This window comes from Scyliorhinus torazame, chromosome 3 (genome assembly GCF_047496885.1).
Source record: "Scyliorhinus torazame isolate Kashiwa2021f chromosome 3, sScyTor2.1, whole genome shotgun sequence".
In the NCBI taxonomy this organism is placed as follows: domain Eukaryota; kingdom Metazoa; phylum Chordata; class Chondrichthyes; order Carcharhiniformes; family Scyliorhinidae; genus Scyliorhinus; species Scyliorhinus torazame.
In genome coordinates this window covers 21,069,075-21,213,253 of record NC_092709.1, presented here as the reverse complement: position 1 = coordinate 21,213,253, position 144,179 = coordinate 21,069,075, and the positions used below count along the sequence as shown (strand labels likewise).

The window sequence follows — 144,179 nt, the reverse complement described above, 5'->3', positions numbered from 1 at the left end:
ATTGACCGGAAGTCACTCATTCACCAAATTCGATATGGGCCACTCTAGAAACAGAGTCTCATCAGTATGTGATGGTGAACACGTGATGGAGAATATTCTGAAGGGATTAACACGCGTAATATTCTCTCTCATGCGCTGGAACATTGCGCAGGCCGATGGCACACCAAAAGGCAAACTCATATATTCGCACAAACCCCTATCCGACAAATGAGGTCCAGTTGGAACGGCACACGTGTGGGTCTCCCAGGGATTGGAGGCCCCCAGGTGCATGCTCTCTGGGTAGGGTGGCACCCTGGCACTGCTGGTGCCACCCAGTACCCTGGCAGTGCTACCTGGGTGCCAGCCCAACACTACCAAGGTCCCCACATAGCACTGCCAGTTGGCAGGGGCACTGCCAGGAGAAGACTGGCACTGCCAAGGTGCCAAGCTGGCATTTTCCATGTGGCGGCGATCACGCTGGGGTGCCATGCACTGGTGTGGGGGGACCCAGGAACCCCTCATAGTGAGTTGGGGCTTGGGGGGAAGGCGGGGGCTGCGTCGGAGGCTCCAGAGATTGGGTCGCCATTTAATAATGGTGTCCAGATCTCTCGCTACTCCGAGGGGTTCTGATGAACAGAGCTCCTCTGTGCAGAAATTGGGCTGTGTGAGGCCTTGGTCACGTGTTCCCCGCTGCGACCCCCTATCTAAATGGTCAGGTGTTTCTCGACATGCTCGCTATGGGACTTTGTTCCCATTTAGTTAAACAGCGCCCTTCCCAGTGAACTGAGGGCTTTTACCTGTAATATCACTGAGTTCAGCGAGGAGGACCGTATGGTCCTTTGGGGGATGCACATGGTGGTTCCGTAAAAGGGGCAGGGCCCCATCTTGGCAGACCTCCATAACGGACACTGTCATGATATGCAGACATGCACATAATGAGATACAAGCAGGCAGCTAATGAATACAGAGAACAGGACATAACCAATCAGCAGGCAGAACACTTGGGGGTGGTTTCCCACTATAAAAGGCACGAGGCACTCACACTCCGCCTCTTTCCACTGGTGACATCTACAGTGTGAGTCAGGGTGTACATAATCATATAACTCCTACAGCACGTGGCTAATAGCTAGCCTGGTTCAGTCAGACAGAGTAACCACACTTAGGTTAGCAGAGAGTCGGACTCACAGAGCATTGAACTAACTGTGTGACAGGTTCAATAAATCATATTGAACTAACTTCAAGTTGTGGAGTATCTCTCAGGTAAAGCTGCATCCAGTTGCAGCTCGTGTTATCTTACTGTGCTTAACGCGACATGATACCAGGAGACTGCAATCCCTAGGTGATTTACCTCAATCTGTTCCGTGACGACCAACAAATGTATCCCAGACACCATGGAGAAGATCCAGACTCCCCAACAGTTGCGGACCTCCGGCAATCTCAGTGCCAACTGGCGGACTTTCAAGCAAAGGTTTCTGCTGTACATCGAAGCCTCCGACCTCGAGGGTGCGTCTGGTACAAGGAAGATTGCGCTTCTCCTCTCAACGGCAGGGGATCAAGCCATACAACTCTTCAACTCGCTGAACTTCACCGAAGGCCAGGACAAGACAAAGTTTCAGACCATCCTGGGCAAGTTTGATAGTCATTGTGAAGTGGACACCCATGAAATCTTCGAGCGCTACATATTCAAACAGCGTCTACAAGGTAAAGATGAATCTTTCAATGCCTTCCTAACTAATCTCCGTCTACTAGCGCTGTCCTGCAACTTTGGTGGTATTGCTGACTCCATGATCAGGGAGCAGATCATTTTCGGAGTTTACTCTGATCCTCTGAGCGAGCAGCTTTTAAAAATCAAGAATACGACCCTGCCAGTCGCGACTGAAACATGTACAGTGCATGAGCACGCCAAAAACCAGTATTTCCAATATAAATCGTCTGAAAAGGAGAAACTTGCCTCCCACGAGACAGAGAGTGCGCAGGCCATCGCCCGGAAGCAGCGCCACAGCTTCAATGAAAGCGGCCATTTCACGCTCTCGTCCCAGAGCCCCCGCATGCGCGATGCGACTGGGCCGATCAAATGGCCGATCGCCACTCTGCGCAGGTGCGAACGTCTGCCGACCGCACTGTGCATGTGCGACGACACACGGAGCGTAATGACGTCATGACGTGCCCGAACTGCGGCACCGCCCACTTAAAGAAACACTGCCCTGCAAGAGGCAGGCGCTGTTTAAATTGCGGAAAGCCTGGACACTATGCAGCCGTGAGCAGGTCTGCACCACCAGTCAGGGGCCAGTGCTCCCAATTCCAACGCAGGCCCATTCGGAGTGTCCAACAAGGTTTACAGGATTCTGATCCTGGCAGTACAACGGACCCAGAGAACGACTGCCTGGAGTCCCCCTACCATGTGGGCATCATTACCACACGTGAACATGCCTCACCGAAATCACCACGATGCCTGCCCATCCTCACTGTGGATTCTGCGGACCAATGGCGTGCGGTGATGCAAGTAAGTCAATGCTCAATCCAGTTCAAGCTGGACACTGGTGCGTCTGCCAATCTCCTTTCACAGGCGGATTTCAACCGCATCAAGAAGCCACCCAAGCTCCTCCCAGCAGCCTGCCAGCTCCTGGACTATAACGGCAACGCCATCACAGCACTGGGATCCTGCCGTCTGCTCGTCTCCAACAAGAGCAATCACGCAAGGCTACGGTTTGAGATCATCAAGCCAGACAGGGCCTCCCTGCTCGGCGCACAAGCATGCAAGCAGCTACACCTTGTGCAGCGGGTCTACACAATGACCTCCCCCAACGGGGTTCTTCAAGCCGGCATTGATGACATCTTAGCTCAGTATCCGGATGTGTTCGACGGGATGGGCACTCTGCCATATCGGTACAAGATCCTGTTACGACCTGATGCCACGCCTGTGGTCCACGCACCACGCCGGGTCCCGGCTCCACTGAAGGAGCGCCTGAAGGCACAGCTCAAGGCTCTTCAGGACCAGGGCATCATCTCTAAAGTTACAGAACCGACTGACTGCGTCGGCTCGATGGTATGTGTGAAAAAACCTTTGGGGGAGTTGCGCATCTGTATTGATCCCAAGGATCTCAACCAGAATATAATGCGGGAACACTACCCCATCCCAAAGCGGGAGGAACTCACAAGTGAGATGACACACGCCCGGTATTTCACAAAGCTAGATGCGTCACAGGGATTCTGGCAAATCCAGCTGGATGAGCTCTGCACCTTCAACACACTGTTTGGCAGGTACTGCTACAATCGTATGCCGTTTGGCATTGTCCCGGCCTCGGAGATCTTCCATAGAATCATGGAGCAGATGATGGAGGGCATTGAGGGGGTTTGTGTGTATGTGGACAACATTATCATATGGTCCACGACCCCCGAAGAGCACACCTCTCGTCTCCAGCAGGTATTCCGCCATGTCCATGCCAATGGCCTCAAGCTGATCAGGTCCAAGTGTTTCTTTGGCATGTCGACACGCAAGTTCTTAGGTGACCAGATATCTCAGCAGGGTGTGCGCCCGGACACAGACAAGGTCAAGGCCATCGAAGCCATGAAGACCCCTGAAGACAAGAAGGCGGTGCTGCGCTTCCTAGGCATGGTAAACTTCTTGGGCAAGTTTATCCCAAACCTGGCCTCACACACCACGGCCCTCAGACACCTGGTGAAAAAGTCCACTGCCTTTGAGTGGCAGGCAGCTCATCAAGCAGAGTGGTTGGAGCTGAAAGCCAAGCTCACCACTGCACCCGTATTGGCCTTTTATGACCCTGACAGGGAAACGAAAATCTCGACAGATGCGAGCCAGGACGGCATCGGCGCAGTGTTGCTCCAGCGCGATGACACCTCATCCTGGGCACCGGTTGCCTGCGCATCACGGGCAATGACACCCACCGAACAGCGGTATGCCCAAATTGAAAAGGAATCCGTGGGCCTTCTTACTGGAATTATCAAGTTTCACGATTGTGTCTACGGCCTGCGGATGTTCACCGTCGAGACGGACCACAGGCCTCTGGTCCACATTATCCACAAGGACCTGAACGACATGACGCCCTGGCTGCAGCGCATCCTCCTCGGACTCCAGAGGTATGATTTTGAACTCGTGTACACGCCTGGCAAGGTGCTCATTATTGCGGATGCCCTGTCCCGCTCCGTAACCTTGCCTGCTGACCCGCCGGCATTCACCCAACAGATCGAATCACAGGTGCAGCTGTGGGCCAGCAACCTCCCGGCGTCGGATGAAAAGGTGATTCGCATTCACGCCGAGATGGCCAAAGACCCTCTTCTGCAGCGTGTCATGCGCCACCTCGCTGATGGCTGGCAAAACGAGCAGTGCCCTCAATTCTTCAATGTGAAGGACGACCTGACGGTAGTTGATGGCATCCTCCTCAAGCTGGACCGCATTGTCATTCCACTCAGTCTCCAGAGCTTGGTGCTCCAGCAAATCCACGAGGGACATCTGGGTGTCGAGAAGTGCCGGTGCAGAGCCAGGCAAGCTGTCTACTGGCCTGGGATTAGTCAGGTATCTCAAATATGGTCCTCAACTGTCCGACCTGTCAACGCTTCAAGCCAGCACAGGGCAAGGAGATGCTTCAACAGCACAAAATCGTGACTTCCCCGTGGTCCAAGGTGGGCATCGGCCTCTTTCATGCCAATGGTCGTGTGTTAATCATTGATTATTTTTCAAACTACCCAGAAGTTGTGAAGCTCTCGGACCTCACATCCAAGACCGTCATCAAGGCTTGTAAGGAGACATTCTCCAGGCATGGTATTCCACCCACTGGCATGAGGGACAACGGTCCTTGCTTCAGCAGCCAAGAGTGGTCAAGATGTGCCCAGGTATATCAGTTTCATCACGTCACTTCCAGCCCGCATTACCCGCAGTCCATCGGGAAGGTTGAGAAAGGGGTGCACATAGTGAAGCAGCTCATCTGCAAGGCCGTGGATTCTGCTTCTGACGTCAACCTAGCGCTGCTTTCGTACAGGGCGACCCCTCTGTCTACCGGCATGTCACCGGCTGAACTCCTGATGAACAGGGACCTGCGGACGACTCTTCCAGCCATACACTTGCCTGACCTGGATCACCACCCGGCTCTGCAGAAGGTGCAGAAACCCAGGGGCCGTCAAAAGCAGAGCTATGATGCTCATGCCACTGATTTGCCTGTGCTACTCCCGGCGGATGCTGTTCGGATCAAGCTACCTGATGGAGGCTGGTCAGCCCCAGCTGTTGTTGTTCGACAGACTGCTCTCCGATCGTATGTTGTCCGTATGGCTGATGGCTCTGTTGTGCGGCGCAACAGACGGGCACTGCGCACGGTTGTCTGCCCGCAACCACACTCTTCATTGTTTCCATCTGTTATTGTGCCACCTCCTGATACCTCGAACCACGAGGCCACCAGTCAGACTTCAATCCCACCTATTAAGGCGTCGTCGTCCCCTCCACCACCTCTCTGGCGGTCGACCAGGATCAGACGCAAGCCCCAGAGACTGGACTTATGAACACTTGTTTTGTTTGCTATGTTCTGTTTTCGCACCTTAGACACCTGCTTCTACATGTACATATGCTCCCATCTGCTACTGTATGTAAATAAGTTACTTTTTCGGCCTACACATGTAAATACTTTCACATAGGCCATAGAAAAACATTTCAAAAGGGGCGATGTCATGATATGCAGACATGCACATAATGAGATACAAGCAGGCAGCTAATGATTACAGAGAACAGGACATAACCAATCAGCAGGCAGAACACTTAGGGGTGGTTTCCCACTCTAAAAGGCACAAGGCACTCACCCTCCGCCTCTCTCCACTGGTGACATCTACAGTGTGAGTCAGGGTGTACATATCATATAACTCCTACAGCACGTGGCTAAGAGCTAGTCTGGTTCAGTCAGAGAGAGAGATCACACTTAGGTTAGCAGAGAGTCAAACTCACAGAGGATTGAGCTAATTGTGCGACAGGTTCAATAAATCATATTGAACTAACTTCAAGTTGTGGAGTATCTCTCAGGTATAGCTGCATCCAGTTGCAGCCCGTGTTATCTTACTGTGCTTAACACGACAGACACCTGGTCTGTCTAAGATGAAGATGTTTGCCCGGAGTTACGTGTGGTGGCTGGAACTGGATACGGAGGCTGAGCAGATCATCCAACAGTGTGGAGTGTGCCAGGAGCAGCAGCAGCTCCCACCTGCTACATTGCTTCATCCCTGGGAGTGGATGGGTTGGCCATGGGTACGATGCTGATTTTGCTAGCCTTTCCATGGGCCCATCTTCCTCCTCCTCATCGGCATGCACTCAAAATGGCTGAACATCCATATGATGTTGTCAATGACTCTGAGAGCAACAATCGCGAAGCTCAGGCTCGTACGCACGGCAACCCAGGGGTACTGGCCTCCAACAATGGAGCACCGTTTACTAATGTAGAATTTGAAATTTTCATGCGGGCTAATGAAGTGTACCACGTATGCACTGCTCCACATCACCTCGCTTCAAAAGGTTTGGCTCAAAGAGCAGTCCAAACGTTCAAGCGTGGCATGAACAAGCAGACCTCGGGGTCCTTTGACACGCGGTTGGCGTGCTTCTTTTTCTGTTACCGCTCCACGCCCCCACCAGTGTGGCGCTGGCAGAGCTTCTCATGGGACGTTTGCTTCAAACTCACCTCAGCCTGGCATTTCCCAATATCGGCAGAAAGGTACGCCGTGGGCAGGAGCTGTTGGGGTATTGCCCTGTTGAGCATCCTGCACCTAGACAATTTGTAGCATGCGACACGGTCCATGTGAACAACTCCAGAGACAACGCCAAGTAGGTTCCTGGCACTATCATTCGGCAGACCGAGTCGGTGTTGTACTGGCTTTATGTGCAGAACCGGGAATTAAATAGGCACCTTGATCATCTCCGCAGTAGGAGCCCCCTGATAGACGATCCCCTTTTGAATGAACCGGGACAGCTCCAGGCCGCCCCGGCACCAGCGGTTCATCAGGCACCATCCCACGGGAACTTGGCACGGAGGCCAAGGATTCGGACTCCGCAATGGACAAGGTGGGGGCGATCACACATCCTTGTTTAACCCGGGTCTGCATGTGAAAGGTGTCAGTTTCTCTACTCGGCGATGATGGTCATACTGTCGTGTAGGATGGTGACAAACTTCGACGGGCAGGGGTGGCACAGTGGTGCAGTGGTTAGCACTGTTGCTTCACAGCACCAGGATCCCAGGTTCGATTCCCGGCTTGGGTCACTGTCTGTGCGGAGTCTGCACGTTCTCCCCGTGTCTGAGTGGATTTCCTCCGGGTGCTCCGGTTTCCTCCCACAAGTCCCGAAAGGTGCGCTGTTAGGACATTCTGAATTTGGACATTCTGAATTCTCCCTCAGTGTACCCGAACAGGCGCCGGAATGTGGCGACTAGGGGATTTTCACAGTAACTTCATTGCAGTGTTAATGTAAGCTTACTTGTGGCAATAAGAATAAAAATGATAAAGATTGATCCCGGGTCACTGTCCATATTGAATTTGTACATTCTCCCCGTGTCTGCCTGGGTCTTACCCCCACAATCCAAAGATGTGCAGGCTAGGAGGATTGGCCACGCTAAATTACCCCCTTAATTGAAAAGGAAATGAATTGGCAACTTTAAAATTTAAAAAATAATTTTTTAAAACTTCAATGGACAACCAAAGCATTGGAAGATGATCCAACTGCAAAGAATGTCCATTCCCCATTAACTAGCAATACCCTTCCCATCACAGGCAGCAGACAGCAAAGCTGCTTACCAGTGTTAAAGACAGGGAGACATGGAAATGGAAACACCACCACTGTCTGGCTCCATGCTGTAACAAGCCTCATATTTGCTGGACATAGATTGATACATCTATGGGGTGGCACGGCGGCACAGTGGTTAGCACTGCTGCCTCACAGCTCCAGGGACCCGGGTTCAATTCCCGCCTCGGGTGACTGTCTATGTGGAGTTGCACTTTCTCCCCGTGTCTGCGTGGGTTTCTTCCAGGTGCTCCGGTTTCCTCCCACAAGTCCAGAGCTGTGCAGGTTAGGTGGATTGGCCCTTAGCGAAAATGCCCCTTAGTGTCCAAAAGGTTAGGTGGGGTTACTGGGTTACGGGGATAGGGTGGAGGCGTGAGCTTAAGTGGGGTGTTCTTTCCAAGGGCCAGTGCAGGGCTCGATGGGCCGAATGGCCTCCTTCTGTACTGTAAATTCAATGATTCTATGGTCCCATGAAATGGGAATAAAATTGACATAAAATAAATCCGTGGTCCGACTGTAACTCCCAATTTGCTGGATCCTTATGTTGGGATTTCACGGACTTTGTAATGGATGGGGTCTGGGACCATCCCTAAAGATAGTGGCAGAGGTGTGAATGGGTGCAATAACTTATTTTACTGGATCTTAACACAAACATACCAAACACTATGACAATGATTGGTAATGTAAACAACAAGTTCTTTATTGAATAATAACAGATCTCAGGAGCGTTCTTCGTGTTGTGAATGTGTTATCCATTGATCAAAATTGCTCCAACTACTATAATCACATGTTAACTTGCATCACTTCCTGTGTTGATATATCCCAAACTACTTACATAATCAGCAGTAGGTTAAATAGCATCCACTACAAAGCAATATCACAACAGTACTCTCAACACCGGATGCTCCTCTGTCCCCTGAGGCTTATGGGGGCCACAACACCAATGGCCGCATTATAACCAAGGTGTATCAGATTGCCCATTGATAATTTGCTTCCACTTTGAAGCATATAAGTCATGAATGAATGGACACAGCTGTTAAACAGATGTGCGTTGATTCCAATGGTGATGTTGTCTTCCATTGTAAATTATTACCAGTTTAAACCAAAGTTTAATACCAGCTCCACCCCTATCCCCAATCAGACCTCCAGCTCCTTGCCGAGCTCCACTGGTTGTCGCTTTTTAAATATAAATTTAGAGCACCCAATTATTTTTTTCCAATTATGGGCAATTTAGCGTGGCCAATCCACCTAGCCTGCACATCTTTTTGTGTTGTGGGGGTCAGACCCACGCAGACACGGGGAGAAAGTGCAAACTCCACACGGACAGTGGCCCGGGGCCAGGATCGAACCCGGGTCCTCAGCGCCATGAGGCAGCAGTGCTAACCACTGTGCCGCCGTGCCGCTCCAGTAGTTGTAGATTAAGGTCAGTCCAATTAATAGGCGTAAGCAAAACTAATTTTTTTTAAAAATTTGTTTACGGGATGTGGGCATCGCAGGTTAGGCCAACATTTATTGCCTATCTCTAGTTGCCGTTCAGGAGATGGTGGTGAGTTGTCTTCTCGAACCGCTGCAGTCCTTCAGGTGGGAGAAAGACATTTTTCACATGACAATGGCCGTGAAAATGTACCCCAAGGCAAATTAATAAATTCTGGAAGGACAGGAATTAGGGATGAACGAGAGCTATTGGCCACTCAAGAAAGGTGATCCAGTCGTGGTTAGCCAGCAGCTGGCACTTTCCCCGAGTGCTGGCGTCTTTTCCCAAAGTTGGACAAATAGGTCCATTCAACAGATTCCTGTCCATGGAGGAGGCTTCTGGAAGTTTCTATTCATTTGCAGTGGCCTTTCTAGTTACTGAAACAGCTGTTTACAGCAAAAAATATATAGAAAGACATTGTAAAGGGAAAAGAAGCACTTCTGTGAGTCAGCCACATTTTTCTCTAAATAAACTTCGCTCGATTAATTCATTTAAAATGACCACAGGTTTAAATTTATTACAGTATGATGTTCATGTCTTGAAGCAAAATCAGCTTTGCACAAAAGGACTTTGTGACCCCTGTACGTGGAAAATGTTACTTGTGCTAATATTTTTCCACTTGCAGTACATGCGCACTTCTGTTTGCTGATCTTCTTCTGAAACTTGCTTTGACTATTTGTTTTTGTGTTTGACACAAGTGATGACTTCAGCATTACTCAGAGGCAACAACTGAAGGAGAAAGCTCAAAATGGCAAAAGTCAGAGGGTCACGTGATGTGAGCCCAGGAGTGGTTGCGTTTTTGTGAGCTACGACTCTGCTAGTCTTATAATCCTTCATTTCTTCCTGGTGCACATTTCATATTTGCTTTTTCGTGGGCTACATGGGTTGCGCTATGTCACTGGAAGTTCCTGATTGGTGTTTATGTGAGTAAGAGCTGAGATAAAATGCCCAAATCCTTGTTCGTTCGTGGCGGTCGGAGTGGATCTCGTTCGAGCTGACTTTGAAGAATTGCGGGGCACTTTTAGAAGGTCAGATAGGTGAATGAGTCAGTTCTTGCACTCGAAACAGCACTTTCCCTCCTTCGGGGCCACCTTCACGTCGTCGAGATCCTGCAGCATGGTGTGTTTATCTTGACAGGTTCAGGAGATGGGGGCCGGGTAGGGGTGCGTCCCTGGATCCGGTCCCTGTTGAGAGGTGGGAGGTGAGTTCCTGGTTGAGTTTGAAAATTTGCTGCCATGCTTTGGTAATCTTGATTTGGAGGCTGGGTGCATTAAATTCAATTCAGTGGTTGGGCCCACTGATCACTGGTCCTCTTGCGTCCTATTCTCGATGCTTGTTGTGAGGTGTTGGAGGTGGCTGAGCGGGCCGAGTCATTCCCCCCGGCTGGGGCCTAGGTTGTGGCGTCTCGGAGAGACAGCATTCTGGAAGTGATGGGAGCCTCGTGAGGAGTGTTCATTGATCCTAAATTATCTGTTGCCTTCCTGTGCAACATGGAAGATGTCCTTATTCTGCAATCTACCCTGCGGTACTTCTATAATCCAGAACACTACGTCCTGTTGATTATTTTGTTTGTTATTTGTTGCTGTCTTTTCCTGTAGGGGAGTGAGAAATGTGAGTGTGATGGTCTGTGTCATTGATTATCCTTTTCTAAGTCGATTATGGGAAGTGAGATTTGTGCAGTTGTCCCTGACTTGCTGCAAATTAATTTTTCTTTTCCTCCACTTGGGGTCTCTCTTTACTCCTCCATTGAGCTATCAGAATGTGATGGTTGTCATAATATACACACAGGTATATGATGGTGCACAGACAGGCAGTGATTGACACACAGGATGACCAGTGAACACACAGAACACAGCAGCCAAAGACAGGACACGACCACTATAAAGCCAGAGGGCACTAGTTTTCCCGCTCTCTTGGGATGCAGCCTCTGAGACAGTCAGAGCCCTTGAGCAGCAACTAGAACATACACCATGTGGTAGTAAGATAGCCTGGTCAGGTTAGCCTCAGGTCTCCAGTCAGGTCAGCATAGTGTCAACCCACAGTTAAAGTATGTATGATAGTTAAGAGTTCAATAAAATCGAGTTGCATTTCTTCAAGTGTTGGAAGCCTGTCTCTCTCACTGCTGCAGTAAACGCAGTCCTCGCATACCCGGCATACCCAACACATCATGGTACCAGTGAGTCAGCTCGAGTTTGACAGACCCACCTTGAGATAGTCGGCCTTTGACCAGCGATCAGCCATCCGGTAACATGGACAGTGTCTGCCCTCCGCCGCAGCTCCGCATCGCCGGCAACCTCGGTGCTAACTGGAAGATTTTCAAGCAGAAGTTCCAGCTGTATCTTGACGCCACCGACCTTGAAACTGCATTGGATGCCAGGAAGATCGCTCTCTTCCTCTCTACAGCCGGGGACCATGCTATCCACATCTTCAACTCCCTCACCTTTGCTGAAGGCGAGGACAAGACAAAGTTTAAAACAGTCCTGCTGAAGTTCGACAGCCACTGTGACATCGAAGTCAATGAGAGCTTTGAACGCTATGTATTCCAGAAGAGGCTTCAGGGTAGGGATGAACCTTTTCAGTCCTTCTTAACCCATCTCCGTATCCTCGCGCAGTCCTGCAACTACGGCTCCACTTCCGACTCCATGATCTGCGACCAGATCGTTTTCGGGGTCCACTCTGATCCCCTTCGCCAGCAGCTCCTTAAAGTTAAGCAGCTCACCCTTACCATCGCCATCGAAACCTGCGTCCTCCACGAGCACGCTAACAACCGGTACTCCCATATCAAGGCAGCAGAGATGGCGCGGCAAGGCCCCCACGATGGGGAGCGGGTGAAGGCCGTAAAACAGCTCCAGTCTAGATGAGGACGGCCATTTTGCGCGCTTTTCCTGGGCTCCTGCGCAGGCGCACCATGACAAAGGGGACGGCGAGGCTGACGACCGAACTGCGCAGGTGCGCACATCGTTCGACCGCACCGCGCATACGCGGTGGCGCACGGAGCGTCCTGATGTCGGCGCCATGATGTACAACAACTGTGGCTCCGCCCATTTAAAGCGGCAATGTCCCACGAAATCTCGACGCGGTCTCCAGTGTGGCAAGCTTGGCCACTACGCAGCCCTGTGCAGATCTGCTCAACTGCCCAATACACAGCGATCCCAGTCGCAGCGCAGGAACGTCCAGTCAGTACAGCAACCTGTTGCAGACTCCGACTCCGACATGGTTCCAGATTCCGACACTGAGGGCCTCACATCCCCATTCCGGGTGGGCATCATCACCAAGCATACGATGCCTTCAGCGAAGAAGGTGAAAAACTCCCAGCGATGAACATTGATCCGGACGACGAGTGGTGTGCCACTCTTACGGTCAACAAGGCTCGCATACGCTTCAGGCTGGACACCGGCGCTTCAGCGAACCTCTTTTCAAAGTCTGACCTGGATACCATCCACGTCAAGCCGAACATTCTTCCACCGGCCTGCCAGCTTCTCAACATAAATGGCAATGCCATTGCTACCAGTGGCTCATGCCAGCTTGCGGTATCCCATCGTCCTTCAGAAGCAACCCTGCGTTTTGAAATTGTAGGAACCAACAGAGCTTCCCTGCTCGGTGCTCAGGCCTGCTAAATCCTGAATCTTGTGCAGCGGGTTCACACCATGTCGTCCGCAGAGGCAACGGCCTCGCCAGATGTCAACTTCTGAGCCCAATTAGGTGACATCATAGCACAATACCACGGCGTCTTCGAAGGTATGGGTACACTACCTTACCAATACAAGATACTGCTGAAGCTGAATGCCACACCTGTGGTTCATGCACCGCGTCGGGTGCCGGCACCCCTCAAGGACCGCCTCAAGCAGCAGCTGCAAGACCTCCAGGACCAGGGCGTCATTTCTAAGGTCACTGAACCCACAGACTGGGTTAGCTCCATGGTCTGTGTCAAAAAACCGTCAGGGGAACTTCGCATTTGCATCAACCCCAAAGATTTGAACAGTAACATCCTGAGGGAACACTACCCTATACCTAAACTAGAAGAGCTCACCAGCGAAATGGCTCACGCCAAGCTTTTCACGAAGCTGGATGTCTCCAAGGGGTTTTGGCAAATACAGCTGGACGCGTCCAGATGAAAGTTGTGCACATTTAACACCCTGTTTGGTCGCTACTGTTACAACCGGATGCCCTTTGGCATCATCTCCGCCTCGGAGGTGTTCCACCGCATAATGGAGCAAATGATGGAGGGCATCGAGGGGGTGCGAGTGTACGCTGATGATATTATGATCTGGTCCACAACTCCTCAGGAGCACATCGATCGCCTCAAGCGAGTGTTCCACAGGATCCACGAGCATGGCCTCCGACTCAATAGAGCCAAATGCTTGTTTGGTCAAGCAGAAATAAAGTTCCTTGGCGACCATATTTTGCAGTTCGGTGTGCGGCCAGATGCAGACAAGGTGGCGGCGATCAACGCCATGAAGCCCCCAGAGGACAAGAAGGCAGTCCTCCGCTTCCTAGGGATGGTCAATTTCCTTGGGAAGTTTATCCCCAACCTTGCATCACACACCACAGCGCTCCCAATCTTGTCAAAAAAACTACGGACTTCCAATGGCTCCCCGCTCATGAGCGAGAGTGGTGTGAGCTCAGGGCGAAACTCACCAAGGCCCTGGTACTGGCATTTTTCGACTCCGCCAAGGAGATAAAGATCTCCACCGACGCGAGCCAAGCTGGCATTGGGCAGTACTCCTCCAGCGGGACGAATCCTCCTCCTGGGCTCCAGTCGCATATGCCTCTAGAGCCATGACACCTACTGAGCAACGATACGCTCAGATTGAAAAAGAATGCCTGGGCCTCCTCACAGGGATTTAAGTTTATGGTCTCCCCAAATTCACGGTCGAGACAGACCACAGGCCATTGGTTCACATCATCCAAAAAGACCTCAATGATATGACGCCACGCCTACAGCGTATCCTCCTCAAACTCCGCCGCTACGATTTTGACCTGGTCTACACCCCGGGCAAAGAGCTCATTGTGGCCGACGCACTCTCTAGATCCATCACCACGCCGTGTGAGCAGTCGGACTTTGTCTGTCAGATAGACGCTCAGGTGAAGTTTTGTGCATCCAACTTTCCGGCCACTGATGAAAAGGTCGTACAAATCCGTCAGGAGACGGCCAGGGATCCTTTACTCCAGCGGGTAATGCGACATCTCACGGGTGGTTGGCAAAAGGGGCAGTGCCCCCAGTTTTATAATATAAAGGACGATCTAGCGGTAGTGGACAGCATATTAATGAAGCTGGACAGGATAGTAATCCCACAGAGCATGCGCGAGCTGGTCCTCGGCCAAATCCACGAGGGTCACCTGGGGGTCGAAAAGTGTCGCCGTCAAGCCCGAGAAGCAATATATTGGCCAGGCTTCAGTCAGGATATCATCAACACGGTCTCAATTGCCCAACGTGTCAAAGGTTCCAGCCGGCTCAGCCCAAAGAGACTCTACAGCCGCATGAACTGGTGTCCTCCCCATGGTCCACAGTTGGTGTTGACCTCTTTCATGCAAAGGGCCGAGACTATGTCCTCCTCGTGGACTACTTTTCCAACTACCCCGAGGTGGTCAGACTGACTGACCTCACATCAGCAACGGTCATCAAGGCATGCAAAGAGACTTTTGCCCGTCATGACATTCCACTTACAGTGATGACTGATAATGGCCCTTGTATCTTCAGCCAGGAGTGGACGGATTTTGCCCGGCGGTACAATTTTACACACGTCACTTCAAGCCCCCACTATCCCCAGTTGAATGGGAAGGCTGAAAAGGAGATCCACATTGTTAAAAGACTGTTGTGCAAAGCTGCTGAATCGGGTTTGGATTTTAAGCTGGCGCTGTTAGCCTACCGGGCGACGCCTTTGTCCACTGGCCTGTCCCCAGCACAGCTACTAATGAACCGCACACTACGGACGACGGTGCCGGCTATCTCCATCCCGGACCTTGACAATTTTCCGGTCCTGTAGAGGATGCAACAGTCTCGGGCTCAATGCAAGTTGGTGTACGACGCCCACGCCACAGATCTCCCTGCTCTGGCTCCTGCTGACCGAGTTCGTGTTCAGCTACCTGACGGTGGCTGGTCTCCCACAGCTGTGGTGGTTAAGCAAGTAGCCCCGAGATCGTTCCTCGTTCGCATGCATGATGGCTCCTTTCTTCGGCGTAGTAGGCGGGCACTGCGGCTACTTCCACGCCCGCCACCTGAACGTGATGTCCCGCCTCGCATGCTGGTTCCTCAGGAGGCCACCGATCTGCCAGTTCTTTTACCGACCTCTACATTGGAGGCAGTTCCGCCCATTCAAGTGCAGGCGGCCCCTGACCCGCCCTTGAGACGATCAACCAGAACTCGTCGCCCGCCACAGAGACTGAATTTATAGACTGAATGTTGCATTACCTTGTGATCCGTTTACACATCTGTACATATTGTTTCTTCCTAATTTGTTATCTGCCCTCTATCTGCACTAGACACCTTCCCATGTGAATACGTTAAAATACTTTGTATATAGCCAGGCTCCTGTACACACACACACTCACTATTTATTGACCCACACACATTTTTTTAAATAAGTACAAAAAAAAGGGGGGGAGATGTCATCATGTACACACAGGTATATGATGGTGTACAGACAGGCAGTGATTGACGCACAGGATGACCAGTGAACACACAGAACACAGCAGCCAATCACCAGACACGACATGACCACTATAAAGCCAGAGGGCACTAGTTTTCCCGCTCTCTTGGGATCCAGCCTCTGAGACAGTCAGAGCCTGTGAGCAGCAACTAGAACATACACCATGTGGTAGTAAGATAGTCTGGTCAGGTTAACGTGAGGTCTCCAGTCAAGTCAGCATAGTGTCAACCCACAGTTAAAGTATGTATGATAGTTAAGAGTTCAATAAAATCGAGATGCATTTCTTCAAGTGTTGGAAGCCTGTCTCTCTCACTGCTGCAGTAAACGCAGTCCTCATAGACCCAGCATACCCAACACATCAATGGTTAGTTCTGGCACATGCTGAGGTGGGACTGATTATTGTAGTTGGTGTGTTGGGCAGGGAGGTTGCTCGGGGTATCCTTTTCTAGCTTTGAGTTAGGCAGAGCGGCCCTTCCTTGGGGTTTATTATTTGTCCGGGTGGGCATTGTGTTGGCTGGTCCGATGTTTTGACAGGGAGGGGGGGGGTGATGTTGCCCTGGCTGGGGCTCCCCAAAGGTGCAGATTTTTGGGGCATGCTGGAGTTCCTGGGGGTACAGTTACTTGTGTTTTGGTTGGAGCTGGGCTAGGCCAGGCCCTGTGCTGTGGTTGTCATCCCGTTTTCCCCAGGAGCTCGGATGTCCCTCTTTGAGGGTGTTTGCGGGTAGCAGCCTGCGAGGCTGGGTTTTGCTTCTCTGGTACGCGGGTCCTGGGGATGGGCCAGGTTCTGTTCCTTGGTGGATGTCCCGAAGGATCTGTGTTACATCACTTTGTGTAACTCTGTGTAACTGTGTAACATCAGGGTGATGGGCCTCTGATGGCGCTGTCAGTGGGTCACCATAGACATGCCTGGAAGGTGATGATCGCCCGCTGTGAGGGAACCACTGGTGCTACTCATGATCTGATTAAGTCTGACTCCTGTTTTTTTTGCTGACAACCCGTTCACACATATCCTCATGGTGGAGTCTGCATTGGGGGCTTTTGTTATTGGACCACTGTGCCGGTGTGGGTGGGAGGGAGGGAAGGGGGAGGGCGAGTGGGAGGAGCCATGCGTAGGACACCATTACTCATGGCGCGGATGTCGTACTCCAGGTTGCCACCCGAGCAGTGTTGGCCTGGGTGGCGCACATTACCAGCACCGTCTCCTCCACCTGAAGGGTTTCAGACACCTCCAGTTGGCCTTGCAGACTCTGGCATGCCACTGACACCCCCTCCTGAATGTCAGGGCTGTCTCCTATCATCTACATCAGCCCACGAAAACCTTACCCAGAGGCGCGACATCTGAATGTGACCCAGCTGAGTCCTGGGATCCAGCAGACCTCCGACTGCCGTCTCCCTTGGCTGATCCTGCCTCCGCCTGATGTGCATCATCAGCTGTGCGGTGCTCACCAACTTGTGCCTTCGAAGCCTGTCCACTAATGTCGCCCACTGAGGTGTGTGTGGCTCTGCGCTGGTGGAAGGTGTGGATGAGAGCTGTGACACCTCGCCTCAGTGGTCTCCTCAAAGCTCTCCTCTAAGGTAACCTCTTGGGTGACGGGGTTGGGAGGGTCACGATTCTGGATGGCCCAGCCTCATCAGATGGTGATCCTGCGAGACAATGAACATGTGGGCAGTGAGAGGGAAGGATACTTTTGTGGGACATCAGCAACTCACTTGAGACAGGTCATCTGGAAGAAGGGACAATGTATCCTCACCTCTCTGGTACAGGCCGACCTCGCTGTCGGTGACTGCTCCCTCCTCGGGCAACCCCACTATCTCCAGGGCCCGCTCCTCATTTGGGGTGAGGACTCGGGTCTCTGGCATCCCAACTCCCTGTCTTCGCCCTTATGGACTATCTTCTCCTGCGGGGACAAAGGGAGGACATTGTGAGCCGCATGCTTGTTGGATCAGGGGGCACCACATTTAGACATGAAGGTGTTCTGCTGATGGCTGCCAGGGGGGTTCTGAGGAACATGTTTGAAGATTGGATGCTGGGAGAGGGTGAGGTATCAGCCAGTGCATTAGGGCAGGGGGGGAGGGTTTAGGAAAATGAGGGGTGGCAGACAGGCGTGGTGCCATGAGAGATGTGGTAACCTCCCTTTGCAGCTTGTTGGAGGTCGTTCGTCTTCCGACATTGGACGGTGGTCCTCCTGGTCACGTTGCCCGCACTCAGTACAGCTGCCGCAGCCTCCCAGACGGCATTGCTGACCCTTCTGCTGGTTCTCCGACCCCCTCGGGGGGAACAGGGAGCCCCACCTCTCATCCACGGCATCGGGAAGCCTGGCCAGGTCGGCATCCCCAAAGCGAGGAGCAGGTCCGGGCGCTGCCATCCTTGTTTCTTGGTTAGGAGTGAGTGTAGAGGGAGCGTTTAAATGCAGCGTTCCCTTGCTAGTGGCGAGCAGCTGAGGCACGAGTCGGGCAGATCGGATGGCGATGGAGCCAAGCATGACGAAATTGACGTGGGGCCTCATTTTTGTGATTAAATGCAGGTGAATACAGGCCACGATTTCACCAATGCGGCGGACGTGAAATACCCTGCCAAACTCGGACAAAATGACTTGGAAATATTTGGCGTGAATTGCACTGTATATATACTATAGTCACACAGTTTCTTTATCTTCGTTCTGCCTGCAATGCTCTTTTCTTTCAGTTCCACAGCTGGGCCTTCCTACACTCAAGTACTTATTATTCATATCAGTGTCAAATAGATTGTTTGACTATGTGACTTATTGTAACTAAGCACAAAGCTCTCTTAAGGCAACACAGGTTTCCAACATTGCCAGGAATAGGAAATCTGACTCGTAGATACCAAACCTAAAGACAACACCCTAATTAATCTGCAATCTGTTTAGCACAGGGCTAAATCGCTGGCTTTGAAAGCAGACCAAGGCAGGCCAGCAGCACGGTTCAATTCCTGTACCAGCCTCCCCGAACAGGTGCCGGAATGTGGCGACCAGGGGCTTTTCACAGTAACTTCATTTGAAGCCTACTTGTGACAATAAGTGGGTTTTCATTTTCATCTCATCGCTCAGTAGAACCTGGAAATTGAAGTTCTTAGTCAGTGTAGACAAGACATCTAAGCCGTATTTACTCTCCCCCCCCCCCTTTATTTATTTGATCGGTGTCTTTTCTTGCATTATTGGTGGGATTTCAGTCCGTAGCCGCTGAGGCTAAACCTGGACTGGGAGACTTTCTGATTGAGGGGTGTGTAACATCTCAGACACGGACTGATCTCACACTGTCCTTTTCTAACTCCAAAGAAAATCTGGCTCTGCACTCTCTTCTCCAGGTTACTAACATTTCAGGAGTTAGTAAGTGTTCTGTAGTTAGTCCTCAAGTTGTGTTTTCTTTCATGTTTTTACTGTTTTGGGATAATAACCCATGGGTCAGACGAGATGGTCTTTTTAATTACTTCAGCAGTAATGTCGGCTTGGACGCCCAGTGAAATTGCTGCAGGTCCAACTGACATTGCGTTTTACCAAAACATTGAATGCTGTCCAGATAAATTCATTAAACGATAGAGATGGACAGTAGATAGGTATGAGGGAAGGAATTGGAACAATCTTAGCTTCAAATGAAAAACCTTACAGAGCACTCCCAACATCTAATAACAACCTAAGTATTTTGATTACGTACTTTGTCCAGAAATGTTGATTCTTCTTGATATTAATAAAGAACAATACAGCACAGGAACAGGCCCTTCGGCTCTCCAAGCCTGTACCGGTCATGTTACCAACCTTTGCCAAAACCCTCAGCACTTCCTTGTGCCGTATCCCTCTATACCCATCCTATCCATGTATTTGTCGAGATATTTAGCTACCCAATTTTTTAAATTGATTCTTTCACTGGATGTGGTTGTTGCTGGTTAGAGCACCATTTATTGCCCATCCCTAATAACCATTGTGAAGGTGGTGTGTCACCTTCTTGAAGCACTGTGGTCCATGTGGTGTATGTATGCCCACAGGGCAGATAGGGAGGCATTCCCAGATTTTTGACCCAGTGACAGTGAAGGAATAGTGATATGGTCGAAAGTCAGGATGGGTGTGTGGCATGGAGGGGAATTGCTTGGAGATAGTGCTGTCCCCATGCTTTTGCTGCCCTCGCCCGCCTAGGTGGTAGAGGTCATGGGTTTGGAAGGTGTTTCCAAAGGAGCCTCGGTGAGTTGCTACAGTGCATCTCGTAGAGGGTACACACTCCTGCCACTGTGGGCTGGTGGTGGAGGGAGGGACTGTTGAAGGTAATGGATGGGGTGCCAATCAAGCGGGTTGCTTTGACCTGGATGATGTCAAGCTTCTTAGTGTTGATGGAGCTGCCCTCATCCAGGCAAATGGAGAGTATTCCACCACCCTCGTGGCTTGTGCCTTAATGATTGACTGATTTGGGGACGTGAGTTACTCGCTGCAGAATTTCTAACCTCTAATCTGTTCTTGTAGCCATAAATAACTGATCCAACAATAACTTAGCCTTCCCTGGGCATTGTTCCTTCCTGTGCCAGAGTGAGCTGGGATGTTAACTGATGGTCCTTTTGCCATCCACCCAGAATACACTTGTGATTCCTACTTTTCTTCCCAATACATGCAATTGTCTGATTTATGTTTCGTCCACCACTTATTTGGCCATTGATCGGTTTTATCCTCCAGCTCATATTCAGGATGTCGAAATCCCCTATCTTGCATGAAGGTTTGATGGAATCAATATCAGTTTCATTTTGAATGGGCAGCACGATAGCATTGTGGATAGCACAATTGCTTCACAGCTCCAGGGTCCCAGGTTTGATTCCGGCTTGGGTCACTGTCTGTGCGGAGTCTGCACATCCTCCCCGTGTGTGCGTGGGTTTCCTCCGGGTGCTCCCGTTTCCTCCCACAGTCCAAAGATGTGCAGGTTAGGTGGATTGGCCATGATAAATTGCCCTTAGTGTCCAAAATTGCCCTTAGTGTTGGGTGGGGTTACTGGGTAATGGGGATAGGGTGGGAGGTGTTGACCTTGGGTAGGGTCTCTTTCCAAGAACCGGTGCAGACTCGATGGGCCGAATGGCCTCCTTCTGCACTGTAAATTCTATAAATGACTAGGGACCATAAACCAGCTGATTATCAAATGTTGTTTGATTAATGACCTACCTTCTACCTTTGTATCATCAAGGTACCTTTGTTATTGAGCATGCAGTGTTCCAGTTCAAACATAATCGCCGTAATAACGTGTGTTGTATTTGCACATTCTTTCTCAATATGTTTTCTTCCAAGGTCAGTCTTGGTTCAGATGGTAGATTAGCGTCTCAGAGCCACAAGGTATTAGTTTCAAGCCCCATTCTAGGCCTGGAGTACAAAGTGCAGTATTGCACCTATTACAGTACTGAGGGAATGCAGTCAGGGGGAGGAGGGTAGCTGTGTTGGGAGCTCCAAACCTATTTTCCCCGCATTCTGTGGCATTTAACCCTACACCGGGTACCTTTTGCCCCTGATAGTTTCCTATCCTGGATTGACACACTTGGCCTTCAGTCAGTCCTATCTATGACCCGAGGGGTGTAGGACACTCAAACCCTGGCCCTTGTGTTTGGAAGGTGGGGGCGCGGGGGGTTTGCACACAAGGAATGCAGTTCGGTCACTTGCCTTCTCCTGAGGCTTTCCTAGTTTTTCTGCGTTTGTCGGGATCCCATAAACCTGGAAGCCACTGTAGAAAGACAACTTTGTATCACCTTTAGCACTGCTGCCTCATAGCTCCAGGGTCCCGGGTTCAATTCCGGCCTCAGGTCACTGTCTGTGCGGAGTCTGCACGTTCTCCCCGTGCCTGTGTGGGTTTCCTCCGGGTGCTCCGGTTTCCTCCCACACTCCAAAGATGAACAGGTTAGGTGAATTGGCCAGGCTAAGTTGCCCCTTAAGTGTCCAAAAGGTTTGGTGGGGTTCTGGGGATAGGGCGGGGGAATGGACTTACATTCGGAATCTTTAAATTTTCTGACGCCATCCCCACCCTCTCACTTACGCTATTAAAAAAAAATCTTTCAGCTGAGAAGCTAAAATTAGGATCTTTCCTGTCTCTGAGGTGAATATACATAATGCTAAGCAAACATTTGAAGAGCGCTGAAATTCTCTTGGTCAACATTTATATCGCAATCAAAAACATTGGGCGTGATTTTCCGGCCTCTTTACGCTCTCGCGTAAGCAAAACGAGGCCGGTGAATAGTGGGGGGGGGGCCAAAAATAGGAATCACGCCAGGCGGCAGTTTGTGATGCAAACGGCTCACTCCTATAGACTAAATCGGGATCTCGCTGTAGCGTAGCGAGAAACCAATTATCACCATTTAAGCTCGATTTCCATACAATTAAGGGGAGCCACCCCATATCCAACGGCCTACCGTCACTTACCGGCCTCCCCAGCAAGTGTTCACGCTGGCGCCGAATAGCACTCCTTTTGAAAAATATGAACCTAGCGGATTGCTCACAGGCAAAGAACCCGGGGGCACTGGACTTGCCACCCCAATGCTCGGTGGGGGGATGCCAGGAGCGATGGACAAAGGGTTCGGAGATCGGCCCGCTTTGTGGAAGAAAGTGACAGAGGCAACATAATGGTTGTGGAAAAAGGTCTTCAATGTGTTTGACAATACCCCACTCCCGATGGTGCCGCTACCCACACCCCAACCCTCAGCCCCTACCTACCCCCCCACCCCGGTGCCCTCAGTGATCCTCAATGTGCTTGTCCCTCCTAGCTCTACCGCTACGTCTAGGTGTTTCCCCAGGATGCATGACGAATGTGATATAAAATAGTTACTTTAGAGATATTAGTTACTGTAATGTAGAGATAGGCCAGTCTCCTCATTCTGGTGAGTTCACAGACAAAGGATTTCAGACCGCATGGCAAAGCAAGGAGGAGGTGTGTCCACCAAAGGAGGAGAAAAGGATGCTGGGTAATAGGGGCCAGAGGAAGGGATTGGAAGTGAGCCAATCAGAATGTCTGACTAGGTCAGGAGGGGTATAGGATGACCTATGGGAATTGTGTATGTGAAACTTGATACCATTTGAATTGATTTGCAGAGATCCCTTTGTCTCTTTGTTCATTCACTTTCCGGGGTGTAGGAGACTGGATGTGTCTTATGCCTCTCTGAGATGAATCAGGCTTGCAAGCCAAATAAAATAACTAATGCTGTACCTGCAAATCCATCTCAACTTTTATTGAGGCCAGACTGACGGGTAAAGAAATTTGGGATTTGTCATTTGGTGCCGAAAACCCGGGATTTCTCAAGACGGTTCTGACCAACTGCGAAATCAGAATTAGACTGATTATGAACAGGAGGATGGGGAAAAAGGGCCCACAATGTACAGCTGGAAAATGACCGCGCATTGATTTTTCCCCTCTTCTTATCGTCTGATTAGTCTGGTCACTCGCGGTTGGTACGGAAAGATCGTCTCGACGAAATCAAAGGTCAGTCTGGGGATTAGCAAATTAAACTGATGGGATATCATAATTGATAGTTCAGTTATGGGTTAATTGTGTTGTTGATTAACTGATGGGACATCGAGAGATGGTTCAGTTCTACGAGTGTTGTTGATTAACTGATGGGACATCGGGAGATGGTTCAGTTCTACGAGTGTTGTTGATTAACTGATGGGACATCGGAAAATGGTTCAGTTCCATGAGTGTTTTAAATCTATAGTTGATTAAGCTAAAATTGTACCCTTGGACTGTAGTGGCGAAAAACACAGTTCTGAGGACTAGTTGAGATTGTGGGGAATTGCTTGGATAAATTTCAAGACAAGAACATCCATACAGCTGGAAGCTGCATATTGGTTGAAGCAGAAGTCTCTCAAAGGGTTAACAGCAGCAGCCAAAGTTAAAGACGACAGACAGTGCTTCTCACTCAGGCCTTGAGATAACAGCAGCAGCCTGTAGTGTAATCGGATACCTTTCCTTTGAGTTAGTGAACTCCAGCAAAGTTACGTTTTGAATTAATTAAAGGAAACCAGTGGGTTTCTCCACCTCTTCGATAAAAGTTATTATTTTCGAAAGCAATTGATTGAAATTGCCAGAATCTTAAGTTTTACTAACTTGAAATAATGTTTATCTCATTTTATTTGTGAATTAATAGAAACTTAAAGAAGATCACTGACACCATTTTAAAAAGTGTAAATCTGGAGATGATAGTTGACTTTGCCAACATTTTTGAGAATGTAAGAAAAACTTGTTAAAAGAAAAATTGTTAAGATAAAGAATTAATTAAGTTGTAAATGTTATACAAGTTTATGTTAAGCAAATCGTAAATTTAGTTCTGAGTTGAGATCAGAGCTAAGCTTGCAAGTTGCAGTAATTCAATTTGAATTTTCAAACATTTTTAAGTTTTAAAAGAACACTGTTAGAACCTTTTCAATCGTTTTGCCAAGAAAAAAAAAACGTGCAAGTAGAGACAGGAAAGGCTCGGGTCAAACAAAAGATGAGCTACGTAGTTCAATGGCTGGCCTTGAATTGACAGAAAATGATTAATTCAATAATTTAAAAATGTCAGTAAAAGTTTTGACTGCACCTGTAGCATTGTCTGCACTAATTCCAGAACCACCAGAGTATAATAATTTATATCCAGTCACTGCTCCCCAGATTCCAATCATGCCAGTAACTCCAGCCCATTTTGGTTGATAGTGTGGGTCCTGATTTACCATCTTCACGATCAGTAGAGAAAGAGGAGCTCTGTTCCGCAAGCCCAGTTAGCTCTAGGACCAGATCTCGGGCAGCGAGAGACGGGCTTGATCCTAACCAGAAACAATTAAGCATACCACCTAAATCCCTCCAGACCAAGGGGAAACCGCAAATTTCGAGAACAAAGGGAGCTGCAACAGATGATTTTGAAGAGAAAGAACTCCCTCTAGTGACAGGGAGGGATGTCGAAGTCTTGGAAGAACCAGAGGAAATAGCTAGAGTGCCCCCTGGTGAGACTCGGAGACAGTTGCCGATTAGGAAGATACCAATCACCTGAATTATGCTAGCCACGCCGCACTTCAGCAAGCCCATGCGTTAGACTACGATAGAGGGACACAAATCCTGAATGTGTTAAATAGCACATTTCAAAAGCCCATAAGTATTTCTGCTATCTTAGACCTAAAACCTAAGAAGATTGAAGAGCCAGAGGAATTTCTGGAATGTTTTAATGAAATCTACCGTGGGCAGTCAGGCGACTTGCCATTTCAAAATGGTCAGAATTCCCCTCAATATTGTGCTATGTTAATGCATTGCCTACCACCTTCTGTGGCTACTGCTGTGAAATGTAATAACATGAATTGGACAGAGAATGACCCTTCCCAGATGGCAAGGGCAGTCAGATTTTATTGGAAGGATGGTGTAGGCCAGGAAAGAGGCTCAGTTACAAAGGTTAAGACTGAGTATGTAATGAAAAAGGATGATCTGCGACCCCAACAAGCGACAGAAATGGTAGTTTACCAGCAGGAGCCCCAATATTGTGACTTTGGGTGGGTGGATCAGCGAGGGGGAGGATATCAAACCCACCCAAAGGGACCCTCAGCTCCTTTTTATGGCCCACCGTATGCACCAACAGCTTTACAACCGCCGCCCCCTCTGAGGGGCCATTGGTCTACTGGGAGAAGAGGACGGGGCAGATATAGAGGGAGCAATGCATGTTTTAATTGCGGCCGTGCAGATCACTGGCAACAGGAATGCCCCTTTAAAAGACAGGCAGCAGAAGGAGATTATCCGACCCAAAGGAGGGGGTACCCACCAAGGGGAGGACAGACGAGATACACTGACTTCTCCCAGGCAAACCCTTTCCCAACACAGGATTGACTAGCTAATTTAGTCATAAGGACTCTCCAATCGGACAGGGAACCTATTATCTCTCTGCAGATAGGAGATTAACATCACTCATTTGTAATCGACACTGGAGCAGCCATGTCTTCTGTGCAATCAGAACTTCGACTACCGAGACTTCCGGTTGCGGCGATGACCAGCTAAGCCGCACGTTTCGGCGGCTCCAGCTCCAACGGACCTTCGGGCTCTTTTAAGAGCCCCAACGGGAAATTTTCGCGCGACGAAACCCGGTGTGGGGTGAGTGAATAGGGAGTCCCCCCCAACGAAAGAGGATAATATCGGTGGCGGCGGCTGCAGCGCGAGGAATCCTCGACGATAGGGACAGAAAGGAAAAAGAAACAAGATGGCGGCGGAGAAAGCCCAGGCGACATGGGGGCCCGATCAAGACAAATTCCTAAGATGGTGTGTGGAGCTACTAAAGAAGGAGGTGCTGACCCCGATGCTACAGGCAATTGAGGGGCTTAAGGAGGCACAAAGGACCCAGGAGACAGAGCTCCGCATGGTGGAGCAGAAGGTGATGTATAATGAGGTCGAGATCCTGGGCCTGGCGGTCAAAACACAGACGCACGAGGCGCTCCACAAAAAGTGCATTGAAAGGATTGAGGCCCTAGAAAACAGAGCACGAAGGAAGAACCTTCGGATTCTGGGTCTACCTGAGGGAGTGGAAGGAGCGGACTGCGGGGCTTATGTGAGCACGATGCTAAGCTCGCTGATGGGAGCTGAGGCCCCTTTGGGCCCCTTAGAAGTGGAGGGGGCTCATCGGATCCCGGCGAGGAGACCAAAAGCGGGAGAAACACCTAGGGCGACAATTGTGCGATTTCACCGCTTTAATGATAGAGAAGTGGTTCTGAGATGGGCCAAAAAGGTACGGAGTAGTAGATGGGAGAATGCAGTGGTACGGGTGTACCAGGATTGGAGTGCGGAGGTGGCGAGAAGGAGGGCGAGTTTTAATCGAGCCAAGGAGGTGTTACACAAGAAGAAGGTGAAGTTCGGGATGCTGCAGCCGGCACGACTATGGGTCACGTACCAGGAGAGACATCACTACTTCGAAACGGCGGAAGAAGCATGGACCTTTATTAAAGATGAGAAATTGGATCGGAACTGAGGGACTGATATTGCAGGGAAATGTTACTGTCGATGTAAATAGAGAAGTAAATTGGGAAGGGGGGAGACACTAAGAAATGTGGGCGCCGGTGGGGGGGGGGAAAGAAGGGACATAGGCGGAGGATGAGGAATGGGAGTGGGGTGGGAAAGGGAGCTGCGCCACAAGAGGCGGGTCAGCTATAGAGATGTTCCCGCGCCAGAAAGATAATGGCGGGAAGATAGGCGCAAGGTAGATGGGAGTTCCCCACACGGGGGGGTCAAAGAGTGAGCAGGAGAAGCCGGGGTCAGTTGAAGTCAACTGACTTGCGGAAGTAATATGGGGGGAGCAATCAGGCTAGAGGGGGATCTAGCGGGGGGGGGGGGGGGGTGTGGGGGGGGGGGGGGTGGATAACTGGGTTGCTGCTGCGGAAGTCAAAGAGGAACTGGCTAAAGAGTGGGTGGTCGGGGCTGGAATGCGACACCTGGGGAACGAGTGGGAGCGCGGAATCGGGACGTGGGACTGGCCTAGAGAAGGTGATGGCTAGTCGACACGGGAAGGGGGCAGGTAGCCCCCTAGTGAGGCTGATCACGTGGAACGTGAGAGGCCTAAATGGACCGATTAAAAGGGCCCGAGTGCTCGCGCACTTGAAAGGACTAAGGGCAGACGTGGCTATGCTCCAGGAGACGCACCTGAAGGTGGCGGACCAAGTTAGGTTAAGGAAAGGATGGGTGGGACAGGTGTTCCATTGAGGGCTAGATGCAAAGAATAGAGGGGTGGCCATACTGGTGGGGAAACGGGTAGCATTCGAAGCAAGGAGCATTGTAGCAGATAGTGGAGGCAGATATGTAATGGTGAGTGGCAGGCTGGAGGGAATGGAGGTTGTGTTGGTTAACGTATATGCCCCGAATTGGGACGATGCGGGATTTATGAGACGGATGCTGGGACGTATACCGGACCTGGAGGTAGGAAACTTGATATTGGGAGGAGACTTCAACACCGTGCTGGACCCAGGGTTAAATAGATCCAGATCTAAGACCGGAAGAAGGCCGGCAGCGGCCAAGGTGCTTAAGGGGTTTATGGACCAAATGGGGGGAGTGGATCCATAGCGATTTCTTAGACCGAAGGCCAGGGAGTTCTCCTTCTTCTCCCATGTTCATAAAGTGTACTCCTGGATAGATTTTTTTGTTTTGGGAAGGTCGTTGATCTCGAGGGTGGAAGAAGCTGAGTATTCAGCCATAGCGGTTTCGGATCATGCCCCACATTGGGTGGACCTGGAACTAGGAGAGGAGAGGGAGCAGCGAGCACTTTGGCGATTAGATGTGGGATTGTTGGCGGATGAGGGAGTCTTTGGAAGAGTGCGGGGATGTATCGAGAGGTACCTGGAGGCCAATGATGACGGGGATGTCCGAGTGGGAGTGGTATGGGAAGCACTAAAGGCGGTGGTCAGAGGAGAGCTGATCTCCATCAGGGCCCACAAAGGGAAACAGAGGCCAAGGAAAGGGAAAGACTACTGGGGGAGATCTTAAGGGTGGACAGGGAATTTGCGGAGACCCCGGAGGAAGAACTGTACAGGGAGAGACGACGACTCCAGACGGAGTTCGACCTTCTGACCACCAAGAGGACGGAGGTGTTTTGGAGGAAGGCAGAGGGGGTGAGGTATGAGTATGGGGAAAAAGCTAGTCGCCTGTTGGCCCATCAGCTGCGAAAGAGGACAGCGGCGAGGGAGATAGGGGGAATTAGAGACGAAAAGGGAGCTACGGTGCAGAGAGCAGGGAAGATAAACGAGGTGTTTAAGACCTTTTACGAAGGACTGTATAGGTCCCAACCCCCGGAGGGAAAAGAGGAGATGCGGCAGTTCCTGGATCAATTAAGGTTCCCGAGGGTGGAGGAACAGGAGACGGAAGGCCTGGGGGCACCAATTGGGGTGGACGAGGTTACCAAGGGGCTGGGGAGTATGCAGGCAGGGAAGGCTCCGGGACCAGATGGGTTCCCGGTGGAATTTTATAGAAAATATGTGGACCTGCTGGTCCCGCCTTTGGTGAGGACTTTTAACGAGGCCAGGGAAGGAGGGACTCTACCCCCGACAATGTCAGAGGCGACAATATCGCTAATTTTGAAGCGGGATAAAGATCCGCTGCAGTGCGGGTCCTATAGACCTATCTCACTATTAAATGTGGATGCCAAATTGCTGGCAAAGGTGCTGGCATCGAGGATAGAGGACTGTGTCCCGGGGGTGGTGCACGAAGACCAGACAGGGTTCGTAAAGGGGAGACAACTAAATGTCAACGTGCGACGACTATTAGGGGTGATAATGATGCCCCCAGTAGAGGGGGAGGCAGAGATAGTGGCGGCAATGGATGCAGAGAAGGCATTTGACAGGGTGGAGTGGGAGTACTTATGGGAGGTGCTAAGGAGGTTCAGGTTCGGGAACGGGTTTATTAGCTGGGTCAAACTTCTTTATGGGGCCCCAACGGCAAGTGTGGTCACAGGTCGGCAAAGATCGAAGTATTTCCGACTATACAGGGGAACAAGGCAGGGATGCCCGCTATCTCCAATACTGTTCGCGTTGGCAATTGAACCACTGGCCATGGCGCTGAGAGACTCCAGGAAATGGAGAGGGGTGATTAGAGGGGGAGAAGAACACCGAGTGTCGCTCGACGCGGATGACCTACTGTTGTATGTGACGGACCCAGTGGGGGGGATGACAGAGGTCATGCAGATATTGGGGGAGTTCGGAGATTTCTCGGGATATAGGCTTAACATGGGGAAGAGTGAACTTTTCGTGATACACCCTGGGGACCAGAGTTGAGGGATAGAAGGCCTGCCCCTAAGGAAAGTGGAAAGAAACTTCCGATACCTGGGGATTCAGATCGCCAGGAGCTGGGGAACCTTGCACAGACTTAATCTGACACGATTGGTAGAACAAATGGAAGAGGACTTCAAGAGGTGGGACATGCAGCCACTGTCATTGGCGGGCAGAGTGCAGGCAATTAAGATGACGGTCCTCCCGAGGTTCCTATTTGTGTTCCAATGTCTCCCTATACTAATTACTAAGGCCTTCTTTAAAAAAATAGACAGGAGCATCACGAGCTTCGTGTGGGTAGGGAAAGTCCCGAGGGTAAGGAGGGGGTTCCTACAACGTAGCAGAGACAGAGGGGGACTGGCGCTGCCGAATTTGGGCGACGACTATTGGGCCGCCAATGTGGCGATGATCCGTAAGTGGATGATGGAGGGAGAGGGAGAGGCGTGGAAAAGACTGGAGAGAAAGTCCTGTAAAGGGGCGTGTCTAGAGGCGTTGGAGACTGCGCCGCTACCACTCTCACCAAAAAAATTTACCACGAATCCAGTGGTGGCGGCAACATTAAATATCTGGGGACAATGGAGGTGACAGAGAGGTGTGCTGGGAGCCCTGGTGGGGTCCCCAATCAGGAACAACCATAGGTTTGCCCCAGGGTAGATGGATGGAGGATTCCAGAGCTGGCACCAGTTGGGAATTAGGAGGGTGGGAAATTTATTTATAGGCGGGACGTTTGCGAGCTTGGGAGCGTTGGAGGAAAAGTATAAGCTGCCCCGGGGAAACTTTTTTAGGTATATGCAGGTGAGGGCGTTCACAAGACAACAGGTGAGGGAATTTCCATTGCTCCCGACACAGGGGATCCAGGATAGAATGCTCTCGGGGGTGTGGGTTGGGGAGGGCAAGGTGTCAGAGATATACCGAGAGATGAGAGAAGAGGGGAAGGAGCTGGTGGGCGAACTGAAAGGAAAGTGGGAAGAAGAGCTCGGGAGGAGATAGAGGAGGGTATGTGGGCTGATGCCCTAAGCAGGGTAAATTCCTCTTCATCGTGCACCAGGCTTAGCCTGATTCAATTTAAGGTGCTACATAGAGCACACATAACGGGAGAAAGGTTGAGCAGGTTCTTCAGAGTGGAGGACAAGTGTGGGAGGTGCGGCGGAAGCCCGGCAAACCACACACATATGTTTTGGTCGTGCCCAGCACTGGAGGGGTATTGGAGGGGAGTGACGGGAGTGATTTCGAAGGTGGTGAAGGTCCGGGTCAAACCAGGCTGGGGGTTAGCTTTATTTGGAGTTGCGGATGAGCCGGGAGTGCAGGAGGCGAAAGAGGCCGATGTCGTGGCCTTTGCGTCCCTAGTAGCCCGGTGTAGGATTTTACTCATGTGGAAGGAAGCGAAGCCCCCCGGACTGGAGGCCTGGATAAACGATATGGCGGGGTTCATAAAACTGGAGCAGATGAAGTTTGCGCTGAGAGGATCAGCTTAAGGGTTCACCAGGCGGTGGCAGCCATTCCTCGACTACCTAGGGGAACGCTAGAGGGAAGATAGATGACCAGCAGCAGCAACCCAGGGGGGAGGAGGGGGGGGGGGGGTGGGGAGGGGGGGGGGGAAGTTTTATTTTATGTTAAATGATTAGTTTACCATGTTGGTTAGTTACTTGTTATTAGACTGTGGTTATTATGTTACATGTACTGTTAAATTTTCTTTTTCTTATGTTTGATGTGTAAGGGGAAAAAATTGTGATCAAAAAATTTTCAATAAAATATCTTTTTTTAAAAAAAGAACTTCGACTACCATTATCCGACCACACACAGCAATTGTCGGGGTTCCAAGGGCAGGTGTGTGAGTATCCTATTTCTGAACCTGTGACAGTCACTTACGAGAATAAGTCTGCAGATCATCAGTTTGTAGTGACTACTGGATTGGACTGTAATTTGTTGGCCCGAGATTTACTGTGTATCTTCCAGCTACAGCTAGAGTACGGAGACGAAGGGGTAACGGTCCAATCATGGAGGATGAGACAACAGTGCTATATTTCTATCACCCCCAGTGGTGGACGTTAGACATTGAACATTCACTGCATCACGTTACCCTGGCCTATGACAGAACCGGACAAAACAGGGAGTTGGAGGACAAATACCGGCCATTAATTGGGACCGAATAGCCAGTCAAAGGTACAGCCACAGTCACGGGAAAAGGAGGTACAGCCGATTTTGTTACAATACCACCACATTTATGGCCACAGTCAGCTTCGGTAAGCCCTCATATTACACGTCAGGTCCACGACCAGTACCATGCCAGGGATCTGGGGCAAATGGTAAGGAGGGCAGTGGATCATTCGGATCCAACAGAGTACGCACTTCAAGTCATGCCGGACGGCACTGCCATAAAATATTTTGAGGTCCCTGAAACAATTAACACTCGACTGCAGCATCACAGGGGACATGATGTGTTGGAATATGTCAATCCACAGGTCTGGGCGAAATACCCATCACAAGTGGGAAAGACAAATGTTACACCTATAAAGGTAACGATTAAGGATCATGTAAAGCTACCTTCCATTCGGCAATACCCCCTGAAATCCCAAGCTGCTCCGTCTATAGACAAATTAATTCAAGAGCTGTTGCAACAGGGTATTTTGGTCCCTTGCCAATCAGAATGTAACACCCCCATACTTGCTGTGCCTAAACCAGCCAAACCAGACCAGTACCGATTAGTACAGGATTTACGTTCAATCAATGCCATCGCACAGCCGTTACATGCTCTCACCCTCCAACAGGATATTACGGTGTATAGCTCCCACTCGGTCATCGCACTACTGAGGCAACTGCAGACTCAGCATCTTACCGCAGCTCGTCAGAATAGGTATGAGGTATACCTTTTGAACAATCCACGTCTGACATTTAAACACTGTACCACTATCAATCCAGCCTGTTTTCTTAGTGGTCCCCCTGTCCATGAAGACGCACCTGGCCACGACTGTTTAGCCTTGATTCAGGAAACTACCACAATAAGGGACGATTTGAGTGACATTTCGTCAGAACAACCTGACATGATTATGTGTGGTCAAATATCACACCGGGGTTTAGTTAATGACTTACTGCAGGCCCTCCTTATGCCCGCGCAGATTTCCGTTATTAAATGCGCTGCCCACACAAATGGTAAGACACCAGTTGACGTTGGTAATGAACAAGCAGATTGTGCAGCGCGCAAATTCAGCAAGAGATGGTGCCTAAAATGTTAAGTCAGACTAAACGATCTACTATAAATAGGTCTGCTTCTGACAAGTCAATGCCAACCATCCAAGACGTCATAAGGTTACAGGAGGGCGCTCCTGAGAGTGATAAACAAATGTGGAAACGGTTAGGTTGTACATATGATTCTGTTTCCTCTTTATGGACCACACCAGCACATCAGACTTGTATGTCTGATGTACTGGCTTTATGGGTCATCGAATGTGTACACTTTGCAACTCATTGTGGGGCTCGGGGGACTAGTGATTTGTTGCTGGACACTTGGTGGCACCCTAAAATGCAGGGGTTGGCCCAGAGTATCAGTAATCGGTGTTTGATTTGTCAGCAATATAACACCGGAAAAGGTATCCCTTGTGGGATGGGGCAAACCCCGTTGCCCAGTGGTCCCTTTGAGATGCTCCAAATGGATTACATTGAGTTGGAAAGGTGTCAATGTTATAAATATGTTTTGGTCATTGTGGATGGGTTCAGCAGATGGGTTGAGGCGTATCCGACTACCGATAATAAAGCTGCTACTGTGGTTAAAGTTCTGATGCGGGAAATCATTCCCCGGTACAGTAGACCAGCTCAGTTGAGTTCTGATAACGGGCCTCATTTTCTTGGACAGATTAACCTGCCTCCCTTCTCCAGTGCTATTTTACAGGTGTGGAGCATGATGGGGTGGCTACGCACCGTCTGTGTGATATTTGGCCTCACCTCGCTTGGAGTGTTATTGGCGACGGACATAGAAAAGGGGAATATTATCTATATTTGTAACCCCAACCAATCTACAAGGATACATCACCTATGCAAAGGTGATGTTCTTCGCTGCCCCCATATACGAAGACATGGTATCGATTCATGGAAGGTCGTCAAAGTTAAGGAGAATGCAGGAGTCATGAAGCAATTACACCGGTCCCGGCGATGGGAAGGGAACATTATATGGACATTGCCTTGTTTTTGGAGTACATGTAAATTTGATTTTGGATGTGTTAAGATTGGTGCGATAAAGGTAACATCAGACCGTCAGGAGAGCGTAGGAAGAGATTGTGAGAGAGAGAGGGACGAGAGAGAGGACGGGGCGTGTGAGAAGGGAAGTACAGCTAGAACGTAGGTTATCAGGAGATACATTTAATTTAGTTAAAGGCCAAACTGAGGAAAACCTGGGTAGTATGAATCACTTCTACCAGATTTACCACCGCTTGTATGGCCACGGACGGGTTGTCTGCTACCCGAACCCCGCAGCGGTGTCTAGGTTATTTTCTGTTTCACCGCTTTGGGGCACTCCCCAAACGGTGGTTCATTGTCAGCGTTCCGAGCCACCGCCCGAGCAAGTCACTTCTCCTTACGATCCGGGTTCAGCACCACCGGCTATTTGCCTTCCCCTTCCTCGGGATAATTCCCATTCACAGTATGATAGGCTGCAACGGTGGAGGGCATATATACCTAGCCACTTCACTCCCAATAGGGATTCCGGGTCGTACGAGAATTGTTTCAGCAGTGAAGGATATGGCTGTTTGCTGGTAGAGGTGGAAACAAATATAACATGTCTGTTCCCCACCTGTACGGACAGGAGGTGCCATATCACCCAGGCGTCTGGCCAATGCGTTTGTTACAACACCACTTGCGTTCCATTGAACGCCGGCCTCCAGCTCCTTTGTGGCTGGGGGAATGTCTCTCATATCACTGTTGGGACGAGGGCTTTCCGCATTGCTAGGCGGCCCGAATGGGCGTTTCAAAGCTAGATAAACTGGGCTACTGGGGGGTTCCTTGGCTGTCAGCAATAGGAATTATTTTATTTGTGGCCTTACCATCTTGGGAAATGAAACCTTGGGAGCCCTCGGGGCAATAACCAAGGAATTGTCTCAGCTACAGTTGTTTGCAATGCAGAACCGGTATGCTCTTGACTATCTTCTGGCCCGTGAGGGTGGGGTATGCGCCATAGTGCAGGGCAAGTGTATCATGGGAGTTCAGGACTTGACCGCTAACATCACTAAATTTATGGATCACATACGGGATCACCTGGACGGAATGCAGGATCCTGGCGCTTGGGGTAACTGGGGATTTGGAGGTTGGAAGGACTGGTTGATAAATATGGTCATGTATTTAGTGGTGGCTATCGGCTGCATCTTTGTGGGCCCAGCCATCCTTAAATGTGTGATGGGTAGAATGCGGGGTACACTGGAACAGATCAACGCCCCTAAAATCTTAGCTGTCAAAATCCATGAGAGTGCAGCAGATGAAGGGGGGCTACGCCAGGAATTGGAAATGCAGTGACAGATCTTTTTAGATGAGGGACCGTAGCTATGGATTGGATAGTTCGGTTATCATGGAATGATAAAAGGAGGGAATGACAAATGTGATATAAAATAGTTACTTTAGAGATATTAGTTACTGTAATGTAGAGATAGGCCAGTCTCATTCTGGTGAGTTCACAGACAAAGGATTTCAGACCGCATGGCAAAGCAAGGAGGAGGTGTGTCCACCAAAGGAGGAGAAAAGGATGCTGTGTAATAGGGGTCAGAGGAAGGGATTGGAAGTGAGCCAATCAAAATGTCTGACTAGGTCAGGAGGGGTATAGGATGACCTATGGGAATTGTGTATGTGAAACTTGATACCATTTGAATTGATTTGCAGAGATCCCTTTGTCTCTTTGTTCATTCGCTTTCCGGGGTGTAGGAGACTGGATGTGTCTTATGCCTCTCTGAGATGAATTAGGCTTGCAAGCCAAATAAAATAACTAATGCTGTACCTGCAAATCCATCTCGACTTTTATTGAGGCCAGACTGATGGGTAAAGAAATTTGGGATTTGTCATGCACATCTGAGGTGGTACCTACCTCGGCCCTTGGCTTTCAATGTCCCTAGCGGGCACCCTCTGGGAGCTCTGGGTCCGTAGGGCCCTGGCTGACTTATCGGCGGCACATGCACAGCCGTGCTGCCCTGTCCTGTGTGTTGACCTTGAGATGCATCCTCATCAGAGGGGCGGAACTCGGAGGAGCTGGTGGTCACTGACGGCGCACAATGGGATGGGTCCGGGTTGGCACTCAGTGCCCCCTCCTCCCGCTCAGTGCTCATAGGGTCCTGGGGTTCACCTTGGGATGGAGGGACAGCTGGTTCGTGCCCCGGCTGCACCTACATCATCTGACTCTGCCAGCCCTGGTGGTTTCCCATAGGCCACATGATCATGCCAATGCCCTTAGTGATGCTCCTCAGTGACTGGGACATACTCTGCAGCACCTCAGCCATGCCCACCTGCGACTGGGACTAGCTCCGCCGGTAGGGTTGAGTTAGATGAAGGGGGAGGTGTTGGAGGAAGAGTTGGGAAGTTGGGGGATGGATGCTCGCTTGGGGGGGGGGGGGTGGCATTGATGTCTACTCACTCATGCTGCCCGGTGTAGGTCGTTGATCTTCCTCCTGCACTGGAGGCCAGACCTCCTGGTCACACTCCCCGAGCTCACAGCTGCCGCCACCTCATCCCAGGCAGCACTAGCTGACCTGCAGCCGATTCCCCGGGACCCTCGGGGGAGCTGGACATCCCTCCTGCCCTCCGCGGCATCTAGCAGCCTCCCCAGGTCAGCATCCCCGAATCTTGGAGCCGGTCTCCTTGCCGCCATTATTGAGAGCTGGCTGGGGTGGCTGAGCAAGTGTAGCTTAAGAGCTGCTCGACCTTGTTAGCGGGGGGCTGGTGAGTGCGGCGCCGGTGAATCAGCTGGCGAGCTTTCATGAGCGGCAAGAAGCCCGTGAGGCCTCATTAAGTGGACAAATTAATATTGAATTGCCTCACTGGGCCGAGCACCGGGAGGCTCGGGGCAATTCCCGCTCGCAACAGTTAGAAATATTTCCGGAGAATTGCGCCTATTGTCATTGCTGTGTGTGGGTTATTACCCCAAAACATAAGGAGTAGGCCATTTGCACCATTGTGTATGCTCCCTATTCAATATCATAGGCCAATTAGCCTGACTTTGGTCATTGGTAAGATTTTAGAGTCTGGTATTAAAGATGAGATCACAAAGTACTTGGAAGTGCATGGTAAAATAGGACTGAGTCAGCACGGCTTTGTCAAAGGGAGGTCGTGTCTGACAAATCTGTTAGTGTTCTTTGAGGAGGTAACAAGAAAGCTAGACAAAGGAGAACCAGTGGATGTGATTTATTTAGATTTCCAGAAGGCCTTTGACAAGGTGCCGCATAGGAGGCTGTTAAATAAGTTAAACGCCCATGGTGTTAAGGGTAAGATCCTGGCATGGATAGAGGATTGGCTGACTGGCAGAAGGCAGAGAGTGGGGATAAAGGCATCTTTTTCAGGCTGGTACTAGGTGACTAGAGGTGTGCCTCAGGGGTCTTTGCTGGGATCACAACTTTTCACAATATCCATTAATGATCTGGGAGAAGGAACTGAAGGCACTGTTACTAAGTTTGCAGATGATACAAAGATCTGTAGAGGGACAGGTAGTATTGAGGAAGCAAGGGGGCTGCAGAAGGATTTGGACAAGCTAGGAGAGTGGGCAGTGAAGTGGCAAATGAAATACAATGTGGAAAAGTGTGAGGTTATGCACTTTGGAAGGAGAAATTTAGGCATAGCCTATTTTCTAAATGGGGAAATGCTTAGGAAATCAGAAGCACAAAGGGACTTGGGAGTCCTTGTTCACGATTCTCATAAGGTTAATGTGCAGGTTCAGTCGGCAGTTAAGAAGGCAACTGCAATGTTAGCATTCATGTCAAGAGGGCTAGAATACAAGACCAGGAATGTACTTCTGAGGCTGTACAAGGCTCTAGTCAGACCCCATTTGGAGTATTGTGAGCAGTTTTGGGCCCTGTATCGAAGGAAGGATGTGCTGGCCTTGGAAAGGGGCCAGAGGAGGTCCACAAGAATGATCCCTGGAATGAAGAACTTGTCGTATGAGGAACAGTTGAGGACTCTGGGTCTGTACTCGTTGGAGTTTAGAAGGATGAGGGGGGATCTTATTGAAACTTACAGGATACTGCGAGGCCTGGATAGAGTGGACATGGAGAGGATGTTTCCACTTGTAGGAAAAACTAGAACCAGAGGGCACCATCTCAGACTGGAGGGACGATCCTTTAAAACAGAGATGAGGAGGAATTCCGTCAGCCAGAGGGTGGTGAATCAGTGGAGCTCTTTACCGCAGAAGGCAGTGGAGGCCAAATCATTGAATGTCTTTGAGACAGAGATAGATATGTTCTTGATTAATAAGTGGATTAGCGGTTATGGGGAGAAGGCAGGAGAATGGGGATGAGAAAATATCAGCCATGATTGAATTGTGGAGCAGACTCGATGGGCCGAGTGGCCTAATTCTGCTCATATGTCTTATGGTCATATCTGATCACAGTCCCAGTTCTACTTAAGGTCTCCTTGAACTCCCCAGTGAAGATCCAGAATCTGTAAATCGGCCTGGAATATATTCAATGCGCAGCGTCCACTGCTCTCTTGCAGTTTGCAAATTAACTGCTCAAATTCCCACTAAACAGCAGGAACTACAAAAGTAATAAAGTAACTGTGGAATGCTTTGGAGCATTTTGAGGGTCTGAGTGATGTTATACATGACAAGTTTGTTGTTTCCTCTTGGCCGCACTTGGGGAACACAGAGTTCCTGGAAAGAAGTGAAAATTGTCAAATTTCTCATGGGGAAGACAGATTTTGTGCTGTAAGAGTGTTAAATGTTATGGAACTAAAGGTGGGCAGATGGAGTTATGATCCATGATCGAACAGTGGAAAATCAGAACTGGGTTAAACCTCCCCAGTCAGATATATTCCCTGAGCCAGTCAGCTTCTCAGAACTTCAACCACTACTGATCGGCCAAGCAGCGTCACTTATTAATGGGACCTGGGGCGATATTCTGCTTGCTGGAGCTCTGTTGCATCCGATTCAGCCCTATGAACCCTTACAAACCAAAACCTTATTAGGTTGGATGGTCCTGTGTGGGGTGCTTTGTGCTAGTAGGCTGTATAGTTTAACTGATTAAGCTTGAACAGTACCTTTTCACACACTCGGGGTGTTCAAGGCTTGTTGTTGATTTAATTAAGTGGGGTGCATACCTATTGGGTGAACAAAGAACAAAGAACAATACAGCACAGGAACTGGCCCTTCGGCCCTCCAAGCCTGTACCGGTCATAATACCAAACTTTACTGAAACCCTCAGCACTTCCTTGTGCCGTGTCCCTCGATACCCATCCTATCCATGTGTTTGTCAAGATGCCTTTTGAACGGTGTTAATGTATCTGCTTCCACAACCTCCCCTGGCAACGCGTTCCAGGCACACACCACCCTCTGCGTAAAAAACCTGACTTGCATATCTCCTTTGCCCCACGGACCTTAAACCTATACCCCTTAGTGACTGACCCCTCCACCCTGGGAAAGAGTGCCTGCCCATCCACTCTATCCATGTGTCATGTGAGAGTACCTTTAAGAAATGGATGTGTAAGCAATGTACCTTTAAGAAAACAGTGATGTCAGAGAATGGGTGGAGCTGAGCTCAGTTCAGCCATTTTGAAGTTACAGTTTGAAAAAGAGCTTGGGTGTGTGTCTGTGTTTTGCAGTGAGCTGAGCTCACTTCTGCTTTTTGTTTTCAGTTTTGCTGAGAGCAGCTAAAAAGTGCCTGGCTGGTTTTGCTGAGAGCAGTTTAAAAGTGCCTGGCTGTTTTGCTGTGAGCTGCTTAAAAGGAGAAAGCCAGTTTGACACAGCAGCTTGAGAAGTTCTGGTTTGCTGTGAGTTACTTGAAGGGAGAAAGCCAGTTTGAAAAAGCAGCTTGGGTGTGTCTGTGTGTTTCCAGAGAGCTGCAGGAAGAAAAGCAAGGTGCTGGAGCTGAAATCAACCAAGTTGATATATCTTTGCCATTTAACAGGAAATATCTATATTCTGTGACCTGGTGTGTTACTGGTTTGAAGCCTTTTGGATGTTTGAAGGAACATTTTGAGGGATTATTTAGTGGTGTATTATTTTCAGGGTTATCTTTGAAGTAACGGGTGTTAAGAGATCCAATGTTTATTTAAGAGGTTAAGTTGAGTTCATGGAATAAACATTGTTTTGTGTTAAACCCACGTGTCCATAATTGTAATACCACACCTGGAGAACAAGCCGCGTGCGAGATGGATTTCCTCCAAATTGCTTTTGTATACTACAAACAACAGAGGCCCCAGCACAGATCCCTGTGGAACACCACTAGTCACAACCTTCCATTCAGGAAAACACCCTACTACTGCTACCCTTTGCCTTCGGAGACCGAGCCAGTTCTGTATCCATCTTAGCACCTCACCTCTGATCCCATGTGACTTCACCTTTTGCACCAGTCTGCCATGAGGCACCTTGTCAAAGGCTCCACCACCTCCCTCCCCTCATCAATCATCTTTGACACCTCCTCAAAAAACTCGATCAAGTTAGTGAGGCATGACCTCCCCTTCCAAAACCATGCTGTCAATCGCAAATGAGTCCATTTGTTTCTAAATGGGTATAAATACTGTCTCAGAATTCTCGCCAATCATTTACCTACTACCAATGTGAGGCTCACCGGCCTATAGTTTCCAGGATTATCCCTGCTACCTTTCTTAAACAGCGGTACCACATTAGCTATTCACCAATCCCCTGGGATCTCACTTTCAGCCAATGAGGATACCAATATGTAAGCCAAGGCCTCATCAATTTCCTCCCTTGCTTCCCCAGTATTCTGGGGTAAATCCCATCTGGCCCAGGAGACTACCATAATATCTTAAAGACCCAATCCTTTTCGACATTAACATGATCCAGACTGTCCATACACCCTACCCAAGAATCATCTTCTACAAAGTCCCTTTCTTTGGTGAACATTAATGCAAAGTATTCATTTAGCACTTCGCCCATTTCCTCTGGCTCAACACCCACTGTCCTTAAGTGGTCCAATCCTTTCCCTGGCCACCCTCTTGCTTTTTACATATGAATAAAAAGCTTTGGGATTCACCTTAATCCTACTTGCCAAGAACTTTTCATAACTCCTCCTAGCCCTCCTATATTCCCGCTTAAGTACCTTCCTACTTTCTTTATACTCCTCAAGACTGTCCCCAATCTCCTAGACCGTACAAAAATCTTCTTTTTCTTTTTTAAGGTGTTCACAATATTCCTCGTTATCCAAGGCTCCCTAAACTTCCCACACCTGTCCTTCATTCTCTCAGGAATGTGACTTTCCTGCCTAATCAACTGTCGCTTGAAAGACTCCCATATTCCAATGTTGGTTTTTATCCAACAGCTGCACCCAATGCAAATTCTTCAATTCCTGGCTAATGTTATCGTAATTTGCCTTTCCCCAGTTTAGCACCTTAACGCGAAGGTTAGCCTCATCCCTATCCAAAAGTATCCTAAAACATACAGAATTGTGGTCACGACTCCCGAAATGTTCCCCTATTGAAACCTCAACCACCTCTCCAGGCTCATTCCCCAATACCAGGTCCAGTACTGCCCTTTCCCTAGTTGGACTATCTACATATTGCATCAAGAAGCCTTCCTGGATACACCTTACAAACTCTGCCCCATCCAAGCCCCTAGCACTAAGTGAGTCCCAGTCAATAAAGGGGAAATTAAAATCCCCTACCACACAACCCTGTTACTTTTGCACCTATCCAAAATCTCTCTACCTCTCTGCTCCTCTATCTCTCACTGGCAGTTGGGGGGCCTGTAACAAATACCCAACATTGTGATTGCCCCCTTCCTGTTTTGAACTCTACCCAGATTGCTTCGTTGTATGAGCCCTCCGAGTGTCCTCCCGCAGTACGGCTGTAATATTTTCCTTAACCAGTAATGCTTCTCTCCCAATCCTTTTACATTCCCTCTATCTCTCCTGAAGCATCTATATCCTCCAACGTTCAGCTGCCAATCCTGCCCTTCCTTTAACCACGTTTCTGGAATAGCGACATCATAATTCCAAGTACTAGTAAGTGCTCCAAGTTCATCTGCCTTACCTGCTATACTTCTGGCGTTGAAACAAATACACTTGAAACCACTGTGTTTGAGCAGACAGGGTGATGTTGTTCTCTTATTTTTGTTCTCTATTTCCCCTTCAGTTATTACACTTTCTAAGCTAACGCGCTGGTTCCACCCCACTGCCATACTAGTTTAAATCCTCCTGAGTGACTCGAGCAAACCACCCAGCCACGATAGTGGTGCCTCTCCAGTTTAGATACAACCCGTCCTTCTTGTACAGGTCACACCTTCCCCGGAAGAGATCCCTGTGGCCCAGAAATCTGACACCCTCCCTCCTACACCACTAGTTTGGCCACGTTTTTAGCTGCACTATCCTCCTATTTCTAGCCTCACTGACTCGTGACACAGGGAGTAATGAGATTACAACTCTAGAGGTCCTGTTTTTTAGCTTACTGCCTAACTTCCTGAACTCCCGCTGCAGGACCTCATCACTATTCCTGCCTATGTCTTTAGTACTATGTGTACTATGACCGCTGGCTGTTCACCCTCCTCCTTCAAGATGTCCTGAGTTCGTTCAGAGACATCCTTGACCCTGGCACCAGGGAGGCAACATACTATCCTGGAGTCTCTTTCACATCCACAGAAGCGCCTATCTGTGCCCCTTACTATAGAGTCCCTGATAGCTATTGTTCTCCTGCACTTTGCCCTCCCCTGCTGAGCAACAGAGCCTGCTGTGGTGCCACTGTTCTGGCTGCTGTTGTTTTCCCGATAGGCTATCCCCCCCAACAGTATCCAAAATGGTATACCTGTTAGAGAGGGTGACAGCCACAGGGGATCCCTGCACTGACTGCCTGCCCTTTCTACCGGTCATCCATCTGTCTGCCTGCACCATGGGCATGACCACGTCTCTATAACTGCTCTCCATGATGCTTTCCGCCACCTGCATGCTCCTAAGTGAATCCAACTGCTGCTCCAACCGAACTACGCGGTCTGTGAGGAGCTGCCATTGGTTACACTTACTGCAGACGTAATTGACCGGAGCGCTGGCAGCGTCACGGATCTCCCACATCTCAGTTCGAGCACTGCACGCCACTGAGTGACATTTAAGCACTAGTTAATTAATTCAAAATATTACTTAAATCATTATAAGGTTAAGTTACAATTCACTATGTGGTCCCTGGCGCTGAGTTTTTACAGCAAAATTAAATACTAAATACTAATCTCTGCCCTCAGGGTTAGTTACCCCTCGACCTAGTTAAGTAATTCATTTTTTCAATGTCTTTATTTCAAATTTAACACATATTCCCACCAGCCAATCAGGTCACAGCTTTACTGAGGTCACTTCTCAATTTTTTCCCCCAAAATTTGAAAACACAGAGACACAGGCACAAATACCACTTACCATCCCAGTCTGCACTCGGGATTTCTCCCGCTCAGAGACACAGGCACAAATACCACTGACCTTCCCAGTCTGCACTCCGGATTTCTCCCGCTCAGAGACACAGACACAAATACCACTTACCTTCCCAGACTGCACTCCACATTTCTCCCGCTCAGAGAGACAGGCACAAATACCACTTACCTTCCCAGTCTGCACTCCGGATTTCTCCTGCTCAGAGACACAGACACAAATACCACTTACCTTCCCAGACTGCACTCCGGATTTCTCCTGCTCAGAGACACAGACACAAATACCACTTACCTTCCCAGACTGCACTCCGGATTTCTCCCGCTCAGAGAGACAGACACAAATACCACTTACCATCCCAGACTGCACTCCGGATTTCTCCTGCTCAGAGACACAGACACAAATACCACTTACCTTCCCAGACTGCACTCAGGATTTCTCCCGCTCAGAGACACAGGCACAAATACCACTGACCTTCCCAGTCTGCACTCCGGATTTCTCCCGCTCAGAGACCCAGACACAAATTTCACTTACCTTCCCAGACTGCACTCCACATTTCTCCCGCTCAGAGACACAGGCACAAATACCACTTACCTTCCCAGACTGCATTCCGGATTTCTCCTGCTCAGAGACACAGGCACAAATACCACTGACCTTCCCAGTCTGCACTCCGGATTTCTCCCGCTCAGAGACACAGGCACAAATACCACTTACCTTCCCAGACTGCACTCCGGATTTCTCCTGCTCAGAGACACAGGCACAAATACCACTGACCTTCCAAGACTGCACTCCACATTTCTCCCGCTCAGAGACACAGGCACAAATACCACTTACCTTCCCAGACTGCACTCCGGATTTCTCCCGCTCAGAGACACAGGCACAAATACCACTTACCTTCCCAGACTGCATTCCGGATTTCTCCCGCTCAGAGACACAGGCACAAATACCACTTACCTTCCCAGACTGCATTCCGGATTTCTCCTGCTCAGAGACACAGGCACAAATACCACTGACCTTCCCAGTCTGCACTCCGGATTTCTCCTGCTCAGAGACACAGACACAAATACCACTTACCTTCCCAGACTGCACTCCGGATTTCTCCCGCTCAGAGACACAGACACAAATACCACTTACCTTCCCAGACTGCACTCCGGATTTCTCCTGCTCAGAGACACAGACACAAATACCACTTACCTTCCCAGACTGCACTCTGGATTTCTCCTGCTCAGAGACACAGGCACAAATACCACTGACCTTCCCAGTCTGCACTCCGGATTTCTCCTGCTCAGAGACACAGACACAAATACCACTTACCTTCCCAGACTGCACTCCGGATTTCTCCCGCTCAGAGACACAGGCACAAATACCACTGACCTTCCAAGACTGCATTCCGGATTTCTCCTGCTCAGAGACACAGGCACAAATACCACTGACCTTCCCAGTCTGCACTCCGGATTTCTCCCGCTCAGAGACACAGGCACAAATACCACTGACCTTCCAAGACTGCACTCCGGATTTCTCCCGCTCAGAGACACGGGCACAAATACCACTTACCTTCCCAGACTGCACTCGGGATTTCTCCCGCTCAGAGACACAGGCACAAATACCACTTACCTTCCCAGTCTGCACTCCGGATTTCTCCCGCTCAGAGACACGGGCACAAATACCACTTACCTTCCCAGTCTGCACTCCGGATTTCTCCCGCTCAGAGACACGGGCACAAATACCACTTACCTTCCAAGACTGCATTCCGGATTTCTCCTGCTCAGAGACACAGGCACAAATACCACTGACCTTCCCAGTCTGCACTCCGGATTTCTCCCGCTCAGAGACACAGGCACAAATACCACTGACCTTCCAAGACTGCACTCCACATTTCTCCCGCTCAGAGACACAGGCACAAATACCACTTACCTTCCCAGACTGCACTCCGGATTTCTCCCGCTCAGAGACACAGACACAAATACCACTTACCTTCCCAGACTGCACTCCGGATTTCTCCTGCTCAGAGACACAGACACAAATACCACTTACCTTCCCAGTCTGCACTCCGGATTTCTCCCGCTCAGAGACACAGGCACAAATACCATTTACCTTCCCAGACTGCACTCTGGATTTCTCCCGCTCAGAGACACAGGCACAAATGCCACTTACCTTCCCAGACTGCACTCCGGATTTCTCCCGCTCAGAGACACAGGCACAAATACCATTTACCTTCCCAGACTGCACTCTGGATTTCTCCCGCTCAGAGACACAGGCACAAATACCACTTACCTTCCCAGACTGCACTCGGGATTTCTCCCGCTCAGAGACACAGGCACAAATGCCACTTACCTTCCCAGTCTGCACTCCGGATTTCTCCCACTCAGAGACACAGACACAAATACCACTTACCTTCCCAGACTGCACTCGGGATTTCTCCTGCTCAGAGACACAGACACAAATACCATTTACCTTCCCAGACTGCACTCCACATTTCCCCCGCTCAGAGACACAGACACAAATACCACTTACCTTCCCAAACTGCACTCGGGATATCTCCCGCTCAGAGACACAGACACAAATACCACTTACCTTCCCAGACTGCACTCCGGATTTCTCCCGCTCAGATATAGACACAAATACCACTTACCTTCCCAGACTGCACTCCGGATTTCTCCTGCTCAGAGACACAGACACAAATACCACTTATCTTCCCAGACTGCACTCCGGATTTCTCCCGCTCAGAGACACAGACACAAATACCACTTACCTTCCCAGACTGCACTCCGGATTTCTCCCGCTCAGAGACACAGACACAAATACCACTTACCTTCCCAGACTGCACTCCACATTTCCCCCGCTCAGAGACACAGACACAAATACCACTTACCTTCCCAGACTGCACTCCGGATTTCTCCCGCTCAGAGACACAGGCACAAATACCACTTACCTTCCCAGACTGCACTCCACATTTCCCCCGCTCAGAGACACAGACACAAATACCACTTACCTTCCCAGACTGCACTCGGGATTTCTCCCGCTCAGAGACACAGACACAAATACCATTTACCTTCCCAGACTGCACTCCACATTTCTCCCGCTCAGAGACAGAGACACAAATACCACTTACCTTCCCAGTCTGCACTCCGGATTTCTCCCGCTCAGAGACACAGGCACAAATACCACTTACCTTCCCAGGCTGCACTCCGGATTTCTCCCGCTCAGAGACACAGGCACAAATACCATTTACCTTCCCAGACTGCACTCCACATTTCTCCCGCTCAGAGACACAGACACAAATACCACTTACCTTCCCAGTCTGCACTCCGGATTTCTCCCGCTCAGAGACACAGACACAAATACCACTTACCTTCCCAGACTGCACTCGGGATTTCTCCTGCTCAGAGACACAGGCACAAATACCACTGACCTTCCCAGACTGCACTCTGGATTTCTCCCGCTCAGAGACACAGACACAAATACCACTTACCTTCCCAGTCTGCACTCCGGATTTCTCCCGCTCAGAGACACAGGCACAAATACCATTTACCTTCCCAGACTGCACTCCACATTTCTCCCGCTCAGAGACACAGACACAAATACCACTTACCTTCCCAGTCTGCACTCCGGATTTCTCCCGCTCAGAGACACAGACACAAATACCACTTACCTTCCCAGACTGCACTCGGGATTTCTCCTGCTCAGAGACACAGGCACAAATACCACTGACCTTCCCAGACTGCACTCTGGATTTCTCCCGCTCAGAGACACAGACACAAATACCATTTACCTTCCCAGACTGCACTCCACATTTCCCCCGCTCAGAGACACAGACACAAATACCACTTACCTTCCCAGACTGCACTCCGGACTTCTCCCGCTCAGAGACACAGGCACAAATACCACTTACCTTCCCAGTCTGCACTCCGGATTTCTCCCGCTCAGAGACACAGACACAAATACCACTTACCTTCCCAGACTGCACTCCGGATTTCTCCCGCTCAGAGACACAGGCACAAATACCACTTACCTTCCCAGTCTGCACTCCGGATTTCTCCCGCTCAGAGACACAGACACAAATACCACTTACCTTCCCAGACTGCACTCCGGATTTCTCCCGCTCAGAGACACAGGCACAAATACCACTTACCTTCCCAGTCTGCACTCCGGATTTCTCCCGCTCAGAGACACAGACACAAATACCACTTACCTTCCCAGACTGCACTCTGGATTTCTCCCGCTCAGAGACACAGGCACAAATACCATTTACCTTCCCAGTCTGCACTCCGGACTTCTCCCGCTCAGAGACACAGACACAAATACCACTTACCTTCCCAGACTGCACTCTGGATTTCTCCCGCTCAGAGACACAGGCACAAATACCATTTACCTTCCCAGACTGCACTCCGGACTTCTCCCGCTCAGAGACACGGACACAAATTCCACTTACCTTCCCAGACTGCACTCCGGATTTCTCCCACTCAGAGATAGTCACAAATACCACTTACCTTCCCAGACTGCACTCCGGACTTCTCCCGCTCAGAGACACAGACACAAATTCCACTTACCTTCCCAGACTGCACTCCGGACTTCTCCCGCTCAGAGACACAGACACAAATACCACTTACCTTCCCAGACTGCACACCGGTTTTCTCCCGCTCAGCTCCGCTCCCGATATGAAGGACTTACACATGCTGCTCATCAATCAGCTCGCTCCCTTGTAGTCACCTGCAGCAGGGTGAGAATGTGCATCCAGCCAAACAGAAACTTTACCTGTGTGGATTGACCGGAGACTCAAAGATCATGATGGGATTCCCGCACGATTGATTAATGGGGTAGTGAAAAGATGAGGCAGGGGGTAGTTGGACAAGGTGGGGGTAGGTGGGTGGGGAAGTGTTGTTGGAGTGTTGTTTATCTAACCCATGTTGACTGTTTTTTTTTTCTTTGTGTGTGGTTGCTTGTGTTAAAATTTATAATATAAATGCCTCAATAAAATATTTTTCAAAAAATAAAATTAATGGGGTAGTGAATTTTAAGGGCCATAAACGCTGATGAAGATCGCATCCGATGTTAGTAATGGCTGCACCATTAAAGCATAGGTTTGATTCACAGCCAGCATGGAGCTCACGTCGCCATCGTGTCAACACCCCTCGATTGGTGAGTGCATGGGTTCAACTGTTCCGCATCGTTGTAAGTTGTGTGTATGTTAATGCTGGGTGGGTGCTGCACTCATCCCTGCGGTGATGCACCCCATGGGAAAATATCCTGCCAAATCTCGCTGTCTGAACTGAAAGAGGAGAATAAACAGATTGGACCATTCTGGCAAAATACTGGAGAGTGACTAACGACCCAACTCCAGGAGGAGTCAAAGCTTTTGAGAGAGGTGAAGTGAGAAAACTGTAGTGACAAAAATTAAAAGAGTTCTTTTTAATAAAAAACATTGGCCATATAATTCATTTTTGTAAACAATCAAACATTTCACTTTAATTGTACAGAATACAGTATTTTGAATGACAAACTGTACTATACATCGTAAGTGCATATACACAGATTAAGGATAAAATACAAGGCATTTTTAAAAATATGAAATCTTGAAAATATGAAATTTGAGTAATAAAAATACAATTGATTGTATCCCAATAAACCTTCGATTTTCGTCAACTTCTTTCATTTTGAACTTTGATTGGAATGCACTTCCAGAACAGTATTTAGGTAAGATGGTGGCAAGGTGCAACTTTCAGGGGACAGGTCGTAAAGACATCCAGAATTAACTGCGTTCCTTGAAATGGGAAATAAACTCTACTCAGCTGCTCAGTGATGTTGTCTGTTCTAAAGGAAGATGCCTGCACTGTTGGATCTTTATAGTTTAAACCAGTGCTGGGTGGTAAATAGAGTTGAGGGGCTGGATAGTAGTAGCCGGGGAGCTTTATTTTAACATCGCAGGAGTCAGAAAAATAGAAACAATTCACTCTTTGCTTTCCTGATGTCACAGCAACCAAATGGTACACAGAGGGTCATTCAATACAAAACACCAGTTTCCAGGCTACTGCTGATCTGAAGTTCAACACAGTAAAGTTTGACCGAGACATAGCAGGCAGAGGAATGTACAGATATCTCCCTTTTCCAACACTGTGAAACTCTGGGGCAATTGAATGCAACATACTTCCACTGATGCAAAGTTTTAAGGAGTGCCCAGGTGTGAAATTTCCATGCAGCAGGTTACCAGGGCAGAATTGAAAGGTTGTTCCTCAAACAACTCCTGAGGCAGAGTATCGCAACGTGGTATTGGTGTGTGGTGTCCGGGTGAGGCGGAGAGACAAAGAAAGACATGAAGTGGGCTCACTCCCGCTATACTTGATCCAGTTTTGGGTGGAGAGTTTTACTTTTGTTTCCTTCTCAGTGTAACTGAGAGATTGGGCAAACGGCCAAATGCATTCCTGTCAATCTGCAGCCGCTCCCTTTCCAGCACCAGGAACCCTGCCACCTCATTCACCGACTCCTCTTGCAAAAGAGGTTTTGCAGCTCCTGTCCATGACATCAACGGAAAAACTTTGGTTTCATGCTGTACAAAAATCTGCCATGTAATCATGACTAAGAAAATTAGCGCAAATAGGTCTTGCGATACAGGAATTGCTCCTTGAGCAATGACCTTACCTGCTAACATTTTGATAGTGAACTGCTTCATAGATTCAATGCATTTGCAATACTGATCTTTAGAATGGGTCATATATGTGCTTTCTGTTATTAACAGTGACATGTATAATTGTGCGTAAATGCACTTCATTCTGGGTAGTTTTGGGTAAAAGCAAATTCTAACAATTTAATTTTTAGCAAACAAAATAATACTTTTATGACTGATGACAGGGAAATAAAATATTTGAGATGTTAACATTGAAGTCTACTCAGTTGACTGGAGTCTTTGCATGCATTAGATAATAAACTCCATCACTAAACTCAATACAACTGTCAGGATTTACCTACTGGGTTGGGTATTGTTGAACCCTGCCATCGTCAGAATATTGGTCTGGAAGAAAATACAGCTTTAAATCATTGCAAAAACTAAACAGATTTCAATTCGTTACCATTAAACAATTGCATATCGTATTAGGAATCCACCTTCCCTTTACCCTTTCATTTGTTCTCCACCTGAAAGCTCCACTTCTTTGCTGAGGCATCATTCAGTGAGCAGTCCTCCAGCAGCTCACCCAAGTGGCAACTTTTCACCTCTGTGCCCTCTGTCCATTTGAGTGTTCAGCCACCAAGTGCCTGATAGCGAAGGGCATCGCCATTCTGCCTGCTGCTAGTTCACCCCATGTTCACCTCTGTGCGCACTTGTAGCTGGAGTGACTGCACACAGCAACCAGCAGTGGGAATGCTGGCCTCCTCCCAACAGCAGCACTGATGCCAACTGTGGGGGTCCCCCAATTGCTGTCCCTGTTGAGATGATCAAACTCAGGCACAGACTGAGCTAGAGACCTCAGCACCACACCTTGCGTGCACTTACACTCTCACGGATTGGGGAAGGGGGATTGGGCCAGAGGAGCTTCGGGACTTCCTTTTTTTGGACCTGTTTGTTACAAGGAGCTCGGTTCTAGGTAATGATTTTCAGAATGAAAAACAACGTAGAACGAGACCCCTCGAACATTTTTTGATCAGCTTCTTTTGACATGTGCTACATGTTTCCAAGCCGGGATCCCAGTTTCTCGGGATGCTGGGTTTAAAAGTTCCAAGTTCACAGTTGTAGTTATATCTCAAATAATGTGCAAAATATTATGTTGCATAGATTTGTCGAACGTGGTCAGCAGGATTGTTACTTCTCCTATCTGGGCCTTCCAACTTTTCCTTCAAGTGAAATGTTCAAACATGGTAGAGCGGTGCTCACAGAGAATCTGACTGTATATCCTTGTTACCTAGATCACAAGTGATAATTAACCCAAGACCCTTTGTTTATAGATTTAGCCAACTCTTCAGGAATGCTCAAGAGGCTAGAAGGCACACATTTGGAATGTAGGCCGTAGTTATTAAAAATAGGCCCGCAAAGCATTGGTTCCCCAACATCCCAGAATTTCTTGGGCTTACGTTCAAGCTGTCCTCTGGGAAAAGTGCTTGATTCATTTATTAGATGGAAGTGACCGTAAACCATAAAAAGATAAATTATTTTTCTTTTGTTGGGCTTCTGTGCAGAAAAAAGATGGAGGACACCTGGGCTTGTGCCACCTCTTCACAACTTTTGAGTCCTAGAGTATCTCCAGCACGGTGACTTCAGGCAGCTTGGAAGCCAGGAGAGTGGCCAGACGTAGGAGCAGGGAACTGAAGAATGCACATTCTTCTCGAAGAAGAGAAAGGCCTGGAACCACCAGGCCTGGGAAAACTGATTGGTCTGAGTGGGGGTTTTCAAGGTCTGTTGAGAGAAGCAAGAATTTACATTAAAGGTACATATCTAATTATACATCTGGGAAAAAGATACAACCATGCCCTAGAGATTCGAAACTTACTAGAGAAACAAAATCTAAATATAATTAACTTGTGCGGCTAGATCGAAAGACACAATGACCTTGTTTTAGCAGGTTTTTAATCACCTTTTACTGCTCGCAATCAAATACCTGCTGACATTTCAGAGAACCGAGAAGAAAATAGGTGATTGAAACAAATAAAACTCTTCAGGGGTTTGACAGGGTAGATAGCTCGGAGGATGTTCTCCTTATGGAGAGTCCAACATGTAAGGGTCAGCTATTTAGGAGAGAGGTGAGAAACAGCAATCACTGCAATTGCTACTGCTCCAACATCACCCGCCAATTTGCACTGAAATGGTGGGCGCGATTTAATGGAAATTAATCAGAGTCCCGTCTTGGGTGCGTTTAGCCGGGTGTTTCCTAGCGTTTGCAGTGGCGAGAATGATCCCGCTATTAAACAGGACTCTGCTTCTTTTCCGGGCCTCGGCGAAGGATGCCCCGCCGAGGCCCCACTTGGGCTCATTTCCTCCACGATCAAGCTCAGCTGAACCTCCAACCGTGGCCTCTGGACCCCCCCCCGCACTTCCCCCCGATGCACTAATTTACTAATTAAGGGGTCCCCAAGCTCCCCCACATCCCACCTCATAAGGGCACGACACCCCCGGGCCCAATCCCCAGCATGGACAAGATGCCACCTGGGAACCTTGGCACGATCAGCCTGGCACAATGGCAGTGTCACAAGGGTGGTGCCTGGGTGCCTAACTGCTCACTTGAATATGCAAATCTGGATACCGCCCATTAAGATCGTAGATGTCACGAGGCAGAATGAGCGTCGTAAATCTCACGGGAGCCTTCAAGTGCCGGCACACCTGGCCCTCATTTGTGGACACCAGTGTTAAATAGTCTCCGCTTGGGGTCTCAGAGGTGAGGTCGTTAGGTCCCACGCTTTGGATAGCTCCGGCGCAAACGTATGTGCACACTTAAATATGCAAATCTGGATCCTGTCCATCGTTGGATCTCACGAGGCATAACGAGCTTTGTAAATCTCACGAGTCGGGCATGACAAGGCTGTTAGATCACGCCCTCAATCTGCTTAAATATTACCATTTTTTTTTTTTTTTTTTTTAAAAGGCAGGTTTTTTTTCCCCAAGAGAAGGTGAAATAGAATTGTTTGCAGCTTCCATGCAGATCAAGGTTCCACAGAGCTTGGGCTGCACAGTTGCTGGCAGTGATGTGACGGGCACTGCAACTACGTGCGCCATCGCCACTTGCGGCGTCACCGCTTGGAAATGCTCAATAGGTCAGAGTTGGCATCGTGTCGAATTCCAGGGGTGAGGGCTGAGGTAAAACTGGAGGAGATCCTGGAGGTGTGGAGAGAGACAAGGCCAGAAAGAAAAATCCAAACACAAAGATGAAACTTTTAAAATTCTAAATTAAAATCACTGAAGCTTGCGAATCTTTGAAATTCTCTACCCTAGAGTTACAGCTGCTTTATCACGAAGCATATTTAGCACGAAGATAAATACATTTTTGGGGGCACTAAGGCAACCGACCAATATAGGAGATAGGGGGGAAAAGTGGAGTTGAGGTGGATATTATTGAATGGTGGAGCAGACTCAAAGGGACAAGGGACTGCACCTGCTCCCAGTTCTTATGAGATTGTTTGGACTGATATGTGACAAATGGTTACTTGAATGGTTAAGGCAATGATTAAATTGGGACGGCAGTGGGTGGATTTAGGGTAAAAAGAAGACAGCTTTTATACTTGTTTCTTATTCTGTTCGAAGGTGGGTGTCCAAGTGTGACCTCCAAAACACGTTTGCATCTCTACATACCACAAAGCACTCACCGGAATATTGGCCATTGTATGGTACCACCAGAAGAGCCTCGTTGTAACATAATAGGCCACTAAAACATCCACACTGTAATGCTCATGGGCTATCAGGATACAGACAATCCCAGCTACGCTGAGGAACCAGCAGATACAGGGGTACCACCAGAACCTCCGTGGTGAATCTGCGAAAAATAAAGCCACCGGGTGTTAAATCCTGGACTAATTTAACAGAAACTCAGCGGGCTAGAATTTCACCTTCACTGTCCAGAGTGGCAATCTGACTGAATGGATTATTCGCCTGTAATTTAACCCATCTAATTTCTATTCCATTGTAACTGGGCAAGTCCTGCATGCGACATGCGATCCACTCCTTCCGATTGCCACCCGGGCATTGAATATCACAATATATCTCCTGGCAACCTTATGAATGAGAAACAGAACTCTTGAAACAGATTATTTTAAAAACAAAAACAAATAAAAGTGTAATTCCGCACATAATTCCCATCTGCACCAGCGATGAGAATCTTCGCTGCCTGGGAGGAAACGGAAGGCTTTGTGTACAAAAGGTGTGACACCGAAGCAACCTTGCCCGACATTAATCAGAGATGGAGTGTATTGGGTGGGATGTGAAACCAGTGTTCAACCTCATCCTGTAGATTTTCTGCTGGGCAAGTTAAGTTAAAATGAAACCCATTGTGGGGGGGGGGGGGGTTCTGCCAGCGCTGGCTGTGGGCAAAATTGGCGATGCTGGCAGAAAATCCCGCAAGACCCAGAACCTCGGCAGCGAGATCTCGTTCACAGATGTTCCTCTGCCCCTCGCCGGTGATGTAAGGAGGCTCCTGTCCAGAAAGGCCGGGAACCTCATTTAAATTAATTCAAATAAATTAACTTGTTCCGAAAGGACTTTCCCGGCCACGCTCCTCCCAGAGAAGGAATTCCCCCTCGCCGACACGACGTCAGGTTGCCGAGGTTTACAACAGGTATCTAAAAACGCGAAGCAGCCGAGAGGAGATCACCGGGGGGCACAGAAGTACAGGCCTTGAAGGAAAGGGACGTGACGGGGAGTGCCATCCCTAGCAGCACCTGGGAGCTAAGGCTAGGGACCAGTGCCAGTGGTGGGCCCACTGGAGGAGCTCCTTTGGAGGGGAGGGGGAGTTCCCCCTTACATGTGGGGGTGAGGGGCAGAGCTGCGCGCCGGTTTTCCCCGCAGAGCAAACCCTTACGAGAAAAAAATTGAAAGTTTTGGCCATTGTGTCAATATTTTCCCACAAGCTTATTTTCTGTGTCCATGTTTATAATGTGTTATGCCCATATAAATGAGATAGTTAAAATCTTACACATGCACACACTTCCTGTCAACAGTGCTATTTTTGCAACTAGAGAATAATAACTTACACAGACAGTTTTGATTATTACTTTAGACACAGGAATTTATAATAGATGCAAAAATAGGGCCAGGATGGATGGTTTTATAACTGGGACTGAATATCATCTGCACATCTTGCTTCAGTAATTGCACGGAATATCTGTCGCAGAAAAAGGCCATTTGACCCAACTAGTCCATCAAGTGTGCATGCTCCACTCAAGCCTCATCCCATGGGGCGGCTCGGTACCACAGTGGTTAGCACTGTTGCTTCACAGCGACAGGGTCCCAGGTTCGATTCCCGGCTTCGGTCACTGTCTGTGCGGAGTCTGCACGTTCTCCCAGTGTCTGCGCGGGTTTCCTCCGGGTGCTCCGGTTTCCTCCCACAGTCCAAAGATGTGCAAGTTAGATGGATTGGTCACACTAAATTGCCCTTAGTGTCCAAATGTTAGGTGGGGTTGTGGGGGGGGGGGGGGGGGTGCTTTTTCCGGGGCCGGTGTAGACTTGATGGGCCAAATTGCCTCCTTCTGCACTGTAAATTCTATGATTCTATCTTTTCTCATCTAAATCTACTATCATAACATTCTATTCTCTTTCCCCTCATATAATTTGTCCAATTTTCTCTTAAATGACTATTATTTGCTTCACTCGCTCCCTGTGGTAGCAACCCCCACATTCTTATCATTCTCTGGTTAAAGAAGTTTATTTTGAATTCCCTGTTGGTTGTCTTGGTGACGATCTATATTGATAGCCTCTAGCTAGGCCCCTCTAGCTAGGCCCTTCTCCACAACAGGAAATATTCCCTTTGCATCCACTCTATCAAAACCTTTCGCAATTTTTATCCACTCTATCAAAACCTTTCGCAATTTTAAAGACCTTTATTAGGTCACACCTCAGTCTTATCCAATAGAAAGCCAGCCTATCAATCCTTTCCTACGTGTGTAGCAACACATTTCTGGTGTCATTGGTGGAAATCCTCTCTGCACTACCCTCTCCCCTGTAACCACTCTTCACCTGAACACTACTCCTGCCCATGTCAATTGGCAAAGGTTGTCGTGAGTGACGCTGGCAATGATGCCACCTTGCCCCATTTGTCTGCATCTTCATGACAAGGAGCGAAGAGGTGAAAATAGGGGCGGTGAGGGGGGCAAAGTTGGGCACAGACCCCAAAGATATTAAAAGAAAACCACATCTAACCAGAATAAAGGTTCACAGCAGCGCCAATGAATTTTGATTTAGTTGTGAAGCAGGGGGGGTCTGTGGTACAATACAACATTAATGCAATATTCCATTGTTCAAACACACAAAGAATTGATCCAGCTCTGCACGTCGAGTTTAATCACAACTGTCTATGTATGACTAGGCGGGTGGGGTGTAAATACCATCTGGAAAACATGATGGGCTCTGGAAATACACCCCGGGGTAAGTCACATCGAAATTCTTGGCATTGCAACTCCCAAAGGACTGAATGAATGCTTTTATGATGATGTAACTGGCTGTAAAGAACTCTGAAACACACAGCTACGAATTAAAGAAAAACACAGCCTGTGTGTAATTGGACCCAGAGAAAGCCTGCAAAAATAAAGCCACACATATCAGGATGAAGCTTGCTTTCAATGATACGTCCGATACATTGGTTGATTTTTCACCACAATATCTAGGTCAGCGTGGCTTTGGGACTTCAGGAAGGGGTAATGGGCTTTGATTCTCCATTCAGTCAGGCTGGCGGGATTCTCCATTTCTACTGCAGTGAATGGAAATTTGGCTGAGCACCAAATTCCCCATCCTCGGTGAGAGCGAAGAACCCCGCCCATGGTTTACATAAACCACTTGAACATGAGCAGCCACACCCCAATAGTGCAGTTGGTCCTGTTCTATTCTTCTAAATGTGGGCCATGTGCGTTCGCAAGTTGTCTGTGGAATAATCATAGAATCATGGAATTTACAGTGCAGAAGGAGGTCATTCGGCCCATTGAGTCTGCATCGGCTCTTGGAAAGAGCACCCCACTTTAGCCCACACCTCCACCTTTTCCCCGTAAGCCAGTAAACCCACCTAACCCAAGGACAATTTAGCACGGCCAATCCACCCAACCTCCACATCTTTGGACTGTGGGAGGAAACCGGAGCACCCGGAGGAAACCCACGCACACACGGGGAGAACGTGCAGACTCTGCACAGACAGTGACCCAAGCCGGGAATCAAACCTGGAAGGGTTCAGATTCCTGGGACACCCTGTCCAGCTCTGCCACCAGAAGAGTTTGTGCCAACAAGACGGCCCTTATCCGAGTGTAGCTGGACCCAATATCCCATGGGGAGATTAACTAGAGCCATCAAGGGGATTATAAACCAATACCCATGAGGCAGGGAGAACGCAGGAGAATAGAGGGGACATTTAAGGCGGAACTTTACATCGGCAGGATTTTACCGTCCCTCTGAAAAGTCAATGGACTTTTGAATGGCTCGCCGTATTTTATACCTTTGCCCCCACCTCGCCAGGGCCATTTGATTCCTCCCTTATAATTGTAAATGGGTGATACAGAGGCGAAAAGGTGAGTATCAAAAGCATGTGACAGATTAAGGAAAGAGACGTAACAAAGGAAATCCAAACTGAAAACATATGCCTACTAATGCACAGAGTCTAGGAAACAAAATTGGGCGCACAAAATCATTAACTAAAACAGAAACTTGTGATATCATCTCAAACTGCAGCTGGGTGGACATTGGCACGGTTTGCCGGAACGCCGTAGCGCCCGCTCCTTTGCACTAGCCCAGCTAAGGTCATTAACTACTTCCACACCAACACATAAGCAACCACTTACATTCTTTGATAAACAAGTAGGTGATAGTCAGCATGACAGTGTGACCACTGTACAGAAAGTCTCCGCACATGATATGGGAGCCAGTAATCGAAAGCCCTCCACCAGATATTAGCTTTAAGATTCTTTGCAGTTTGGCCTGGGAGTCCCCATGCAGCTGGAAGAGAAGAAAACAAGGGTGAGAAATAGAAGGCTGACCATGTGTGACCGATGCAGTTCCAACCGCTTACAGGCCAGACATTCCAACCCCCACCCCCCCCGCGGCTCCTACCAGATACTGGAAATCAATTGGGAAGATGCCCGAGTGTAACTGATGCCAATCCCCCTTGTGCCTTGGCGAGCGAGCAAACATTGTGTGTTTGCTTTTCTATTTAATGGGACTTAAACACGAAAGTAATTTATTTCAAAAGAACCAAATGGAAACCAATTGTATGATAGGACTTAGATGATATAATTCAACATGACATTCTTCTTATCAACCCTTGGCATTATCTCTAGAATTGCTTGCATAGTTAGATTGTTTCAAAAATAAACACAAGACTTTAAATAAATGTAATATAGTGGCTGGATAAATAGCTTAATGGATTTAAGGGTACGATAATGAAGGTTTATGAAAAATTAGTGCACTTTATGACAACCCCAGAGGGCTGTTTCCATGATCCTGTGCACCCAGTAGGGAGTTGCACTAATGGAGGATTGGGTTGAAGATGGGCAACAACATTTCTGGGAGGTTGAGCTTAACCCTAGGAAATTACCCCTCTGATCTGTTCATAGAAGCATAAAATGTACAGTGCAGAAGGAGGCCATTCGGCCCATCAAGTCTACACTGGCCCCTGAAAGAGAACCCTACTTAAGCCCACACATCCACCCCGTAACCCAGTAACCCCACCTAACTTTTGCATACTACGGGGCAATTTAGCATGGCCAATCCACCTAACCCGCACATCTTTGGACTGTGGGAGGAAACCGGAGCACCCGGAGGAAACCCACGCAGACACGGAGAGAACGTGCAGACTCCGCACAGACAGTGACCCAAGCCGGGAATCGAACCCGGGTCTCTGGCGCTGTGAAGCAACAGTGCTAACCACTGTGCTACCGTGCCGCCCATTTAGGAATGATTCTATATTAGTCAATTGATGTTAAATTTCCAATTTGTTCCATCAGAAATATAGAGAAATTGTCAAATTTCTTCCCACACAAGGCACTTTACAAATATTGCCCAACTCCGAACGACCTTCTCCCACTGCCCCTCTCAAACATTGTTGGATCTTCCCCGCCCCATCTGAACATCTGAAAGGCAGCATCAATTATCAGAAAAGAACATTCTCATTGCTGTAAACATCTTTGAATTTGTGTACAGCAGGCAAAATTAGTTTAAACATTCAGGGCGGTTGCTGGATTGAGCCATGGGTGGGATCTCTGATGTCCCCCTCACTGAACCAATACAGTGAAGCCAACTATAACTCTCCTACTGCACCCCTGTACCCAAGCCCCACAACTGAGATCAGTTAAATCAGCGCAAAGCTAGGATTGTCTCGCAGCCTGTTTGAATTTTGCCCCTCACAACACACTGATCCACAGCAATACTGATAACTCACTATATAACGGAAAATAAAATGACCAATTGCGAAGCAACTCATTATAAAGTGAGGGCCTTACCTTTGGTGCGCACTGAAAGTGCATGCCAGGCACAGGTAAAGTAGTGATATACATGGTGATACACCTGTACAGGTACAGTGTTCCCATTATGAAGAAAAATCTGCGGCCCACGATCGAACTGCAATGGAAAGAGAAGCTGTAAACTCAGCATTTCCCAACACAGACCTCACTACTGTACCGCGGAGAAATTATATTGTAAAAAGAAAACATGCACCAAGTGATTGGATCTTGGCTTCCAATTCTAGAAGCTTCTGAGATGACACCAGTTTATGGCAAAACAAATCAATGTCAACATCCTAGTGTCTACACCCTGGCTCCTCTTGTTGTAAAATTCCCCAAGTGGCCATTTATCCACGTGTGAATTGAGGTGAAGAGTTCAGATTGGCTATTGACTGTGAGGGGAAATCGGCAGGGATGTTTCAGCCAATGTCGCTGGATTGCAATAAGGAGCAGTAGCTCTGGTGGAATTACCCCCAAACCCAACATAGCTGAAATGTCCGTTGTACAGCCCCCGCCCCGAGCAGTGACCAACTCTGGTGGCACCCACATCACCCTGTGTATCATTCGACTTCAGGTGTTTTTAAATACAGTCACCATTACAACAGAGGAAATGAGGCAGGCAATTTGTGCACAGAACTCTCCTACAAACAATGAGATAATAACCAGGTGATTTTTAAAAAAATAGAATAGGATATCTTCTGACGGATAAATATTGGTCAGCACACCGGGAGAGATTTCTTGCTTTTCTTTGAATGCTGCCGTGGAATAGTTAACATTCATTTGAGAGGACAGGCAGGACCTTGATTTAATAACCTATCTGAGAAATTGGACCTCCAACAGTGCCGCATTCCTTCAACACTTGACTGGACTGGAGTGTCAGCCTGCATTATGTGCTCGTCCCCCAGTGCGAGACTTGAACCTGCGACTTCCTGGCTCAGAGGAGAATGGGTTAACGTTGAGCCAATACAGAGTGAAGAGTTATGTGGCATGGTCAGCTCTTCAGGAACCAAGAACCAGTTTTATTTGGAGAAGGATAAATATAAATGGCAAAATATATTTAATTTTGTGGGAGTGGTGGTGGGGGTGGGGGGGGCACGAGTGGAGCAGAAATACTAATGTCAATACTTATGTCTTCACCCCCCCCCCCCCCATTTATTCATTCCAGCTTTGAATGTCCAGATTGCACATGCAAGACCCCAGTATTTCAGAGCACCTAAGTCAAGCAAATAATCTCATGATCTCCATTTCATTCTGTGACCAACCAGACATGATGGTCCAGTATAGTATTTCCATTTTTATTTGCCTTTCCTCCATAGAGCACCTTGGCTTCTTGCCAGTACAGTTGCCAACTCTGGTTGGGCCTATACCAGGAATCTTCATCACAGGGCCTACTGCATCCAAATGTCCCTTCTCCACGTTCCCACCATCGGTAGCCTGAAATATCCATCCTCTTGGCGCATTATTTTAGCGCGCCCAGATTTCAAACCCGATAGACTGGACCATTCTTAACTGTCTGAGTTAAGATCTGAACGTTAGCAGTACTTTAAAAAAATTCTTTGGTCAGGTGTGGGGATTGGTGGAGAGGGGAGGGAGGGTGGTCGCTGGCTAGGCCAGCATTTATTGTCCATCCTCCAATTTCCCTCGTGGAAGTGGTGGAGTGAGTGAATTTGTAAGATCATCATCATAGAATTTACAGTGCAGAAGGAGGCCATTCGGCCCATCGAGTCTGCACCGGCTCTTGGAAAGAGCACCCTACCCAAGGTCAACACCACCACCCTATCCCCATAACCCAGTAACCCCACCCAACACTAAGGGCAATTTTGGACCCTAAGGGCAATTTAGCATGGCCAATCCACCTAACCTGCACATCTTTGGACTGTGGGAGGAAACGGGAGCACCCGGAGGAAACCCACGCACACACGGGGAGGATGTGCAGACTCCGCACAGACAGTGACCCAAGCCGGAATCGAACCTGGGACCCTGAAGCTGTGAAGCAATTGTGCTATCCACAAGGCTACCGTGCTGCAAGATGGTGGATGGGGTGTCAATAAAGTGGGAAGGTTCTCCCCTGGGGTGGGGAATGAGGGGGGACTGGGGTGGGGGTGGGGGTGGGGTTGTGGTTGGGAGTGTTGGCTCTGGGATGATGTTATCTGAAGTTGTCCTTCGCAGCGAGCTGCAGATATATTTTGGCCCTCCCTGTGCCATGGCGAACATCCTGATGGTGTCAAGCTTCTCGAGTGTTGTTGGAGTTGAACTCATCCAGGCAAGTGGAGAATATTCCATCACACTCCTGACTTGTGCCATGTAGATGGTGGACAGGATTGGGGCGTGAGGTGGGGAGTTTCTTACCACAGGATTCCCAGCCTCTGACCTGCTCTTGCAGCCACAGTATTTATATGGCTGGTTCATTTCAGTTTCTAGTCAGTGGTAACCCCAGGGTGTTGTTGGTGGGGGATTCTGCAAAGGTAATGCCATTGAATATCAAGGCTAGATTCTCTATTGCTGGAGGCAGTCGTGTGCTAGAAGTGTTACTTGCCACATGGCTTTAGGTGTCCACACGTGATGTCTCTCAACTGGACCTGGTCTACTGGATATGCATTGAGCACATAAAAATATTTTGACATTATTATTTGACATTACTGACACAGTATGTAGCTAGGCCAACAAGAGGCGAGGCCATATTGGACTTGGTACTGGGTAATGAACCAGGACAGGTGTTAGATTTGGAGGTAGGTGAGCACTTTGGTGATAGTGACCACAATTCGATTATGTTTACTTTAGTGATGGAAAGGGATAGGTATATACCGCATTGCAAGAGTTATATCTGGGGGAAAGGCAATTATGATGCGATGAGGCAAGACTTAGGATGCATCGGATGGAGAGGAAAACTACAGGGGATGGGCACAATGGAAATGTGGAGCTTGTTCAAGAAACAGCTACTGCGTGTCCTTGATAAGTATGTACCTGTCAGGCAGGCAGGACGTGGTCGAGCAAGGGAACCGTGGTTTACTAAAGCAGTCGAAACACTTGTCAAGAGGAAGAAGGAGGCTTATGTAAAGATGAGACATGAAGGTTCAGTTAGGGCGCTCGAGAGTTACAAGTTAGCTAGGAAGGACCTAAAGAGAGAGCTAAGAAGAGCCAGGAGGGGACGTGAGAAGTCTTTGGCAGGTAGGACCAAGGATAACCCTAAAGCTTTCTATAGATATGTCAGGAATAAATGAATGACTAGGGTAAGAGTAGGGCCAATCAAGGACAGTAGTGGGAAGTTGTGCTTGGAGTCCGAGGAGATAGGAGAGGTGCTAAATGAATATTTTTTGTCAGTATTCACACAGGAAAAAGACAATGTTGTCGAGGAGAATACTGAGATTCAGGCTACTAGACTAGAAGAGCTTGAGGTTCATAAGGAGGAGGCATAAGCAATTCTGGAAAGTGTGAAAATAGATACGTCCCCTGGGCCGGATGGGATTTATCCTGGGATTCTCTGGGAAGCTAGGGAGGAGATTGCTGAGCCTTTGGCTTTGTTCTTTAAGTCATCTTTGTCTACAGGAATAGTGCCAGAAGACTGGAGGATAGCAAATGTTGTCCCCTTGTTCAAGAAGGGGAGTAGAGACAACCCCGGTCACTATAGACCAGTGAGCCTTACTTCTGTTGTGGGCAAAATCTTGGAAAGGTTTATAAGAGATAGGATGTATAATCATCTGGAAAGGAATAATTTGATTAGAGATAGTCAACACGGTTTTGTGAAGGGTAGGTCGTGCATCACAAACCTTATTGAGTTCTTTGAGAAGGTGACCAAACAGGTGGATGAGGGTAAAGCAGTTGATGTGGTGTATATGGATTTCTGTAAAGCGTTTGGTAAGGTTCCCCACGGTAGGCTACTGCAGAAAATACGGAGGCATGGGATTCAGGGTGATTTAGCAGTTTGGATCAGAAATTGGCTAGCTGGAAGAAGACAAAGGGTGGTGGTTGATGGGAAATGTTCAGACTGGAGTCCAGTTACTAGTGGTGTACCACAAGGATCTGTTTTGGGGCCACTGCTGTTTGTCATTTTTATAAATGACCTGGAGGAGGGCGTAGAAGGAAGGGTGAGTAAATTTGCAGATGACACTAAAGTCGGTGGAGTTGTGGACAGTGCGGCAGGATGTTACAAGTTACAGAAGGACATAGATAAGCTGCAGAGCTGAGCTGAGAGGTGGCAAATGGAGTTTAATGCAGAAAAGTGTGAGGTGATTCATTTTGGAAGGAATAACAGGAAGACAGAGTACTGGGCTAATGGTAAGATTCTTGGCAGTGTGGATGAGCAGAGAGATCTCGGTGTCCATGTACATAGATCCCTGAAAGTTGCCACCCAGGTTGAGAGGGTTGTTAAGAAGGCGTACGGTGTGTTAGCTTTTATTGGTAGAAGGATTGAGTTTCGGAGCCATGAGGTCATGTTGCAGCTGTACAAAACTCTGGTGCAGCCACATTTGGAGTATTGCGTGCAATTCTGGTCGCCGCATTATAGGAAGGATGTGGAAGCATTGGAAAGGGTGCAGAGGAGATTTACCAGAATGTTGCCTGGTATGGAGGGAAGATCTTATGAGGAAAGGCTGAGGGACTTGTGGCTGTTTTCATTAGAGAGAAGAAGGTTAAGAGGTGACTTAATTGAGGCATACACGATGATCAGAGGATTGGATAGGCTGGACAGTGAGAGCCTTTTTCCTCGGATGGGGATGTCTAGCACGAGGGGGCATATCTTTAAATTGAGGGGAGATAGATACAAGACAGATGTCAGAGGTAGGTTCTTTACTCAGAGAGTAGCAAGGGCGTGGAATGCCCTGCCTGCAACAGTAGTGGACTCGCCAACACTAAGGGCATTCAAATGGTCATTGGATAGACATATGGACGATAAGGGAATAGTGTAGATGGGCTTTAGAGTGGTTTCACAGGTCGGCGCAACATCGAGGGCCGAAGGGCCTGTACTGCGCTGTAATGTTCTATGTTCTATGTTCTAGTGTGATGTCAAGTACATGCGCAACTAAGAGTCACCCACGCAGTGAAGTTATAAGGATTGTGCATGCACAAATGTCAAAACTTGGCAGTTCTTTAGCTGTGGACAGAGGGAGGCTGAAAAGACTTTTTGGCTGTATTCAGTTTTTCTGACATCCTGGGGTGGGGAAAGGGGGTTTGGGGGGGGGGGGGGGCGGGGGGCGTTGGGGCTGTGGTTGGGCGTGTTGGATCTGGGGCAATGTTATCTGACGTTGTACTTCGCACTGAGCTGCAGATCTATTTTGGCCCTCCCTGTGCCATGGCTAACATCGGCCCTCTCCTGTCTCACAGGTTTCACCAGCCGGGTCTGCAGAAGGAAGCTTGGCCCGTCTTTAAATCTGTGGCCTTGGGGCATCCCAGCTGTGACACCTACAAGCGCTCGCTTCCCACTAATATGAGTAGAATGTGGTAACTGTGAGTGATGTGATTCATTCTGAGAGGAGCAGTGAGCAGTCTGAAGTTGGCAATAATCATGCATGGCCCCAAGGTCGTGCACCATCTTGGGAAATGGGACACACTGCGATGGCAACCAAATGGGAGCATAGGGATGGGAGGGGTAGGGAGGTAATAGCCCTAACCCCTTTCATACTAGTCAATGTGAGGAGAGCTGATCCCGACTCCATATGCCTGCCTGTTCCCAATCCCACAAGATACTGTCTCAATTAGCAATGGGCCCCAGTGCCACTTTCCATTTGCAGATTAAAGTTGCAAATCTCTGTGACACTGCACGTGTAGAGTTGAGTCTTGCTGTTCATGGGTACCAACCATTCCTATGCTAGAAGGCACCCTGAGACTCTGCTGGAAAATCCCCCTGTGACCCAATGGTTAACAGCTGGAGTGCTCAATTGGCACAAGACCAAATGTGCCGGCGACACACAGGAGGGCGATTAGATTGTAGAAAGCGTCACAAAACTCACATGGAAACAGCCTGCCAATTCCGTCAGCTGTGTACTAGATGTTTACACAGGACACAGAGGGCGATTGCGTGGCATTACACGGTGTAATTACACTGTGGCATTACACTGGAGTACCAAACGGAATTAGACTGGCTGGGACATTACATCGGATGCAGGGAGGTTGGGAACAGGGATTACACTGGACAGATGTTGGAAGCTATGGGGAATGTGCAGGAGACAGGATATTGAACCGGATTGGTGACTTTAGGACAGGGAAAGTAGCGCAGAAGTGCTCAAGTTCAGCAGGTGTGCTAAGGTGTTGCTGATGCGTAGTTCCCTAGCAACCACGATAGGCATGCGCAAGCAATCAGCCACATCTGTGGGTGATACCCAAGATATTGAAGGCCTTGACCCCCCGCCCCAACCTACCCGTGTATCGCTCTTTCTCTCTCTCTCTCCTTTGCCTCTGTTCTCCCCTATCCCCCACATACGCACCTTACTAAAGACATTGGTAGCCCAGCACATCCAGAAGTATGCAGGAGGCTGACACACTATGTTATCATAATAATAATAATCTTTATTGTCACAAGTAGGCTTACATTAACACTGCAATGAAGTTACTGTGAAAATCCCCTAGTCACTACACAGAGGGAGAATTCAGAATGTCCAATTCACCTAACAAGCACGTCTTTCGGGACTTGTGGGAGGAAACCGGAGCACCCGGAGGAAACTCACGCAGACATGGGGAGACCGTGCAGACTCTGCACAGACAGTGACCCAAGCGGGAATGGAATCCAGGTCCCTGGAGCTGTGAAGCAACAGTGCTAACCACTGTGTTACTGTGCCACCCAGAAGGGAAGCGACAGTCAGCAGTCACAATGCGTTGGCACTGTGCCACCTGCAGGTGTCACAACTGGGTTACCCAGGGCCACAAACTTACAGATGGACCAAGCGGTGAGAGGCATTTCCTCCTGCAGTCCCGCCTGATGAAACCTGTGAGACGCGTTCAGTGAGGCAGGAGAGGGCTGACGATAGCCGTGGCACAGGGAGGGACAAAACAAAGTGGCAGCTCACTGCAAAGGACAGCATGCATGGCGTTGATGGACGGAGGCCTGAGGCAGGGATGGACGACCTGATGGAAGGAAATGCATCTGGGGAAGACAAACAAGGCCAGGATGACAAAATAAATAGTGGGAAATGAAGGAGTTTAGTAATAGAGGGAAAGTGGGGTGTCTGCAAGATAGGTAGGATAAAGTGGTTTAGCAGGTATATGGGATACTTCCCTTTCTTAGTGAATGCACAAAATAGAAGAGCAGGGAGGTTATACTCGAGCTATATTAAATACAAGACGGATCACAGCCGGAGCAATGTGTGCAGTCTAGGCACATTACAGGGAGGATGTGGTGAAGGATGTGTTCTTCCGACCCACATTACAGAGCATGGAATTGGCAAGAGGGGGCCGAGGGAGTGTCAGAATTAACATGGGATTCTCTGAGAGCCTTTCAGTATTTGCAGGGCATCCCTTAAGAATAGGTCACCAATTGAGTGGTACCTGGAGAGTGTTTCTGCAGTTTCATTGCTTTCCTGGGCAGTGTTTTTGAGACTGACCTTTGTGCTTCAGGGAAAGTCTCTGCATTTACCGGGACTGCAGGGATGTGTATCCACTCACCAAATAAGGTGTTGATATTCACTGTGGGGTTGTGAGCCATGTGCCAGTTATTTCTGGGAGGTTTCCTGTGAGTATGTCAGTAATTGCAGGGGTTCCTGTGGAGGAGGTCAGTATTTACAGCGGTTTCATAGATTTCATAGAATTTACAGTGCAGAAGGAGGCCATTCGGCCCATCGAGTCTGCACCGGCTCTTGGAAAGAGCACCCTACCCAAGCCCACACCACCCTATCCCCATAACCCAGTAACCCCACTCAACCAACACTAAGGGCAATTTTGGACACTAAGGGCAATTTAGCATGCCCAATCCACCTAACCTGCACATCGTTGGACTGTGGGAGGAAACCGGAGCACCCGGAGGAAACCCACGCACACACGGGGAGGATGTGCAGACTCCGCACAGACAGTGACCCAAGCCGGAATCGAACCTGGGACCCTGGAGCTGTGAAGCAATTGCGCTAACCACTATGCTACCGTGCTGCCCGTTCCCGGGGATCGAGCAATATTTAGGGGACCCCATAAGGAATGTGGCAGTATTTGGAGGGGGGGGTTCACCATCCCACTCCCCCTGCTCCTCCTCACCCCCATCTCCCTCGAGACAGAGTGTATGAATGTGGAATCTGCTCTTCGTATCTCAGGTGTGACGAGCGAGTGGAAATACAAGCAAACAGTGAGATCAACACTCCAAAACACAGTCTGAGGCAGCAATTTGGGAGCTGGATCTTAAGGAAAGAAAGCAAAGGGAAGAATGGCAGAAATCCTTGCAACTGGATTCAGCAATGATGACATGATCAGATCCACTGGCTCCAACCGTTGACCACATCGGTGTTCGCCCATCAGTCAAAACATTGTTGGCCCATCACTCAGTACCAGGGCAAAGGAATGGCACAATCTGAATATTGGAACCGCCCTAGAAAGGTAGTGGCAGTCTTGAACCCTCCCCCAGGTGGCTGTGGATTTTGAGTAAACTGTTCATGACTGAGACTGACCAATTGTTGGGATATCTAAGGGATATGGAGCAAAGGCAAGTGAATGGGGTTGTGTACGGGTCAGCCGGGCAGAAGAGGCTCAAAGGGCCGAAAAGCCTGCTCCATTTCAATCCAACTGGATTCAAAATTGGAGGAAAACATTTTTCACCCCGAGCCTGGTTGGGTTCTGAAGCAAACCTCCTGAGAGGGCTGGTGAAGGCAGGTTCGATCGAAGTGCCTGAAAGGGAGTTGAATTGCTACCTGAAGATAGGGAATGTGCAAGGTTACAGGGACAGGGCAGGGGAATGGGACGAGGTAGAATGCTCTTTGAGACTCGATGGGCCGAATGACCTCATTCTGCGCTGTAAAGATTCTGTGATTCAAATCACCTCATCCGCTGGCGCCTTTTATTTCCTGTCGTTTGGAAATTTAAACTTCCCGAAAGGTTTCTTAAAATGATTAAGCAGATTAGGTAATTCTTTTAGGGTAAGTCAGCATTATATGCCCGAGCATGTAGCTTGGCTGAGTGGTAATATTCTTACCTTGGAGGCAGACAGTTATGGGTTCAAAGTTAACTCCATAGACTTGAGCAGCTAATCCAAGTTAACATTTTCATTGCAGTATTGAGGCGGTACTGCACTATTAGAGGTGCCATCTTTTGGTTGAGATGTTAAACAGAGTGTGCCCTCTCAGATGGACATAAAAGATCACATTTCACTCCTCGAAGAACAGCCATGGAGCTCACATGTTGCCCTGGGTCAACATTAATTCATTCATCGACACCTAAAAATGGAGCATCGAACTGGAACATGAACTCTATCGCTCTCTCCACAGATTTGGGCTCACTAATGTCCTTAAAAACAAAGGAAATCTGCCATCCTTACCTGGCCTGTATGTGACTCCAGAGCCACAACAATGTGGCTGACACTTAAATCTCTCGGAAATGGACCAGTAAGCCACTCAATTCAAGGGGATGGGCAATAAATTCTGGCCCAACTAGCAACGCTGACATCCCATGAATGTAAAGAAAAGAAAATGCTACTTTTGTTGTATTTTTAAAGGATAGGCTTGCTGACCACGAGGGTACAAACAAACAAGAGCTTTATTGGAAGGTGTTTACTCTACAGGCTGCGAGAGCAGACTGTCAGTTTGCCTGTGCAAATGGACGATGATGTTATCAATACGTCACATGACTGAGTGACCATGTTCCAACGAGGAACAAACATGAATACACATTTTCCTCCCCCTTTATATTCGAGGTTCCTGCAATGAAACACAATATAACGCTAACAATCAAAATTTACAATACGAACAATTGATAAACACAACAGTGTTATGGGCCAGGGTTTAGAGAACCCCAAAGTGTATCATGGAGTTCACCTGACCTGCAACTTTTAATAGATTGTGGTATGGGGAGCACACGGCCCACTCTACAGGTGTGGAACAGCAGAAATGGAAAAGTATTTTTTAAAGCAAAAAATGTTTATTCTATAAACTCAAGTTAACCTTTTTAAAACATAGTGAACATCTTAGCAACCATTAATTCAAATACAACCCCCAAAGAATACGACACTAAGTAATCCTTTAAGCTTTCCTTTTAACATCCATAAGACTCAGAACACCTTTTACCAGAAGCACATCAGGTTAAAGTCACTACTGTTATTAGTTGTAAATCACCAAAGGATCGATTTACATTCTTTAGATTAGAGAGAGAGACTCTAATACACCTTCTGGCTGTGACTGCAGCTATCCAGCTCTGAAAACGAAACTAAAACACACCCTGCAGCAAACAGCCTAAAACAAAAGTAAAAAGCTGACAGACAGCCCAGCTCCACTCACTCTCTGACATCACTACAGTAATAAACCCCCATTTCTTAAAGGTGCTCTCACTACAGATACCTATATACACACCCATTTATAAACACCCATTTCTTAAAGGTACTCTCACATGACAACAGTCAATAAGTTCAGACTTTTTTTGAGGACATCAATTTCTGTGTGGTTGCCAGTGAACCTCAGGCGTCTGCTTATTGATGTTGACTGCAACTTCTGGTATTTCTGGTTTAGTTTGGACGTCATCTATAGTTGCCTCAACCAGAGTTGATGTAATGTTCGGAGGTTGATTTGGTGTTGAAGTGTCCTCAATTGCGGTACTGTCTCCCACAGTTGTTTTTGGTATCGTTAAGTTCTCAGGAATGTTTAGGTCTTCACTTGGCACAGTTTGTTGCGGACTCTCGGTTGACTCTTTCTCTGGCAAATAGTTCTAGTTGCTAAAAGTTGATCAGCGTGTCTCCTCCACACCACATTGTCCAGAGTTTGAATGGTGTAAGAGACCGGGGTCCTGTCTGTGCAAAGACTGTGGCCGGTATCCACTTCTCACTGGTGATATAGTTCCTTGCCCATACTTCCTGACCTTTCTGAAAAACATGGGGCAGCATTCTCTGTTTCAGCAGCTAAGTGCCGGCTTGAACAGAGAATTCACGGGTGTTATACGATGAAAAATCGACGGCGAACCCTCACCGATGCCGGGACCGGTGAGGGGCTAGCAGCAGCGGCAGGTGAAATTCTCGGCTCCCGCGCCGAAAACAGGCGGAGAATGGCCGGGTCCCTGGCCACGCATGTGTGCGGCAACAACATGCAGCGGTCCCGCCGTACCACATAGCTTTCGGACAAAGTCCGCGGCCGCCACGCCGGGTCCCCGACTGCTGAGACCACACATGCACCGCGTCGTCAGGAACTCATCCCATCGGGGGCGGAGCATCACGGGAGGGCCTGCCAATGACGTGCCAAGGCCCTAGCAATGGCGCAATTTTGGAGGGGGCGGAGCATGGCTGACCAGCGTCAAAACGACGCCGTCTCCGATTTGGGCGGAGTGGATTCTCCGCCCAATTGCCGATTACGGCATCGGGCAACGGAGAATCATGCCCATGACGTTTAGCTTTATTCTCAAGTCACAAAACCTGACTTGTTTCCTGTCAAAAACTTCTCATCTTAAGACGGCTTCAACAAATCAAACACTGTGTAGCTGACGTTTACAGTGAATAATGACGGAGAACACTGCGTTATCAAATGTGTTGAATTCCGGTTTGTCATCGGGAATTGGTTTAGTTGTTTAGACAACGATCTTTGCTCGGGGTTACCTTCAATGAATGCTTCATTGTCTGAACAAACCTTTCAGCCGGCCCATTGGTGGGAGGAGGATAAGGAGTGGATCGGATGTGTTGGATTCCAATTCTCCTTTCGATAATTTGTGAATTCGTGCAAAGTGAACTGTGGCCCATTGATGCGAACAAGTCGCTCAAAGTAAAGGAGTCTTGCAAAAATCTTACCCAGTCTTTCTATTGTTCTCTCTCTCCTCACAATGGTGACTTCAGGCCATTTCGAGTGCGTGTCTACCACAATGAAAAACATTTGTCCTTCAAATGGTCCAGCATAATCTATATGAACTCTTTACCATGGTCCCTTTGGCCATTCCTATGTCGCCACTGGCGGCAGGTTTTGAACCACTGCTCAAGCCAAACACATGCCCGCCTCCCCTCGATTTCACTATCAAGCCCTGGCACCAAAATTAGCTCTTGGCTATCACCTTCACCCTTACTATCCCACAATTACCTTCATGAGGTTGGTTCAGGACATTCTTCCTTAACAATAGTGAAATTACCCTCATTCCCCAGCCTGTACGGAAAGTTTGAATCTTCGGGTAACATATGGGCTTGCTCCCACGGTCTTGCCATGAAGTACCATGTCCATAACTGCTGACAGTAGTGGATTATTTCTGGTAAACGTCTTAATATCGACTTCTTTGAAATAGGAAATATTACCACCCGAACTATTCATTGACACTAGTTACTAAAGGCAATCTAGAGAGGCCATCAGCTTTCCCATGGAGATTTGATTGATGATATTCTTTATCGTCTATGTATGTGCTGACAACAACAAAGCCCATCTCTGCATCTGGCTCGCTGCTAGAGATGGAATCCTGGTGTACGACTCCAGTATCGTTGTCAATGGTCGATGATCCGTCAGGAAAGTAAATTTCCTTCAATATAGGTAATGGTGAAAACGTTTGATTCTGAAAATGATGCCGAGAGCGTCCATCTCCATCTGTGCACAGTTCATTTCTGCTTTGTTCAAGGAATTTGATGCTATTGGCTTCTAATCACCATTGGTCATTATGAGAGAAACCAGGGCTCCCACCCCATATGGTGATGCGTCGCAAGCCAGTTGCAAGGGCAACTTTGGATCAAAGTGTGTCAGGACTTCTGACTTTAGTAGTGTCTCTTTAGCTTGTACGAAGGCATTCTCGCACTGATCCACCCATTTCCATTCCCTATTTTGATACAATACTTTACAGTAAGGCTTGAGAATAGTTATTAGATTAGGGATAAACCTTCCAGAATAGTTTAATAAGCCCCAAAATTATCAAAGTTGATTTACGTTTTGAGTGCAGGTTCCTTAGTTATGGCTTTTACTTTTGAAGGCGATGTGTGCAGTTACTTTGCATCTTTGACATGCCCCGGGTATTCAATAGAAGATTTGAAGTATTCACTTTTATCCTTCTGTACTCGTAGTCCGTAATCTTCTAGTCTCTGGAGTGCAGCATCTAAACATCGAAGATGCTCTTCTCTATTCTTTATCGTAACTAAGATATCGTCCAAGTAGCACTGGACTCTTTCATGTCCGCTTGGAATTTGATCCATGGCACGTTGGAACACAGGTGTGGATGTGAAACCAAATGGAAGTCTTGATATCCGAATAGCCTCTTGTGTGTCATAATTGTCAAATATTGATGTGAATATGGAACCACATTTATCTGGAGAGGAGCTTGACTAAGGTCAACTTCACTGAAATGCTGGCCTCCAGCCAACCCAGCAAATAAATCATCAATTAAAGGCAGAGGGTGCTGCTCTGCACACAGTACCGGATTGATAGTGACTATAAAATCACCACATATGCACAGTGAACGATATTTCTTCATCACAGGTACTATTGGTGTGGCTCAATCACTTACATTAATGGGTTTGAGGACCCCGTCTTGACCACTCTCCAATTCTCAACCTTAGGCCTAATAGTGTATGGCACTGACCCAGCCTTTAAGCACCTTGCTTGGCTTTCACCCTTAATCTTTAGCTTGATTGAGATCTCTTTTATGCTTCGCAGCTCTCCATTAAAGACAGTGGTGTGTTTCTTTAAAATCTCCGGTGGCCCTGCTTCGGTCTCTTGACATGAGATTCACCCCAGCCCAATTTAACTTGATTCTCTCCAGCCAGGTTCTCCCCATTAGAGCTGGATAATTACCGCTACCTTTAACGATGTGCAGGGACAATTCTAGTGTCTGTCCATTTAGCTGCACATTTACATCGATATTGCTCCTCAATGGAACAGGGCTTTCAACCGTGTCCGACCCATGTCCCACACCTCTTCTCTCACCCCTTCCCCTCCCTCATAGAACCAGGAGAGGGCCCCCTGTTTTTGTTTCAGAGTCCAGCATCCACAGCAAAAATCTATACTGCGGATGTGAATCTGTGGAATTCACTACCACAAAAAGTAGCCGAGGTGAAAATATTGTGTAACTTCAATAAGGAATTAGATATAACTCTTGGGGCTAAAGGGGTCAAGGGATATGGCGGGGGGGGGGGGGGGGGGGAGAGAAGAGGCTGGATCAGGGAATTGATCAATAATAAGCCAAGATCATAACGAATGGCAGAGCAGGCCCGACGGGGCGAATGGTCTCCTCCTGCTTCTATTTTCTATGTATGTTTCTATGTAGGTCCCCCAACCAAGTCGGCACCTTAGGCAGTTCCGATGCCTACCACTCAAGCAGAACCCTCCTCTGGGCTATCAGGCGAAGGCCAAGACATCAGCCTTCTTCCCCTCCTGCAGCTCTGGCCAATACAACACCCCATAGATCGCCACCCACCGGCACGGCACCACCGGTACCCCCAAAACCTCTGACATAAACGTGAAAGAAAAAGCCCAGAATCTCCCTAATTTAGGGCAGGACCAAAATATGTGCGAGTCGATCGCCAGCACCCCCCCTCGCCCTGCCGAAACAGAGTTCACATCTGTGCCCCACCCCTGGAAAGAACCCACTCATGCATGTTTTAGTTATCTGTGCACCACTTTAAACTGGATTAGCCTCAGTCTCGCACACGAGGAAGTAGTTAGACCCCATAAAAGGTCCATATTCTTAGAGAAGCTATTACCCCTGGGCCCGTGGAGTACCAGGCCGGTGAGAATGGAAGAGGAGTCATTAGCAGTGCTCTCGTCCATGACCATATACAGGATACCTCCTCCATCCGTCCCAAACCAACCTCTCGTCCACGACCCATCTCCTTATTCCCTCCATATTCCCTGCAGTAATTTTCTGTAGTAATTCATCAGATTAAGTAAAGCTAACCCCGCCGACTGCCTATCTCTGTAGAAACGCCCTCCGGACCCGAGGGGTCTTCCCCGCAAAAAGATCGAGACCAGTTTGTTAATCCCACCAAAATGTGGGATTTTCTTCCAAATGTGCATACATCCAGTCCCTCAGTATTTTTTCCGAAAGCTGACTGACGTCAGGCTCACCGGCCTAGAATTTGCAGGATTGTCCCTGCTTCCTTTCTTAAACAAGAGAATAACATTGGCTATTTCGCCAGACTTCTGGAACCTCGCCTGTGGTCAAAGAGGATGTGAAAATATCTGTTAACGCCCCAGCTATTTCTCCCTTTGCTTCCCGCGGTAACCTGGGAGAGATCCCATTTTAAATTAAGGCTTACTCATTTAACAATCTTATTTCTAGACTGTTAGTCTTAAATATCTCACACTACCATCATAATTCATATTTCTTATCCATCGGAGGAGTTCTATTACACTTTTCCTCACAGGTTAAGTTTTGACAAGACTGGGTTTACAGTACTTAACCCCATGTGTTTGGCTTTTTTATTACAAAGACTAGAATAAGAGGTTACATTTGTTGATCAGCCCTGCATGTTTGAAGGGCACCATTGCCCCATAGACTTCTCACATCTGGCAGCCACACACTATTTCTGTTTGCTTTGACAACCAGTGTGTCACATTTGTGCAGAGTTCGACATCACAGACCAAATCTGGCATCCAGACGAGTGACATTGGGATCGGAGGCCTATTATTTAATATTGATAAACAGCTGCAGGCATTAGCTCAGCTCAACATCAACAGTGCAAATATTTATAGCTACAGAAAGAACTCAAGTGCATTACCAGGTAGACAACTTGCCAAATCAACTCGTACATGGAAACACAGTGCGGTGTTCCCAAGATGGAGAAAAACCCGCAACACACAGTTTAGTTAAAATCAGGAACATTGCTACCAAGATGAAAACGTCAGTCTGGCCCCGTTAGAGTAAGGGCCGATATTATCCCCAGTGATGTTGGCATGTGGAGATGGGCCTACATTATGCTTTGAATTAACAAAGGGTGGAAAATTGATTTTGAAAGTTTATTCATGCAGAACTTATTGTTTGTGCCAATAATAAGCAGACTAAAGTGTAGAAAAATCAGAAACAAGACATGTAGGAGGTCCGTATAGGCCCTTGCAGGTTTGCCACCAGGGCTTCAGACATCAGGTCCAATTGGGATGTTCTGTTATTGATTTGATTCAAACCCAAAACAGACAGTCCCCATCCCAATATTCATCCACATAGATTGCCCTCTATGGGATATTACATCGCAGTGCACATCTTTGTTCTGGCAATCTTCACCATAAGACCATAAGACATAGAAGCAGACTTAGGCCACTCGGCCCATCGAGTCTGCTCCGTCATTCAATCATGGCTGATATTTTTCCCATCCCCATTCTCCTGCCTTCTCCCCATAACCCCCGATCCCCTTATCAATCCACAACCTATATATCTCTGTCTTATAGACACTCAGTGATTTGGCCTCCACAGCCTTCAGTGGCAAAGAGTTCCACAGATTCACCATCCTCTGGCTGAAGAAATTCCTCCTCATCTCTGTTTTAAAGCATTGTCCCTTTAGTCTGAGACGGTGTCCTCTGGTTCACATTTTTCCTACAAGTGGAAACATCCTCTCCACGTCCACTCTATCCAGGCCTCGCAGTATCCTGTAAGTTTCAATAAGATCCCCCTCATCCTTCTAAACTCCAACGAGTACAGACCCAGAGTCCTCAACCGTTCCTCATACGACAAGCTCTTCATCCCAGGGATCATTCTTGTGAACGTCCTCTGGACCCTTTCCAAGACCAGCACATCCTTCCTTAGATACGGGGCCCAAAACTGCTCACAATACTCCAAATGGGGTCTGACCAGAACCGTATACAGCCTCAGAAGTACATCCCTGGTCTTGTATTCTAGCCCTCTCGACATGAATGCTAACATTGCATTTGTCTTCCGAACTGCCGACTGAACCTGCACGATAACCTTAAGAATAATGGTCTGTGGACAGGGGTTCAAATCCCACCACAGCAGCTGGTAGAATTTAAATTCAATTAATTAATAACAAAAATATGGAACTGAAAGCTAGTCTCAGTCATGGTGGTCTTGGTTTGAATGATGTAATACCCTGGTTGTAAAACCGTTCCTTGCTCAGGTTTACACACCAGACATTTCCGAGGCCTCAGACCGAGGTTCCCCATAAATTTTATCCTATGCACCGACATCAGATATCAAAGATAGAGTGCTTGGAACACCACTATGATCAGCAAAGATTAAATGTTTTATCCAGGTTGTTTGATCAAAGTTCAAACTTGGGAGTGCCAGAGCTGAAAGGACAGTTACTAATCAATGTCCCTAACACCCTATATTCAGTTCCAATCCAATAACTGAAATACAATGAGAAATATCTTTCCAGATCATGAAATAGCTTTATGTGGCTCAATATCAAAAGGAACTTTACAGAACAATGCATTTGTTTTGTATACTGGATAGGTTTCCCAGCCGTTAAAAGCATTCAACGTAGAACTGTACAGCACAGTACAGGCCCTTCGGCCCACGATGTTGTGCCGAACTAGTCTGAAACTAAGATCAAATCAACCTACTCCCAATCATTCTAGTGCACTCCATGTGCCTATCCAATAACCGCTTGAAAGATCCTAAAGTGTCTGACTCCACTACCATAGCTGGGAGTGTGTTCCATGCCCCAACCACTCTCTGAGTAAAGAACATACCTCTGACATCCCTCCTATATCTTCCACCATGAACCTTATAGTTATGCCCCCTTGTAACAGCTACATCCATCCGAGGAAAAAGTCATAGAATCATAGAATCATAGAATTTACAGTGCAGAAGGAGGCCATTCGGCCCATCGAGTCTGCACCGGCTCTTGGAAAGAGCACCCTACCCAAGGTCCACACGTCCACCCTATCCCCATAACCCAGTAACCCCACCCAACACTAAGGGCAATTTTGGACACTAAGGGCAATTTATCATGGCCAATCCACCTAACCTGCACATCTTTGGACTGAACGTCCACTCTATGTCTTAACAGGACAATGTCACTCAGACAATGAATTATTGCACGCCAATGAGTCACTCACCGGTATCGAAGAAGCAACCATTGGATTGTCCAGAGACCAACAAGGATCAAACCATTGACTTCCGAAATCTTGAAAGCCCACTCAACACGGTCCACATAGTCAAAGAAGGTATCGGGTAGTGGGGGATTCTTCTCTTTGGGAGGGACTCTTTCGTGCACAACTGTGATCATAACACTCGTCATGATCAAGTTGAACAGTGCGTAAACAAATGCGATACCAGTCTTCCACCACTCCATTGGGAATTTACAGGTTGTATCTGGTAAGGAGATTTCAATGTACTCCTTTGGACTCTTCCTGATGCCATTTGGTAAACTACTCGACTTGGCGCCCTCATTGCTGACAGGAAGCAACGTGGACCTGGCATGACCACTGGAAGGCATGCTCTGCTGATCGTTTGCGTGTTCTTCAAGCTGTAAGATTTTAATTACTTCCATCAATGTCCGAACATTTGACAGTCAAGTTTAAAAAACAAGGAAACCATGCAAAAGTATCACAATCGTTGCAAGATCTTATTCTTTTCTTTTTAAATGAAGGAAAACCTCAACAATCATTGTAGTGCAAGCACAGCTGTTTACAGTCTATCAGGTGGAGATGATGGTCATCGAGCGCAGGAATTAGCGTAATCCCAAAATTAACCAACTGTTTACAGGCAGGGCAGGTTCTAGAGTGCAGGTTGTAGCAGGAGTATCCAAAGTCCACAATGGCTGCTTCATTCCACTCCCATTCAAACCTCACCTGCAAAAAGAAACCCAGAAATAAGTCTCCATGTTTTGAACAGAACGGGACTTTGGTAGAAAACCTCACATTTGTACACAGGCAAAAATAACTTTACCTCGCCCTGCCATTTACTCCCCACGTGACAGACCCTGGCTACTGGAGTGCCATTTTCTGGATGGCAATCGCCATCCAGCATATTGGTTCAAATAATGCTCTCCTTGTGAGAGTCCAGGCAGTATCTCAAGATGAGTTTGTTGCACTGTGAAATGGGGGGGGGGGGGGGGGGGGGGGGGGGGGGGGGATCACAACAGACAGTGGTCCCGGATCTGTGTCTGTATGGAGTCCGCACATTCTCCCTGTGTCTGGGTGGGTCTCACTCTCAAAAACCCAAAGGTTGCAGGGTAGGTGGATTGGCCACGCTAAGTTGCCCCTTAATTTGTGTGGTAAACCACTGTATTGCATTGTATTGTGTTGTTACATGCCTGGGCTTGTCCCAGCTGGCTCCGCCTATGGCTTCTCCCCTCGGGCTCATGTATAAAGGCGGCAAGTCTCTGCCTCTGATCCAGTTCGGGATCAGAGACCAGGAGGCTTGCTTTTTAGTGTATTAAAGCCTCAGTTATGTTCACCACTCGCCGTGTGTTTATTGATGGCATATCAATTTGAACAAAAAGAATTGGGTACTTTAAATTAAAAGAAATATACAAAAATAGGTCAGTCATTGATTACAAGGAAGGACCCAAGTCAGATAGTTGTGGGTTCAAACCCCACTCTCGGGCTTGTGCGCATAATTTTTCTTTATTCTTTCATGGGCTGTGAGCGTCGCTGGCAAGGCCCCATCCCCATCCCGATTTGCCCTTGAACTGAGTGACTTGCTGGGCCATTTCAGAGGGCAGTTAAGAGTCAACCTCTGTGAACGCGATGGGTTTTTACAACAATCAACAATGGTACCATGGTTATCATCACAGGCGGCATGGCGACACAATGGTTAGCACTGCTGCCTCAACGTGCGAGAGGACCTGGGTTCATTCCACCTTTGGGTTACAGTTTGGAGTTTGTATGTTCTCCCCGTGTCTGCGTGATTTCCTCCGGGTGCTCCGGTTTCCTCCCACAATGCAAAGATGAGCAGGTTAGGTGGATTGGCCGTGATGAATTTCCCCTTCGTGTCCAAATGCTTATGTGGTGTTATTGGGTTACGGGGATGTGGTGGGGGAGTGGCCCCATGTAGGGTGTTCTTTCAGAGGGTCTGTGCAGACTTGATGGGCCAAACGGCCTCCTTCTGCACTGTAGTGATTCTATGATTAGACTTTTAATTACAGATTCTTATTGAATTTAAATTCAACCAGCTGCCAGAACCCAGGCCAACAGAGACACCTTGGTCTCCAGTTTACTAGCCCAGTGACATTACCACTATGCCACTACCTCCCTCCCAGGACCAGCCTCAACTTCTATACAGGACAATTAGAATGCTGTAGTGTTGGAGGTGCCACCTCCATTAAACCGGGATCCTGTCAAACTTTTCAGGTGAAAGTTAGTGATCTAAGATATAATTCAAAGAGCAGGGGCGTGTCCACCCCCCCCCCTCTATAATTCAAAGAGCAGGGGCATGTCCACCCACCCCCCCCCCCCTCCCCCCCATGTCTTTCCAACTCTCAGCCAACACCAAAAACAGAATAATTGATTATTCACTGCATCCCTGTTTGTGGAATCCTACGGTGAGCAAAAAGGTTTCACTGTGACTAAATATCAAAAGTAATTCTTTGGCGTTATGAATCGCACAGAATTGCAGAATTGTGACAGCACAGAAGGAAGCCATTTGGCCCATCGTGTCTGCACCAGCTCTCCAAACGAGCGCCGCGGCTTACTGCCATTCCCCTGCCTTTCCCCCGTACGCATGGCATCCCGAGGTTGTGCAAAGTGCTCCATAAATGCTTGTTCTTGTATTTTGAGGTAATTTCTTGTGCTGGCCTTTGCAACATCCAGTTATCGAAACAATGAACCAGGTCATCCATTTCCTGATAGTGTTGGTTGATAAATGTTGGATGTTAGACCTGGCAAATTTCCCTGTTCTTCGTCAAATAGTGTCAACGGACATTTTAGTTCCGCTTGGGAGAGTCAAGTATCTCATCGGGAAAAAAACAGCACCTGTAACAACCTGGCTCTCAATTAGTACTGCATTGTGACGTCAGTCCAAATTACATGATCAAATCCTAAAGTGAGGCTTTAACCCACAACTTTCTGAATCAGAGATATTTTTTTGTTTGTTGGATTGTGCTGTACACAAATTGGCTGCTGCGCTTTGCTGTATTACAATACTTAATAAAGTACTTCACTGGCTTTGGGACATCTTGAGGTTGTGAAAGGCGCTACATAAAGGCAACAAATTCTCTCTTTCCTTTGCCTCAAGGCGTCTTCCAACAGCAATACTGACTTCTAGTTCAGAGGTTAGTCCAACAATTTGGATGGATTAACACTCTACAAATTGCTATCTACAAATTACTATATACTGTTAACTCAGTAATAGGGATTGAAAGAGGTACTAGTATAACAGCAGAGAATCAGGAATAAAGTTAACTAGAGACAACTTGAAGGCAGTTCCTGTGCAGGTAATGTTGGATTACTGGGATGTAGCGGTTAAGTCGACACTTGGCCAAACTGGTCATACGTATAAATACATATCATGGATGAGTTCTGTAACAAGATTCTGTAACAAGATATGGGCGGCACGGTAGCACAGTGGGTAGCAATGTTGCTTCACAGCGGCAGGGTCCCAGGTTCGATTCCCAGCTTGGGTCACTATCTGTGCGGAATCTGCACGTTCTCCCCGTGTCTGCGTGGGTTTCCTCCGGGCGCTCCGGTTTCCTCCCACAATTCCCGAAAGACGTGCTGTTAGGTGAATTGGACATTCTGAATCCCCCCTCCGTGTACCCGAACAGGCACCGGAATGTGGAGACTAGGGGCTTTTCACACAAGTTCATTGCAGTGTTAATGTAAACATACTTGTGACAATAAAGATTATTATTTTTAAAATGACTACCCCTTACATTGCTATAAACTGCAACAGTCTAATTTTGTCAAGGATATAATGAAACATTCTTTAAAAACAACTTCTTGGCCTTAGGCGATGCGGTGTTAAACTGAGCATAGTTGATGCAGTTTTAGGGTATTTTTGAATGATGCCCAATGGAGGCAAGTTGAATTCAGAAATCAAATTACTGCTCTATTCGTCAGCTGTTGGCAAAATGCATTTTCCTAAATGCAGAACCACTGAAGCAAAGCACTGTTAGTAATGCATCAAGTTATACTCTGTTCACTCTCTAATATTTTTTGGTTAGAATAAAGTTAAATTGTGACTAACGAGTGTTTATTTAGTTTGCAGTGGTTGCAAAGCACTTTTTTTTACAAGAACTCATGGTTTATGTATGATGACTCAATGGCTAATGAGGCTTGGGAGGAAATAGCCTCAGTTCCAATTCATTATTCAGACAGACAGTGTCAGCAGTGTAGACCACTCAAGTTGACTACTCCTCAAGTACTCCCAAAGATGGCAAAACGTTTTGCTTAAAACTCCCAAGTGCAGATATCAGTTGAAAGGATCTAAACAAAACACTGGCCACGGTTATATGTCCCAGGTCGTACATGAGACAATCCTTTCAACGACAAGTAAATTTTCGCCTTCACTCAACATGTCCACAAGCAGGTCCAAAATACACAACTTGTAATTCTGGGAGAGAATTAACTTTGCAACTTAACTATTTTAGGATTTAGCTTTAATACCATATGCTAATGCCAGTGTCAGGCTATCATTAGCTCAAGGATAAACCTGCTTTTTAAAATAGGTCAAAAAAATCAAGTTCCAAAACCATTTCTCAATGGGAGACTGATTTAATACCAACATCTGGAAAACGCACACAGATCCTCCCAGTTAAGCCTCCCACTCACCTGCCGCCACTTCTGTTCCAGCTCCTTAATAGTTGGCTTGTTAAATCATTCAACAGCCACACCCTCTAGTAAGATAAACAAACTGGAATTCATTTCGACCTCCAATGTATTTTAATTTTATTAACTCCAGCTGCCAAAGCAAAGATTGCCAAGTTAGCTAAAAGGTCACAGCAACCCTAGAGTCAAGCCACAATTCTACTTATCCCTGCTTTTCTTACAGATTAATAAGCAATAATGGCGACTCAATTTTGCACTGCAGTCTTTTTTAAAGATGGAACAATAGTCTATTTCATACTATTGTCTGCGTAAGTGCATGCCTGAACTTGTGTGTGTATGCGCGCGCGCATGTGTACTGTGAATGTGCATCTATAAGTATGTCTAAATGGATGTGGAATACTCCAGAGAGAAAAAAATAACTGGTTTACTTACGTTTCAAAAACGTGTCACTATTTCTGGGTGAAAGTTGACAACAGATGGACTTTATTTTCTCATTAACTCTGCACGTGCTCACAGCATGCTAAGTGCCTCATTCAGTCATGGCCATAGATAAGCAGCGATCTTGGAAAGCCTCAATATCTTCAGCATTATTCCACGCAAGGCTGCTTTCCTTTGAGAGTCACTCGATAGCAATCAGGAGCAGGATCCCCGGCTGATTAATTAGGATTAAGTTGTAAGGGGGTAGATATTATAGTTTATGATTTGTGCTTACACTGCTAACAGTCACAAATAAATCTTTGACAGTCACCCTTCAAAACCTTCAGCCTAGGCAGGCGAGAGCAGCGAGATGTATGGGATCGCCATCTCCACAACGCAAATCCGCTTCCAAGCCACACACATTCCTAATTTGGAACTATGTCACCGTTCTTTCACTGCCGCTGGGTTTAAATCCTGGAGCTCCCTCCCTTACAGCACTGTGGGTGTATCTACACCACACAGACAGTAGCGGTCCACTCATTGCCTAGACCCTTCTTGAACGACCGCAAGTTCTCGTGATATCGACATCCCATGAACGAAGAGAAAAACTAAACCAAAAAACTTAGTCATGGGTACAGAGGAAGTACAATTTCCAAACTAAAATGCTGCTCTCAAATGGGTATTTCCTCTGCAGGAACTGAAATCCCTTCCCAAAAAAAAATGCAGTGACTCACGCAGACCACAGTTGGGGGAAACGTTTGCTAACTCACCAATTAAAACATTACTAATATACTGAGTTGTTCACTCGAGTCAGTGACTTGACACAAGTGTGACTGGAAACTTTTTTTTTGAATTGCCACTTGACAGGGGTTGGGGGGGTGACTTGTGACTTTAAGGTGCAGTTTAAAAAGAAAACTATTTCTTTTTAATTCCGGCACAATTCAGTTGATTGCTGTTGCCATGATGTGGCGATGCCAGCGCTGGACTGGGGTGGGCACAGTAAGAAATCTCACAACACCAGGTTAAAGTCCAACAGGTTTGTTTCGAATCACTAGCTTTCGGAGCGCAGCTCCTTCCTCAGGTGAAGGGCTGTTGTGGCACAAACCACGATTGGTGTAATTCAGCACAGGCTGGGCGCAATCTTCCCGAAAGGGAACAAAGTTCCTTAGCGAGTGGGTTTAGCCGCATGGTTCTTGGCACTCGTCGTGTCAAGAAACACCTAGCTATTCAATGCTACTCGTGTTGAATAAGGGGCCTGGACGGGGAACACGTGGCGAGGCTGCCCATAGCCCTGTTTTTTTTACAATGGGAGCTCCGCTCGCCGGAACTGCCCGTTGTAGCGAGAGATCGGGACGCTATTTTTAAATGGCGTCCCAATCTCCAAGGCCCATAAATAAAATCACCAACCTTCCCCAGCCAGAATGGGTCCCTCCACCCCCACACCCTCCCCCCACACCCTAACACACGCAGAAAATGCCAGTTTGGCACCTTGGCAGTGCCAACCTGGCACCATGGCAGTGCCCCTACCAGCTGGTAGTACCACCTGGGCACATTGGCAGTGCCAGGGTACCCAGGTGGCACCAGCTGTGCCAGGGCACCACCCCAGCAAAGGGCATGCAGCTGGGAGCCTTCAATCCTCTTGAAGACCCACACAAGTGCCATTCTGGGGGGCCAGTGCTAAACGGCGCTCGCCCAAGGTCCACTAGGCAAAGGGATTGAATCCCAAAGCCTCAGGGACCTTTGGAACCTGCACATTAGAGTAAGGCTTACTGCCAGCTCTGATATGCAGATTTGCCAAAAAGTGATCCTGCCCATTGTGGGTGGGATTCTCCTTGCAATGCCTCGCAAGATTGCGTTGAATCTCGCGAGATGTTGAGAGCCAGGTAGATCCTGGGAGCAGGGTTGCCCGGCTTACACCGGCCACGCAGCACCGCAACGAGATGCTTTTCCGGTGCAATGTGGCCGGAAGATCGCCCCACCCATTGCCACTGCTGGACTGGGGGCTTTGGAGGCTGTGCTGGAAGATCCACAGCAGCGATTGGCCAAACAGTTCCCCAATCAGGGGTGCTCTCAAAGCCATTTTCCCTCCTGACCTCGTGCGAGGAGAGAGTTAGTCACAGAATCCCTATGATGCAGAAGGCGGCCATTCGGCCGATCGAATCTGTACTGACTCTTCAAAAAAAAACCCTACCGAGACCCAAATTCCCCTGACCCATTCTATTGTTTGTTTATAAATTTAGAATATCCAATTCTTTTTTTACCAATGAAGGGGCAATTTAGCGTGGCCAATCCACCTACCCTACACATCTTTTTGGGTTGTGAGGGATGAGACCCACGCAGACACGGGAAGAATGTGCAAACTCCACACGGACAGTGACCCAGGGCCAGGACCGAACCCGGATCCTTGGCGGCGTGAGGCAGCAGTGCTAACCACTGCGCCACCCATGCTGCCCTCTCCTTGACCCATTCTAGTGAACCTGCCCTAAGGGGCAATTTAGCAAGGCCAATCCACCCGACCTGCACATCTTTGGACTGGTCATTCGCATTGATGGATACTCCCTAAGGTGCAGGGTGCAACTCTTCACTCGCAACTCAAAAAGTTGCAGCCCAGCTCCCCGCTGGCACACAGACCCCAGCCGAAGCCCCTCAGTTCAAAAGCTTTCTGTGGCCACCCCTCGAGCTATCCATGGCCGCCTGCTTGAACAGGAGATTGGGGAGCAGGTCATCAACGCTGTCCAGCAGAACCTCAACAGTGTTTACACCTTGTAACTGCGCTGAGTGCTGACAGGCTGGGGGAGGGGCACTTCGAGATTGATTCAAGCACAATGTGTGAATTTCTCAAAGATATCCAATCATGTCGCCACCAAACATCGAAGTATTTGTTATAAAAGTGCTGAAAGGCTGGTCACTGTTTGTAAAACATGTGGAATGAAGATCCTTCCGGGCCCAACAAGGCCCAGATTTCATGGCCATCCTGAAAAGGAAGTTGCAACATTTTATTTCACAAACTAAATCCAATTTTCACCCGGGGGGCTTTTCACAGTAACTTCATACTTGTGACAATAAAAGGTTATTATTATTATGTTTGAAGAAACCACGTTCGCATTTATAGCTCTGAGCGACTCCAGGTACGATATTAGTTGCAATCCTCTCATTGAAATACCTATTCGTGAACGACTTAAAAGTTACTGGTAACATGAGGCGGCGATTAAATTTACAATCGCATCATTCTGTCACAATATCAGAAAATGTGCGGCTGGAAAATGAATCTAAAGACCAGGAATGGGCCCACAGCCTCGGATAAAGTCAAGGCTTCTTCACGTTCTATGTTTGCATGTCAAGAGGGCAGCACGGTGGCGCAAAGTGGTTAGCACAGTTGCCTCACGGCACCGAGGTCCCAGGTTCGATTCCGGCTCTTGGTCACTGTCCGAGTGGAGTTTGCACATTCTCCCCGTGTCTGCAAAAGATGTGCAGGTTAGGTGGATTGGCCAAGGTAAATTGCCCCAAATTGGAAAAAATCAATTGGATACTCTAAATTTATAAAAAACAAAATGTTTGCATGTCAATGCCCATCACAGACAGTGTGTGGTGAAGTAGAGCAAAGAGTGTTAGACATCCGGTCACTGTCTGTGCAGAGTCTGCACGGTTTCCCCGTGTCTGTGTGGGTTTACTCCGGTTTCCTCCCACAAGTCCCGAAAAACGTGCTTGTTAGGTGAATTGGACAATCTGAATTCTCCCTCAGCGTACCCGAACAGCCGCCGGAGTGTGGCGGCTAGGGGCTTTTCACAGTTACTTCATTGCAGTCAAATGTAAGCCTACTTCATAGATTTTACAGTGCAGAAGGAGGCCATTCGGCCCATCGAGTCTGCACCGGCTCTTGGGAAGAGCACCCTACCCAAGTTCAACTCCTCCACCCTATACCCATAACCCAGTAACCCCACCCAACACTAAGGGCAATTTTGGACACTAAGGGCAATTTATCATGGCCAATCCACCTCACCTGCACATCTTTGGACTGTGGGAGGAAACCGGAGCACCCGGAGGAAACCCACACAGACACGGGGAGGATGTGCAGACTCCGCACAGACAGTGACCCAAGCCGGAATCAAACCTGGGACCCTGGAGCTGTGAAGCAATTGTGCTAACCACTGTGCTACAGTTGCTGCCCTTGTGACACTAATAATAATTTCACCTGAGGAAGGAGCAGCACTCCGAAAGTTCGTGATTCGAAACAAACCTGTTGGACTTTAACCTGGTGTTGGAAGACTTCTTACAATAATAATAAAGATAAAGACATCATGCAGACTTGAACCACAGCAGAAAACGCTGGGGGAAACTCGGCAGGTCTGGCAGCATCTTTGGAGCCCAATATTCAGCTCTGAAGGAATTAAAGGGATTCTCTCTCCACAGATGCTGTCAGACCCGCTGGGGTTTCCCATCACTTGTTCATATTTCAGATCTCTATCAGCCCCAGTATTATATTACTGACGGTCCCTTTCTTTTTAAAGACCTTTTGACTGGGTTTGGGTTCAAGGGCTTGCTGACAATTCCAGTAAGATGCGAGTGTTTACAGGGTGGGTACAGAGCAGCATCAATAGTTAGAAGTGACTCATTCCTCACCAGGCGTTCAGAGGTGCCCACGTTGCGTTAGGAGCAATTACTGTTGATCAGCCCAACACTCGAGAGCCACTCCCGCCGTCTTTAATACAATTGGAAAGGATGAGCCTCTCCTCGCTCCCAGAGATGTATCTGTTCCAGACTGCGAACACCCCGAACCTTTCTGTTTGAAAACTTTTAATGCAGAGGAGCGGTGAGATACCCCGGCAGTGTCACTGTGCCCGAAATTACTGGCAGGCACACTTGCACAAAAAGTATATATATTTAAAAATGAGTAACACTCATCAGGCTTTCGCTGGGGGGTGGGGGGGAGGGGTGGAGTCCAGCCCCACACCGTTATCTCATTGCCGAACCAGAAGAACGTGTTGGGTCCCGCACTGTGATGTAGGGACTGTTCCATACACTGTTGTTAAATTGCCTTAGCAACTTGCCTGCAGTGTGCAATGCAAGCTGAGGCACTTTTTTCCCCCTCCCTGCACAAGGTAGGTCGGTTTGCAGGGCGGGCAAGGAGTGATTGAGACATCTTAGGAACTGGTACCAACAAGTAATTATCGAATTGAGAGCAGAAATGTGAGTTTCTAATGCGAGGTTTTTAAAAAACAATGAGCTGAATACACGCAGGAAGCTGCCCTGGATCCCGGCACAGGTAGATACAATGGGGATAGGGTAGGAGGAACAAGAAACACTGTTAGGACGGATTGTGATTAAAAATAGCGCTCGTGTTAAGAATTTCACACTGTAAAATGCAAGGGGGTAAAATATGGAGACCGCCTGATTCTCTCCTGAATTGTGCCCAAGTTAACAATAATCCAAACACAATCTTTCATCCAGGTGTGTGGATGAGGAAAATGCATTTGATGTGGTCTACTTGGACTTCAGCAAGGCTTTTGATAAGGTCCACATGGGAGACTGATAGCAAAGAGCCCATGGGATCCAAGGAAAATTGACAAATTGGATCCAGAATTGGCTGAGTGGCAGGAAGCAGAGGATGATGGGCGAGGGGTGTTTTTCTGACTGGAAGCCTGTGTCCAGTGGGGTCCCGCAGGGATCAGGATTGGGGCCCTTGCTGTTTGTGGTTTATATAAATTATTTAGATTTGAATGGAGGAGGGTTAATCAGTAAGTTCGCGGATGATACGGAAATTGGTCAGGCGTTAAATAGTATTTTTTCACCCTTTGGGAATTGGATTGTGTCAAGAAGGATATTAAGCACATCGGTACTTCTGACCTTATGATGGAGGGAATTAAGCACGGTACAGTTGAGTTGTGCAAGGTTAAGTGTACCAGAAACAAAAGAGAGGTGACAAAGTACAGGAAGCATTGTCTTGGTCTATTACTTTCTTGGGATATTACTTTCCTCACCTGTAGCTGGAAATATACCAAGCCAAATCATGGCTTCCAACACATTCGTAGCCAACACACAAATGTAATGCAAAGAATAAAGGAGGACACAGTTTTATCCTTAACCTATCAACTTATTGCCGATCATTGGTCAATAATGACCCTGAATGAGGAACTAAAACAGACACCGGGGGCAGGATTCTCTAGTCCTGAGTGTTGATGCCGTCGGAAACGCCGTTGCGTCAAGAGTGGAGTTAAAAGCACACAGTTGTGTCTAGATAAATGTGTGGCCAGGTGAAAGGGTGAAGAGGATTTCTTAAAGAAGGACAATGAAAAGGTATTCACTTTTTACAGTGTGTTGTACATACCGCAATTATGCTCAAGATGAGTGACGCAATACATAAACCATGTTGAAACTTTCCACTACATCCTCTCGGGAGGCATATTATTATTATAATAATTGTTGAGCATTTTTTAAACTTTCAGAATAGAACTCTAGAACTCCCTGTGTTGTCAATAAGATTTGGCTTAAAGTTAGGGAAGAGTGACATCAAGGCATTTTTTTCTTTCCTAGTGGGATATCGAGGAACACGAGCAAAATGAAGTGCAGGCAATTGGGGATGGGGGGGGGGGGGGGGGAGGGGAAACTCACCCCTAGTTGGAGTCATGCTTAGCACAAAGAAGATGGTTGCGAATATTGAAGGATGATTATCTCCGGGATCACTACAGCTGTTATTCAGTAGTTTCCGAGCCCCAGCCATCTTCAGCTGCTCAATCACTAACCTTCCCTCCATCGTAAGTTCAGAAGTACGGATGTTTTCTGATGATTGCAATGTTCAGTACCATTCTTGACTCTTCAGGTATTGAAACACGCTGTGCCTGCAGGCAGCGAGACCGGGGTATCTTAGGCTAATGTAACCAGTAACATTCAGGCCAGACAAGTGCCAGGCAATGACCATCTCCAACAAGAGAGAATCTAACCATCTCTTCTTAACATTCAATGGCATTACCATCACTGAATCTCCATGACCAACATCCAATGGGTGTTTCGCATTGATATGAACCAGCCATTTAAATACTGTGGCCACGAGCAGGTCGGAGACTGGGAATTCTAAGACCAGTAACTCACCTCCTGACTCTCCATAGCTTGTCCACTATCTAAAAGGCACAAGTCCGGATTGTCTTCTCCTCTCCACTTGCCTGGATGGGTGCAGCTGTTTCCATTGGTGGCAAACTCTGGTCTTGTCACCGGTGAATCTCCACCCCCCAACCTCTTCCTGTTACGGGTTCCCAACTCCATGGGAAGCTCCATTGACAGTGGCAGGACTGGAAGAACCTGCTGGACAATGGCGGCTGCCTCTGGCACCACAAAACATGTGGGGGGAGGGAATTCACCCACTCAAGAGCATCCAAGCAAGAATAGCCTGCTTACCAGAGACAAGATTCACTGCAGCATCTCACCAAGACTTCTTTGATGGCACCTTCAAAACCCACGACCACTTCCACCTAGGTTCTGGTGACGGATGCCCTCCCCTTCTATCAGTTTCTCTTCAAATCACTCAACCCTGACTCGGAAATATATCGCTTTCCTACTTGTTGCTGGGCCAAATCCTGGAGCTGCCCAGCAGAGTGGGTGTACCGACACCACATGGGCTGCAGTGATTCAAGATGGCAGCTCACCATCACTTTCTCGAGGGTAATTAAAAGATGGGCAATAGATGTCGGCCTTGCCAGCGATGCGAGAATCCCATGAATGACGAAAAGACTTTTGGGCGGCATGGTGGAGCAGTGGTTACCACTGCTGCTTCACGGTGCAGAGGACCCAGGTTCGATCCCGGCCTCGTGGAGTCCTTGTGGAGTTTGCACATTCTCCCCCATGTTCTGCATGGGCATCACCCCCGCAACCCAAAAAGATGTACAGGTGACGATGCTAAGTTGCCCCTTAATTGGGGAAAGAAAAATTGGGTACTCTTTAAAAAAACTTTTTAAAAACATTGTAATAAGAGTACACCATTCAGTCTCTCGAGCTTGTTCTGCCAGCAAATCCTTGATTGAACATAGAACATAAAACATACAGTGCAGAAGGAGGCCATTCGGCCCATCGAGTCTGCACTGACCTACTTACGCCCTCACTTCCACCCTACCCCCGTAACCCAATAACCCCTCTTAACCTTTTTGATCATTAAGGGCAATTTATCATGGCCAATCCACCTAACGTGCATGTCTTTGGACTTGTGGGAGAAAACCGGAGCACCCGGAGGAAACCCACGCAGACACGGGGAGAACGTGCAGACTCCAGACAGTGACCCGGCGGGGAATCAAACCTGGGACCCTGGCACTGTGAAGCCACAGTGCTATCCACTTGTGCTACTGATCTGCACCCCAATTCCAATTAGCCACCATTCCTGAAAATAAACTATGTATTGAAAGCATCAACTCACTGATCATTCATTCGGTTTTAAGGCAAATAATTCTACTCCTTTCTGGGTGGGGTGGGAGAGGTGGGAAGGGTGGAGGGAGGCTTCCTGAATGGTTTGACATTAATTTCAAGTATTGACTATATTATCAGTTTCTCCCACCAGACAATGCAGAGTTTCTCTTCTCTCTATCTACCCAATGAGTCTTTTAAAAAAAAAACAATTTAAACCACTCCAATTGCATCAATCAGAGCTTTTCTACTTTTCTACTAAAGTTTAACCAAGTTCTACAACCAGTAGAACAGATGCAGCCAATTAAAATTATTTGTAACTGTATAAAAACGAGTTTCATTGTCAATCACCTCACTTGTCACAACAGAGATGATTTGATGTATCGTGAAATTACTGCAGTTTAGTGTCACAATTACTTTGATCTGCTGAATTAGAGACCAAAACAAGAATAGATAAATCATTTGACAAGACTCAATGGTTGTGGTTAAAAAGCAACTAATGATACTGGGAGGGGAGCAGTCAAATAATCCTCCACAGTTTCAATCATAATGATCTAACTTTGCTGAAATTCCTGGCTCCTCTGAATGCTGCCTTAGTGGTACCTGACCAAGAGATTCAGCATTTAAAACTGCATGAAATCACTTTACTTCACTTGAATACCCCTTAACCTCACGGGCGGCACAGCTGCCTCACAGCACCAGGGACCCGGGTTCAATTCTGGCCAATTCAGCCCATCGAGTCTGCACCGACCCACTTAAGCTCTCACTTCCACCCTATCCCCGTAACCCAATAACCCCTTGGGTGTGACCGTCTGTGTGGAGTTTGTATGTTCCCCCAGTGTCTCAAGTGGCTTTCCTCCAGGAGCTGTGGTTTCCATAAGACATAGGAGCGGAAGTAAGGCCATTCGGCCCATCGAGTCCACTCCACCATTCAATCATGGCTGATTTCAACTCCATTTACCCGCTCTCTCTCCATAGCCCTTAATTCCTCGAGAAATCAAGAATTTATCAACTTCTGTCTTAAAGACACTCAACGTCCCGGCCTCCACCGCCCTCTGTGGCAATGAATTCCACAGACCCACCACTCTCTGGCTGAAGAAAGTTCTCCTCATCTCTGTTCTAAAGTGGCTCCCTTTTATTCTAAGGCTGTGCCCCCGGGTCCGAGTCTCCCCTGTTAATGGAAACAACTTCCCTACATCCACCCTATCTAAGCCATTCATTATCTTGTAAGTTTCTATTAGATCTCCCCTCAACCTCCTAAACTCCAATGAATATAATCCCAGGATCCTCAGACGTTCATCGTATGTTAGGCCTACCATTCCTGGGATCATCCGTGTGAATCTCCGCTGGACCCGCTCCAGTGCCAGTATGTCCTTCCTGAGGTGTGGGGCCCAAAATTGCTCACAGTATTCTAAATGGGGCCTAACTAATGCTTTATAAAGCTTCAGAAGTACATCCCTGCTTTTATATTCCAAGCCTCTTGAGATAAATGACAACATTGCATTTGCTTTCTTAATTACGGACTCAACCTGCAAGTTTACCTTCAGAGAATCCTGGACTAGGACTCCCAAGTCCCTTTGCACTGCAGCATTATGAATTTTGTCACCCGTTTAGAAAATAGTCCATGCCTCTATTCTTTTTTCCAAAGTGCAAGACCTCGCACTTGCCCACGTTGAATTTCATCAGCCATTTCTTGGACCACTCTCCTAAACTGTCTAAATCTTTCTGCAGCCTCCCCACCACCTCAATACTACTTGCCTCTCCACCTCTCTTTGTATCCTCGGCAAACTTAGCCAGAATGACCCCAGTCCCGTCATCTAGATCGTTAATATATAAAGAGAACAGCTGTGGCCCCAACGCTGAACCCTGTGGGACACCACTCGTCACCGGTTGCCATTCCGAAAAAGAACCTTTTATCCCAACTCTCTGCCTGACAGCCAATCGTCGATCCATGTTAGTACCTTGCCTCAAATACCATGGGCCCTTCTTTTACTCAGCAGTCTCCCGTGAGGCACCTTATCAAAGGCCTTTTGGAAGTCAAGATAGATAACATCCATTGGCTCTCCTTGGTCTAACCTATTTGTTATCTCTTCAAAGAACTCTAACAGGTTTGTCAGGCACGACCTCCCCTTACTAAATCCATGCTGACTTGTCCTAATCCGACCCTGCACTTCCAAGAATTTAGAAATCTCATCCTTAACGATGGATTCTAGAATCTTGCCAACAACCGAGGTTAGGCTAATTGGCCTATAATTTTCCATCTTTTTTCTTGTTCCCTTCTTGAACAGGGGGGTTACAACAGCGATTTTCCAATCCTCTGGGACTTTCCCTGACTCTAGTGACTTTTGAAAGATCATAACTAACGCCTCCACTATTTCTTCAGCTATCTCCTTTAGAACTCTAGGATGTAGTCCATCTTGGCCCGGAGATTTATCAATTTTTAGACCCCTTAGTTTCTCTAGCACTTTATCCTTTGTGATGGCTACCATATTCAGCTCTGCCCCCTGACTCTCCTGAATTGTTGGGATAGTACTCATGTCTTCTACTGTGAAGACTGACGCAAAGTACTTATTTAGTTCCTCAGCTATTTCCTTGTCTCCCATCACTAGATTACCAGCGTCATTTTGGAGCGGCCCAATGTCTACTTTTGCCTCCAGTTTGTTTTTAATGTATTTAAAGAAACTTTTACTATCATTCCTAATGTTACTGGCTAGCCTACCTTCATATTTCGGCGGGAGAACAGCTGGTGAGTCAGTTTCAGCAGGAGCAGTGCGGAAGTGGCTGCTGGGAGGTAAGTCTGTCCTTTAAAAGCACTTGTCTTTGCAGGGGCAGGCCAGTCGATTTCGGCGGGAGAACAACTGGTGAGTCAGTTTCAGCGGGAGCAGTGCGGAAGTGGCTGCTGGGAGGTAAGTCTGTCCTTTAAAAGCACTTGTCTTTGCAGGGGCAGGCCAGTCGATTTCGGCGGGAGAACAGCTGGTGAGTCAGTTTCAGCGGGAGCTGAGAATTTTTTTTTTTTTTTTTAAATTAGTGTTTTAGGCGGGAACAGGAAGTCGACCCGCGGACGTCTGGGAAGACCCTCACCAATAAATTCTGGTGGAGAGGAAACCCGAGACACTACACGTGTAGTGTCTCCCACCCGCCCTCCTCCTCTAACCTAATAATAAAACCCATTGGTCTGAGGTAAGTACCATATTTTATTATATTATTATTATTTTTTATAAAAAATTTAATTTCGTTGTTAGCCAGATCTTGGTAGAAAGTTAGAGGAATGGCAGGGAAGAGAGTGCAATGTTCCTCCTGCAGGATGTTTGAGGTGAGGGATGCAGTTAGTGTCCCTGCTGATTTTACCTGCAGGAAGTGCTGCCATCTCCAGCTCCTCCAAGACCGAGTTAGGGAACTGGAGCTGGAGTTGGAAGAACTTCGGATCATTCGGGAGGCAGAAGGGGTCATAGATAGCAGCTTCAGGGAATTAGTTACACCAAAGATTGGAGATAGGTGGGTAACTGTAAGAGGGACTGGGAAAAAGCAGTCAGTGCAGGGATCCCCTGCGGTCGTTCCCCTGAGAAACAAGTATACCGCTTTGGATACTTGTGGGGGGGGGGGGGGGGGGGGGGGGGACGGACTTACCAGGGGTAAGCCATGGGGTACGGGCCTCTGGCACGGAGTCTGTCCCTGTTGCTCAGAAGGGAAGGGGGGAGAGGAGCAGAGCATTAGTAATTGGGGACTCTATAGTCAGGGGCACAGATAGGAGATTTTGTGGGAGCGTGAGAGACTCACATTTGGTATGTTGCCTCCCAGGTGCAAGGGTACGTGATGTCTCGGATCATGTTTTCCGGGTCCTTAGGGGGGAGGGGGAGCAGCCCCAAGTCGTGGTCCACATTGGCACTAACGACATAGGTAGGAAAGGGGACAAGGATGTCAGGCAGGCTTTCAGGGAGCTAGGATGGAAGCTCAGAACTAGAACAAACAGAGTTGTTATCTCTGGGTTGTTGCCCGTGCCACGTGATAGTGAGATGAGGAATTGGGAGAGAGAGCATTTAAACACGTGGCTACAGGGATGGTGCAGGCGGGAGGGATTCAGATTTCTGGATAACTGGGGCTCTTTCTGGGGAAGGTGGGACCTCTACAGACAGGATGGTCTACATCTGAACCTGAGGGGCACAAATATCCTGGGGGGGAGATTTGTTAGTGCTCTTTGGGGGGGTTTAAACTAATGCAGCAGGGGCATGGGAACCTGGATTGTAGTTTTAGGGTAAGGGAGAATGAGAGTATAGAGGTCAGGAGCACATATTTGACGTCGCAGGAGTGGGCCAGTGTTCAGGTAGGTGGTTTGAAGTGTGTCTACTTCAATGCCAGGAGTATACGAAACAAGGTAGGGGAACTGGCAGCATGGGTTGGTACCTGGGACTTCGATGTTGTGGCCATTTCGGAGACATGGATAGAGCAGGGACAGGAATGGATGTTGCAGGTTCCGGGGTTTAGGTGTTTTAGTAAGCTCAGAGAAGGAGGCAAAAGAGGGGGAGGTGTGGCGCTGCTAGTCAAGAGCAGTATTACGGTGGCGGAGAGGATGCTAGATGGGGACTCTTCTTCCGAGGTAGTATGGGCTGAAGTTAGAAACAGGAAAGGAGAGGTCACCCTGTTGGGAGTTTTTTTATAGGCCTCCTAATAGTTCTAGGGATGTAGAGGAAAGGATGGCGAAGATGATTCTGGATAAGAGCGAAAGTAACAGGGTAGTTATTATGGGAGACTTTAACTTTCCAAATATTGACTGGAAACGATATAGTTCGAGTACAATAGATGGGTCGTTTTTTGTACAGTGTGTGCAGGAGGGTTTCCTGAAATATTATGTTGACAGGCCAACAAGAGGCGAGGCCACGTTGGATTTGGTTTTGGGTAATGAACCAGGCCAGGTGTTGGATTTGGAGGTAGGAGAGTACTTTGGGGACAGTGACCACAATTCGGTGACGTTTACGTTAATGATGGAAAGGGATAAGTATACACCGCAGGGCAAGAGTTATAGCTGGGGGAAGGGCAATTATGATGCCATTAGAAGTGACTTAGGGGGGATAAGGTGGAGAAGTAGGCTGCAAGTGTTGGGCACACTGGATAAGTGGGGCTTGTTCAAGGATCAGCTACTGCGTGTTCTTGATAAGTATGTACCGGTCAGGCAGGGAGGAAGGCGTCGAGCGAGGGAACCGTGGTTTACCAAGGAAGTGGAATCTCTTGTTAAGAGGAAGAAGGAGGCCTATGTGAAGATGAGGTGTGAAGTTTCAGTTGGGGCGATGGACAGTTACAAGGTAGCGAGGAAGGATCTAAAGAGAGAGCTAAGACGAGCAAGGAGGGGACATGAGAAGTATTTGGCAGGAAGGATCAAGGAAAACCCAAAAGCTTTCTATAGGTATGTCAGGAATAAGCGAATGACTAGGGAAAGAGTAGGACCAGTCAAGGACAGGGATGGGAAGTTGTGTGTGGAGTCTGAAGAGATAGGCGAGATACTAAATGAATATTTTTCGTCAGTATTCACTCAGGAAAAAGATAATGTTGTGGAGGAGAATGCTGAGCCCCAGGCTAATAGAATAGATGGCATTGAGGTACGTAGGGAGGAGGTGTTGGCAATTCTGGACAGGCTGAAAATAGATAAGTCCCCGGGACCTGATGGGATTTATCCTAGGATTCTCTGGGAGGCCAGGGAAGTGATTGCTGGACCTTTGGCTTTGATTTTTATGTCATCATTGGCTACAGGAATAGTGCCAGAGGACTGGAGGACAGCAAATGTGGTCCCTTTGTTCAAAAAGGGAGCAGAGACAACCCCGGCAACTATAGACCGGTGAGCCTCACGTCTGTAGTGGGTAAAGTCTTGGAGGGGATTATAAGAGACAAGATTTATAATCATCTAGATAGGAATAATATGATCAGGGATAGTCAGTATGGCTTTGTGAAGGGTAGGTCATGCCTCACAAACCTTATCGAGTTCTTTGAGAAGGTGACTGAACAGGTAGATGAGGGTAGAGCAGTTGATGTGGTGTATATGGATTTCAGTAAAACGTTTGATAAGGTTCCCTCCCCATGGTAGGCTATTGCAGAAAATACAGAGGCTGGGGATTGAGGGTGATTTAGAGATGTGGATCAGAAATTGGCTAGCTGAAAGAAGACAGAGGGTGGTGGTTGATGGAAAATGTTCAGAATGGAGTACAGTCACAAGTGGAGTACCACAAGGATCTGTTCTGGGGCCGTTGCTGTTTGTCATTTTTATCAATGACCTAGAGGAAGGCGCAGAAGGGTGGGTGAATAAATTTGCAGACGATACTAAAATCGGTGGTGTTGTCGATAGTGTGGAAGGATGTAGCAGGTTACAGAGGGATATAGATAAGCTGCAGAGCTGGGCTGAGAGGTGGCAAATGGAGTTTAATGTAGAGAAGTGTGAGGTGATTCACTTTGGAAGGAATAATAGGAATGCGGAATATTTGGCTAATGGTAAAGCTCTTGAAAGTGTGGATGAGCAGAGGGATCTAGGTGTCCATGTACGTAGATCCCTGAAAGTTGCCACCCAGGTTGATAGGGTTGTGAAGAAGGCCTATGGAGTGTTGGCCTTTATTGGTAGAGGGATTGAGTTCCGGAGTCGGGAGGTCATGTTGCAGCTGTACAGAACTCTGGTACGGCCGCATTTGGAGTATTGCGTACAGTACTGGTCACTGCATTATAGGAAGGACGTGGAGGCTTTGGAGCGGGTGCAGAGGAGATTTACCAGGATGTTGCCTGGTATGGAGGGAAAATCTTATGAGGAAAGGCTGATGGACTTGAGGTTGTTTTCTTCTGCGCCTTCCTCTAGGTCATTGATAAAAATGACAAACAGCAACGGCCCCAGAACAGATCCTTGTGGTACTCCACTTGTGACTGTACTCCATTCTGAACATTTTCCATCAACCACCACCCTCTGTCTTCTTTCAGCTAGCCAATTTCTGATCCACATCTCTAAATCACCCTCAATCCCCAGCCTCTGTATTTTCTGCAATAGCCTACCATGGGGAACCTTATCAAACGCTTTGCTGAAATCCATATACACCACATCACCTGCTCTACTCTCATCTACCTGTTCAGTCACCTTCTCAAAGAACTCAATAAGGTTTGTGAGGCATGACCTACCCTTCACAAAGCCATGCTGACTATCCCTGATCATATTCTCGTTGGAGAGAAGAAGGTTAAGAGGAGACTTAATAGAGGCATACAAAATGATCAGGGGGTTGGATAGGGTGGACAGTGAGAGCCTTCTCCCGCGGATGGAAATGGCTGGCACGAGGGGACATAGCTTTAAACTGAGGGGTAATAGATATAGGACAGAGGTCAGAGGTAGGTTCTTTACGCAAAGAGTAGTGAGGCCGTGGAATGCCCTACCTGCTACAGGAGTGAACTCGCCAACATTGAGGGCATTTAAAAGTTTATTGGATAAACATATGGATGATAATGGCATAGTGTAGGTTAGATGGCTTTTGTTTCGGTGCAACATCGTGGGCCGAAGGGCCTGTACTGCGCTGTATTGTTCTATGTTCTATGTTCTATATTTGATCCTCTCTTTCCTTATTTCTCTCTTTGTTATCCTCTGCTTGTTTTTGTAGCCTTCCCAATCTTCTGACTTTCCACTACTCTTTGCCACATTATAGGCTTTCTCTTTTGCTTTGATGCATTTCCTGACTTCCTTTGTCAGCCATGGCTGCCTCATCCCCCCTCTGATAACATTTCTTTTCTTTGGGATGAACCTCTGTACTGTGTCCTCAATTACTCCCAGAAACTCCTGCCATTGCTGTTCTACTGTCTTTCCCACTCGGCTCTGCTCCCAGTCGATTTTCGTCAATTCCTCCCTCATGCCCCTGTAGTTACCTTTATTTAACTGTAACACCTTTACATCTGATTCTACCTTCTTTCTTTCAAATTGCAGACTGAATTCTACCATATTATGATCACTGCCTCCTAAGTGTTCCCTTACTTTAAGATATTTTATCAAGTCTGGCTCATTACATAACACTAAGTCCAGAATGGCCTGTTCTCTCGTGGGCTCCATCACAAGCTGTTCCAAAAAGCCCTCCTGTAAACATTCAATGAATTCCCTTTCTTTGGGTCCACTGGCAACATTAATTACCCAGTCCACCTGCATATTGAAGTCTCCCATGATCACTGTGACCTTGCCTTTCTGACATGCCCTTTCTATTTCGTGGTGCATTTTGTGCCCCTGGTCCTGACTGTTAGGAGGCCTGTACATAACTCCCATTATGGTTTTTTTGCCTTTGTGGTTCCTCAACTCTACCCACACAGACTCCGCATCATCTGACCCTATGTCGTTTAGTGCTATTGATTTAATTTCATTCCTAATTAACAAGGCAACCCCGCCCCCTCTGCCCACCTCTCTGTCTTTTCGATAGGTTGTGAATCCCTGGATGTTTAAATGCCAGTCCCTGAACCCCCTGCAACCATGTCTCTGTGATGCCTACCACATCATACCTGCCAGTCACAATCTGGGCCACAAGCCCATCTACCTTGTTCCGTACACTGCGCGCATTTAAATATAGCACCTTTAATTCTCTTTTGACCGTCCCTTTTTGTTTTCTTAGTGTGGTGGACCTTGGTTTACTGAGCCTTTCCATACACTGTCATATTTTGTGAGATGGGGACTATCGTAACCTCTCCCGAGTTCTGTCTTTTCGTGCTTTTTTGTATTCCTAAGCAGCTACGCTTCCCATTGATTACTTCACCTCTTGGTTCCCTGACTTTCCCTTCCCCCTCAATCTCTAGTTTAAAGTCCTATTGACCACAAGGTTAGATGGATTGGCCATGATCAACGTGCAGGGGAGTGGGACTATGTAGAGTGCTCTTTCGGAGGGTCAGTGCAGACTTGACAGGCCGAATGGCCTCCTTCTGCACTTTTGGGATTCTCTGGATCAGAAAGACTCCGGACTTCTCCGTTCCATTTTTAATGATATATTTAAGCCTTAATTAATGTTGAACTACCTCAGACAGTGAAAATTAACTTTTGAAAATGTTGATTCCCATTTTTAAATTCATGTTGGATATTTTTTTTAAATGTAAAAATTATTATTGTTCTTCTTTCATTCTCTCAATTCCATCTTTCTTTCCTTTTCTCTGATTTGGTATTAAATGAAATATTCAAACTGACAATTAATTATTGGTTCAGGCACTGTGATGCACAGTAACAGTTCTTCAATCTGCTAAGTTAAGGACATAGTACATGGTTGATTGCATTGATCATGCAGGTGGTAGATCCTCTGTACAATGCACCACACTGAAATATTGCAACTGTCTCATCACTCCAGGTTTCAATGCAAAACCCCACAGTGTCTGTGGAAGTGTAATGAACAATAGGCACTGTTGATTCACAGCTGACCAAGAAATCCAGCTCATTTCATGTCTCAAGATTAATGATGTTGCATATAGCCAGAAAGTTAAATAACTTCAGTCTCCTATAATGGTCACATCATGCCCGTAAAGATAATTGGGCAGCGGACTCCAGTAACATGGGATATTAGACACTGTACTCAAATGGATTCCAGAAAGTCAGGCGATTCCTTTTGAGATTTCTAGACAGACAAGAGACAAAATGTCTGAGAACTTACTTAAAAATATAAATCGATTTTCCAAACGCAAAATTGGCTTCCCCTCACCATTTCAATGGAAGGGATTTAAAAGACAATGGCCACCGGACCTTTAGAAACCATGAAGATGGAATGTCAATAAAGTCTTTCAGTGAGCTAATTAAAACTGGTATACTAATACCGATCATCCCCCCACGCCATCATGTAGCAACCACCCTGGCTCTAACTCATTATGTGGACAATGCGACCAATCAAAACTACCATCACATGATCAAAATTAGCAGGGGAGGGTGGTCGACAACCTATCATAGAACATAACAGCGCAGTACAGGCCCTTCGGCCCTCGATGTTGCGCCGACCTGTAAAGCCCATCTACACTATTCTCTTATCGACCATATGTCTATCCACTGACCATTTGAATGCCCTTAGTGTTGGCGAGTCCACTACTGTTGCAGGCAGGGCATTCCACGCCCTTACTACTCTCTGAGTAAAGAACCTACCTCTGACATCTGTCCTTTATCTATCTCCCCTCAATTTAAAGCTATGTCCCCTCGTGCTAGACATCACCATTCAAGGAAAAAGGCTCTCACTGTCCACCCTATCCAATCCTCTGATCATCTTGTATGCCTCAATTAAGTCACCTCTTAACCTTCTCTCTAACGAAAACAGCCTCAAGTCCCTCAGCCTTCCCTCATAAGATCTTCACTCCATACCAGGCAACATTCTGGTAAATCTCCTCTGCACCCTTTCCAATGCTTCCACATCCTTCCTATAATGCGGTGACCAGAATTGCACGCAATACTCCAAATGCAGCCGCACCAGAGTTTTGTACAGCTGCAACATGACCTCATGGCTCCAAAACTCAATCCCGCTACCAATAAAAGCTAACACACCGAACGCCTTAACAACCCTCTCAACCTGGGTGGCAACTTTCAGGGATCTATGTACATGGACACCGAGATCTCTCTGCTCATCCACACTGCCAAGAATCTTACCATTAGCCCAGTACTCGGTCTTCCTGTTATTCCTTCCAAAATGAATCACCTCACACTTCTCTGCATTAAACTCCATTTGCCACCTCTCAGCTCAGCTCTGCAGCTTATCTATGTCCTTCTGTAATTTGTAACATCCTTCCGCACTGTCCACAACTCCACCGACTTTAGTGTCATCTGCAAATGTACTCACCCATCCTTCTACGCCCTCCTCCAGGTCATTTATAAAAATGACAAACAGCAGTGGTCCCAAAACAGATCCTTGTGGTACACCACTAGTAACTGGACTCCAGTCTGAACATTTCCCATCAACCGCCACCCTTTGTCTTCTTCCAGCTAGCCAATTTCTGATCCAAACTGCTAAATCACCCTGAATCCCATGCCTCCGTATTTTCTGCAGTAGCCTACCGTGGGGAACCTTATCAAACGCTTTACTGAAATCCATATACACCACATCAACTGCTTTACCCTCATCCACCTGTTTGGTCACCTTCTCAAAGAACTCAATAAGGTTTGTGAGGCACGACCTACCCTTCACAAAACCGTGTTGACTATCTCTAATCAAATTATTCCTTTCCAGATGATTATACATCCTATCTCTTATAAACCGTCCCAAGATTTTGCCCACAACAGAAGTAAAGCACACTGGTCTACAGTTACCGGGGTGGGCTCTACTCCCCTTCTTGAACAAGGGGACAACATTTGCTATCCTCCAGTCTTCTGGCACTATTCCTGTAGACAAAGATGATTTAAAGATCAAAGCCAAAGGCTCAGCAATCTCCTCCCTAGCTTCCCAGAGAATCCTAAAATAAATCCCATCCAGCCCAGGGGACTTATCTATTTTCACACTTTCCAGAATTGCTAACACCTCCTCCTTATGAACCTCAAGCCCTTCTAGTCTAGTAGCCTGAATCTCAGTATTCTCCTCGTCAACATTGTCTTTTTCCTGTGTGAATACTGATGAAAAATATTCATTTAGCACCTCTCCTATCTCCTCGGACTCCAAGCACAACTTCCCACTACTGTCCTTGATTGGCCCTACTCTTACCCTAGTCATTCGTTTATTCCTGACATATCTATAGAAAGCTTTAGGGTTATCCTTGATCCTACCTGCCAAAGACTTCTCATGTCCCCTCCTGGCTCTTCTTAGCTCTCTCTTTAGGTCCTTCCTAGCTAACTTGTAACTCTCGAGCGCCCTAACTGAACCTTCATGTCTCATCTTTACATAAGCCTCCTTCTTCCTCTTGACAAGTGTTTCGACTGCTTTAGTAAACCACGGTTCCCTTGCTCGACCACGTCCTGCCTGCCTGACAGGTACATACTTATCAAGGACACGCAGTAGCTGTTCCTTGAACAAGCTCCACATTTCCATTGTGCCCATCCCTGCAGTTTTCCTCTCCATCCGATGCATCCTAAGTCTTGCCTCATCGCATCATAATTGCCTTTCCCCCAGATATAACTCTTGCCCTGCGGTATATACCTCTCCCTTTCCATCACTAAAGTAAACGTAATCGAATTGTGGTCACTATCACCAAAGTGCTCACCTACCTCCAAATCTAACACCTGTCCTGGTACATTACCCAGTACCAAATCCAATATGGCCTTGCCTCTTGTTGGCCTATCTACATACTGTGTCAGGAAACCCTCCTGCACACATTGGACAAAAACAGACCCATCTAAAGTACTCGAACTATAGCGTTTCCAGTCAATATTTGGAAAGTTAAAGTCCCCCATAACAACTACCCTGTTGCTTTCGCTCCTATCCAGAATTATCTTTGCAATCCTTTCCTCTACATCTCTAGAACTTTTCGGAGGCCTATAGAAAATCCCTAACAGGGATTTCCTTTCCTGTTTCTAACCTCAGCCCATACTACCTCAGTAGACAAGTCCTCATCAAACATCCTTTCTGCCACCGTAATACTGTCCTTGACTAATAATGCCATCCCTCCCCCTCTTTTACCACCTTCCCTGAGCTTACTGAAATATCTAAACCCCGGCACCTGCAATAACCATTCCTGTCCCTGCTCTATCCATGTCTCCGAAATGGCCACAACATCGAAGTGCCAGGTACCACCAACCCATGCTGCAAGTTCACCCACCTTATTCCGGATGCTCCTGCCATTGAAGAAGACACACTTTAAACCACCTTCCTGCCTGCCGGTACACTCCTGCAACTTTGAAACCTTACTCATGACCTCACTACTCTCAACCTCCTGTATACTGGAGCTACAATTCAGATTCCCAAGCCCCTGCTGAACTAGTTTAAACCCTCCCGAAGAGCATTAGCAAATTTCCCCCCCAGGATATTGGTACCCCTCTGGTCCAGGTGTAGACCATCCCGTTTGTAGAGGTCCCACCGACCCCAGAATGAGCCCCAATTATCCAGAAATCTGAAACCCTCCCTCCTGCACCATCCCTGTAGCCACGTGTTCAACACCTCTCTCTCCCTATTCCTCGTCTCGCTATCACGTGGCACGGGTAACAACCCAGAGGTAATAACTCTGTTTGTCCTAGATCTAAGTTTCCATCCTAGCTCCCTGAATTCCTGCCTTACATCCCTATCCCTTTTCCTACCTATGTCGTTGGTACCTGTGTGGACCACGACTTGGGGCTACTCCCCCTCCCCCTTAAGGATCCCAAAAACACGATCCGAGACATCACGCACCCTGGCACCTGGGAGGCAACACACCAACCGCGAGTCTCTCTCGTTCCCACAGAATCTCCTATCTATCCCCCTAACTATCACTCTACAAGTGAACCCAGCAAGGCAGTCTGGGGCCAGCAGCACAGAGCAGTCATCACCCAACAAGACAAAAGCAATCCTGCCCCAAAGAGTCAACTTGGGCAAGAGAGAGGAATGGCTAATTTCCCTTCAAGATTCTATTTCTTTTCAACAGAAGCTCAGCCATAATTTTGTAAGAAAAACCTGGAAACGTCCAACCTCTTTTGTCTTCAAAGAACCAAGAGGGAGAATCCTTCAGGCCTATAACACTTGCCACCTTAAAGGGTTGGTTAAGAACATGTGATTTGTTTCTTGTTAGTCTTTTAGTAATATAAGTGCATGTTTCATCTCTTAGAACCTATCTTTCTTGTGCATGTGGCTATACATTTGAGGGAGTGGGCGATTTTGTTGCATTTACATTTCAGGTGTGTAAATATATGTTTATCCTTTCCTTTGATTTTAAACTTAACAGAAAGCCAGTTGCGTGTCTCAAAGTAACAACACTCAAAGTTTAAAAATTCGCTGTGGTCAAATCTGAAGTGAGGGAAAAAAAGCGGGAAGGTTACACTTCTCCCCATCCGTAACAAACCACTTCACCCATCACACTCTGTTGGCAACCCCCCTATGGTTACAAAATAATCTATTCCAACAATATCATGAGCAACAACACAGGAGGCCTGTAAATGCAGAAGGTGCACTTGCTATAAAATTCATGCCTGTCAAGCTACTATCTGAAGATGATCTCCCTGGCATCCTTGCCTCAACCACCTTTGCAGAAAAATGAATGATCTGATCATTGTCACATTGCTTTCTCATAGAATTTACAGTGCAGAAGGAGGCCATTCGGCCCATCGAGTCTGCACCGGCCCTTGGAAAGAGCACCCTACTTCAGACCACACTTCCACCCTATTCCTGTAACCCAGTGGCCCCACCTAACCTTTGGACACTACGGGCAATTTTAGCATGGCCAATCCACCTAACTGCACACCTTTGGATGAACTATTTTCTGCAGGAGTTTGCAAAGTGGCTGTTGCATTTCCCTGCATTACGACATTGACTACACTTCAATAGTATCGGCTGTGAAGTGCTTTGGGATGTTCCAGGTCTAAGAAAGGCGTGATACAAACGGGATGGTCTACACCTGGACCAGAGGGGTACCAATATACTGGGGGGGGGAAATTTGCTAATGCTCTTCGGGAGGGTTTAAACTAGTTCAGCAGGGGCTTGGGAACGTGAATTGTAGCTCCAGGGATTGAATAAAGATACGTTTTTTCTTTGTTGGGAACATTTCTTGTTCACGGGTTCAGCAGACTACATCGGTTATATTAGTCCCATGGTTTTAATCACTTGGTCAAATAGGTTAATTATAAAATAAGGGGCCATTCCCCAAAATATGAGAAAGCATTTGAAATTATTGGGATAAACCACTCAGTAAAACAAATTAACCCTGATGAGACCAAACCTCCCTTTGCTGGAAGTATAGTGTGTGTGACAAGAGGTAAATAATAAAGAGACAGTACAAGAGGAGGGGAGCGGCCTGGGATACTGTTAATGAAAATCCTAAGAATGTTTCCACATCTTAGTACACAGAAGTGCGAGGGTCGTGAAAATGACAACATCGATCCATTTTAAATAACAAACGTTTCTATACAAGATATACAAGGTTGGGTGGATTGGCCATGCTAAATTGCCCGTGTGGGGTTATGGGGATAGGGTGGGGGATTGGGCCTAGGTAGGGTGCTCTTCAGCGGGTCGGTGCAGACTCAATGGGGCCGAAAGGCCAACTTCTGCACTGTAGGGATTCTATGATACTGTGAGAACATTCTAGAACTCAAAAAAACTGAATAGGTGGCAACCTTATTTAGAAGGCTCGAGGTTTTCTCGGGTGAACTTTGTTGCTAGGCCGATCTGTACATTCTTCACCAATTGGCTAAGAAGTGAGCGCTGTGGCCACTTGGGATCCAAGATGAGGAATTGAGATTCTCCGATAGGTGTGAATGGGTACAACAGTTTTGTCACTGGACAGCAAATTTAGAGGTCACAAGTTCAAACCCCACTTGGTCAGTTTGAGAATTTGAATTCAGTTTGAAAGAAAGAAAATTCTGGAAATCAAAAAGCCGCAGTTCAGTAAGTGACCCTGAAACGGCTGTGACTGCCAAACCTGTCATTCTTATTTAGCCTGGATACATGTGATGCCAACTTGGTTGGCTCATGATTGCCCCGAATATGGGCCAGTCATTTAATTCTCAAAAGCAGCCAGACGTTGCCAATAAATGCTGGCCTTCCAGAATTCCAAAAATGGAATTTTAATTTAAAAACCTTGCAATCCACATTGAAGGAAAATACTTCGGATGATGGATATTAGAAATAAACCCACTCCAGAAAATGCTGGAAATACTCAGCAGGTCAGGTAGCATGTGTGGAGAGAGAAAGAGTTAACATTTCAAGTCAATGACCTTTTATTCGAAAATAGGAACAGTTAGAAATGTAATGAGTACATTAATCCTTATCCTGGTGCACATTACCTATTTGCTTTCTCCTGGGTTACATGGCTTGTGCTATGTCCCTGGAGGTTCCCATTTATGCAGGAAGAGCCGAGATAAATAGCAAAAAAGATCCTGGTTTGTGCGTGCTGATCGGAGTGGGCTGGGGTGGAGTCCAGTTCGCTGTGGCGCTGTGGAGCCCCCTCCAGTGGGACTGTGTGTGTCTGAATGAGGGCCGCCATTGAAAATGTTCTCTTGGATGAAGATCCTGCCTCTGCTCACTTGGAGGAATTTTCGGGTACCTTTGGGAGAGTGGGGGAGATGCATGAGGGTTTTTGCACTTGGACGAACATTTTCCCTAGTGAGGACCCGCCTTTGTGTCATTGAGCTCCTATTGCATGGTGCGTGGTTTATTCATAGAATCCCTACAGTGCCGCAGGAGGCCATTCGGCCCATCGAGTCTGCACTGATCCTCTGAAAGAGCACTCTACCGAGGCCCACATCCCTGCTCTATCCCTGTAACCCTGCGCATTGATCATGGCAAATCCACCTAACCTGCTCATCTTTAGACTATGGGAGGAAACCGGAGCATCCTAGGAAACCCACGCAGATACGGGGCGAAAGTGTAAATTCCACACATTTACCCAAGGCTGGAATCGAAACTGGGTCTGTGGCGCTGTGAGGCAGCAGTGCTAACCACTATGTCACAATGCCGCCTCCCCTGACCAGTTCCAGAGGCAAGGTGTGTTCATGGGCCCAGTCCCTGGCGAGTGGTAGGAGGTGGGTTCAAGATTGAGTTGGAATATTGGCTGCCGTGTTTTGGAAATTTGACTTGGAGGCTATGTACATTAGAGGAGGAAACCGGAGCACCCGGAGGAAACCCACGCAGACACGGGGAGAACGTGCAGAGTCCACACAGACAGTGATCCAGCAGGGAATTGAACCTGGGACCCTGGCGCTGTGAAGCCACAGTGCTATCCACTTGTGCTCCCGTGCTGCTCCCAATAATCCTGGACGTTACTCTCTTGTAATTACGTTGTTGATTTTTAAAATGTTTTCATGTTGTCTTTTCTCCTGCAAGGGAGCACCAGATGAGAGCGTGAGGGCGGGTGGTGTCAATTACCCTGTTGTAATATAATAACGTTTGAGTCGATGTGATATGCTCACAGTTTTACTCCTATTTTTTGTTATTGTGTCTTTTAATCTTGTGGTTGTGGTGGGGGGGTGTTCTGTTTTTATCACCCCTATCTTGTTTATAAGAAGGATGAGTGGAGCTGGAGTGGGGTGAAGGATGGATGGTTGGGGTTGGTAGGTTACTTCAGTTTTCACTGAGATTGAGGATCAGTTAGAGCTAATCCACGTCTGTTTTTTCTTCGATACACATCTTTTTTCTTCTTCTCCTTAAGTTTGGGGTACTTGAATTTTATAATCCGTACCTCTTTATCCTTTGATGGCCTGGTCAAGTTTTGTATCCTGGGGAGGATCGAGTACCTTCTGACTCGGCTCAAATCTCTCTCTGTGGTACTCTTTTGAGCTATTAGAACAAGAGGATTTAATATTGGGGCACACTGAGGCGCGACTGGCTAATTGTGCTCGGGTTGCTGAGGAGAGGGATCACTCTCGGTACCTGGTATCATTTGTGTGATGCCGATCATTCTGGGTGTCTCCTCCCTGGGGGGGGTGGGGCTTCTTCCTTTCTCTCTTCATCTGGGTGAGCAGGGTGCGGTTTCTAATCCTGGTCTGGGGGAGGTTCCCCTGGTTGTACCAGGAAGGAGGGAATTGGCACTCCCACCCAGGACCCCCAATTGTTGGCACTCTTGGCTGTTGTTATCGGGTTGGGGTCCTCCCTGTCTGGATCTGGAGTGATCATCCTTTTCTTCTTCGTATTAGCATTGCCCTGGATGGGGTGGGAGAGGTAGGAGTTCAGTTGGGGGACAGGTTTCTGGGTGTGCTGGAGGCCCTGGCGGTACAGTTGCGGTGTTGGGATATGCTGGGCTAGGCCAGGTCCGGTGCCGTCTCTAATATCCTGTTGACTCTGGGGGCTTGGAGTGTGCCTCTGCAAGGGAGCTGGTTGGGGACCATCCTGAGCGGTTAGTTTTTGCTTCTTCGGTGCATGGGGGCCTGGGGGTGAGCCGGGTTCTGTGCTGTGTAGATATCTTGATGTTCCGCTGTGGGGCGAGACGCCTTTTTAGTTGACTGAGTGACCTACTTTCTTCTCTTCATCAGTGGTTGCTTGACTTGCGCCAGGGTTGGGTCCTGATCCCTTGTTATCCTGTGGGTTAGCTCTGGTAGTTCCTGCCTCTTTTTTCTTCTTCCCTTCTTGGGGGCGGGGGCGGGGGGGCTCTGAAGGTTTGATCATAATCTGAACATGTTGCAGTTGGTCCTCTCTGCATAAGAGTATGGAATGTGTTGGTTCTGCACTGGATCTTAGTTTGGGGTTGCGTTGTGTGATAGACCCTTAGAACTGGAGTTTTTGAGTATTTTCTGAAATTTTGTGGAGAAGGTATGAAGAATCTGTGCTTGACTCCTCCGTGGGAAGGATTCTGACTCATTCCAAGGCCCTAAGCACAAGCAGACAAGAATCCTGGTGCAACCTGGTCAAAAGTATGGTATCAAATTAACATCCAAATTACATTGGACGCAACCAAATTATTGTTTCATTTTCTTCATGGACTGCCAGCGTGAACAAAACTGTCCAGCATCAATTCCAGACACGCTACAATGAATTAATTTCTGTGATGAATGCTGGGGTGTAGATTGATTTGTTCTTAATCGAGGGCAAAAGTTCGGCACAACATCGTGGGCCGAAGGGCCTGTTCTGTGCTGTATTTTCTATGGATTATGGACTATGGGTGCTGATGGGTCTGGTATCCATGGAGAAGTGGCTTTGTTGTGCAAAATGCTATTTCTAATCCTGGTCTGGGGAAGGTTCCCCTGGTTGTACCGGGAAGGAGAGAATTGGCGCTTCCTCCCAGAACCTCCAATTGTTGATGCTCAAAATGGGGCAAAGAAGTCAGACTGAAATTGAGAGTTCACTGTCGGGTCGAGAAGGCTGTCCAGTGCCTAACTGAAATGTAAGGTGCTGTACTTTGAGCTTTACTTTCACTTCACTGGATCACTTCGGAAGTCAAGGACGGAGACGTCCACGTGCAAGTAAGATGGAGAATGAAAAGGGCAGGTGGTCAGAAGCTCGGGCTTGTGCACTGAATGGAGGTGCTTCACTAAAGTGTTGACCCAATTTGCATTTGGTCTCCCCAGTGTAGCGCAGCTTTGAGCCCTTAATGTGCCAGACAGGCAGGTGAACAAGAGATGCTGCAAGCTAGAGCTCAGAATGGTGCAAGATTGGAATGAAATTTCAGCTGGGCATTTTCAGAGGTGAGCAATTAGGGATGGAAATGAGGCAAGACCCCGCACAAATAAAGGATGATGGGTTGGAGCAGGTTAAAAGATGTACAACATAATAGTTAATTACATAGATTACATAGAATTTACAGTGCAGAAGGAGGGCATTCGGCCCATCGAGTCTGCACCGGCTCTTGGAAAGAGCACCCTAACCAAGGTCCACACCTCCACCCTGTCCCCATAACCCAGTAACCCCACCTAATCCCCATAACCCAGTAACCCCACCCAACACTAAGGACAATTTAGCATGGCCAATCCACCTCACCTGCACATCTTTGGACTGTGGGAGGAAACCGGAGCACCCGGAGGAAACCCACGCACACACGGGGAGAATGTGCAGACTACACAGACAGTGACCCAAGCCGGGAATCGGACCTGGGACCCTGGAGCTGTGAAGCAACTGTGCTAACCACTATGCTACCGTGCTGCCCCTAATGGTTGTTTTCTTTCATCCTGCAGGTACATTGGTGATGGTTGCCCAGAGATTGTTTTGCCTCAGGCTTCAGTGCACATGAAAATATTTTATTAGAGGATCCAGGGTCAAGTCGGGCTGGGGGCTCGCAATATTTGGGGTGGCAGAGGAGCCGGGAGTGCAGGAGGCGAAAGAGGCCGGAATTCTGGCCTTTGCGTCCCTGGTAGCCCGGCGAAGGATTCTCCTTCAGTGGAAAGATACGAGGCCCCCAAGCGTGGAATCCTGGATCAGCGATATGGCGGGGTTCATTAAATTGGAGAGGGTGAAATTCGCCTCGAGAGGGTCGGTACAAGGGTTCTTTAGGCGGTAGCAATCGTTCTTAGACTTTCTGGCAGAAAGATATACATTGGTCAATGGCAGCAGCAGCTTGGGGGGTGGGGTTTACTATATTTTTGTTTATGTTATTTACACTGGAAGGGTCTGAGGGGGTGTATACACCTGTTGTCTTAAGTCGGGGTGTTAATGTTAATTTATTATTTAGGTACCGGGGGGGAAGGAGGGGTTTGGGGGGTTGCTTTTTTAGATTGTGTTTTGTACTTAACCCTGTTGGGTTCTTTTTTCTTTCTCATTTTGTTATTCATATTTTATGAAAACCTTTCATAAAAATTATTTTAAAAAAAAGGAAATCCCAGAACACAGAAGAAAACACGCCATCTAAAATAATGCGCAGAAGTTCTTCAGCTTATTTGTGAGCAACACCTAATTGAAGTGTTCCCCAATATTACTACTGCGCTTAAGCTGTACTTGACAATGCCTATCACGAGCTGTGAAGCAGAAAGGAATTTTTCAAAGCTATCCTTTATAAAGAACGAATTTCGGTCTACCATGACTGAAGAGCGCTTAAATTCTTCATGCATATTGTCTCTAGAAAATGACATTGCAAGGAAGCTCTCATATAACAAAACTGTACGTGAATATGTTGCTAGAAAAAACAGAAAAAAAGAGTATTTTGTAAAATGTGCTTCATGTAGTATGTGTTCTCATAGGTGTCAAAAATAAAAGATTATATTGACTGTGGACATTTTTTTAAAAAAAAATATTTCATTAGATGACGACTGACTTGATAGAAGTCTTGTACCAAGTTGCCATCACTCCTACCAAACACATACCGAGGGCGAGGCCTGATGAGTAATTCAACCCAAGGGAGAATATCATTGGACTGAATGTTCCCATTCAAGTATTACAGGAGGTACTTCTCAGCTCATTCAAATGTGTCAAACCAAATAAAGATCTTCCTCAACAACCAGGTGAAAAGAAAGAGGTCACATTTCCATTTTTACTGGACGACACCAGGCTGTTTAGGAAGGTGTCACACCTGTGGACACTAATGATACTTACCGAGAACAGAACGTATCTGAAGGACATGCAGTTTTTTTTTTCAATCATTGACCCACAGTCACATCAAGAAGTGGGTCATTAAAAAGCTTTGGGAAGAACGAGAAAGTGCAGCTCCCTGTATCACAGACTCTATTTCAAATCCCTGGAATTTGCTAGATCCCTGGAGTTGGCCCATACAGACAAATCGCTGGGAAACCATGTAACTGGCTTGCAAATATTGACACAGTCCACGTAATAGTCCACAGGTAACAGATAAGAAAGGCAAATTATGTTTTTTCATGGCTCGTTCTTCAGGTGAGGCATGGAAGTCTACTGTTGTTCCCCTGGCAACAGAGGAGGTTAAGGGGAGACGCACGTTCAAAATCATTAAGGGTTTGACAGATTAACTACATACAACTGCTTCCACTGACAGTCACATCGCTAACCAAAGGGACACAGATTTAAGGGAATTGTCAACAAAACCAGAGATGAAGGGAGGGATTTTTTAAAATTACATACAGCAAGTGGCAAAGATCTGAAATTCTGAAAAGTAATGCATGACTGAGTGGTGGAAGCATATTCAACAGTAACTTTCAAAAGGGGATTAGATATATACTTGAAGAGCTACACAATATACAACTACAAGGAAAGAGTGAAGGGTATAGGCCTAATTGGATTGATCTTTCAAAGAGCTGATATAGGTACAGTGGTGTCCTTCTATGCTGTGTCATTCTATGGCTCCATGGAAGCCTTGGCATTGGTCAGAACTGTTACCACTGGTAACACCATACGCCAAGTCCTCCCAGGCAGGGCAGGTGAATTCCTGCTGACTTGCAGCTGGTGCGTATCAAAGATATGTCCAAAGTGGCACTTGCAATGCTTGCCCCAAGCAAATAACAAGTTCCCAGAACTCTAGTGTCATCTAAACTAGTCTGTAACTTCAAAGATGTCACGGCAACCGTCCAGATTTTGTTAACCACCCCATTCCACTCACATTCCAAAGGTGTTTATTGAGCATCTTTGATGCATATCACCCCCAGAAAAGGATTTCAGAATCCTCGATAATTTTTCTTTTTCAGCCTAGGATAATAATAATCTTTAGTAGGCTTGCATTAACACTGCAATGAAGTAACTGTGAAAATCCCCTCGTCGCCACATTCCTGTTCGGGTACACGGAGGGAGAATTCAGAATGTTCAATTCACCTAACAGCCCGTCTTTCGGGACTTGTGGGAGGAATCTGGAGCACCCGGAGGAAACCCACGCAGACACGGGGAGAATGTGCAGACTGCGCGCAGACAGTGACCCAAGCCGGGAATCGAACCTGGGACCCTGGCGCTATGAGCAACAGTGCTAACCACAGCCCGACTGATCCATTGATCCCTTGTTGCTGTATTCACAGGATTCTAGATGGATGCATTGCAGAAAATACTGCACAGGTTGTTAAAGAAATTATCATGGAAACAGGTCATTTGGCCCACCTGTCTAGGCCCCCCACATGAGCAGCATTTGTAATCCCATGTGGCTACTCTGTACTCCGACCCCTTTCCTTCAATCAATCCATTCAATATTGACGGTAGGATAGTTGATAAATTTATAGATATGACAATGTTTATTTATTGCTGAAAAGCGAGGCATGTTTCCGAAGCTTTTCATCTTGCGCTCATCAGGACAAATACAAGAGTGCAAAACTTTAAGCAATCACGACAATTTGTACTACAGGAGAAAAGATTGGCTTTCAAGTCAACTCTGGACAAGGTGTTGCCATGGAGACAGCAACTGGGAACTAGCGGCTGCCCAAGAATCCAGATAATTCACAAAAGGTGCAAGGCTTGAACTATACCTTTTGTTTGCAGAGAACTCGTCTCTGCGTATTAATGCATGTCACTTCTGGCAAGCACATTACAAACTCTACTGGTTATCTTAATCGATTGTTAGTGTCGTTATTACCACACCCAGGAAATGTTTATTTCCTTACAAGTTGGGCACGATCCAATTATTTCCTTACAAGTTGGGCACGATCCAATGGCCACTTTGGGGATCGCTTTGAGGCCTCGGAGATCGGGACGCCATTTAAAAATGGTGCGTTACCCACAGAGGTCCCTTGTGGCGTTGAATAGCCATGTGTTTCATGGCTAACCGCGCTCGCTATGGGACTTTGTTCCCATTGTGGCAGAATCGAGCCGTTGGTGAGGGAGCAACGGCAATTGTGCACTACATTTGGTTTCTAAAGTAGAGAACTTGGTCTCTATGAAGTTATCTGGGCAACATTGGTTTGACTGTTGTTGAACACAAAGTCACTGGACATTTTATTCCATTACCAGATTTTAAAAAGGCTACATTTGTAAAGATGGCCGACTGGATTACCCTATCAGGGAGAGGCGCACTCAACAAGGAAGGAAAAAAACCAATAACTTCAAAATAATCCTAATGGTGCAAAAGGAAGCCACGTTATTATTTATAAATAAATAGTGACAAGAAATAAAATAAAAAGCCAAATGGCCAATGGGTCATGTCCAGGGACAAATCAGTTGCAGGCAAAGATAGTTTTGCAAGCTTAAAGTAGTTCTCAGCTGAATAGGAACAATCAGAGAGTTCAGTTAAAGGAATCTGTAGCTGCTATCCAACTGTCTATCTTAAACAACACAATGATGATGGTGAACAGTTGTGATAGTTACAAGACCTGTTTTCAGTTGTTATGAAGCAAACGTGTAGGCACGGCATAGGGCCGTGGAAGGAAGGATTATTGAGGGCAATATCAGGTGTTCTATAAGGATGTGTAGAAGTTCTATGTGACTACAGAGGCAGTCTTCACAACTTAGCATCATCTTCTGTGACGTGAACAGTTGACTCTGAAGTTGTAAGAGAATATAGATATAGTCCCAGACAAAACAAATAGGGCTGCTCAAAGAAATGGGAGCTAAGATACTATCATAGAATTTATCATAGAATTTACAGTGCAGAAGGAGGCCATTCGGCCCATCGAGCCTGCACCAGCTCTTGGAAAGAGCACCCTACCCAAGGTCAACACCTCCACCCTATCCCCATAACCCAGTAACCCCACCCAACACTAAGGGCAATTTTGGACACTAAGGGCAATTTAGCATGGCCAATCCACCTAACCTGCACATCTTTGGACTGTGGGAGGAAACCGGAGCACCCGGAGGAAACCCACGCACACACGGGGAGAATGTGCAGACTCCGCACAGACAGTGACCCAAGCCGGGAATCGAATCTGGGACCCTGGAGCTGTGAAGCAATTGTGCTAACCACCATGCTGCCGTGCTGCCCTTGCTCCTTGCCCCTGCACCCCTTGCTCATCTTTTCAGCCACTCACTGGGGCCTGTTTCCACAAACTGGAGGGAGGATCATAGGAACATACAAAGGGTTGGGCCATTTAGCCCCTCGAGCCTGTTTCGCCATTCAATTAGACCAGGGCTGATCTGTATCTCAACTCCATCCTGGTATCCTGGTTCCTTAACCCTTGATAACCTTGTCTAACAAAAATCCCTCAATACAAGTTTTGACATTTTAATTGACCCAAAATCCACTGCTTCTGAGGAAGAAAGTGATTTCCACATTGCATTGTAGGTATGTGATCATAGAATTTACAGTGCAGAAGGAGGCCATTTGGCCCATCGAGTCTGCACCAGCCCTTGATCCTGTGATGGTAATATTAAAACAAGTGCAACAAATCAAAGAAAAAGTATTAGAGGACCATTAACCCGGACTTCGGTCAGAGGCAAGTTACCACAGAATCGTCACAGAAAGTCAACATGACCAAATTGAAGGTTTATTAAAAGGCATTCAAACCCAATTTTTCTTAGAGAAAGTCATATCTCAGCAACCTGTTTGAATGTTTTGAGAAGTGACTGGATTGATGGATGCAAGTTCGCAATCGCTCTTTTGACTTTGAAAAATGGCTGGACGAGACACCAGCACAGTGAATATTTAACAATCGGATTGAGTCCTGTGCAACTGGAGGGCAGATTGTGTTGCAGGAAGACATACTGGATTCTGGTTGGCAGATGGTTGCTCGTGACTCTATGGGGTGCCACTTTCTAAGAGTCTGCCACGGATTGAAGCTCTTTATCTTCAGAGGAATTATTTACAAGTTTGTGGGTGGTAAAAATTTATGCAGATGTTAAGACCTTCAAATCGGAGATTATAGCAGATTAGATGCAATGAGAGAAAAGTTTAATGTAGATAAATGCAGTGTTATGCAGATCGGTTGGGTTAAAGCCAAGCACATTCACAACATCCAGGGGGAAGGGTTTCTAAAGTGTGAATTTTATGTTCTCTCCCAGTGGGGTGTTGGGATTGGCCAACAGCTCTCCAAGGAGGTATTTCCACCCCGTGGCAGACTCAAGTCCTACCTGCTCCCAATCAGTGCCAGGTAAGAGTGGAAAATGGCAGCAGGCATCAGAGGAGATGTGTTCTTGGCTGACACTCCAGACGGTGAAGCTGACCCATCTGAGAAACTCCGGCCAAAGATATTTCGGAAAAGCACAGACACTATTTGTCTGCCGGGATCAGGGAGAGAGGGAGCAGATACAGAACAAGTCTCAGTGCTTCACCACCCAGTAATCTGGATGGGAGCTGGTTCTCAGATTGAAAAGTTCAAATGAGGTTGCAAGATTTACCTCGCTTGCATTAGAGGGAAATTAATCATTAAGGAAGAAATAGCGGGGCACCTGGGGGGAAATTGTCCCATTGGGCAGACGCAGCATGGGTTCATAAAGGGTAGGTCGTGTCTGACTGATTTGGTAGAATTTTTTGAGGACGTTACCAGTGCAGTAGATAACAGGGAGCCAATGGATGTGGTATATCTGGATTTCCAGACAGCTTTTGACAAGGTGCCACACAAAAGGTTGCTGCATAAACTAAAGATGCATGGCATTGAGGGTAAAGTGGTAGCATGGGTAGAGGATTGGTTAACTCACAGAAAGCAGAGAGTGGGGATAAATGGGTGTTTCTCTGGTTGGCAACCTGTAACTAGTGGGGTCCCTTAAGGATCAATGTTGGGCCCGCAGTTGTTCACAATTTACATAGATGATTTGGAGTTGGGGACCAAGTGCAATGTGGCAAAGTTTGTAGACGACACTAAGATGAGTGGTAAAGCAAAAAGTGCAGAGGATACCGGAAGTCTGCAGAAGGATTTGGATAGGTTAGGTAAATGGGCTAGGCTCTGGCAGATGGAATTCAATGTTGCCAAGTGTGAGGCTGTCCATTTTGGGAGGAATAACAGCAGAATGGATTATTATTTAAACGGTAAGATGTTAAAACATGCTGCTATGCAGAGGGACCTGGGTGTGCTGGTGCAGGAGTCGCAAAAAGTTGGTGTGCAAGTGCAACAGGTGATTAAGAAGGCTAATCGAGTTTTGTCTTTCGTTGCTAGAGGGATGGAGTTCAAGACTAGGGAGGTTATGCTGCAATTGTATAAGGTGTTGGTGAGGCCACATCTGGAGTATTATGTTCAGTTTTGGTCTCCTTACCTGAGAAAGGACATATTGGCACTGGAGGGAGTGCAGAGGAGATTCACTAGGTTGATCCCAGAGTTGAGGGGATTAGATTATGACGAGAGGTTGAGTAGACTGGGACTGTACTCATTGGAGTTTAGAAGGATGCGGGGGGATCTTATTGAAACATATAAAATTATGAAGGTAATAGATAGGATAGATGCGGGCAGGTTGTTTCCACTGGCGGGTGAAAGCAGAACTAGGGGGCATAGCCTCAAAATAAGGGGAAGTAGATTTAGGACCGAGTTTAGGAGGAACTTTTTCACCCAAAGGGTTGCGAATCTCTGGAATTCCTTGCCCAGTGAAGCAGTTGAGGCTCCTTCTTTAAACGTTTTTAAGAAAAAGATAGATACCTTTCTAAAGAATAAAGGGATTCGGGGATATGGTGTACGGGCCGGAGAGTGGAGCTGAGTCCACAAAGATCAGCCATGATCTCATTGAATGGCGGAGCAGGCTCGAGGGGCCAGATGGCCTACTCCTGTTCCTAGTTCTTATGTTCTTATGAAAAAGACCTCGTATGAAAGACTGTTCTGAGGTGAAAAGGAAAGGAAAGGAAAATGAATGAAAGTAGAACCTTGGAAGCCAAGAATCACTTTGGCCTGGGTCTAGCGAAAATCAAATGATTACTTAAAGGACCATGTTAGATATACCTGTGAAGTGGACTTTTTGACTTTGTTAAAAAGGGGAAAGTTCTCTTTCTGGAGTTCAAGGTATAAGTTACCTCCATAAAGTTTTAGTCAATAACAGTCTAGATGTGAAATCTTTTGTTGCGTCAGCCTTTCAACCTTTAAAAACTGTAAACACAACAAAGAATGGATGCAAGTAATCGGCAATGTGTTGTCAGCTTTTTTCTTCTACAATATAGTAAAACACGTTACTTACACAGCACCATATGTAAACCAATGTTTTTTTTTAAGTCTAAGAAAAATAAATTGCAGTAGATTTGAGAATCATCCAGTTCATCGTATTTTAATCCATGCATATTGGTCCTTATGCTCTGTGTATTCCTTAAATATTGATGTACCTTATAAGACACTGTTGATTATTTTCCTGACGTTTAATGCAAGGCCAATTGCCTTAATTTTGGAGTTTCATAGAATCCCTGCAGTGCAGAAGGCCATTCAGCCCATCGAGTCTGCACCAATCCTCTGGAAGAGCACTCTACCTGGGCCCAATCCCCCACCGTTTCCCCGAAACCCCACCTGTGGGCAATTTTAGCGCAGCCAACTAACCTGCACATCTTTGGACTGTGGGGGGGAACCGGAGCACCCGGAGAAAACCTACACAGACACGGGGAGAATGTGCTAACTCCACACAGTCACCCGGGTTCGGAAGCGAACCCAGCTCCTCAGCACTGTAGGCAGCAGTGCAAACCACTGTGCCACCGTGCTGCCAAGTTTATGCATCAGGATTCATATTCTTCATCGTTCATTACTCAGTAGCTCAGTATATTATGTATAGCGTTTCTAGACCTACTGATCTGGTTTTCAATTGCTTGCTGACTTCCTGACAGGTCCCATCTATCCTCCCAGGTGCAGAAGTTCTCACATAGCGCAAAGTGTTTCCCAGCCAATAACTTTACCTCAACCAACCCCAGCAAAGACATTTGATCCAGTCATTTCTGCTCGAGAGCACTTGCTTTGCACGAGGTGGCTTTTCAACAATAGTAATTACCCTCCTTACTGTCCTTCATTGGCAGTTACCTCCTGAGGTCACGGAAAGTGATATATAACTGCAAGCTTTTTATTTTCCGAACTTTAAAATTGTCAAACCAATATTGCTCTTCTGTTTCTTCATCTCATTACTGCTCACCGATTTTCTATTTCTGGTTTCAACTAAAATAAACTTGATTCGCCTCCCAAGTTATTTTGGGTTTCCTATTTCAGTCTTACTTTTTCCTCAGAGGGAATGGAATTCCTATATTCCTCTAAATGCTTTATCGTAAATGCTTTATTGTCTTCTTGTGGCTGGATTATGGCCTAGCATTGTAGGGTTAAATATTAAATCTAGCCTGTCCTGATGTTTATATAGAACATACAGTGCAGAAGGAGGCCATTCAGCCCATCGAGTCTGCACCTACCCACGTAAGCCCTCACTTCCACCCTATCCCCCGAACCCAATAACCCCTCCTAATCTTTTTGGACACTAAGGGCAATTTAGCCTGGCCAATCCACCTAACCTGCACGTCTTTGGACTGTGGAAAGAAACTGGACACAGGGAGAACATGCAGACTCCACACAGACAGTGACCCAAGCGGGAATCGGACCTGGGATCCTGGCGCTGTGAAGCCACAGTGCTAACCACTGTGCTACCATGCTGCCCTTTACAATGTAGGGTAGCACAATGGCCGGAGTTCTCTTGACCATTCGGATTTGCTGTTACCGCCGGCAGCCCAGCCATCCCTCCGCTGGTTTCCCGCCGGCGTGGGGTGGCTTTAATGGGAAATCCCATCGACGAACGGCGGGGAAAGGGAATCCTGCTGCCAGCGAACAGTGCGCCACAGAGAAACACGGGGACCAGAGATTCCAGCCCAAGATCTCAGCTTAATGGTATGTCAACAGAAAAGAACGACACAATCATGCTCGGACACTGTTGAAACTAGCTCTGGTGGTCAACTCCGCTTCAATTATCATGACAAATGCAAATGTTCTTTGCAAATAAACTGACAAGTTCCAACATGTACCAGACGTCCAACTCTTAATCAAGGGTTGGACTATGACTATGGTACAAGATTAGACAGTTGCTTTCTGTATCCACAACAAGTTAACAGAAGTTAAACATGTCGGAATTATAATTAAGGTTCCCGAGTGCTTGTGTTTCAGCTGCTGGTTGAAGCCGGACAGCGGGCGTTACTGTGTCACCAACCGACATCTGTACCAATGGTGAAAGATGGCAAGAGCGAGCATCGGGATACCCCAGATCCCAAATGTCTGTGTTTGCGGCAGTACAGGAACAAAGCAACACTGGGATTGCACCCGTACCAAAATCTGCAGTGGGATAAAGACAGAAAGAAGAGGTCGAGAAACAGAAGGCAAAGCAGAGGAAGACAGGAGAGAAAAACTTCAAATTCGAGACTGCTCTATGAACCTAAAGTAAAGGCAAAGCTTCACTGGGAGTCTGTGCGACAGTTTGTTACTTTCGATCATACATCTGTGTTTGAAGGAAGGCAATAGCCCAGCAAGTACTAATTCCTGCATATCCAAACTCTGCACCGATTAAATACCAACACTCAATAAATAAGAGCAGGAGGAGGCCACACACTCCAACAAGCCTTCTCGGCCATTCAACGCAATCAAGGTGGATCTTAGGCATCAATTCTATTTTCACCACCTGCTCCCCATAGCCCTTGGTCCCCCGAGACACACAAAATCTGCCTATCCCAGGCTGAAAGCATCGTCAACGATGCTGTACCCACAACCCTCTAGGGTAGAAAATTCCAAAGAGTCACAACTCACTGAGTGAAGCAAATGTGTCCTCCCCTGCCTTTAGCGCCCCTGCCTTTTAGATGATCGACAAGCGGGAACAATCGCTCAGCGTTCACCCTATCAAACCCTTTCAGAATTTTGTAGGTTTCCTTGAGAGAGCATTTCGTTCTTCCAAACTCCCAGAGGATACAAGCCCAAATACAAAATACGTTGTTTAAAATCATGAAAGATATTAGATGGGGTAAATAAAGAGGATGGAGGTGTAAGGCAATTGAGAAAAGTACCAGAAGGTGATTTAGGAAAGTTTCTTTTAAATGTTTTTTTTCATTCGCTTCCAGGATGTGGGTGTCGCTGGTCAGGCCAGCCTGTATTGCCCATCCCTAGTTGCCCTTTAGAAGGTGGTGGCGAGTTGCCTTCTTGAACTGCGGCAGTCCCTGAGGTGTAGGTACACACGCTATGCTATCAGGGGGGGAGTTCCAGGATTTTGACCCAGCGACAGTGAATGAACGGCCGATATATTTCCAAGTCAGGGTGGTGAGTGACTTGGAGGTGAACTTCCAGGTGGTGGTGTTCCCATGTATCTGCTGCCCTTGTCCTTCTAGATGGTAGTGATCAGAGGGTTGGAAGGTTTTGTCCAAGGAATGAAAGGAATGATAAAGGTTTGGAATGAACTGCCTGTTAGGGTGGTGGATAGCGACCCAACGGTGGCCTGCAAAAGTGAATTGGATAAATACTTGAGTGGGGAAGCTGATTCGCTGTTTGAAAGAGCTGGTGCAGACTCGATGGGCCAGAGGGCCATTATCCTGTGCTGGTCGATGACTATACTTAGAGCTGAGGGTTCTGGCTTAAACTGGGCTGACATTCATGGGGTACTTGCATCCGATGGGAATGAAGTAGTTTCCCCACTGCCCACTGTAGCCCCATGGCGCAGAAGTCCAGAGATCTGGGGTTGAATTTAATGAAAATGAAATATTTAATGAAAATGGCATCTGATGTGTCAGGGTACCACCCTGCCTGGAGCCCGATTACCCAGGGGCCCACAACACCTGGGAGATCCCCTCCCCCCCTCCTCCCCAAGTGTCGGTGCGGCTGGTCCATGTTTGTGGAAACCGGTGCTAAATGGCACCCACTCGTGATCTCCGAGGCGAGGCTGTTCGATTCGGGGCGCTGGGTAGATCCGGCGTAGACCTATTCGAGTGAGACTAACTGCTCACTTCAATATACAAATCTGGGTCCTGGCTGCAAATGGGCGGAATCCAAATCTAACGAGATCTCGCGGGGCGTGATGAGGCCGGTGAATCTCGCGAGAGGCCTCTTGCGCGATTTACCGGCTTTGTCATGTGCCGAGTCGGGCGGGTGAGGCCGAAAGATTGTGCCCCTGATGTCCAAATATAAAGTTGATATCCAGGGAGGCAGCCAGGGCTGAAGGGAGCGAGTGCAATCCCCACACCCTCGCTCCCCCCTCCATACAGCCCTAACAAATGGAGGCCAGAGTTTCATCTTTAAATGATGAGCAGATATCAATAGGATAAGTGCACTAGATTGGAACAAGACAATGAGCTCTGACTCCTGACAACCTCACCCCACCTCAACTAAATGATTTTCCTGACGTGGGAAGGGGGCGGGGGGATTTGTGAATCATGGCTCAGAGGCACATACTGAAACAGAGCGTGATCCACTGGATGTAATACTGTGGAACAAGAAAATCCAGGCAGCGACACCAGGGGCATGGCTGACTTCTGACAAAACCTTGCTGTGGATTTGTCAAGATTTTAAAAAGGCTCGAAATGCTAAATAGCAATGATTAGGATAAATATCAAAAGATGCAATACATTATAAGAAGCAAGGTTACAACTAGATCGTGGAAGGGGCTGGAAAGAGACAGGAAGAAATTGGTTTGTCACTCACCAAACTAACTACTTGTAGTTAATGGTCTAACCACACAAATCGGTTTCACCCAGCACATCAAAATTAACTGCAAAAAAAAGGCTACAAATCATGCATGTCCTCGAGGCAAGATCAAGCCACAACTCAAGAGATTAATTGAATGAATTGCACTTTGTGCTGCAGCTGAAGTTCAGATCCCAGGAACAGGGTCTGAACTTGGTTCTGTGCCCCGCCCGACAGCCAGGAACTTCCATTCGATTTTAACATTGATGTCTTTGTGCTAGGGACTTTGCTGTGTTTAATCAGGGTCTCACTATAGTAATCCTGTAACTATCTTGTACAGAGGGCTTAAACCACAGTAGTAGGTTGCAGCAAGCTGGTTTGCATTGGAGAAGGTACAGGGATGATCTAAATCAAACCTTAAAGGGATTCGATGAGGGAATTCAGCATGAGGGGCATTCACTTAAAACGCAGATTAAGGGGTTAAGGAAATCAAGGAATATGGAGATAGGATATAGAGCAGCCATGATCTAATTGGCAGCATGGCAGCACAGTGGTTAGCACATGGTCCCAGGTTCGATTCCCGGCCTGGGTCACTGTCTGTGCGGAGTCTGCACATTCTCCTCATGTCTGCATGGGTTTCCTCCGGGTGCTCCGGTTTCCTCCCACAAGTCCCGAAAGATGTGCAGTTAGGTAATTTGGACATTCTGAATTCTCTCTCAGTGAACCCAACAGCCGTCAGAGTGTGGAAACTCTGGAATTTTCACAGTAACTTCATTGCAGTGTTAATGTAAGCCTACTTGTGACACTAGTAATGATTATTGTTAAACAGGAGCGGCATGGTAGCACATTGGCTAGCACTGTTGCTTTGCAGCACCAGGGACCCAGGCTCGATTCCCGGCTTGGGTCACTGTCTGTGTGGAGTCTGCACCACCCCCGTCTGTAAGGCCCTGCTCAGAATAAAGAAATCAATCCGGGAGTACACTTTATGCACGTGTGAGTAGAAGAACTCCTTCACCCTCGGCTGCCCAAATCTCCATGGGTCCGCCCCCCCCCCCCTACCCCCCATCTGCTCCATGAACCCTTTTAGTTCCTTTGCCATTGTTGGCACCCTGCCCGTTTTTGAGCTTGACCGGTCTAAACCAGAGTCAATAACTGTGTTGAAGTCCCCTCCCATGACCAACCTATACGAATTCAGGTACGGTATCTTCCCCAGCATCCTCTTTATAAACTCCACATCATCCCAATTTGATACCACCTGCACCCCCTCCAATTTCCCACTGACCATAATGTACCGGCCCCCCACATCCGAAACTATTCTTCCCGCCTCAAATACCACCCGCTTGTTGATCAGGAATCGCGAGCCCTCTCGTCTTCAAGTCTAGTCCCGAGTGAAAAACCTGTCCGACCCAACCTTTCCTTAATCTAATCTGGTCAGCTACTCCAAGGTGCGTCTCCTGCAGCATTACCACGTCCGCCTTCAGTCCTCTCAAATGCGTGAACACGCGTGCCTTTTGACCGGCCCATTTAGCCCTCATACATTCCAGGTGATCAGCCTAGTTGAGGGGCTCATCGCCCCCAGCCCCCCCTTCGCTGATCAACCATCACCTTTCTTGGGCCAATCTCCAGCCCGCGCCCCGCTCCTCCACCGGCCCGCCCCCAGGCAGCCACCGCTCTCGACCTCCTCTCTGGTCCCTCAGCAACAGTCTCTCCCTCGTCCCCTTTGATAAGCCTAACATCTGCTCACTCCCCGCTATGCTTCCGTGAGCTAGCCCGCCCAGCTAGCTTGGTGGCCCCAACCCCTGGCGCGAGACATTCTCCCACTCATACACACACATTCAAATGACAAACAATCCCAACGCAATTGCCTGACAGGAAAAAGAAACGCTAAACAAAGAAAAGACCAAGCAAGAGATCCAGCATCTGAACAAACACACCTCCATCCTCCAACAGTGCAAATGTAAACTTTAACTCACTCAGCTCTGCAACTGGCCCCAAATCAATACAGAAGGCATTACAAATAACATCCGCAAAACGAAAAAATGAGAAACTTAAACAAGAATGTTGCAGCAAAGTTCAAAAGTTCTCAGTCCCGCCACCAGGCCTTTCATCGAAGTCCAGCACTTCCTCAGATGACTCGAAATAAAATTGTTGCTCCTCGTATGTGACCCAGAGATGGGCTGGATACAGCAGTCCGAACTTCTCTTTTTTCTTAAAAAGGGTCGACCTGATCTGGTTAAACCCCGCTCTTATCCTGGCCACATCCGCACTCAGGGTCTGATACTGTTCTCCCATGTGCAGCTCCGTGTCTGCTTGGCCCACTGTAAAATACGCTCCTTATCCAAATATCTATGAAATCTCACCACCATTGCCCTCGGTGGGGGGGGGGTCTCCCATTCGCGGCTTCCTCGCGAGCGCTCTCTGAGCCCTGTCTACCTCCAAGGGTCGGGAGAATGCCCCACCCCCCAGCAGCTTCCCGAACATGTCCGCTATGTATGCCACGGCGTCTGCTCCTTCGGACCCCTCCGGGAGCCCAACGATTCTCAAGTTCTGTCGGCGGGACCTATTCTCTAGGTCCTCCACCTTCTCCAGGAGCCTTTTCTGCTGGTCTCTCAGCATCTCCACCTCCAGTTTGATGTTCCTCCTGGTCAGCCAGCGCTTTTTCTACTTTCTGGATCGCCCGATCTTGGGCATACAATCTAAGCTCCAGCCTCACAATTGACTCTTTAATCGGGTCCAAGCAGTCCCACTTCTGCGTGGCGAAGCCTTCCTGGATAAATTGCATCAGCTGCTCTGTTGACCGCTGGGTCAACAAACCAGAGATTGATCATCCATCATGTTTTCTCCCCCTGCAGCTTCAGCCCAAGCCTTCTCTGTCCATCTGTTTCTGCCTTTGCGAGCACTTCTAGTCCTCCTCTCCATGCACCGATGTGGGAATCCAGTACCCAATTGCCTCTGTCATCGATTTTTCGAAACAAGTCCGGTAGAAAATCGTGGAAAAAGGTCCAAAAGTCCGACACGAGCGGGAGCCACCATATGTGTGACTTACTCCTTCATAGCCGCCACCGGAAGCCGTAGCTGTGTTACATTTGTGAAGGAAAGAAGCTGCTTTCGTGAGACAGAGCGTCTACAGAGCTCTTGGAGACCAAGGCTAAGAAAGCACAGACTGAAACGCGAGAGAAGTCACGTGATCCAGCTCTTGGGTGTCAAGCTATTGGATTTGAACAAACAAATCAGAGAGTCACCAGGGCAACAGCCTTACCCCCCCCAATTTCTCTTTCTCTGAAACCTCTCTCATCAAAAGCCGAGTTGTTTTGATTTGAAAACCAACCAGAAGACCTCACTGCTGCAAACAGAGTTCTTAAAGGAGGATTCCGAATGAATATCACTGTCTCCACAAGAAACGAGAATCAACCAGCCACAATTGCTCCAGTGAGAACCCCAAGTATCACAGCAACTACGAAACTGACTTTTTTTTACTTGAGCAAGTGAAGATCTGACACTCTGCAGACTTGTATTAATGCTTTACATGTTTTATGGGGGAGTTGAGGGGGTGCTGGTTGAGAGTGTGTTGTTTTTGGTTAGTTGGACATATTGCCTGAGTGGGTTTTAGCATTAAAACTAGCTCTTGTTAATTTAAGAAACCAGGCAAGCTACACAACAGTTAAGTATACACATTAAATTGGCCTATCGCTTTGTAAAATTCAAGCTCCATTATAACCAACCCAAAAGTGGTACAAAGGGAGGAGTCAGTTCACCCTCCTAATCTGGTCGGAACACAGTGTCAGGGATTGCCAGAATCATATTTTCTTGTCACTCCTGCACCCGAGAGTGTGTTTCCCTGATGACTGGTCCATTGCTGATTGCACCAGAGTGTATTTGCATTATTGTGTAATTTCATGTGACAGGCACTCCAGCAGGTTTGTCCATATCCTCCAGATCTGGCTGAATTATACATGGTTTCACCCAGTCTCAACAGAACTGAAACGAAAGGATGCATCAACCTGACTGACAACACTTTTCCCATCAGTGGTCGCACAGTCATGTGAAATATGGGGTCAGATATGGGGCAAAGTTGCCTATGGTGAAGTGATTAAAAATCGGGTTGGTCAAGAGATCGGAATTGGAAGAGATTATGGGCGGGATTCTCCGGCCGCATTCAGTGTTCATGTTTCCACTCCTGCCACATTGCTCTGATCAAAGTTACAAATTACATCCTGTACCATTGCACCACCTCTTACTTGTTGTACTGTCCCTGCAGCCTCTGACATGGTTGTCCCCACCATCCTCGTCCAGAACCGCTTCATTTTCACCAGCTGCACGCCTGCTTCCATTTTTATCCAATCGCAGTCAAAATCATTGATATCTTCTCTTTCCCCTCCCATTATCTCTGGTCTACCCAAGGATCTATTGTTGGCTTTTTCCTATTTCTCATCCACATGCTGGCTCTCAAATTTAGTCTCCAACTTTACTTCAGTCACCCCTTCCACGCCTTCTAAATTACAAGACTGCTTGTCCAACGTCCAGTCATGGATTAGTAGAAATTTCCACTCACTAAGTATTGTGACGATCAAAGCCATTATCTTTGGTCCAGACAGCAATAACAATCTAACCTCGAGCCAACGATTCGAACTCTCTTCCTGACGACAGAGGCTCATTCAGATCATTCACAATTAGACCTTGAGATGGTCTTCTGGCCACATGTCTGCACCATCACAAAAGTCTATTTTCAGCTCCGTAATGTCACCCAGCGTCAATCCTGCTCCAGCTCGTCCGCTGCTGACAAACCCATCCATGCTTTTCTTACAGCTGGACTGGAATACGCTTACCCCCTCTGGGCTGATCCCCCCACATTCAACCCTCCAAAATCTTAAGCTCATTCAGAACTCTCCTCCTCGAGCCCTAACTTGCACCAAGTCCTTTTCGTCCAATCGCTCTTTGACTTACATCAGATTCCGAAGGAAGCCTCCATTTTAAAATGGGGGACTCCCCTCCAACCCTTAAACTCTTGAGATATAAGGCTGGATTCTTCCACCCCGCCACAAGATCGCCACAGGCGAGAAGTGAACATTGACCTCGGGCGGGATTCTCCGGTCGCCGGGCGGATGCAGTGGGAGAATCCCGCCCATAATCTCTTCCAATTCGGGTCTCTTGAATAACTCGATTTATAATCACTCCACCATAGGCAACTTTGCCTTCAGTCACCAATGTTCTAAACTCTGGAATTGCCTCCCCTAATTATCTCCACCTTTCTATTCTCCTTTAGGTTGCTTCACATAGGGGCAGCATATTGGCACTGCTGCCTCACAGCACCAGGAATCCGGGTTCAATTCCAGCCTTGGGCGACTCTGTATGTAGAGTTTGCACATACTCCCGTGTCAGTGTGGGTTTCCACCAGGTGCTCTGGTTTCCTCCCATAGTCCAAAGATTTGCAGGTGAGGTGGATTGGCTATGCTAAAATTACCCCTTTGTGTCCAAAGATATGCATGATAGGTGGGATTGCGGGGCGGGGGGAGTGGGCCTGGGTCGGGTGTTCTTTCGGAGGGGGTTGGCGCAGACTTGATGGGCCAAATGGCCTCCTTCTGCACAGTGGGGAATCTATGCCAAAACCCCTTTCTCACCAAGCTTTCGGTCATCTGACCTCATATCTCACATGCCACAAGTGCAAAATTTTGTTTGATCATAATCCTCAGCGGCCTATTTGCATGCAGAAAAGTCAAACCGCAATGTGATAATTTGTTTTCAGTTGTTGATTCAGAAATAAGCGTTGGTCAGGAGACAAGAGAATGCCCCTGCTCCAATAGTACCACGTCACCATGATCTTTAACATCCTCCGAAGGCCAAGGTTGCACCGGTGACAGTGAAATACTCTAAGCTCGGAATTGACGTGTCAATCTAGATTGCAAGCTCATCTCTTGACTGGGGCTTGATTCCATGACTTTCTGACTTTTGAGGGAGTGTTCCGCTAATAAACCATGTTGACTCCCGAGAGTCATCCCAGGGGGTGGGGGGAGAAAAATTAAGGAATTAAGAGCAAGAGATTATTACTAAAGATAATAGAAACATTATCATTTCCTTATTCAACTACAAAGCCAGACTACATGATAGTGTTGGTAGAAGGGTTCTACTCGAGATGGCAGCCATTCATTTCCTTTTTCAAAGAGCTAGTCACCATCAACGGATTATTAGTTTATAATAAGTTATCAGGGCGTGGGGTTGTAAATTTCTGAAGTTATCTATGTACTGTACCTGCATATATTTGTTGGTTAGGATGGATTTATTTTGTAATAATGAAACATTCTTTTTAGCAATAAAAATATTTTCAAAAAAGATGGGGGGCAGGGGGGGTTTCACAGCCTAAATGTGCGGAATTGAAATGGCAAGCGACAGGAAGTTTGGGATCATGCATGTGCAGACTGGGTGAACGTTTTGTCAAACACCTTTGCTCAGTCCGCAAGCAATGACCCTGACCTTCTGGTCACCTGCCACTTCAACTCAGAATCTTGCTCTGATGCTCACATGCCCATCCTTGGCTTGCTGCAATGTTCCAGTGGAGCTCAATGCAAACAGACGAAGGCAGCATCTCATCTTGCCATTAGGCATGTTACAACCTTCTGGACTCAGCATTTGAATTCAACAACTTTAGACTGTGAACCTCCCCCTGTGCCTCATCTACCACTAGCTGTGGGAGAGCAATGAAAAAACAAATGAAAGTTAAGCAAGTAGAGTTTAAAAATTAAGATTTAAATTATAAAAGGATAATTAGGTGTATTTTATTGATTAAAAAAAAAAAAAAATCAGTGCTTTTATTCCATGGGATTAGAAAGCGGAGGGTGTCAACTGCACTCCAGAGCGTGCAATCTGGGCTTGCACACTGCAGTGTTGTACTGAGGCAGTGCAGCACTGTCTGAGGCAGTCTTTTCAATGAGGTGTTTAAATCAAGCTGTCTGCCCTCAAGCATATGTTCATGGTCTTAATGAAAGAAGAGCTGATGCCCTGGCACACCCCAACATCACTGACAGCAGATTGTCTGGTTGTTATCACATTGCTGTTTGTGTGACCTTGCTGTGCGAAAATTGGCTGTTGGATTTCTCTCCATTATAAGAATAACTTCAAATGTACTTCACAAACAATTGCAGCAGGTCTGACAGCATGTAATGTTTCGAGTCTGGATGACTCTTTGTCAGATGCACTTTAATGGTTGTGAGTTGCTTTGGGATGTTGCAGTCGCGAAAGGTGCTGTATGAATGCAAGTTCTTCTCTCCTGATGCAGTGTTAAACCAAGATTGTTGAGTTTAGGAAGAAGCAGGGAGTAATCTGTCTGCCATGGAGATTTGATCTCCACTTGCCTGGATGAGTGCAGCTCCAACAACAAGATAGCATGACAGCATCCAGAATAAAGCAGCCAGCTTGATTGGCACCCAGTCCACCATCTTACACTTTCACTACTGCATCCACTGGCAGCAGTGTGTACCATCCACTGTCTTAAAAACAATTAGGGATGGGCAATAAATGCTAACCCCGTCAACAACGCCCATATCCCATGAACAAATATATATATTTTTTAACGAGTAGCATGATAGAATCCTTATAGCGTAGAAGGAGGCCATTTGACCTATCAGGCCTGCACCAACCCTCCGAAGGAGCACTTCATCCAGGCTCACTCCACAGCCCTATCCCCGTAACCATCATGGCCTATGCACGTAACCTGCATAGGGACACAAAGGGACAATTTAACAAGGTCAAACCACCTCACCTGCACATCTTTGGACTGTGTGAGGAAACCCATTCAGACATGGGGAGGAAGTGCGAACTCCACACAGACAGTCGCCCAAGGCCGGAATTGAACCCAGGTCCCTGGCGCTGTGAGGCAGCAGTGCTAACCACTGTGCCACCGTGCCGCCTACAAGTCAGTTCATTGCTGAAAATAGGCACCTGAGCAAAATCTCAAAAATTGTTTTCCCCCCCCCCCCCCAATTCATTTTTGGGATGTGGGTGTGGCTGGCTCGGCCAGCATTTATTGCCCATCCCTAATTGTCCTCAAGATGGTGGTGAGCTGCCTTCTTGAACTGCTGCAGTCCGTGTGGTGTAGGTACACCCACAATGCTGTTAGGAAGGGGTGTTTTAAGTATTGGCGGTTTTTAATGTGACTAATATAGTTATAAATTCAGGGTTGGGTGGAATGACCTCAATCACATTAAAGGAGATCTTTTTAACAAGATATCCCACATAAAATTATAGCCCAAATTCCACAAGACTGGGGCAACAACAAATCTGCGATTATATTCCTGGTTTTTCTACCTTCCCCATCCCCAATGTTTGGAGAATCCGATGGAAAGCTGCCTCACTGGTTTGGACAGGTGAGCCGAACTAGTTGACTTGCAAGACTTGGAGATCCCAAAACTTTCTCTTTAAATTCTCTTGCTGGGTGCAACACGATTGGTTGGAGTAGTTTCAAATTAGCTAGCAAGCCAGATAGTTTGTGAAATACGATAGGCTGATCTCCACCAGTCATACGGTTTGTCGATTGTTTCTTTCTCCCTCTAGTTTATTAGGCATTGTTCAAATATACAGTGACCTATTTCTGTGTGACAGGCCGCCCAGTTCACAAAGTGTGATAATGCCGATATTGTTAACTAGTCCTTTCCTCAGCTCTATGCAGGTCGATTTACACGATTTGTCAGTGCCAAGTTGGGACGCAATAATACAATAGAAGCATTATTGAAAAGATATTGTGAATTTTGAATGTCAGACTTGATTTGAGAGCAAACTGAGGGTAGGATATGGCATTTGATCACAACCTCATGACATCTCAGAAAGTGCTTCGCGAACAATGAGTGAATTGCAATTTCTAGGTTTGAGCAAAGGCAGCAAACCCACCATCAAGACCCACAAACAGTTCGGAGAAAAATGACCAATTATGCTCCGCTATTGGCACCTTCAACTGCCCTAGGTCCTAAGCACTGGATTTCCATCCTTAGGCAGCACGATAGCACAGTGGTTAGCACAGTTGCTTCGCAGCTCCAGGGTCCCAGGCTGGATTCCCGGCTTGGGTCACTGTCTGTGCGGCGTCTGCGTGGGTTTCCTCCGGGTGCTCCGGTTTCCTCCCACAGTCCAAAGATGTGCAGGTTAGGTGGATTGGCTATGTTAAATTGCCCAATAAAGTGTCCGAAAAAGGTTAGTTGGGGATAGGGTGGAGGTGTGGGGATGGGGTGGAGGTGTGGGCATGGGTAGGGTGCTCTTTCCAAGGGCCGGTGCAGATTCGATGGGCCGAATGGCCTCCATCTGCACTGTAAATTCTATGATTCTATGACTTCTCTCTCCTCTAGTAAGATGCTCTTTAAAACCTACCACTTTGACCAAGTTTCTGCTCACCACTTCCAATATCCGGCTCGATGCCAAGTTTTGTTGGGTAACACTCGTGGGAAGCGCCTTGGGATATTATAATCTGTTAAAGGCGAGAGTTAAATGCAACTTGTTAACCTGCTTTGCACGGAGTTAGCTAAGGCAGGATTATTGTTCAAGGCAATGGGGGAATTCTCCTGCTCCTCTTGTAATCATGTGTTGGGATCTTTTATATTCAGTTCCGGATCAGGTGCCATCTTTTAATGCAACGCCACATCCTCGCTGCTCTGAAATGGCAGCTGAGTACTTTGTTCAAGAATGTAGCATTAGGGCTCTTGCAAAATGAAAATGCCATTGATGCTGGTAATTCCAAAGTATTAAATACTAAAAGTATCTCTGATTGATTTGCATAGGGGTAGGACCAGTTGGAATAAGCTGCCTTTGAATATTGCCGGTTGGCCAAGTAGCGTTGTGAGCCAATTTGGAGTGGCACCAAATGTATTTCAAAATCTGCCTCCCAATCCTCAGCATCGGCACCACTACCAGACTCTTAAAGGAACAAAGAACAAGACAGCACAGGAACAGGCCCTTCGGCCCTCCAAGCCTTTTTGCAGGGGAAAACGTAAGCGAGGCCATTCCCAAGGCCCCCCGTTAGAACAACTACAAGAGCCCGCCTCCATCTGCCCCCATATGGAATTTCTTCTTTATTTAAAAAATAATAATTTTTATTAAGGTTTTCATAAAATATCAATAAATAAAGGAAAAAGGAGCCCAACAGGGTTAAGTACAAAACACAGTCCAGAAAACCAACCCTCCATACCCCCCTCCCCCGTACATAAATAATAAATTAACATTAACACCCCGACTTAACACAACAGGTATATACCCCCCCCCTCAGACCCTCCAGTGTAAATAACAAAAACAAGAAAAATAAAGTAACCCCCCCCCCCCCTCCCCCCAGTTGCTGCTGCCATTGACCAATGTTGACCGTTCTGCCAGGAAGTCTAAGAACGGTTGCCACTGCCTAAAGAACCCTTGTACCGACCCTCTCAAGGCGAATTTCACCATCTCCAATTTAATAAACCCCGCCATATCGTTGATCCAGGATTCCACGCTTGGGGGCCTCGCATCCTTGCACTGAAGAAGAATCCTTCGCCGGGCTACCAGGGACGCAAAGGCCAGAATTCCGGCCTCTTTCGCCTCCTGCACTCCCGGCTCCTCTGCGACCCCAAATATTGCGAGCCCCCAGCCCGGTTTGAACCTGGATCCTACCACCCTCGACACCATCCTCGCTACGCCCTTCCAAAATTCCTCCACGCTGGGCACGCCCAAAACATATGGGTGTGATTTGCTGGGCTCCCTGAGCACCTAACACACCTGTCCTCACCCCTAAAAAACCAGGTCATCCTTGCCCCGGTCATGTGTGCCCTGTGCAGCACCTTAAACTGTATGAGGCTGAGCTTCACGCACGATGAGGAAGAGTTCACCCTCCCTAGGGCATCTGCCCACGTCCCCTCTTCGATCTCCTCTCCCAACTCCTCCTCCCACTTACCTTTCAACTCCACCACCGAGGCCGCCTCCTCCTCCTCCTGCATCACCTGGTAAGTTTCCGAGATCTTCCCCCCCCCACCCCCCCTGCCGCCGAGAGCACCCTGACCTGTACTGTGTGCGGCAGCAGCCACGGGAATTCCACCACCTGCCGCCTGGCAAACGCCCTTACCTGTAAGTACCTGAAGGTGTTAACTTCCCGTCCACAAACAGGTCCTTCGTATCCGTGCCCTGTGCCACCCCGAAAACCCTCCATCTGTTCTCCCTGGGACGGACCAGTGGTTCCCCCATATTGGGGTCCACACCGAGGACCCAACTTCCCCCCTGTGCCGCCTCCACTGCCCCCAGATTTTGAGGGCAGCCGTCACCACCGGGCTCGTGGTATACCTCCTTGGAGGGAGCGGCAGCGGCGCCGTTGCAAGCGCCCCCAGACTCGTACCCACACAAGACGCCGTCTCCAGCCTCTTCCATGCAGCCCCTTCCCCCTCCATCACCCACTTGCGCACCATCGTCGCATTGGCGGCCCAGTAGTACCCACAGAGGTTGGGCAGCGCCAGCCCCCCCCCCCCCTATCTCTACTCCGCTCCAGGAACACCCTTCTCACCCTCGGAGTCCCTCGCGCCCACACAAACCCCATTATACTCCTGTCGACCCGCCTAAAAAAGGCCTTCGGGATAAACACGGGGAGGCACTGGAACAGGAACAAAAACCTTGGGAGCACTGTCATTTTGACTGACTGCACCCTACCCGCCAAGGACAGCGGCAACGCATCCCACCTCTTGAACTCCTCCTCCATTTGCTCCACCAGCCTTGTGAAATTAAGCCTATGAAGGGCCCCCCAGCTCCTGGCCACCTGGATCCCCAAATACCTGAAGCTCCTCTCCGCCCTTTTTAGTGGGAGCTCGCCAATCCCCCTCTCCTGGTCCCCTGGGTGAACAACGAACAACTCGCTGTTCCACATGTTGAGCTTGTACCCCGAGAAATCCTCGAATTCCCCAAGGTTCCTCATTACCTCCGGCATTCCCCCCACCGGGTCTGCCACATATAGCAGCAAGTCGTCTGCATAGAGCGACACCCTATGCTCCTCCCCACCTTGCACCAACCCCCTCCAGTTCCTCGACTCACTCAGTGCCATAGCCAGGGGTTCAATCGCCAGTGCGAAGAGCAGGGGGGACAGGGGACACCCCTGCCTCGTCCCTCGGTGCAACCGAAAGTACTCGGACCTCCTCCTGTTCATGTCCACACTGGCCATCAGTACCTCATACAACAGCCTAACCCACCTGACAAACCCCTCCGCAAACCCAAACCTCTTCAGCACCTCCCACAGGTACCCCCACTCTACCCTATCGAAGGCTTTCTCAGCGTCCATCGCCACCACCATCTCCGCCTCCCCCTCCCTCGCCGGCATCATGATAACGTTCAAAAGCCTCCGCACATTCGCGTTCAACTGTCTCCCCTTCACGAACCCAGTCTGGTCTTCATGGATGATCTGCGGCACATAATCCTCGTGGCTAAGACCTTCGCCAGCACCTTGGCATCTACGTTTAGCAACAAAATCGGCCTGTAAGACCCACACTGCAGGGGACCCTTGTCCCGCTTCAGGATCAAGGAGATCGGTGCCCGGGACATCGTCGAGGGCAAAGCCCCCCCCTCCCTTGCCTCATTGAAGGTCCTAACTAGCAACGGGCCCAACAGGTCCATATATTTTTTATTGAATTTGATCGGGAAACCTTCCGGCCCCGGTGCCTTCCCCGCCTGCATGCTTCCTATCCCTTTGTCAGCTCCTCCAGCCCAATTGGGGCCCCCAATCCCGCCACCAGTCCCTCCTCCACCTTGGGAAACCTCAATTGGTCTAGAAAGCGGCCCATCCCTCCCTCCTCCAGTGGGGGCTCGGACCGATACAATTCCTCATAAAAGTCCCTGAAGACCCCATTGATGCCACCCCACTCCGCACCACACTCCCTCCCCTGTCCTTAACTCCCCCGATCTCCCTAGCTGCGTCCCGCTTCCGAAGCTGATGTGCCAGCATCCGACTTGCCTTTTCCCCCATACTCGTAAATCGCCCCCTAGGCCTTCCTCCACTGCACCTCCGCCTTCCTGGTGGTCACCAGGTCGAATTCGGCCTAGAGGCTGCGCCTCTTCCTCAACAATCCTTCCTCAGGCACCTCTGCATACCTCCTGTCTACCCTCACCATCTCCCCACGAGCCTCTCCCCCCGCTCTTCCTCTCTTTGTGGGCCCTAATGGAGATCAGCTCTCCCCTAACCACCGCCTTCAGCGCCTCCCATACCATCCCCACCCGGACCTCCCCGTTATCGTTGGCCTCCAGGTACCTCTCTATACTTCCTCGGACCCGCTCGCTCACCTCCTCGTCCGCCAACAGCCCCACCTCAAAGCGCCACAGCGGGCGCTGGTCCCTCTCCTCCCCAGCTCTAAGTCCACCCAATGTGGGGCGTGATCCGAAATGGCTATCGCCGAGTACTCGGCATCCTCTACTCTCACTATCAGCGCCCTGCTCAAAATAACAAAGTCGATCCGGGAATAAGCCTTATGGACATGTGAGAAGAATGAAAATTCCCTAGCCCCTGGCCTTGCAAATCTCCAAGGGTCCACCCCTCCCATCTGGTCCATAAACCCCCTCAGCACTCTAGCCGCCGGCCTCCTACCCGTCCTAGACCTGGAGCGATCCAGTGCCGGATCCAACACCGTGTTAAAGTCTCCCCCCATTATCAGGCCCCCCACTTCCAAGTCTGGGATCCGGCCCAACATATGCCGCATAAAACCCGCATTGTCCCAGTTCGGAGCATACACATTGACCAGTACCACCCTCTCTCCCTGCAACTTACCACTTACCATTATGTACCTACCGCCATTATCTGCCACAATGCTCGCGCCTCGAATGACACCTTCTTTCCCACCAAGATCGCCACCCCTCGATTTTTGGCATCCAGCCCCGAATGAAATACCTGACCTACCCACCCTTTCCTCAATCTTGCCTGGTCTGCCACCTTCAGGTGTGTCTCTTGGAGCATAACCACATCTACCTCCAGCCCCTTCAGGTGCGCGAACGCGCGGGCACGCTTGACCGGCCCATTCAGTCCCCTTACATTCCAGGTTATCAGCCAGATCAGGGGGCTACCCACCCCCCTCTCCCGCCGACTAGCCATAACCCCTCCTCGGCCAGCCACGTGCCCGCACCCCACGCCCGGCCCGTTCCCCACGGCGGCAGACCCCAGTCTCGAACCCCCCCCCCCCCCCCCCACTCACTCCAGCTCCCCTTTGACCATTGCAGCAGCAACTCAATCCGCGCCCCCCCCCCACCCCACCCCCCCCGGGCTAGGACTGTTTTACTCCCCCCATTGCACTTCCGCAAATCAGCTGACCCCGGCCGCTCCCGCCTCTCCTTCGACTCCTCCCATTGTGTGACACACCTTCCTCTTCCGTTCCCCATCTGCAGGCTCTCCCCCTCCCACTTCCATCCTAAGCACGGGAAACAACGCTCGCTTCCCCGCCCCCGCCCCCTCCAGCCTTCAGCGCGGGAAAAAGCCCGCGCTTTCCACCTACCCGGCCCGCCACCTCGGCGCAGCTCCTTTTACAGGCCCAGTCCCCTCACCCCCGACTCGGGCTTCCCCTCCCCCTCGGGGCCCCATCTCACCGCTGGCCATCCACCCCTGTTCCATTTGCTTACCCCCCTCCAAGAGCCCCCCGCCCCCGACCGACCCAACCAGAACAGTGCTCAACCCGCCCTAACCACCCTCACCGGACCAGAAAGAGAAACGAAAAAAAAAACAAGAGCAAAGGACTCCCCCTCAAAAAGTAACATATCAACAGCAATCCCCAAACGCCCATCCCGACCCTCAATCTGTGTCCAACATCTCGGTGTGACCAAAGGCCCACGCCTCCTCCGGAGACTGAAGATGATGGTGCCGGGACTTGTAGGTGACCACAGTCGCGCCGGCTGCAACATGCTAAACTTCACCCCCTTCCTTTGCAGCACCGCCTTCGCTCGATTGTACCCGGCCCTCCTCTTCGTCACCTCCGCACTTCAGTCCTGGTATATTCGAACCTCCGCGTTCTCCCACCTGCTGCTCCTCTCCTTCTTGGCCCACCTGAGCAGACATTCCCAATCAGCGAACCGATGAAACCGCACCAGCACCGCCCACGGAGGCACATTAGCCTTGGGCCTCCTCGCCAGCACTCTATGGGGCCCTTACAGCTCCAGGTGCCCCTGGAAGGACCCCGCTCCCATCAGCGAGTTCAACATGGTGACCACATAGGCCCCCAGTACGGCCCCTCCAGCCCCTCCGGGAGGCCCAGAATCCGCAGATTCTTCCCGCTCGACCGATTATCCATCTCCTCGAACCGCTCCTGCCATTTCTTGTGGAGCGCCTTGTGCGCCTCCACCTTTACCGCCAGGCCTAAGATCTCGTCCTCATTGTCGGAGATCTTTTGTCGGGCCTCGCGGATCGCCACACCCCTGGGCCGTCTGTGTCTCCAGCAGCTTATCAATAGAAGCCTTCATCGGCTCAAGCAGGTCCGCTTTAATCTCTCTGAAGCAGCGCTGGATAACCTCCTGTTGCTCCTGCGCCCACTGCATCCACGCTGCCTGGTCCCCGCCCGCCGCCATTTTGTTCTTCTTCCCTCGCACCTTCTTCGGCTCCACCACCACTTTTTTGAGTCGCCCCGCTCCTGGTAAAAGCCATATACTGTCGGGGAACTATTGTAATTTCCTTCCCACACCGGGAAACGTCGAAAAATAGCCGTTGGGGGCCCTGAAAAGAGCCCAAAAGTCAGTTTTTTGCGGGAGCCGCCGAATGTGCGACTTAGCTCCGCATAGCCGCATCCGGAAGTCCCCATATGGAATTTCGATCCCTCAGCCACCCACTAATAAAATAACATTAGGTAAGGCTAAGCCACCCGACTGTCTCTGAAACCTTCTCCTCCATCTTGACCCCCATTTTGTTTTCTTGGCATGGCCCAATGGCATGTCCCAATGCAATCACCACCTCCGCCCCAAGCCCCCACTGGAATATCTGTCACTCGTTCTTCAGTTGTGCTCTCACTGAGCACTGACCTATGTTCTCTTTGTGGTGAATGTATAATTACTGATAATTCACCAGTGCACTGTATTATATTATTAACCCTGTGAGCTCTACCTATGGGCCATTGTGTGGCTTCACCCACAGGGGATATGTTGGGGCATGTACGGGCTCCGCCCATGGCTCCACCCCCTTTACAGGACGTACAAGAGCTGCCGACCTGCGGGGCCACCTTCAGTGTTGTACCGGTCTCAGGCAGGCTCAGTTCTAAGCTGATTAAAACCACGGTTTACTTCTCCACATGTCTTCGAGTGAATTAATGGTCGCATCACTCCTATTAACACATTCTGCTATCTTACCTTTATGCCACTATCAGCACCTTCTTTAATGCTCCCATTAACACTCATAGAATCATAGAATTTACAGTGCAGAAGGAGATCATTCGGCCCATCGAGTCTGCACTGGACCTTGGAAAAAGGACCCTACTTAGACCCACACCTCCACCCTATCCCCATAACCCAGTAATTTCACCAAGGCTGAACACCAAGGGCAATTTAGCATGGCCAATCCACCTATCCCGCACAACTTTGGACTGTAGGAGGAAACCGGAACACCCGAAGGAAACCCACGCAGACACAGGGAGAACGTGCAGACCCCACATACAGAATCACACAAGACAGTGACCCGAGCGGGAATCGAACCTGGGACCCTGGAGCTGTGAAGTGACAGTGCTAACCACTGTTCTACTGTGCCGTCACAGGGAGAATGTGGACACTCCATTTGACAAAAATGTCATGGACAGCAGACAATGTCTCCTCAGCTCCCACCTATGCCTGACATTCTATTCTTCTCCGCCTCCTCCAACCCCTTTCCAATTATATAATCCATCACATTTCTCCCCCTCTGTAGAAGTCAAACAAACTCAAAATGTTAACTCTGATTCTTTCTCTCTCCACAGACGCTTCCAGACCTACTGCGTTCTTCCAGCATTTTCTGTTTTTATTTCGGATTTCCAGCATCCAAAGTCTTTGTGTGAATTCCGCAGTATTTTGCTTTTATCGGATTGTTTAAAGCACATGTTTCCATAGCCAGGGTTTCTCTGGAGCAGGTCGCCATCCTGTCAGTAGACCCTGGAGGGGTGCCAGCCCACTAGGCGACTCTTGCACCCTTACTACCGGCCGTGGGCATAATCAACCTGTTTGGCCAGGTCCCGATCACCCCTTCGCTGGCCATCCAAGTCCTGAAGTGGGACTAGAACCTGGCTCAAAGTAAAGAAGCGACCCATTGCTCCACTTCCTTCCTATTTTCTGACGAAAGGTCTTTATTAATAATAAGAATAATAATCTTTATTGTCACAAGTAGGCTTACATTAAAACACTGCAATGAAGTTACTGTGAAAAGCCCCTAGTCTTAGAATCATAGAATTTGCTGTGCAGAAGGAGGCCATTCGACCCATCGAAAGGCATCGGCCCACGGAAAGGGCATCTTACTTAAGCCCACTAGCTCAATTAAGCTACTTAATTGATGAGAACTGCTTGACCTGCATGATCCCGGCTCCACATTCTTACACATACAGAGCCCCCCACGGAAGTAGAGTGGTTAGCACTGTTGCTTCACAGCACCAGGGTCCCAGGTTCGATTCCTGGCTTGGGTCACCGTCTCTGCGGAGTCTGCACGATCTCCCCGTGTCTGTGTGGGTTTCCTCCGGGTGCTCCGGTTTCCTCCCACAAGTCCTGAAAGACGTGCTGTTAGGTGAATTGGACATTCTGAATTCTCACAACTAGGGGATTTTCACAGTAACTTAATTGCAGTGTTAAAGTAAGCCTACTTGTGACACTAATGATTATTATAACTGGTGGCCAAACTGCTCGTCAAAAGATGGTCAATAGTGGGGAGCAAGGATTAATTGCCCACCAATCGTCCTTACCCAACTTGAGTTTCTGTCCTCACACTGTCAAACCGAGCTTGTTTCCAAGTGACTAACTGGTGTGTCATTCAGGATGCGAGGGTGCGAGCCTGAGAACCAGAGAGAGAAAAAATAAAAGATTAAAACACACATCGGCATCCAGGAATCAGGTCGTCACTTAACAATAAACATTATCCCTCCCCGCAACATGGAAATAAAAACATTGCCAACTCTGAACGTAGCTCCCGGGGGTAAATCCGCCACTAGACAGGACTCGCTCTGTGTATTTAGTTTCAACCAAATGGGAGAGGAATCTCTGTCTCATCCCCCATTGCCAGCCCCACTGTCATTACACATCTACAGGAGGAACTAACTCCTCTAAACTTTGTCCCCTATTCCTCACCGGCTACTTCAAACTACCAACCCCTTTAAACTATGCAAACAGTTCAGAAACTCCCTCTGAACTCTCCCAGAGGAGCCGGAGCCCCTCACAGACTCCAGTTAAACCAAGTCCTTTCCAACTGGTCCCACCAAAATGTGCTGGAGGTGTGAAATCTGTGCCCCTTTCAGTAGGACAGACCCACCCCCGCCCCCTTGGAGTTGGAAAGTTTTCCCGGGCTGACACTGTCACAAACTCCTGGAAATGCAGAGCAGAAAAAGAGGCTGAAAATAGAGCCAGTCTCACTCACTCACTCACTCACTCACTCACACTCACTCTCTCACTCTCTCTCTCACTCTCTCTCTCTCTCTCTCACTCTCTCTCTCTCTCTCTCTCCCCCCTCCCCAGCCTCTTACCGCAGCTCCGGCCGTTCATATCCGTGTCCTATCAGCCCCTGCAGCAGTCTGCTGGGCTGTGCAAACGCAGCCAGCAACAACACTGACAGTCTCCTCCCTCTCTCCCAGTCTGCGCATGAACCGTTCCTAGACTCAAACATTCCTTACAACTCAAACTCTACTCACTTCTCTCATGCCTTGCTCTCCCTTTCTGCGCCCACGTGTTTTTTTTTAAACAAGAAAAGCACCAACTTACAAATCCAAAATACAGTTGCCGTTCGTCCCTGAAATAGAAGTGAATGCCAGCTGGAAGAGAATATCTGATAGCCCTCTTTCTACAGTCACTGTATCAGCTGGATCAGAATATCTGACAGCCCTCTTTCTACAGTCACTATCTGTATCAGCTGGAAGAGAATATCTGATAGCCCTCTTTCTACAGTCACTGTACCTGTATCAGCTGGAAGAGAATATCTGATAGCCCTCTTTCTACAGTCACCGTATCAGCTGGATCAGAATATCTGACAGCCCTCTTTCTACAGTCACTATCTGTATCAGCTGGAAGAGAATATCTGATAGCCCTCTTTCTACGATGTGGAGATGCCGGCGTTGGACTGGGGTGAGCACAGTACGAAGTCTTACAACACCAGGTTAAAGTCCAACAGGTTTGTTTCGATGTCACTAGCTTTCGGAGTGCTGCTCCTTCCTCAGGTGAATGACCTCTTTCTACAGTCACTGTATCAGCTGGATCAGAATATCTGACAGCCGTCTTTCTACAGTCACTGTATCTGTATCAGCTATAACAGAATATCTGATAGCCCTCTTTCAACAGTCACTGTATCTGTATCAGATGGAACAGATTATCTGATAGCCCTCTTTCGAGTCACTGTACCTGTATCAGCTGGAAGAGAATATCTGATAGGCCTCTTTCTACAGTCACAGTATCAGCTGGATCAGAATATCTGATAGGCCTCTTTCTACAGTCCCTGTATCTCTATCAGCTGGATCAGAATATATGATAGGCCTCTTTCTACAGTCACTGTATCTGTATCAGCTATAACAGAATATCTGATAGCCCTCTTTCAACAGTCACTGTATCTGTATCAGATGGAACAGATTGTCTGATAGCCCTCTTTCGAGTCACTGTACCTGTATCAGCTGGAAGAGAATATCTGATAGGCCTCTTTCTACAGTCACTCTATCTGTATCAGCTGGAAGAGAATATCTGATAGGCCTCTTTCTACAGTCACTGTATCTGTATCAGCTGGATCAGAATATCCGATAGCCCTCTTTCTACAGTCACAGTATCAGCTGGATCAGAATATCTGATAGCCCTCTTTCTACAGTCACTGTACCTGTAACAGCTGGATCAGAATATCTGATAGCCCTCTTTCTACAGTCACTGTACCTGTATCAGCTGGATCAGAATATCTGATAGGCCTCTCTCTACAGTCACAGTATCAGCTGGATCAGAATATCTGATAGCCCTCTTTCTACAGTCACTGTATCTGTATCAGAAGAATCAGAATATCTGATAGCCCTCTTTCTACAGTCACTGTACCTGTATCAGCTGGAAGAGAATATCTGATAGCCCTCTATCTACAGTCACTATCTGTATCAGCTGGATCAGAATATCTGATAGGCCTCTTTCTACAGTCCCTGTATCTGTATCAGCTGGATCAGAATATCTGATAACCCTCTTTCTACAGTCACAGTATCTGTATCAGCTAGATCATAATATCTGATAGGCCTCCTTCTGTAGTCACTGTATCTGTATCAGCTGGATCAGAATATCTGATAGGCCTCTTTCTACAGTCACTATCTGTATCAGCTGGATCAGAATATCTGATAGCCCTCTTTCTACAGTCACTGTACCTGTATCAGCTGGATCAGAATATCTGATAGGCCTCTTTCTGTAGTCACTGTATCTATATCAGCTGGATCAGAATATCTGATAGGCCTCCTTCTGTAGTCACTGTATCTGTATCAGCTGGATCAGAATATCTGATAGGCCTCTTTCTACAGTCACTGTATCTGTATCAGCTGGATCTGAATATCTGATAGGTCTCCTTCTGTAGTCACTGTATCTATATCAGCTGGATCAGAATATCTGATAGGCCTCCTTCTGTAGTCACTGTATCTGTATCAGCTGGATCAGAATATCTGATAGGCCTCTTTCTACAGTCACTGTATCTGTATCAGCTGGAAGAGAATATCTGACAGCCCTCTTTCTGTAGTCACTGTATCAGCTGGATCAGAATATCTGATAGGCCTCCTTCTGTAGTCACTGTATCTATATCAGCTGGATCAGAATATCTGATAGGCCTCTTTCTGTAGTCACTGTATCTGTATCAGCTGGATCAGAATATCTGACAGCCCTCTTTATGTAGTCACTGTATCTGTATCAGTTGGATCAGAATATCTGATAGGCCTCTTTCTACAGTCCCTGTATCTGTATCAGCTGGATCAGAATATCTGATAGGCCTCTTTCTACAGTCACTGTATCTGTATCAGCTGGATCAGAATATCTGACAGCCCTCTTTCTGTAGTCACTGTATCTGTATCAGGTGTGTATGAAGCATGGTTGGACTTTGATAAGTTCCGGAAAATGGAGGATATCTCCATGGAAGACTATATAATGGAATTTGGCAGACTATATAAAAGGCTGCAGAAACACAATCTGGAATTTCCAAAGTCTGTGTTGGCCTTTAAATTAGTTGACTGTGCTATAGTGAGCAACATGGATAGGCTCCTGGTTTTGACAGGTGTTCAGTTTACTGATAAGGATACCTTATTCGAACAGATGACAAAAGCTTTACAAAAGTTTCTGGGGAAACATTCGATTCCGATGGCTCTGATGACCCAAATAGGTCAGCCTGCAATAAGGCAGAATATGGAAAATACACTAGTAACAGGATGGCAAAATTGTATGGCTACGAACAGGGCTCAAGACTATAGAAGGAGACCGAGACAAGGAAATTATGAAGACAGA

General features: G+C 47.8%; 1 protein-coding gene across 6 annotated transcripts; it reads right to left on the bottom strand.

Moving 5' to 3' along the window:
• Positions 1 to 48,518: 48,518 nt before the first annotated feature.
• Positions 48,519 to 141,305, bottom strand: sgms2a (sphingomyelin synthase 2a). Of its 6 annotated transcripts, XM_072495379.1 has the most exons (9): positions 141,212 to 141,232; positions 140,438 to 140,526; positions 82,391 to 82,610; positions 81,962 to 82,091; positions 77,306 to 78,040; positions 59,232 to 59,349; positions 57,576 to 57,729; positions 53,409 to 53,575; positions 48,519 to 51,507 (listed from the first exon to the last, which is right to left on the bottom strand). In XM_072495379.1, the coding sequence occupies exons 5-9, from the start codon at positions 77,737 to 77,739 to the stop codon at positions 51,328 to 51,330; spliced, it is 1,053 nt and encodes a 350-aa protein (XP_072351480.1). In that variant the 5' UTR covers positions 77,740 to 78,040; positions 81,962 to 82,091; positions 82,391 to 82,610; positions 140,438 to 140,526; positions 141,212 to 141,232; the 3' UTR covers positions 48,519 to 51,327. The 6 variants fall into 6 exon arrangements, with proteins under 6 accessions (XP_072351480.1, XP_072351481.1, XP_072351479.1 ...); XM_072495380.1 differs by lacking the exons at positions 81,962 to 82,091; positions 82,391 to 82,610 and having other exon boundaries at positions 77,306 to 77,715; positions 77,845 to 78,040; positions 141,212 to 141,276; XM_072495378.1 differs by lacking the exon at positions 81,962 to 82,091.
• Positions 141,306 to 144,179: the final 2,874 nt, after the last annotated feature.

Bases quoted from the DNA above. Each gene is read 5' to 3' on its own strand.
- sgms2a (XM_072495377.1), bottom strand. From the start codon at position 77,739: ATGGAAGTAATTAAAATCTTACAGCTTGAAGAACACGCAAACGATCAG. The intron at 59,350-77,305 runs GTGAGTGACTCA...TTTCCATTGCAG, and splicing joins TGGTTGCTTCTTCGATACCG to TTCGATCGTGGGCCGCAGAT. The intron at 53,576-57,575 runs GTAAGTGGTTGC...TATTTTTCGCAG, and splicing joins CTACTTGTTTATCAAAGAAT to ATTCACCACGGAGGTTCTGG.